This window comes from Phocoena sinus, chromosome 6, assembly GCF_008692025.1.
Source record: "Phocoena sinus isolate mPhoSin1 chromosome 6, mPhoSin1.pri, whole genome shotgun sequence".
Classification (NCBI taxonomy): Eukaryota; Metazoa; Chordata; class Mammalia; order Artiodactyla; family Phocoenidae; genus Phocoena; species Phocoena sinus.
In genome coordinates this window covers 21,548,022-21,670,316 of record NC_045768.1, presented here as the reverse complement: position 1 = coordinate 21,670,316, position 122,295 = coordinate 21,548,022, and the positions used below count along the sequence as shown (strand labels likewise).

At 37.1% G+C, this 122,295-nt stretch overlaps 1 protein-coding gene across 5 annotated transcripts; it reads right to left on the bottom strand.

The window, feature by feature from the left end:
* Positions 1–19,261: 19,261 nt before the first annotated feature.
* PTBP3 (polypyrimidine tract binding protein 3) lies at positions 19,262–122,061 on the bottom strand. Of its 5 annotated transcripts, none has more exons than XM_032635950.1 (15): positions 121,847–122,061; positions 118,908–118,941; positions 88,123–88,207; positions 72,298–72,467; positions 69,762–69,908; positions 61,581–61,745; positions 50,244–50,354; positions 48,577–48,745; positions 34,796–34,873; positions 32,226–32,371; positions 31,970–32,003; positions 29,006–29,098; positions 27,785–28,001; positions 24,653–24,730; positions 19,262–24,501 (listed from the first exon to the last, which is right to left on the bottom strand). In XM_032635950.1, the coding sequence occupies exons 1-15, from the start codon at positions 121,852–121,854 to the stop codon at positions 24,369–24,371; spliced, it is 1,668 nt and encodes a 555-aa protein (XP_032491841.1). In that variant the 5' UTR covers positions 121,855–122,061; the 3' UTR covers positions 19,262–24,368. The 5 variants fall into 5 exon arrangements, with proteins under 5 accessions (XP_032491841.1, XP_032491842.1, XP_032491843.1 ...); XM_032635951.1 differs by having other exon boundaries at positions 88,132–88,207; positions 121,847–121,977; XM_032635952.1 differs by lacking the exon at positions 118,908–118,941 and having other exon boundaries at positions 88,132–88,207; positions 121,847–122,048.
* Positions 122,062–122,295: the final 234 nt, after the last annotated feature.

Here is a 122,295-nt window from a genome sequence, read left to right as displayed (position 1 = left end):
AGCCAGTTCAAAAGATTTCTTATGCTTTGATTTTCTCTGGCAGGTTTGTGGAATAAACCTGAAGCACTCACGGGTAATTTTTAAATCAAATTATTCTTTGTCATCATGGTAGCTACTTCTTACATAAAATTTGCCAACAACAGGCACACTATTAGACTGACAGGCCACAGACCTTAGATGCTCGCCTAAAACACAGGTGTCACATATCATCGAAATCAAGCCACCTGCACCTGCTCAAACCGACTAGCTCTCCATATTACCAACTCACCAGTTGCTCTCAAAATTCCTCTTTCCTGGGTCCCTCCGCTTCATTTCCCTGCTGTGTGCTACTTAGGAGACTTTTGGTTCACGTGACTTCATAGGATGCGAAATGTTGAAAGCAAAACTGGAATTTATTGGCCCCCATAACCTAAGAGGTTCACTGACAGATCTAACTTAAGGTGTGACTTGACCAAACAGTGCCCCTGGAATCCAGTTTCTTCTTCTTAGCTCTGCTTGCTCTGTTTTGCAGGTTTTCCCCTCACGACTATATGATGACGGCTGCAAAGCAGTTCTTACATCCTCTCAGCTTCAAATCCAGTGGAGAGAGAAAGCTCTTTCCCAGAAGTGACACAAAAGCCTGAAGTCTATTTCTCCCTGGGGACAGGTGCCTATAGTAAACCAAACACACCATAGTCCTGGACAGGATCAATAATTAAGCTAGAGCTACCAGGGCTCAGCCTGAGCGTGGGGTCAGCCTCACCCAAACCCCGAGGACTGAGCTGGGAAGGAGGGGTTCCTGATGGAAACACAGGGTAATGTTTTATCAGAAGGGTAAATAGTGGCAGGCAGTAAAACCCATAGGTGTGACTGTAAGTTGTGAGCACGCTGGCTCTTCAGAATCCCTCCCTTCTCAACTTAACTGATATGGCTTTTCACAAAAAGCTTATTTGAGCTGGACTCCCTCTCCATGAGGCATTCTAGGACGTGTCTTTGAGTGTCATCATTCTGGGTCACTACTTTTTGTTTTACTGTTGCTGTTGTTTTAAATCTTTATTGAATTAGTTACAATATTGCTTCTGTTTTTTATGTTTTGGTTTTTTGGCCTGAGGCATGTGGGAATCTTAGCTCCCTGACCAGGGATTGAACTCGCACCTGCCCTGCGTTGGAAGGCGAAGTTTTAACCACCGGACCACCTGGGAAGTCCCTGTTGTTGTTGTTTTAAGCTACATCTACCTAAAGAGTTATTTATGCCCCAAACTGAGCACTATACTTGAGGAATAGTCTGACCAGTGTCGAATCAAGTAGATCTTTTCCCACAGGTCCTAATAGTAAACCCTTGTAACAGACTCACATCTTGTATAACTCAAGTGTACGACCTTAAATGCCTACCCATTACATTTTACATTGTTGGTTACAGTCCATTGCACTTACCTCTGCTCTTTTAGAACATGATGACTCCAGAATACACTAGAAATGGCTGTCTGGAGACCAGCTCTCCACCTCACCCAGAAGTAATGAGCCTGAAGGCATCTCAGACTGGCTCCCAGGACCTGTTTAGAGTGGCCTAAAAGGGGAGGTTGCAGGCAAGGAGGCTCCGTGTCTTCCTTAAACCACATACTACATTTGTAGCCTCCGCCAAGATGTAGAAAGGACTATGGCTTCTAGATCAACCTAGTTTCTAAGAAGCCTTTGTCTGGCTTAAACAAAGGCCTATGAGACCTCAGATAAGGGGCCTTCCAGCTGCCCAGATCAAGAAAGATATAATTAAGGAGGAAGCCTTCAAACTAGACCCTAAAAGATGGGTAGATTTTCAACAGATGAAAACAGGGACCCAAAGGAGAACACAAGACAGACAGAAGAGGGCTTTTCTCTGAAAAATACCCCACCCCCAAAAAAAAATAACTGCAAAGAAATTTCCTAAGGCTTGGAGATATCTGGTTTGCCACAGATACCCGGAGAAGAGAGTCAGAAATTGAAAGGAAAATCCTGCTAATGTCCAGCCCTAAGCCTCCGGTGCTCTCAAAGGCCTTCCCCAGGAAGTGTCTCCAAACAAGGATGCTCTTAAATTGTAACAAGAAGAACACCACCCTGAACCCCACTTTTCAGAGGGCCCTGCCAATTACAGGCATATTCTTAAGAATTACATTTATTAATGTACAAATAGCACTTTCTGGTTCATCATCTGATTATGAAAATCATATGGGTGAATTATGGAACTTTTTCTTTTTTTTCCTTTGAGGAATAAACAGTCTTCATTAGGCTCAGACCAGGAATCTGAAAGTCTTGAGGACGTCTGCGTATTCATCAGTTTTCTTCTCCACGTTCTTTTCAGCCTATTTCCGTAGCCTCGTGAGCTGCCCTTCCTTCCTGTAACCGACCTTGGTCTTCTCCTTCCTCTTCTCCTCCAGAGGCTGCTGTCCCTGCCAACGCCGCGAGCCAAGCACCCCAGGGAGGCACACTTTCAACACAAGCTTCGCACGCGTGGCCTTGAGGGCGGCAGGAACCACGCTTTGATTTTTCTGGCCATAGGGCGGTGGGGTCCCATCAAACACCTTGAGGGCTCAGGGCGGCTTGGCATCACTTGGTTTTGGGGAAAGCCGTCCATGCACCGTCCGAAAGATGCGGCGAGGGACTCGGGAGCTGAGGCAGCTGCACATTCGTTAGTTAGCGTTCATCCGCTTGCAGAGGAAGGGCAGGAATCTTACCTTGCTTCTGTAGAAATTGCCAGAAATGTCGGTGCCCTCACAGGTCATGTCCACCACCTCCCAGCCCCGCAGTACTTGCTTGACCAAGCTGCTCAGGGAGACGGCTGGGGCCATTAGCACCAGGACCTGACCCTCTGCCACCTTGGGCAGCCGCCTGGGAAAGTGAAACATTTTAATACAGAAAAATTAGAAAAAAGAAAAGAAAGACAGGAAAAACCTGAAAATTAATGTATTAAAAATCATTCAGCCTTTTCCTCTTAGCATTGTCATAAGCAACCTGTAACCCTAAACATCCACCCCCATGGTCAACCCCACCCAGACTCAGGAAATGTTTCTCCACATCTCCTGCCCCACATTCTTTTTTTTTTTTTTTGGCTGCGCTGGGTCTTCGTTGCTGCGCATGGGCTTTCTCTACTCTTCATTGCGGTGCGCGGGCTTCTCATTGCGGTGGCTTCTCTTGTTGCAGAGCAGGGGCTCTAGGCACGTGGGCTTCAGTAGTTGTGGCTCACAGGCTCTAGAGCGCAGGCTCAGTAGTTGTGGCGCATGGGCTTAGTTGCTCCGCGGCATGTGGGATCTTCCCCGACCAGGGATGGAACCCGTGTTCCCTGCATTGGCAGACGGATTCTTAACCACTGCATCACTTGGGAAATCCCTGCCCCACATTCTTGAAACAAGAGGTGGCAGCTTCCAAATACCCAGAAATACCCAGAAAGTTTCTCGTTATATCACTCCTGACCTCAGAGGTAGATACTTCAAAGGGTAGGGAGGATTGAGAACTGAAAGTACATAAAGGAGAGAGAAGACAGATAATTAACTTATTAAATCCTTTCTCTGTGATAGTTCAGATGTAACAGATTCTTTCATGATGAAATACCATTTTCCGGCAGTGCTGAGTGTCCGCTATCTGTTTTTCTTTCTTTCTTTTGTCAATCAACTCATTTATTTGACTTTGTCTGTTGGGGGATGGGGTGGGATGGGATCAAGGCTGTAGCTTCGGCCACACCCAATGAAGTGGGGAGGGGGCCTGTCAGGCTGCTGTTGGAGCCTTGCCCTCAGGAAAGCCTCACAAGTGCACTGTCACGCTCATCTCCCCAGGCCTGGGAGCAAGACCCCAGGGAGAGATCTTTCCCCCTACTACCCACTTTAGAGGCCTGTGCCACACACTGGTGCTGCCCCTCACCCAGATGCGACACCAGCAGGCCTGAGCAGGGCAGAAGAATAAGGCCACGGTGGTGACAAGAATGGCCTGGCGGTGGTTGTGACCCTCCAACAGCCCTCTCTGCGCAGCCCCTGCCCAAGGCCAGACTTGGATCCAAGAAGTGACTGCTGCTTCCCCAGCTGTGCTGGCAGGTGTCTGGGGAGGGAGGCCAGCTCTGTGGTCCCAGCTCCCCCTCAACATGGGTGACAGTGGGCACAGCCTGTTTCAGCCACCAGGCCCCTTGGCCCTATTGAAAAATAAAGTGACTTGGACTTCCCTGGTGGCGCAGTGGTTAAGAATCCACCTGCCAATGCAGGGGACATGGGTTCGATCCCTGGTCCAGGAAGATCCCACACGTCATGGAGCAACTAAGCCCATGCACCACAACTACTGAGCCTGTGATCTAGAGCCCAAAGCCATAACTACTCAGCCCATGTGCCACAACTACTGAAGCCTGCGCACCTAGAGCCCGTGCTCCGCAACAAGAGGAACCACTGCAATTAGAAGCCTGCGCACCCCAACGAAGAATAGCCCCCGCTCGCCGCAACTAGAGAAAGCCTGCGCACAGCAACAAAGACCCAGCGCAGCCCAAAATACATAAAATAAAATAAAAAAACAATTCATATGACTTTTTTTTTTTTTTTTTTTTTTTTTGCAGTACGCGGGCCTCTCACTGTTGTGGCCTCTCCCGTTGTAGAGCACAGGCTCCGGACGCGCAGGCTCAGCGGCCATGGCTCATAAGACCAGCCGCTCCGCGGCATGTGGGATCTTCCCGGAGCGGGGCACGAACCCGTGTCCCCTGCATTGGCAGGCGGACTCTCAACCACTGCGCCACCAGGGAAGCCCCATATGACTTTTAAATTTGTAAATATATTGGTCTACATCTAATGCATATGATGCATGATCCCAATTCTTTACTGTTGGCAGCTAAATGAGTATTAAAGCCTAGAACTGTGAATTGTTTTAAGTTTATAGATTTATTTTTTAGATTTTATAGACTTAATCAAATCTTTACAAAATTAAATTAAAAGTCAGCTTTTAGAAATGATTTTGACTTCAAATGTTGATATTAACCCATCATAATGTGTATTTTACTCTTCATTTTAACAGAGGATTTTGACTATTTTAGAAGACAACTTTTTTTCTTTTGGCTGTGGCTCACAGCATGTGGGATCTTAGTTCCCTGACTAAGGATCCAAACCAAGCTGCCTGCAGTGGAAGTGCGGAGTCCTAACCACTGGACCCCCAGGGAGGTCCCTAGAAAACAACTTCTTAAATTGTAAATATTAAAATAATTTGAATTTTTTATTTTGATTTACTGTTTTTGATAAAATATATTCAAAATTTGTACCCTGTGAACACAATTACATTGTATTTTTAAAAAATAAATTTATTTGGCTGCATTGGGTCTTCATTGCTGTGCACGGGCTTTCTCTAGTTGTGGCGAGCAGGGGCTACTCTTTGTTGCAGTGCGCAGGCTTCTCATTGTGGTGGCTTCTCTTGTTGCGGAGCATGGGTTCTAGGCGCACGGGCTTCAGTAGTTGTGGCACGTGGGCTCATAGTTGTGGCTCATGGGATCTAGAGCGTAGGCTCAGTAGTTGTGGCCCACAGGCCTAGTTCCTCTGTGACATGTGGGATCTTCCGGACCAGGGTTCGAACTCATGTCCCCTGCATTGGCAGATGGATTCTTAACCACTGCGCCACCAGGGAACTCCTACATTGTATTTTGAATGCTGCAGAATTAAATAGGTCCCACTATCTGGTTTTGTTTTGTAAATAAAGTTTTATTGGAACACAGCTACACTTGTCATCTACAGGTTGTCTATGGCTGCTTTCATGATATAGTGGCAGAGCTGAGTAATTTTCACAGAAACTGTATGGCCCACAAAAACCTAAAATTTTTACTATCCGGTCCTCCATAGAAAAAGTTTGCCAACTTCTTTTTTTTTTTTTTTTTGCCAACTTCTGCTTTGGATGTTTACTGTCTTAACAGTACAAATTATGTGAAAATCTTTAGTATGTCAACATAATTTTGCTGAAATGAATAGAAAAATATTTTTATGGGGTACATATACAAATCTTATAAATTGTGTATGTCTTTATTTGATTACTCATCCAAACATCACTCACTGGCTACTCAATAGAACACCCAGACATGTACAGTAATAATTGAATTCCGTCACCTTAACCGTCTGCCAACTTTCAGCCATATAACAGTCAGAGCGGTTCCCATATTTTTCAATTTTGTAGGAAGATGTATTATTCAATATGGGGTATGTTTACTCTTGCCCCAGGCTCTGCAAATACAGCGTCGGGGCTGCCGGCTGCTGCTCTGAAACCTGCCCGTGTTCTGGGGCACTGGGGGCTGGGCCTGGATGCTGGAGCCTGGGAGATGGACCCTGTGCCTTTGATGGTAGTTCGTATGGAGGGTGCAGGGTTGGGTGGCTGCCAGGACATTTGGACAGACACAGCACCTTCTGTGTCTCCTCTCCCCTTCTGCAACAGACCAGGTGGGACCAGCTTTGACCCTAGAAGCCCATGTAAGCTTCTAGGCCAGGTGTGTGGGAGGCTTGGCCCTGGGAAGAACTCCTGAGGGACTGTCAGGGCAGGGACGGTTCTCCCGCCCACACCCGCAGCCCTGCGTTTCTTCCAACAGCTGTGGCCTTCTGGCCACTGTCCAGGCTCTGAACTTACGTGCCAGCAAGAGCCGTTGCGGCCTGTGGCGACTGTGCAAGCTAAAAACGTCAGGCTGGTGCTCAGGGCCCACACGTCCTGGTGGTGGCAACCGTTTAGAGAATGTCGGCAAATCTTTCCTTCACTGATGCCCAGATTTAGCAAATAAAAATACAGGATACCCAGTTAAATTTGAATTTCAGATCAACAACAAATACTGTTTCAGTACAAGTATGACCCATGCAATAGTAATGCATAAAATGATATGAGTACGTCCCATGTGTCACTTCTCAGACAAGCAGTGGGGCATTTAAGAACCAGGGCCTTGGGACTTCCCTGGCAGTCCAGTGGTTAAGACTCTGTGCTTCCAATGCAGGGGGCGTGGATTCGATCCCTCATCGGGGAACTAAGATCCTACATGCTGTGCGTGCTGGCCAAAAAAAAGGAGAAGAACCAGGGCTTTTAAGGATCATTGCTTTTTCCCTGCTGAGGAGACTTTGGAGGCCATGTTTTAGATGGTATAACTACAAGATGGAGGATGGTTGCCTGGTTCATAGAAATGAACTTTTATTTATTGTTGGAAGCTGTGAAGTTTTAGGGTTTATCTGTTATCACAGCATCACCTACACTCTCTTGACTATTACATCATTCAAGACCCTGCCCAGACTTCACTCTGGCTCCTTTCCCTTCCACTGTGCTCCACGGGTGTTTTATAAATACTCTCTGACAGTGCTTAATAAATGCCTGCTTAGTTATTTCTCTCCCTCTAACCAGGGCAAGGAGCCTTGTCTTATTCGCCCTTGTGACCCCAGGACCTCACATAGTAAGTACTTTACCGTGTACTGAAAGAATGGCCAATAATTTCCCGAGTTTGGAGCCAGGAGGTATGTTCATATTCGCCTTGGTTTCACCAAGGACGATACCTCTCCAGGTTTTATCTCTGTTATTCCTTAAATAAAGGATCACCTCCCTTTAAAGGTCTGCAATCTTGGGAAATCAAATTACTTGTAGCTGCATTATTTACATAGTGGCTGGTAATCTCTTCTGAGCAAGAGATGGTGGGTGATGACATTCACTCTCAGTCACAAATTAAAAGAGAAACGTGACAATGACCTTTCCACTATGAGAGTAAAGGTCACCTGGCATTCAGAAGCCCTAACTGCAAGGCTGTGTTTGCATTCTAATCGGCTATACTTCCTGGGGATGTCATTGCTACTGGTGCAGAAAGTCTGGGTCCATAGTCTACTTAGAAGAAAGAAGGAATTATTATTTCCCTAAATGTTTACTCTCTTTAGATCAGTGATTATCAACCAGGGGGTGGGAAGGGAGCATGTCAGACTCTCAGAATGGGGGGAAACATAGAAAATATTTTTATTTTTAAAAAACTCACTCCCTAATACAAAATACAGAGATTCAAGTGTGACACTTTAGGGTGACAGGCCCGTGGAGAATATGGAATGAGAAAGCATTCAGAACAAGCTGCGGGACCAAGATGGTGCTCAGCAAACATCTATACTGCATGTTTGGTACCATCTGTGCAAACACAAAGTCAGTATTCTCTGTTTGAAGGGGAGTGTAGGTTTTTATTTTAAAGCAAGTGCTGATTTTGAGTCCTTCCCATGCACAAGAGAGGGGGCTTTGATGAGTATAGGAAGATGAAGAAGCAGAGCCCATTCTGTTTGGAAGTCTGGCTGTGAAGGGGAAGATGAGATGTAGAATGGTAGGCAAAGGAGCATCGGGGTTTGCATTTCCTTGTTTTAAGATTGGAGAGAGTTGAGAATGTTTAAAAGGCTGCCAGGAAAATCCAGTGAAGCTGATGGGATGGAAGAAGCAGGAGAGACGAGCCAATGGGTATAGATAATGGATGGTGGATAGAGTGAGATCTCTGGGGAGGTAGGAGGGGATGAGAACCTGGTCACAGGAGGGAAAGAGGAAAAAAGGGACAATGGGTGTGGCTGCAGTAAGTTTTAGAGTCGCTGGCAGGTCGCCATCGAGGCAATCAGGAGGTGGGTAGAAAACAACTGGCTTATTGGACTTTTTTTGTGAATATCTGAATGACGGTGCCAAATTTGTACAAATTTCTTCAGCTCCATACTGAAGTTTGTGGGTGGCCAAAGAAATATTCACTTGGCTAAATTTAGAAATTATTATCCTACTTTACGGCGAGGCTAACTTTTGCAAAATTTTTGAAAAAGCCTAACTTTGCAGTTGAGCTTTGTTTTGCTTGGAATATAGAATTGAAGCCCTGAAGACATTGAATCTGAATTATAAAGGGTCAAACACAAAACTTGCTTGTTCCTGTAAGCGTTTATAACAAAAATTCATTTCTAGATTCAAGTCGATATTGAAATGTCTTTTCATTTTCTCATCTTGATGTTCTAAAGGACAAGGATTTTGAGATTGGCTTCCAAGAAAAACAAATTCCAACCCCTTCCAGTCCAGCTGCAGGATAACTTTTCCTCGTGTCAGGGGTAGACCCAAATTTCCTTTGGGAAACTCCGGGGGAAAACTCTTCCTTCCTGATATTTAGTCTTTGCCACGAAAAATCTCAAGAAGGGTTGAAATGAACACAAGTTTGAGTCAGTTACATAAGAGAACATTTAGAAAAGCATATTGGAGAATTTAGGGATAAAGTAGTTCCCAGCTTATCACAGAGAAGAGAAGCGATTTGTATGCCGTTATGTCATTTCCAACACTGTACACTTGCTAAGCTGATTTGTCTGTACCTCTGGCTATGCAAACCAAGCAGGCGCAGACTTGACTTAGAAAATGCTTTGTCTTCCACACTGCATAAGATGCAAAGCTTTTATGGTGAGCTGTACTGTACGCTCAGTGCTCACATTGATAACCACCTTAATAAGGTTAAAAATCATGGATTTTTTAAAAAGACCAATATGCATTTGTTCTCAAAAATTGCTATTGCTTTATTTGTCTTTAGCTATGATGGTTACATTATTATAAACTTTCTAATAACCCTAAAGGGGAGCATGAGATTTGCATGTTTATCAAAGGAGAATAAAGAAGAGTTGAGAAAAACTGCTGTAAATGGAAAAAATAGTGCTGAAAAAAGACACTGGTAGAGGGATAAGGAATAGCTGTCTGCAGAGGCTCCACCTTGTTGACAGCACCCTGTTTAATTCAAATTTCTGGCTTAGCTGGAGGGTGTGGATCATTTCCTTACAGGAAGATGAACGTCAGTCATGTGATCAAGGACCTGGATGAACAAATGACTGTTCAATAATAGCTTTTGAAAAAAAAAAAAAAGATAGCTTTTGGATAACATTTAATATGTTCAGGCACTGTTCTAAGTACTTTATGTATAGTAACTCATTTATTCCTTGCAACAATTTAATAAGAAAGGTATTATTATCATCCCCATTTTATAGAGAGGCAACCAAAACGCCAAGTGTAATGGACTGAATTGTGTCCCCCCAAATTCATAGGTTGAAGCCCTAACTTCCAATGTGAGTATATTTGGAGATAAACCTTTAGGAGGTAATTAAGGTTAAATGAGGTCATAAGAATGGGGCCCTAATCCAATATGTCTGGTATCCTTAGAAGAGGAAGAGGCACCAGGGATGCATGAGCACGGAGGAAAGGCCATGTGAGGACACTGCAAGAAAATGGCCATCTGCAAGCAAGGGGAGAAGCCTCCGAAGAAACAAAATTTGCTGACAACTTGATATTGGACTTCCAGCCTCCAGAACTATAAGGAAATAAATTTCTGTTGTTTAAACCACCCAGTCTGTTGTATTCTGTTATGGCAGCCTTAGCAGATTAATATACCAAGAAACTAAGAAATTTGCCCAGGATCTTTGCACAGCTCTTCTGAACCCAGACAGTCTGGATTCAGAAATCATACTCTTGACCTTCTTCTGTCTTCATCCAGTGAGTTAAAGCAGCACTGTCCAATAGAAATATAACTATAAGCCACAAATTTGAACCTCATATGTAATTTACAACATTCTAGCAGTCACATTTTAAAAGACAGATGAAATTAATTTCAATATATTTTATTTAACACAATATACCAAAGTATTATTTCAGCATGTAATAAATATAAAACATTATTAATAAAATATTTAACATTCTTTCTTTTGTACCAAGTCTTCAAATCCAGGGTCTATTTTCTACTTACAGCACTTCTCAGTTTGGACTAGCCATGTTTCAAGTGCTCAATAAGCCACATGTGACTAGTGGCTGCCATACTGACAACACAAGTTAAAGCACTTTCATGGTTCTCCACTGTGTGCAAGGTAAAGACAAGTCTCCTTAAATGGACATGTAAAGTCTGTCCTGATGTAGCCAGGGCAAAAGTGACAGGCCCCAGTATTCTCAACATGCCCCATCTGAGAACAAGCCTCCACTCCATGATTAGGGGCTGGGTGGAAGAACAAAGCCCCCACCTCTTGACCACACTCAGGACTTAGTTTCAGCAACAGATGGCTGCGGGTAAGATGAGAAAAGCTGTTGTTCTGCAGCTCCCAGGAAGAAAATCCTCTGAGTGCCGGGAGATGTTCTTGGCTGCAGCTGTCTGCCTGGGAGCTGGGACCAGGGAGAGAGGAAGCCATCTTGGTTCAAATACCATAGACTCTGACCTTTCTTACTAAGTTTTTGTAGATGTTCTTGAATACATGTTTCTTTGTGTGTTTATCTTTAGGACCATTTCCAGAGTCCTTAAACCTTTTTTTTAAATTTTCACCAATCTTACTGGGGAGTAGGTCAGCAGAGCCCCTCATGCTGTCATGCTAGAAGCCAATCTTTAGAACTGCGTCTTTTAAGGTCCATGGCTGGCAAAGTTGTTCAAGGAGACTCAGGATAAATGACAATATGTGTTAGATTCTAAGTGATGACTTTATTTGTGCAAGAAAAATAAAACTTTGAAATAATACCAAATGATGATTAGGTGACGAACAATCCTATACTGTTAGAGGTTAAGTTGTAGAATGCTGTTAAGGATGTTTTGTTTTGTTTTTTTTCAAGTATCTGGAAGAGAAGAGAACCTCAAATGTTATATGGTTTAATTGCCTGCAGAAGATTAACTGGTTTTATATTTAAATTAGAAATCTCATTTCAGAATTCCTTTCCCCACTAATTATATGAAACCTAGTTCTTCTTTTTTATTTATTTTATTTATTTATTTTTGGCTGCATTGAGTCTTTGTTGCTGTGTGCAGGCTTTCTCTAGTTGCTGAGATCGGGGGCTACTCTTCACTGTGGTGCTCTGGCTTCTCGTTGTTGTGGCTTCTCTTGTTGCGGAGCTCAGGCTCTAAGCACGTGGGCTTCAGTAGTTGTGGCTCGCGGGCTCTAGAGCGCAGGCTCAGTATTTGTGGCGCACGGGCTTAGCTGCTCCGCAGCATGTGGGATCTTCCTGGACCAGGGCTTGAACCCGCGACTCCTGCATTGGCAGGCGGATTCTTAACCACTGTGCCACCAGGGAAGCCCAAAACCTAGTTCTTCTAATTCTTTTCTATCCAGCTCTGTCATTCTGCCATCTCCTTCATTAATGAGTTAAATAAAACTTAAACTCATGCTATCTTTGGTATAAGACTTATGTTTTTAACAATTTAAGAATTTTGCTTTTCAAACATCTGCAATCTCAATTCTCTTTTTCCTGCACAAAGAGCACAGGCCCCAGTCAATGAGATTAAAGAATAGACAGCTTTTCTCAGTCTTGCTTCTAAGGTCCTGAAGATTCTTAGCAGGGTCATGAGCTCCTAAGGGGAAAATGTGTGCTCTTGGCTGAACTGTGTCCCCTCAAAATTCTTCTGTTGAAGTCCTAGCACCCAGTTCCTCAGAATGTGACTGTATTTGGAGACAGAGCATTTAAAGAGGCAACCGAGGTAAAATGAGGTCACATGGGTGGGCCCTAATCCAGTATGACTGGTGTCCTTATAAGAGATTAGGTCACAGAGAAGAAAGCAAACCTGCTGACAACTTTGATCTCAGACATCTAACTTCCAGAACTTTGAGGAAATAAATTTCTGCTGTTTAAGCCACCCAGTTTGTGGTACTTTGTAATGGCAGCTCTAGCAAACTAATACATTATGCAAGGGAATATTTTGGCTTCCTTCGGATTGACAATATCTGGGAAATCTATGCTTTTAGGGGTCATGATGGAACAAGTTATGGCTACTCTGAAAATGGATAGTTCAGAGGCAATAGTTCCAGTTAAGGGTAGAAATCTGTGAATACATACACTTTGTTGGAGTTCGTCACCAAATTCCCAAAGCCCTAAAGTGGAGGTGGAGAGTAGGTGTTTTTGTAGGTTGAGGCAGGGCCCCCATCTCCTTCTGTGAGTATTCACTCAAGCTCCCCGTGTATTTCAATGACCAGCCGGCAGCTTGGTTTAGACAAGTATTGGTCTGTAATAACGTTTTCTGTCTACAAAGTCACCAGAAGCACCAAGGTTCTATCTATAATGGTCTCAGTAGTTTTACTTCACGGGTGAAGGATGGGGACTGCCAAGGGAAAAAAATGGGGGGCTGCTTCCACCAGAAGCTCCTACCAGCTGTAAGGAAATGCAAACCTTTATTTATTCAACAGATAATCTACTGTATACTGGTCTCTGCAGGAGTGCTTTATTTAAGGAAAGACTATGCTTGCTTAGTGAATAGGGGTTATCATTAGAACCCTGTTAATCTCTTTTATCTTTCTGCCTTTATTTGTGAGACTTTATAGATTAGTCTAGAAGTGAGCTGCCTTGTCACATGCCAAGCACGCTATTTAATAGTTGTTTCTGTAGCTCTAAGAACTATATTTTTGAAAAAAACAAAAAACTGGAAGCATAATCTGAAAATACAGAGATTCTATGCCTGTTCTGGAAAATCTGGGACTGAGAGCCACCGCACCATATTCAGAGATGTTTAGAAACACTAGTTGTCAATGAATCAGGTAAACTCTTTAGAATTAGTTCGTAAGCTAGTATCATACCGCAGGAAATGACATACCAGTGCTTTACACACTTGATGGCATGGTTAGAATAACTTTTACTACTTTGGACCCTCCAGTGAACATATTTGTCTATCAAATGAGCCTACACAAAGGCAGTACAGGAATAAAAGGTATGGGAGAGAGAGAATCATTGGGACAATCCTAAACTTTTTTTTTTCAAGTTAAGTTTTTATTCCTACCTAGTTTTATTTCACTCTCAAGCCCATATTTACTGTTTTGTCATAAGGGATACATATGCAGTGGAAATTAGGATAAACAAGGCAATCGAAGCAGACAGCTATGATTAACACACCAAAAGTCTTTTGCAGAAGAACCACAACATATCAATAAATCCAAAGACAGCATTTAAAAAGAAATTAATGAACTAAAAAATAAACTTATTTGGGGGATCAAAACAAGTGAAAAGCAGGTTCTTAAAAATTCTTCTGGCAAGATGACTGAAGGGAAAAAAAAGGCACAGTAGAAACAACCAGCAATTTAAAAATGGCTATAATTACCAATTAAGCATAAATTTTTTTCTAAAGAAGGATATTTATTTATTTATGGCTGCGTTGGGTCTTCATTTCTGCAAGCAGGCTTTCTCTAGTTGTGTTGGTTGGGGCCACACTTCATTGCAGTACGTGGGCTTCTCACTGCAGTGGCTTCTCTTGTTTTGGAGCACGGGCTCTAGGCACGTGGGCTTCAGTAGTTGTGGCGCATGGGCTTGGTTGCTCTGCGGCATATGGGATCTTCCTGGACCAGTGCTCAAACCCGTGTCCCCTGCACTGGCAGGTGGATTCTTAACCACTGCACCACCAGGCAAGTCCCAAGGCAGAAAACTTTAAATATTATATACAACTTTTTAACCAGTTTCAAAACTACTGTGTAAAATGAATTAAGTCAATAATTTTCCAAGTAGAAGGACAGAATGAGTATGGTTATAGAAGATAAAACACTGAATAGGAATACATTATTTAGGTGACAGGAACATGAGTTTCATTGTGCTAGTCTTTCTACTTTTAAAAATGTTTGAAATTTTTCATAAAAACACAAGTTTAAAAAAAACCAAGGTAAACAAATTTTTGAAGCATGATAGGAAGCAAAGTAATTATTTCAAAAACAGGCAAGTGGAAGAATCAAACATTTATCTTGTCTTTCCTATAGATATTGTACCTCAGAGTAACCAAATAGTTGATATTGGGAAGTTTCTCTTATTACATAGAAGTAATCCAAATATATCACACAAAAAGATAGAACTTTGCCATTCTGCAATCCCTAAATATTAATTGACCTATGCAATGATCAGCAATGGCTACTACCATCACAAGAAAAGACACATTATATAAGTGCCCAGTGCCATCTATGAAATATTCTTGCCAAAAAAAAAAAGAGGGAGGCAGGCAGGAGGTAAGGAAAGAAGCAGCTCCCAATTTACAGAAAAGTTGAGGTGGGGAGACCTATTAAAGAAATAATATCATGGGGACATTATCAGCGAAATCCAGATTGTTAGAATTTTCACAAAACAAATAGCTCAATTTCTTCAACAAATAAGTTGCAAGGGGAAAAAAAAGGATGGAAAGGAAAGCTATATATTAAGACTGTATCAACAATTGCAATGTATGCATTTATAAATACTGAAATATTTATAGAGATGAAATTATATGAAGACTAGGATTTGTTTCAAAATAATCCAGGGAGTGGATGAAGAGCAGATGGAAACAAGATTTGCCACTAGTTGTAGTTGCGTATTGGGAACACGGGGCTCCATCCTACTATACTAACTCGTATATATTTAAGATAAGATTCTTAATGCCAAGAAGTTCTGCTAAGCCTTTTGTATAAAGTCTCCTCGTAGGATGCCAGAGAGCTAGGTAGGTTTTTCTGGCTTTTCTTGGTGGAAATGCATAAGGGGTTAGATATCAAACAACCTACCAGATCAGGCTTATATTTGCAAAAACAAAACTAAAATGTATTAATGAAAACTTTTCTGAAGCTAGTGGAGTGTAAAACCACTCAAAATTATAAAATTTACTTGAAATCACGGTGTGTGATTTTTGTTTTGTCAGAGAAACATTTTTCCCATAGGTATGCCATGGTCAGAGAAATGCAATATACAGATATGCGGGAGAGTGCCATGATGAAACTCAGTGCATGGTATCTTGAGTACTTTATAACATGGCCTTATTTACTGTGTAGAATAATCAGCTGATTTAAGAAACTAGGAGAATGGTTTACAGTTCCTTGCTCAATTACAATCATTTTTCAAAATCCTTTTAATTGAAGTATAATACACAGATAAATGCACAAATCCTAAGTGTACGAGCTCAATGAATTATCAGAAAGTAAACACTCCTGGGTAACTGGTACAAAGGTTAAGAAATAAAACATTAACCACAAACCAGAAACCTCTCCTCAAGCCCTCAATTACCTCCTTCCCAAAGGTAACCACTACCCTATTTCTGAACTTGATGTAAATAGAATTATACATTACACTTTCTTCTGTGTATGGCTTCCTTTGTTCAACATCACATCTGTGAGACTCTTCCCTGTAAGTTTTATGTAGCTTTATTGTGTTCACTTGTATAAAGTATTCCACTATAAAAATACATCGTTATGAAATTTCTTTCTCTCTCATAGTGCCTGTTGCCCTAACGTGTACTTTGTCTAACATATAATACTGGCTTTCATTTGGCTAAAGACAATCTCTTAACAGGTTAGAATTTGACATTTGTTTTTTGTAGGATCAAGGACTTAGATAATTCCATAATTTTAGGCACAGAACAAGGATATAGGTGCTTACTTAACTGAACTGTGGGCAATTTATTCCAACAAAATCAATGAGTTTTTCCTGTTACCCTATGTCCTTAGAACAAACATAGAAATGAAAGAAAACAGATAAAGGGATCTTCATGGAACATTACACTCATTAACTTTTCCTACTCAACTATACTTTTTTATAATAGCAGAGGTAGGAGTTCTACATCTGAACCCAATGATTACAAATGCACTAATTCTAAGAAAACTGCTATAGAATTTTATAAGTTCAACATAAATTGTTTTGATAGAAACATATAGTGAAGAATTTCCATTGGAAGTAGACAATAGAATCGATGTAGGATCACACAAACAGTAAACAAAGTGGGTTTAATACTTTTACTTTTTTAATACTTTTAACTATTACTAACATAGCATCCCAGTTTAATTACCTACAAATGTTGGGCATTAAAAAATGGGTACAGCTTGTTTGACAGTATCCTCTTGATTATTTCTGCAACTGTTCTTCAAGTAATGGCATATGTCTTAGAAATGATCATTGCTCTGAAATGACATTTCTTAGAGATAATTATTGCAGGGTATGTGTTCCTACATATTCATAATTAGCTGTAGGATAGCTTTAGCCATGTGTATTCTGATTAGAATGGCCGAGAGGGAGGCCTTATGATCCATTTGGGGGGCTTTCCATTGAAGGAAAGAGTTGAAGACTACTTGATTTATGGATTTAGGCTGACATTTCCACTAGATTACACAGTTCTGAAAGGTAAATCACCATATCCCTAACCTTTCATTATCTTTTCCAGCACAAAGCTCAGTTCTGGTACAATCAGTACTTGGTGAGCTGAAGGAATAATTTTCACTAAACAGTGTTAAGCGCTGAATTACATCACGTCAAAATTCTTCTGTTGAAGTCCTAAACCCCAGTATCTCAGAATGTAACTGTATTTGGAGATATAGCCTTTAAAGAGGTAATTGAGGTAAAATGAGATCAGATGGGTGGGCCCTAATCCAATATGAATGGTGTCCTTATAAAAAGAGATTAGGATACAGACACACACAGAGGAAAGATCATGTGAAGGTACTGGGAGAAGATGGCCACCTACAAGTCAAGGAAAGAGGTCTCGGAAGAAATCAACCCTGGTGACACCTTGATCTTGGACTTCTAACCTCCGGAACTGTAAGAAAACACATTTCTGTTGTTGAAGCTGCCCAGTCTGTGGTACTTTATTATGTCAGCACTAGCAAACGAATACATATACTGTAGTAACTACTTTTTTAAGAGTTAGCTTTCTCAAATTTGCAACTTGAAATTACATTTTTAAAGTTTTCAGAAGTAGGCAGGCATTTTTGCTCTTCAGCAGAAAAAATACCCTCAGCACTTATGCAATGCCTTTAAATTGGTTTTGGCAGTTCTCAGAAGAGTATATAAATGCTCCAACCCCATGTACAGACCTTCAAGAACACGACCCTCACAGCACTTGGCAGGGCAGAACTGCAACATCAGGGTGCAATGGAAAGTACTGGATAATGTTAAGGAGACCTGGGTTCTAGTCCAGACTATGCCATTAACTGGCATGTGGCCTTGGGCAAGTCACTTCCTTCTCTGAGCCACTCATCTTTAAAAGGTGGAAATTGAACTAGGTAGCCTCTTAGATCCATTTATACTCAAGACTTTGTGACTGTTAATGATGGTTACAAGCCTCTGCTGTAAATAAGCATTTCATGGTCAAGCAAGTTTATAAAAACCTATTTGGCCATAGGGCTATTTTGTCTTTTCCTGATAAAAATGCCTCTAGATCTTAAAAAAAAAATTGATCTAGTTACATTCACGGAGACAATAGATTTTAGATGAGCCAGCAAAGATCAGCAGTAGTTACCTAGTTTTCTATTCCATTAAAAATAAATCCCACCCCCCCCAAGAAAAAATTCCCACTTGCAAAAATATCCTAGAATAGGGACTTCCCTGGTGGTCCAGTGGTTAAGAAACCGCCTTCCAATGCAGGGGACAAGGGTTCGATCCCTGGTCAGGGAACTAAGATCCCACATGCTGTGGGGCAACTAAGCCCACGTGCCACAACTACTGAGCCCGTGTGCTCTAGAGCCTGTGCACCACAACTAGAGAGAAGCCCATATGCTGCAACTAGAGAAGCCCGCACGCAGCAACAAGAGCCCACGAACCACAAGGAAAGATCCCACATGCGGCAACTAAGACCCTATGCAGTCAAATAAATAAACATTAAAAAAAAAGATCCTAGAATAAAAGATTAAAATAAATGACTGCTTAGACTCCTACAATCCAATAACGCTTTAAAGAACCTAGAAAAAAAACATTTGCCTATGGAAAAGCAATATATAGGCAGCTGGTAACTGTGTTACCCTTCAATCAAAAAAAACACAAACTTGGTTTGAGATCACACCTCGAAATGTCTCAAAATTTATGTATACTCATCCCCTAGGGAAGTCAAAAACCGAACTGGAAAAATGTTCCAACTCTTCTTTGGCACTGCACATATATGTATGTATGTGTGTGTGTGTGTGTGTGTGTGTGTGTGTGTGTGTGTGAGAGAGAGAGAGAGAGAGAGAGAGAGAGAGAGAGAGAGGGAGAGGGAGAGGGAGAGGGAGAGGGAGAGGGAGAGGGAGAGAGAGAGAGAGAGAGAGAGAGAGAGAGAGAGAGAGATGCACAGAAAGAGAGCGAAAGACATCACTCATGCAAATGTGCCAACATGTACTTGTACAAAGGGGGCGTGCCACTGAAGCAGCTATTTGTAGGACGGTTAGAAAAGCATTCTGTTTCTCAAAATGAGAACTGTTCCTTAAGTAAAAGAGAGGTGATTAGTAGACTTAAGGTTTTTCAGTTTTTAAAGTGGTATGAATATGTGCTTGCTATGCTCTCACTATAACAAGTTTAGATGGATGGCTATGACAAAGAAAATATGACATCATTAGAATTACAGGTAAGACAGGGGAAACCCAAAGTACAGACAAGAACACAGAAATATTTTTAAGAGAGTACAGATGTCATGACATTTATTAAAAGGCATGCTACAATGCTATACTTGTTAGGAAAGAGATTAGAGATATCAAGTAACAGTCAGCAAATATACAAACTGAACAAAAATGGAATATATTGTAGTGTACAGAAGCTTGAATTAACCATGCACTACGCACTTAGAAAATATGTTTTTTAATATTTTATCTTCTCTTCGCATTTATAACATAATTCACTTCAGTAATCACAGAATCCTTTTCTTCCAATGCCACAAACTGTGTTACAAATGAAAGCTGGTACTGCTGCTTATCAAAATATACAAGACAACTGATGTTTTATATAAAACCACTTTATATGTTAACTTGTTCCCAAAAACCGTTTTTTTTTCTTTTTCGGCCTGGTTTTAAAAAATGTTGTTACAAATATTTACAGCATTTTCTTCTGTTAGATGAACATTCTTATAAACTGAAAAAGGGAATTTTATGAACAGACCACATAAAACACGAGACAATGTCAGAGGCTCCTAGCTGTGCTATTTTTTTTTTTCTTAAATACAGTACTGAAAATGCCCATAAAACCCATGTTGTCCTAATCCATTCTGTTCACATTTAAACTCCCATTTTCTCTAAGTAGTCTATTCGCCGATAGGAAATAGAAAGTAAAGGCCGCTTTGCACTGGATCTTCTTTCAGAAAGGAGCTTGGGAAAAGAAATGCTTAACAGAAAGGAGTCAAAACCAGAACAGTCAGTCTTTGGTCAGAGCAATGAGGTGACATTTTGATGCAAAACTTTGCTTGGTCAGCAGTCTTTATAATTAGTACTTTTTGGATGTGGGATGAATTTTTTAAAGATCTGGGTAACAATGGTAAGGGGGAAAAAAGGCTAGAGTATGATTTTTTTTAACGACATCAAAAATAGCTATTTAAATATTTGTTATTACAACTACTACATAGATTCAAGAACTAAAAACAATGTAACAACAACAACAAAAATCTGTTTACAGTGCTGATTTAAGCTTGCCATGAGCAGCTTTCAATCATGACTACTATCACCAAGGTCACTGGACCAGAAAAATATCCCTGTTCTCTGGAACATATGCCTCAGGTTACAGAAACTAAGACGACTACCACAAACATTACGAGCAGCTCTGTTCTTGGACCTGCACAATGCTATATAATGAATATTATGTGATGAAGGCAAAAAGTGTAACTGAGACTTCATTCTACAGTTACAACTGTTTGCTTGAACGGATGGTGTGTGGGACAACATTCTTTTAAAACTATAGTATGTATTTCCTGAAAACCAGAATACTGATACTACCTTAGTCTCAAATAGGAAGAAAAGATCAATTAAGACTACTGAAGAAGGCACATAACCTTTGGTCCTGTTTTGTTTTTCTCCCTCTATAAAACCCCCAAAACTAATATTTTAGTAATTTTCTATTTTTTAAATCATTCACAATTAGCTGTTAAAATTTGCTCTGAAAAAAGACTGCAAATAGTCTTGTAGACAATAATACAGCTCTTAAAAGACAGCTGAGTTATATTTTCTTTAAAGAAAAAGTTCTGTGCAATCTAAATTGTATTTCTTTTAGCACAACAGTAGAATATTTTAAGTCTGGCAGTTTTATTCTTGTTAACAACAGATCAAGACAAAGGAAAAGTTAAGAAAAATGCTTTTACGCATAGTCATGCTGTCTTTTTGGTTTTAAAAATAGCAGTACACACTAGGTTTTCTAAGAGATAGGCTGATAGTTTGGCAAACAGGGCTTTTAAGTGACTCACTGGGTGGGGGGGGAACACATACTTTTGAGCTTGTCATCTTTTGTCCAAAAATACTTAGTGGAAACCGAAGAGGAATTACATGTTAATATAAATGTATATATAACCTTTGCTGCCTAATGACATGGAAGCTTTCAAAAGTTTATATAAAACTGATCAGAGACATTCATGAGAGTTACTTTTAATCAACTGAAGCAGAACCTATAATCACCATCCTAGGTGGAGCCAAAAAAAGGCATTGCTTCCATAAGGAATTTGTCTCTAAAAACTGTGAGATTTGCAACTTTCAACAAAATCAGAAACATTACTACAAATTAACATAACAATATTTAGCCTTAAATAACGAATTTATGGCATTCTGCAGAAGCTATTGGGTAATTCTGATACTCTCCTGTAAGTTATCAAATTATTAAGGTTATTTTTCTATTTGTATCTCACAGGAAAAACAATTTACTGCTATGCAAGTTATTTAAATCTCAAAGTAGAACTTTTTGGCATAAATTGCTACTGTTAAACGTGTACTGCTATTTTTTAATAAAGTCCTGAATATACATACTTTGTGTTAAAGTCAGACACCTCCAAAAATAAGACAATACTCCTTAAAATTAAGTAAATAAACTTAAAAATAGGATACTATAACAGCTCAACAGCAAAAATAAACATTGCTCAGAAGATATCAACTACATGCATGCCAAAGCAAAAAATACAAAGATCTAGTTTTTCCACTGCCCTGATATTTTAAAATCTTTTTACAGAAACTATACCAACACAAATACTGTAGACCTCTATAATTCAAAGAGCAAATAGCCCAATATGGACAACATCCATGTGCTACAGCTAATTTTAGACACAAATTGATGGTTGCAAACACACTATTTTAAACAAGAATATCTCACCTTTTCCAAATCTTAATTTGATTAATGTTCTTTGTCAATAAATTAAGATGTATGTAATGTGCATATGTATGTACAACACTAGAAAAGTGTATGTATGTATATACACTTATCTATACACACACACACGCGCGCGCGCGCAAATCCCTGAAAAGGATTCCAATGTTCTCTCTCAAATATGAAGGCCATTCCCTACTTCAAAATTACATTCAATACCATTGTGATCTCCCTTCTGCTACACTTCTGCTACACTTACACTGACTGTTATAGGAATCATGAACTAAAACTACACAGTAATTCCTAACTAAAAAAAAACCAATTTAACATGCCACTGAAAATTATAATAGTGCCTGTATGGAAGGAAAAAAAATGAAGCAATTTGGGGAGATTTCTTAAAGAAATCGTTTTTTCCCCTTCCCTCTTACTCAGTGTTTTGGTAAAAATATATTCCATAAGTGAAAAAAATAAAAATTAGATAAATGATTATACCTATCAGCCAATAGTAAAATTGATCCTTTTGAAAGATCTCAATATAGTGTCCTCCTTTGTATTCTAACAACTAATTGTTGCTCAGCGTTGAGTGAATTCTGCTTTTTAACAATTATCTTTTGTAGTCTCTAAGTTTTTATAAAATTTCTTCCTGTGTTCAAATTAATGGCTGGAATATAGCAAAGAAATTGAGATATTCTTTTAAAAGGTGAGATGAACCACTCTGAGAATCTGAAAAGTGTAAAAGGGGTGGACAAAAATGACCCTTTTAACAAATTCTGCTTTAAAAAAATCCGATCAAGCACTGAAGGAATTAACAAAAGCAAAGTATCTAACTAAAAAGAAACAATTTTACATTATACAATCACTGAAGCAACATTAAAATGTACTCTCACATTCAACTAAAAAGAGGGACAGAGTATGAGAAAGAATCCACCTTCTCATACTCCATATATGTGGGCACTCAGTAATGAAGTTACATTAACAAAGAAAAGCAAGTTCTCACGAGTATATGACAAAAACCAAGTAATCCTGAGACAAATTCTAATGGGTGATAAAGATCAGACAAGATCCAGAACTGAGACTGCATGTTATAGCCCCAAATTGGTATGCTATAACTGGCAATGACCACTATTGGTCACAATATGAAGAGGCCTACAGGTGTGCACTGAGTTATTCCCCAAACCGTTTAACCCTTCCTCACCCCATCTCTACACCAAAGCACCAAAAAATTTGAATAGAAACTAGTAGTTATTGAAAATCACTTAAAATTGCAATGAAAAAAACTTTAAAATCCTTACCAAAACAGGGAAAGAAAAAACAAATGCTCACCAAGCCCACGATATAGCTTTGAAGATACTTAGATAAAAGTCTAACCTATTATATCATAAGCACATAATAAGGCACATAATAGGAAATTAAGTAAATACACAGTAATTCTGAATAAGTATTAGAGATTATAGTGGTACAAAAAACCCTTGAGATTGATTTTTTTCTAAAAGAAGACTTTACCAAAAATAACTTTTAAAAAATCTGTCAAACCATATGATAGACCTGAATATTTTCCTTAAGACTGTAAACTTTTTTCTGAAAACAACTATAAAAAAGTAGTTTATAAGTAGGATTATTTTTCTTTTTAAATTTTCCAAGATCATATTATATTATTCGGCAAGTGTCATTTTGAAATTTAAAACATGTTTTTTCCTAATAAAATTATTAATTATTCTGACATCTTAATAGATCCTGGTTGGATTCCACTTAATTTCCCTGGAGACAGTTGAGACACTTCATTCTCCAAATAGTCTTAAAAAGTTAAAGATATGCAAAGGAGTGTCTTACAGTGGGAAAAAAAAAGTGAAAGAAAACACGCAGATTTATAAATTTGCTTCCAATACAACCCAATTTGTTTATGTATAGTAAATATCAGTATATGCCAAATAACTGATGTAACTTGTAAGGGAACACAGTTTTCTAGAGGAGTCAAACTTCTGAATCATACAGTTAAAATCTTGGTTGTAGGTAATTTAAATTACTTATGTCAAGTAATTTTAAAAGTCTGTATGTTTAAATTTTTCAAAGTACAAAGGAGTTTAGAAATGTTGTATAAGGCTGATCTGGACCCAAACGAAAAGAAAGACCATCCTCTTGAAATCCAATTTAATATAGGGAATTAAATTATTGAAAAAAAATTTTTTCCTGATTCTTTTTTCCTGAAGATTATTTTCATTTTAGAAACTATGGGACAAAGGAAAAACATGCCTCTGGTGACGTATTGGCAGAGGGTTTAAGGGAAAAGAGAACATCCCATGATTTTTTGAATATACTTGAATATCAAACTCAGGAAGAGTTATTTTTGTGAAAGAGGCAGAATTGGTCTTGAGCTGCTTCAGTCTATGTCTGAAGGGTTTTACTAAAATGATGGTCCAGTCTTAGGAGAAAAATTCACAGAAAAGTTAGATTGTAGATTTTGAGAAGGAAACTCTGAGGTGGTGATTTTCTCCAAGGTCATGGTTATGAAGTTCAATGAGAGCCTGGATTGCTTCTTCCACAGATCCCAACTGAATGAGTGCCATTTTGCGATCTTTCCTGAAAATGGTAGAAGAAATAGAAAAAGCATATAGAATTAATTTTGCCTACAAACCTCTTCCCCAGACCTAGAAGACTTCATTAAACTACCTTAAACATTTGCAGATCATATTAAATAATGTTAATGTATTTCTTAAAAGCATGGACTTACTGAAAGAATTTAAAAGCCTTCACTGAACATCCGGCTTCTGTGAAAAGGTTCTTCAGATCATCTACTGTAACAGAGGGGCTGTGAAAACATTACAGAGAGAGTCAACTATTTTATCCCTAATTTTTAAATGATGCAAAGATTAACTCCTGAAATCATCAAGTTTCCAGAATTTTCACATTTCAAAGAGCATAAAGCCACGCAATGAAGACATGATTTGCAAGTGCCCTGAAAGATGTTCAAGGTTGATGCAAACATGTTCTCAAACGATGGAATTTTGTCTCAAATCTTTTGCACAGGACATGGGCAGTATATAAAGAACAAGAAAATCTTTCTATATTTATTCTTTCAATGGGATTATTACCCACAATTAACTCTAGTACTTCCAAAGATACTTCCCTAGCTCTGACTTGTCTTCTATGGTCCAGTGTTTTCCACTACTAGGCCAGTAGATTTTCAATTACTTTCAGGGTAATTATGAACATGTGTATGTGGTAACCAGGTTCTAAGATAGTCCCCAACTACTCTTGCCTCCTAGTAGTCACACTTTTGGTACTCCCCTCCCATATCTAATAAGAATGTCCTCTGTAACCCTCAGGTTATTGTAGATATGACACATGTGACTTCTGAGGCTGAAAGACACTGCAATTTCCACCTTGCCCTCTCTTGAATCACTAGCTTTGGAAGAAACCAGCTGCTATTTCACGTGGACGATCAGCAGCCCTATGGAGAGCTCCTTGTGGCAAGGAGCCACAAGTTGACAGCTCCTCCTGTCAACAACTAAGTATATGGTGAGCCACTTTGGAAGTGGATTCTCTATCCCCAATTAAGCCTTCAGATGCAACCTTATGAGAGATTCAGCCAAAACCACCCAGCTAAGTCACTTCTGGATTCCTGACTTACAGTAACAGTTTGAGATAATGAACGTCTACTATTGTGTTAAGCTGTTAAGTTTTGGGGTGATCTATTACGCAGCAGTAGATAACTAATACAGTGGTCTATCACATGAGAATCAACTGACTAAAAGCAGACTCTTCCTCATCTCACAACTCCCAGCAAGGAGGGTGTTATAGAACAATAATTGGCTCTGCAAGGAGACAGATATAAGTTCACATTCTATTTTTCATTCACCTGGTATGTCACTCTTAAGTTACTTAATCTGAGCCTCTCACTTTCATTGTTAAAATGAAACTAATGACCTTTACTCCAAATGTTATTATGGATAAATTGCTAGAGACAGAATGTAGAATAGTGGTTACCAGGGACTGGGGGTAGAGAGAAACGAGGAGATACTGTTTAATGGGTACAGAGCTTCAGTCTGAGATGATGACAAGGATCCGCAGATGGATATAAGTGATGGTTGCACACTATGAATGTACTTAATGTGAACGTACACTCAAAAACGGTTAAAATGGTAAAACTTAGGTTATGTATTTAACCACAATTTTAAAAGAAGGTTATTATGGAGATTAAATGAGGTAACACACGTAAAACACCAGCACAGTGCCCAGACTTGGCAGATGGTTAAAAAAAGTATTAACGTCTTTTCTCTCTTCTACCTACATGTCCAATGCAGGCTGCAACTTGAGACCAGCTCCTGGATAAATGTACTTAAGAGGGAGCCTGCTTTAGTATTTAAATATGTTGCCTCTCTCCCTGACTCTGTAGTGATGAGGTGCTAAATTTCTAGATTTTTTTCTCAAGTGACTCTTCCAGTTGCCTGGCTGGCATGAGGTTTGAGCCATTGCCCAATTCGGATTCAAGGTTTCTCCATATAGCCTAATTGGAGACTAGTTAGGAGCCTGGGCATTCAACAGCATTTTGAATAATTATTTTCTCTTCCTATTCAAATCCCATTCTCATTCTCAGAAATATTCCAGTAATGTACCCTTCTCCATTCCCTCAGTCTTTAACTTTTCACACAGGTGCTCGCACACAACTATACCCCACAGCTTTTATCCTTCCTTCCCAAAGCTTATCCCTCTTCATGTATTAGATTAAGTTATATAAAACTGCCAACTTGGGACTTCCCTGGTGGCGCAGTGGTTAAGAATCTGCCTGCCAATGCAGGGGACACAGGTTCAAGCCCTGGTCTGGGAAGACCCCACATGCCGCTGAGCAACTAAGCCCATGTACCACAACTACTGGGCCCACACTCTGCCACAAACAGAAGCCACTGCAATGAGAAGCCCGCACACTGCAACAAACAGCAGCCCCTGCTCGCCACAACTAGAGAAAGCTCGTGCACAGCAACGAAGACCCAACATAGCCCCCTTTGTACATCAAGGATTTCAAGAATTAAAACTGGGGTTGCCAGGTGCTTTCTATAAAGGGCCATACAGTAAATTTCTTAGGCTCTGATGGCCATACAGCCTCTGTTGTAACTATTCAGCTTTGTTGTTATAGCTCAAAAGCAGCTATAGCTAATACATAAATGAATAAATGTGGTTGTGTTCCATGAAACTTTATTTATGGAAGGTGAAATTTTAATTTTATATAATTTTCTCAAATCACAAAAAATTTTTCTTTTGTTTTTCCGTAACCACTTGAAAATGTAAAAACCAATCTTAGATCATGGGCCTTACAAAAACAGACGGATTTGGACCATAGGCTATAGTTTGTCGATCTCTAAGTTAGATGATGACTAAAGAACAAGTCTGCTACAACACTGGTTAAATACAGAGTGGTTACAAGAAAATTTTTAGCTTTTAGATATATATATGGCTTTGCAGCTTGTAGGTAAAAAATAGAGAATTCAGTTTTACCAAATTCTTAGATACATAAATTATTTGATTTTGCTATGCTGGTCACTAAAGGTTCTTTACTTATACAAAAGGATGAACAAGTATACACCAGTGGAATATTTCTGCACAGATTTTTGCCATTCTATAACTGAAAGTTAACAGGTGCTAATTCTCTGTTTGGAAAGAAAAATTTAAAACATTGCTATCTTTCACTTTCATAGTGTATGGTTAGAGATAAACTTCTTAAGACATGATGGCAAATAAATCATCTTACGAGAAATTAGTGAATAGGACAACTGCTACGTTAGAATAATTTCAGTTTTTACCTCCCCAAACCATATACTGTAGATTATTAATCATCTAAATGAATAGTAACTAATTAGATACATACGGGATGTTGGAAAGATGCAGAGTAGCTGATGGTGGAAAAATATTCTGGAAGTTTTTAGAGCCAGGCTTTTTAAAGCGATGCAAAGGACTATTGCTAAAATCCTTAGTCAGACCTTGGTCTTCTTGTCCCTCTCGAGGAAGCTGAACTGCTTGATGTTTGGACAGTGTAGCACGAAGCACTTTCCCATAAAGTCTCTGACCACTCAGATGGTTCATTGCTGGTGCATAAGAAGAAAATAAGGAAAGTCTGGGTACTAAGATAGAGTCTCTGTAAAACTGTCTATCATAATTCTTTTTATTTAGTCATTTAAAAAATTATACTGTCAGTTTGAGAGCTTAAAAATGGTTTTAAATTTAAAAACTCTTATATACGAAAATGTATTAAATGACTCTGTTTTTCTGTAATGAAAGAAAAGCAATACAACAAAAAGTAACTATTTTCCTAGCAGAGTGCTAGGAAGTTCCAGAATGCCTGAAACATACCACATGTTCAGGAAATGATTATTGAATAAATTAGTTTAATCTCAAGTAAATTTTTTTTAAACATCTTTATTGGAGTATAACTGCTTTACAACGGTGTGTTAGTTTCTGCTGTATAACAAAAGTGTATCAGCTATACTATACATATATCCCCATGTCTCCTCCCTCTTGTGTCTTGTTCCCACCCTCCCTATCCCACCCCTCTAGGTGGTCACAAAGCACCAAGCTGATCTCCCTGTGCTATGTGGCTGCTTCCCACTAGCTATCTATTTTTAATCCCAAGTAAAGCTTTTTAAATAAAAAATCTGAGCAATAATATTTCAACAGCCACTATAATAATAAGCGGTGAGATTGTAGAATGACACTTTCTTGAACCATCATTATGAAGTATTCCCAAACTGTTATGCCATGCAACAGTTCTAGAAAACTTAATTTGAAAGGAAAATAAATAAGCAAACAAACAAATAAAATGAAAGAAAACAAGTCATGTTTATTAGTTTAAAGCTAATGGAAAAACCCTAGAGTCAAAGCTCTAAACATCAACAATATATTCAAATAGATAAATGAACTTCAAAGAATAATAAATATTTTAAAATCTTAAAATATAAGCAGATCCAAATAATAATGGAGATATTAACATAAGGAGGTACTCTTCCTACTAGCCATAAGTTTATTTTATAGGAAAATTCACATATAAAAGGGGCAGGTTATCATTATTATTATTATTATTAATCGTTAGTACCTAGCTGAGCTTGATTTGCATCTGCCATCTGAACCAATGCATTTTCTTTCTTATTAAACATTATCTTCACTCGATGTACATCACCATATACTCCTAATTAAAAAGACAAAACAAAACAATTTTTTAATGCTGATTGTGTAATGTTCAATTAACTTTACTAATATATTTAAAGAAAGCTTCTTTTCTCATACTATATGCTTTCCCTGGGCAATTTCATACAAATGCTCCCAAATTTGTAATCTCTCCTATGTTCCAGATTTATTAATCTAGTACCCCCGTTCACCTGGATGTCCCATAAACACTTCAACTGATTCACCTGCTCTTTCCTGCACCCTCCTGTGTTCACTAACTCTGTTGATAAACAGTACCATCATGCACATATTTGCTCCAGTCAGACATCTGGGAGTCATCTTTTGACTTACCCCTTTCCTTAGACACTTACACATCCAGTCAACTACCAGCACTCATTGATTCTATGGCCTAAATATCTCTCACATTTGTCCACTTCTTCCCATCCTCACTACCATCAAACCTATTATCACCAATTCACATCTGGACTATCACCATAGCCTCCTAACTGATCTCATTACATCCATTTTTTCTATGCTAGTGTTCCCCAAAGTGGGTCCCACATCCCCAAAAGCAGGCAAAATGATTCACTGGGGTGTGGGAGGAAAATAAACTTTTACTTGTACTGATTTGTTTATATAAACCAGTATGAAAAACTACATTTTACTAATTTTCAACATATAGAAGAAATTATATACAGAAGTTTCTACAATATGAAGGGCATTCTCTCATTTTTAAAATTTAGTGTATTAAAATATATTGCAATTTATGTGGAACAGGGTATCGCCAATATCATAAAAATAAGATATTTAAACAGCAGCATCATTACCATACTTTGTAATAGGATGAGAGAATGACTATGACAATCTTCAAGTTACACAAAGGAGTACTGGTTATCTTGTGGGCAAGCCCCTAAGAGCAACTAAACTTAAGAGATGAATGGTAGTTCTAAAATTAAAAAAAAAAAAAGACAAGTATTCCAAATTTGCTGCCCTTTTCGGAAATGACAAGTGGCTGAAATAGATACTCTGTAAAAAATAACATATAATTTCTTCTTTAAGCTGAGGGTGATATTTTTCTAAATGAGTGAGAAATTAACTACTTTTGGAAAGAAATGTGCTCTGGCTATTAAAGAGACATGAACGTTTAGCATTAATAAAAGATTTTGTTAATGAAAATTACATAAATGTGTCATGAATAAAAACTTTTACAGTAACTGCAAATGAGTATAATGTTTCTCTGTGGGCTGATAGAGATATTCTAAAATTGGACTGTGGTAATGGCTGCACAACTCTATAAATTTACTAAAAATCACTGAGTTGTACATCTGAAGTCAGAGAATTGTAATGGCTGTAAATTATATCTCAAAAACGCTGTTAAAAAAACCTATTGCCGGGCTTCCCTGGTGGCACAGTGGTTGAGAGTCTGCCTGCTGATGCAGGCGACGCGGGTTTGTGCCCCGGTCCGGGAAGATCCCACATGCCGCGGAGCGGCTAGGCCCGTGAGCCATGGCTGCTGAGCCTGCGCGTCCGGAACCTGTGCTCCACAACGGGAGAGGCCACAACACTGAGAGGCCTGCGTACCGCAAACAAAACAAAACAAAACAAAAAAACCTATTACCCACTCAAAAAATTTGAAACCATTTTCCATCCTCTTGAAAATTCTTCCACATGAAGAGTGAGTTTTAACCCCATTATGCTAATGTTAACAGTTTTCAAGATCAACTAATTTAACAAGAGGAAAAATGGAACTTTTCTAGGTAAAGTACAACAAAATTTAGTGGATTAGACTGAAAAATTAGTATCATAATTATTTAGTACAGCAACAGTGAAACACTTCCATTCAAATCACCTATCTTTTTTTTTTTGGCCGTGCCCACGCAGCTTGCGGGATTCTCAGTTCCCAGACCAGGGACTGAACTTGGGACCTGGCAGTGAAAGCACTGAGTCCTAACCACTGGACCGCCAGAGGATTCCCTTGTATATCTTTATGAGGTATCTTTTTCATTTATGACAACCATTAAGATCAAGTACTAAAATAAAGTGAATTTAGAATCAGTTCGTGGGATACTGAACCAAAATGAAAAAGGTTTTTGAAAATAATGAAGCATATTAAATCATACTTCTCACTAAATGTTAATATTTTTATTTTAAAAAGTGTCATAAGAAAAATCTTTAAAATATTAAATATCACTTCATTGCTCTTATATGTTTGTACATATTATACTAAAGAGTATAGTAAAAGATGGATGAAATTTATGAATAATTAATCATATATAGATTAGGAGTATCTGGCTAAATATTTTTTTTAACTGAGAGGCACACTATTGGAAAGTTAGGGGATTATTTTTATAATCAACATCTCATTATGCCTCTCTCCTGTTTAAAACTAGTCAATGGATTCCCACTGTTCTTAAGTTAAAAACGAAGCTCTTTAATATAGCTTATAAAGCTCTTAATGACCTTGCCCCTACCCATCTGCCCAGCTTCAACATGTCTCTCCCTTACACTCTTCATTGAGCTTTCTTCATTTCTATGTTACACGAGTTCTGTCTCTCACCGCTACTATCTGTGAAAGGACATTTGCCCTCCCTTTCTGCCTGGCTAATGTGTCCTCATTTTTCACAAGTCAGCTTAACTATCATTTCTACTGGTACATCATCTTTGATTCCCTCAGCTAGGTTAGGTCTCCTAGCTGTATGTTCCTATTACAGTCTCTACTTCCCTTTTTATAAAATTTTATTGTAACTGTAATCACTTACTGTCTTCCTTGCTATTCTATCCTCAGTGTCAAACACACTAGTAGGCACATAGCAGTAATAAATATTACTGAATGATGCAATATGCTCAATTCACATCATAGATAATATAAAAAACAAAAAAAAAAATTACTTACCAAATAGGATAAAAAGTCCATGTGGTGTAATAAGCTGTTTGAAAAGGATAACACAAAATATCAGTGTCTAAGTAAAAATTTTAAGTAAGTTTACTTGTTCAAAGCACTGACTTTTTACGTGCTGCTTCTGTATATACTAGTGATGAATTTTAATAAAAATTCTTAAAATAAACATTTTCATTGAATTTAACTCTAGGTCAGAAGCTACAATACCTCCTCCTGAAAGACTTTTTACATATAATACTTTTCAACTCACATCAGGATTAAGATTGGTGACAAGTAGAACAGAATTTCCCGGTATACCACCAGCCCCAGGAATGGCCATCCTTCCAGTGACGGCAGAGGAGGTGATTGCGAGAGGACCAAGAGCTCCGGGACCTAGTCCAGCTGGGACTGACAGACCTTTTCAAAACATCAAAAGCATTTCATATTCTAGTTATCTGGAGAATTACAACACTTAATACAACTTAAGTAAATAAATGAAGACAAAAGCAAAAGTAGAGAAGAAAATGTTTCAAAGCCACCATAAGGATAACAAAGGTCAGTTTTCTGCCCTCCAGAGTCTGGAAGTAGAGCGCTGTATTCGTTGATACTATCATACTTAGTATTTTATTATTTATACAGTGCTTTGCATAGCAACCAAATTCACTGGCCTTAAAGCCATTAGGTTTTTCAAAGGGTCTATAACTACAAGTACTCCTTCTATTTCTTAAAACAAATATATTCCAGCACATTTCTCTAAAGTAGATGTTATTTTCACATTGACTTCTACCATAAAACCAGATACATATTTTTGTAAAAAGTCCTTCAGCAGAAGTCACATATATGCATGCTAGGTAGTAATGCATGTTCTAAAATTGGACTGTGGTAATGGCTGCACAACTCTGTAAATTTATTAAAAATCACTGAGTTGTATACCTAAAACAGGTAAATTGTATACATACATTCTGCATGGGGAAAAAATATTTTGTAACCTTGCAAAACATTATTACCATCAAGAACAAATTTACAGGATTCAATATTCTTTTGCAGCAAGAATTTTCAGAGCTCTCTACTCCCCCAGATATTTCAGAACTACTGAAAGTTCTACAATACTGGAATATTGACACTATATACTATACCTAAAACACTATACTTCCTCTGAATGTCCCACTATTTGTATTCTCAGCTTAAAAATTATCTAAGATAAAATCTCTAGTTGATATAAAATAAACCAGTTATTTAATTTATTGATTCTTTAAGCTCAAAATTCCTTATAATAGACAGAGTCTGGCCAGTTTATCACAAATCATGTAATTAAATTGCAATATAGTTTACAATCATACTATTCTGCTTGACAATCTAAGGAAAGTTATTATTACCATCATCTTGCTGAATTTTAAAACCGTGCACATCACCTTCTTAGGGTGGATGCTTTTCCATGAAATCTATACTCAATAGTCTTTTGCATGACCTCTTCCCATGCCCCTGCAACTTTTGAATAACTTCCTTAAGTCTATTATATACTGCCAACACTACACCTTAGCTACACTGTAGGGTACATACATGTGTGTATGTGTATATGTACATCCCCCTGCTACACCTTAAAAGTCTTATCAACTCAGGAGCCCTCTTTACACATTTTTTCTCTTTCTTAACATCTAATACAGTGTTTTATACATACAGTGTGTAGAAAGAAATAACTAAAATGAGGGAAACCATATATCACTACCTCCAAATGTATAAAAATTAAACTTTTGGGAGCTTCAAACACATAAAAACAATGTATAATGCCTTCATTTTAATGGGATAGGTAGAATTACTCACTTAATTAAACATACATTAAGATGTCTTAAAACCACCAAAAACCTAAAACTTAAATGAACCTCAACCTTTTAAATCACTCTTTTCTTTTTAGTTAACTTCATCCTCTCCAGTGAAGAGAGCAGTTAAAATTCCCAGAATTAGAAAGGTAGGATACAAAGATTATTGCCAGAAAGCAACTATGTTGCAATTTAAAATAGTTATATTCACAAATCACCCGGAAGCTGTAAAAAGGTACTGTGTAGACTAGGCTTAACACTAAGCCACTCTTCTTTCTAATCACCAACCTCAAGTGTATTCTTTAAGCACCAGCAATAAAATCATAAAGCATTTTTTTCTCCTCCTTAAGTTATGATCAAATTCATTTTGTTTACTATTTGGAAAAGAGTCAGAGAGCCATTATCAAAGTATTAACCGATTGCTATCTCTTAATTATTTCTATTACTTAAAGAAAAAAATATATTTTTTTCCTGAAATAAAACAGCATGCATACCCTCTACGGTAATCTTCTAAACCCATTAATCAAAAAAACAAAAAAAGAGGATTTACAAATAAGTTTAACAGTAAATGTTTATTAATTCAAATGTTTGCTGACTGCATACTATGTATTAAATGCCATCAAAGGCATTTAAGGACACAACGATAAATAACACACAAGTCTGTTTAACATGTAATTGATAAGCTTATAAGCAAGCAGTTCATATATTTTGTATAATAACCAAAAAGGCAAATCAGAGATTATTAATATAGTCAACCTATAGTTATCTGTGCCAATGGCAAGTATAAATGATGCAGAATATATAAGGGAATTTTGGAGTTGAGAATGGAACCAGAGAGAATTATTTATAAACACAAGAAAGCTGTGCATCATATATTGTACATGAGCCACTTCTATGACTGAAACACCTAATGCTTTTATTATAAATCCTTCAAATATGGTAATATTTTTCATTTTGATAAGTTCCTGGAAAATATAGACCATCATTCAGAAATCATTTCAAATTCAACTTTAGAGTTAGTCACCTGTAGCTTGAGGAAATCCAATCGCTGGGGCAAATCCAGCAGCCCCTGCATATGGTGAGGAAATTATTCCTGGTGCACCTAACGGGGAAGAGAAGCTAAAATAAATATACTACCTTCTATAAATATGGTTATAGCAATATAAAATGGCTATATGAAGGTGTATTACTGATAAAGAGATTCTGTTACAGAGTAAAGATTTGTTCAACAGGTGATCCTTAATGGTAAGTAAAGAGCCTCTGCCACTTTCAGAGGCTAACCCCTTTCAACTGGGTTCAAGGTTCAAGAGTACAGCTAAAATATTATTTAATTTTGAGTTATTAGTTTGCTACTTAGATTTAGTTTATTTAGTTTTGTTATTTAAGTTGATATTCTTGTCCTTATTTAGAGCATTGTTTCTACGCAAAAATCATCAAATACTTATTAAATTGTACTGTACCTGGGGGGTACTGTGCTGACAAAAAGAAGTATGAAATAAAAATCCTTGCCTTTGAGAGGCTTTACAAACTAAAAGTATGAATTACAGGAGATTCACAGGCTGAGGATATATGGGTTTAAATACAAATATACTGTAAGTGGTCTAAGAAGAAGGGATTGCAAAGGATCACTGTGACTGTTTGAAGGTCTCTCAGGAGGTAAAACTTGAGCTGGACATTCAGTAAGTGAAAAGCAGTGCTTAGTGTGCACTGGATGCTAAACAAAGGCTGGTATTCCCTCTCCTTTTAGAAGCCTGGCGACTGTGAACCAACAATAAAAACAAGAGTTAGTTCCAATGGAGGAGTCAGTACTAGTAGGAAAACAATTTGGTTTGGGACAAGTTAAGGTTGAGGTGATAGTGAGAAACTCAAATGGGAATGCCACAAGTGGAAACGAGGGGGCAAACTCAGAATTTCTAACTATTACAAGACACAGATTTGTAAATCATCTATATAGAAATAAGTGTGAAAGCCATATGAATGAGAGCTCTGCTAAAAAGGGCACAAGGCAAGAAATGAAGAAAGCTATAAATAGAACCTGGGAGTATTAGTACACTTAGTGGTAGAGGAAGGAAGAGGAACATTCTAAGGAAAAGAGAAAAACCTTAGAAAGCAAAACAAAACAGTGAATTATAATGAATTATAGTCCCTCAGGATCTAGAGACATAGAGTTTTAGGGGAGGGGGCCTTCCATAAAAGTCAAAGAGAGTGAGAAATGTAAAAGGTAAACAATAGTTTTAGAGCAACAGTGAGAAGCTAGACTGTAAGAGTCAAAGGGAAGGTTTTGGGGTTTCTTACCCTAATGATAGGCTGATATGCATATTTATAGGAGGAAGTATGTAGGCTACATTTTCCAGAGGAGTTAAAATATCATATAAGTTTATTCTCTTCATTAAAGATAATTATTTAACAGAATTTATTAAATATGTAGCTGTGATTAAAATAATTCAAGAAAATACAGTCATTGAGAGACTTCAGGGACAGAGCTAGCAGAGAGAACCAACAATAAATGAAGACACAGAAAATGAGAATAACTGACAGAGTGATGAAATAAGAAGGGAAACATATTTATTGAAAGCACATTAGGAGGCAAGCATTCTTCTAGTGCTGAGGAAGCAATGAATAAAGCAGACAAGAATCTCTGCCCTTGCTAAACTTACATTCAAGTAGGCTCAAGATCATAGGTAAAATGAAAACAGAAACAGACTCACAGACTTAGAGAATGAACTTACGGTTACCAGTGGGGAAGGGTGGGGGGGAGGGATAATTAGTGAATTTGGGATTGACATGTACACACTGCTATATTTAAAATGCATAACCAACATGGACCTATTGTATAGCACAGGGAACTCTGTTCAGTATTATGTAACAACCTAAATGGGAAAAGAATTTGAGAAGAATAGATACATGTACATGTATAACTGAATCACTTTGCTGTACACCGGAAAGTAACAAAACACTGTTAATTAACTATACTCCAATATAAAGTAAAAAGTTAAAAAAAAAGATGATAGGTAAAATGATTCACTTTCATAACAGAAATAACTATATTTAAGGCATAAAGGAAGACTTATCAGAGAGGGTTCAGTACAGGTATAAGTTATCGCGAAAATTTACACTAGAAAATTAAACATAGGAAGAGATATGGTAGGGATTCCCTGGTGGTGCAGTGGTTAAGAATCTACCTGCCAATGCAGGGGACACGGGTTCGAGCCCTGGTCCAGGAAGATCTCACATGCCGCGGAGCAACTAAGCCCATGCGCCACAACTACCGAGCCTGCGCTCTAGAGCCTCCAAGCCACAACTACTGAAGCCCAAGCGCCTAGAGCTCGTGCTCCGCAAAAAGAGAAGGCACCGCAATGAGAAGCCCATGGACTGCAACGAAGAGTAGCCTCTGCTCACTGCAACTAGAGAAAGCCCGCGCGCAGCAACGAAGACTCAGTGCAGCCATAAATAAATAAATAAATTTTAAGATATATTTTTAAAAAATAAGAAGAGATACTGTAGATTGTATTACTGTTGCCAAGTATTCACTTGACCCTTCCATGTAACTCTGGTCAGTCATGTGACTTGCAGTGTCTCCTGTGGGAGAAGCATACATTTCTATGCAACACCCACCACGCTCAGTCATGTGATAGAAACATACGGACAAACAGGACATAAACTGCCTCTATGCAGAAGCTTTAAGAGGCATTATGGGTTTACACCAGCTCTCTTATTTTTTTACTCTCTGCCACAAGAATGCCATGTCTCAAATGTAGTGACACCTTCAGCCTGGGCCCTCCATCAAAAAGACATGTGAAGGAAGTTTGCAAAAGCTGATTTGCAGCTGTTTAAGTGTCAGTCATGTGAGAGGAATAAATGTTAATTGCTGTAAACCACTGAGATTTGTGGGAAGGGCAAGGGAGCTACTTTTAAAACAAAACAAAGAGACTAATACAAATGGCTATGGGGTGGGGGGTATGAGGCAGAAGACTTGTAGTAGGTTTTAGAGAAATGAGGAAAATTCTTGAGATAACACTCACTGAACATTAAATAGCAATAAATGAAAGAATTGGCAAACAATTACCAGGGCCAAATTTTAAATAATTGTTTCCAAGTAAAATATGATTAACAAGAATATTTGTTAATACTCGACAAAAGAATCATTTGCAAAGTTTCTGTAAATCTGCATTCCTCAAATAAGCAGAAACAGAAACATTTTAGCAAAGTAACCAGTTAGGCAATGGTTTACACAAACTTTTAAGAAAAAGGTTTAAGATTCGCATAACTAAGAATACATATTTTACATTTGGAAAAGGTACTACCACAACAGCAATTACGGTAATACAAATGAAGAGATAACATTTTTACCTATGAAATCAGTTTATCAGCGTTATTTATAATAGCAAAGCCCTAAAGAAACAAGCTTAATGTCTAAATTGAAGAATTATTATATAAATTATGAGTCACTAGACAAAATACAGAGCCATTTAAAATATTACAAAGAGTATGTACTATGTAAAAAAAGCACAACTATTTTGTTTTTCAAAAATGCTGGTACAGTAGCAGACTAAACTTTTTGAGTAACTCAAAAAGAAAAAAAGTAGAAAAAGAAATATCTAATTGCAGAAAAATAATTGCAAAGATTTCAGACATTGGAATTATCAGATTTGATTTGATTTGATTTTTAAATAGTATGTTTTAAGAAATAAAAGCCATACTGAAAAATATCTGTAGGGAAGATACTTAAAAAAAAAAAAAAAGAACCAAGTATCAATAAAATTTCTAGAAATAAAAAGCACAACTACTGAAATCTAAAATTATCAGACAAATTTAACAACAGATTAGACAAAGGTGAAGAGACCATTAGTAAAATGGAAGTCCCTAAGGAATTATTTAGGATGCAGCTCAGAGAGATAAAGAAATAGAAAATATGAAAGAAAGTTTGAGATACTCAGAGTAAGAGAGTATAACAGGTCTAATCAAAATTCCAGAAAGTAAGAAAAGAAACAGTGTGAAGGAGAAATATATGAGAAGATCATTTCTAGTACCAGTAAAAGACAACAATCCACCAAATCAAGAAGCTTTTTGAGCTCCAGGTAGAAAAAATAAACCCTTAAACAGACACATCATACTGAAATTGTAGACATCAAAGATGAAAAAAAAAATCTAAAGAATAGCCAGAGAGAAAACAGCAGTAATTAGGTTGACAGCTGACCTTCCAAGAGCAACAATGAAAACCAGACTATTGTGTACTGATTTCTCTAATACATTGGAAAAAAAAAAAACAAAAAAAAAACCTGTCAACCTAGAACTCTATATATCTTTTAAAACTGACAACAAAATAAAGACATTTCTGGGGAAATGAACACTTCAAACATGTTAACACAGACCTTCCCCTTAAGAGAATAATAAAGGATATCCTTCGGCAGAAGGTAAGCAATCCCAGATGGCATATCTGAGTTGCAAGAAGAAATGCAAGGCCTTAAGAGAGTTATATATGGCTTAATCTAAATGAATATTGATTGTATAAAATAATTAACAAATTGAAATGTTAAAATCTAAAAAGTTTTAAACATAATAATATCTTGAGTTAGGAGGAGGTAAGAGAAGGTAAAAGGAGTTAAAGTGTCCTAAAGTTCTTATATTATATAAGAAAAGATTACAGGTATCAATTAACTCTATATTTTGGTAAAATAAGTATGAAAGTTAAAAATCCTAGGTGAAAATACAAAACAGTGTTAAACTTCGAAAACAGTAGTGGAAAAAACCAAATAATAAATAAACATTAATTCAACAAATATTTTTTGTGTCTATTTTGTGTCAGGCACAAACTAAGTAGAGAAGAAAAAAAACTACCTTGGTGAAGCTTATTTCGACTGATGAAAACAGAAATAAACAATAAACACAGTAAATAAGTTAACTGCATACATAAGAAGGTGATAAATACTACTAAAAAAATAGAACAGGAAGAATCAGGAGTACTGAGGGAAGGCTGGTCAGGGTAGGTCAAAGAAGGCAGCAGGAGCAAAATCTGAGGGTATCTGGGAGAAAAGCCCTCCAGGAAGAGGGAATAACTAGTGGGAACAATCTGGAGGTGGGAACATACCTAACATGCTTTAGAGGGATGTCAGTTTGGTGGGCAAAAGGAGCAAGGGAAGAACATCAAAGGAGATATGTCAAAAGAGTAAAATTGAAGTGGATGGTATAGGGCTTGCAATCCAATGTAAGGATGTGGGCATTTAATACTCTGAAAAAAATGGGAGCCTTTGGAGGGTTGTCAGCATTAGACTGAAATGATATGACTTATTTCTCTTTTCTAATTTACATACAATAAACTGTACAAGTACAAAAGGCAACTGATCTGCTTTCTGTCACTAAAGATTAGTTTGCATTTTATAGAATTATATATAAACAGAATCATATACCAGGTGTTCTTTTTTATATGGTTTCTTTCATTCATAATAATGTTTTGCCTGGCTTCTTTCATTCAACATAATCCTGTTGTCCTTAACGATTTATTCCTTTTTATTGCTGAATAGTACTTCATAACATCGATAAACTACATTTTGTTTATCCATTCACCTGTAATAGAATATTTCCAGATTTTGGCCATTACAAATAGAATTGCTATGAACGTTTGCATACAGGTATTTGTGTGGACACTAACTTTTTCACTTCTCTTGGGTAAATGACTAGGTTATATTGTAGGTGCACATTTAACTTAAGTAACTGGCAAACTCTTTACCAAAGAGTTTCCTAAATTTTACATTGCCATCAACACAGTATGCTAGTAAAAGATGCTCCACATCCTTGGTACAGGAAACTTTTTAAACTCTAGTTATTCTAGTGGGTATGTAATAATATCTTACAGTAATTTAATTTCCATTTCCCTGATGACTAGAGATGTTGAGCACCTTCTCATGTGTTTACTGCCATTCATATACCATCTTCTGTAAAATATCTTGTCAAATCTTTTGGCCATTTTTTTGGGTTTTTTTTTTTTTTTTTTTTTTTTTGGTACGTGGGCCTCTCACTGTTGTGGCCTCTCCCGTTGTGGAGCACAGGCTCCGGATGCACAGGCTCAGCCGGCCATGGCTCACGGGCCCAGCCGCTCCGCAGCATGTGGGATCTTCGGACCTGGGGCACGAACCCGTGTCCCCTGCATCGGCAGGCAGACTCTCAACCACTGCGCCACCAGGGAAGCCCTTGGCCATTTTTTAATAGTTTGTTTTCTTATTACTGAGCTATAAGAGTTCTTTATATAACTTGATATAACGAATTTGTCTTATATATATGTGTTGCAAATATTTTCTTCAATGTCTACAGCTTACCTTGTGGTTTTCTTGATGGTACCTTTCAATCAGTGAAACTTTTAAATGTTGATGTACATACAATATATAAATTATTTCCTTTCATGGTTTGTGCTTTTTGCGTTTTACCTAAGAAACTTTTGCACATCCCAAGGTTACAAAGATTTTCTAAGTTTTTTTTTTTTAATATAAGATTTATTTGTTTGTTTTGTTTTGGCCATGCCAAACAGCATGGCATATGGGATCTTAGTTCCCTGAACAGGAATCGAACCCACGCCCCCTGCAGTGGAAGGTCGGAGTCTTAACCAGTGGACCACCAGGGAAGTCCCCTCTCCTATGTTTTATTCCAGGAGTTTTATAGGTTTAAGTTTTACATAGAGGTCTAAGATCCATTTCAAGTCAATGTGTCAGTATGGTGTGAGATACGGATCAATGTTTATTTTCTTTCCAATATGGATAACCACCTGTCCAAAACTACTTGTTGAAAGATTTTCCTTTCCCTATTGAATTTTTACACTGGTAATTTTGCTCAAAATCAACTGAGTACATACATGTGGGTCGATTTCTAGACTCTATATGCTGCTCCATTAATTTATCTAACCTTTCAACACTATCAAACTGGTTTGACTACTGCAGGTTTATATTAAGCCTTGCATTTATTTCCTTTCACTATTTTAGATACTTTTCCATTTCTATGCAAATTTTAGAAGTTCAGTGCATCTCACTAAAGTAAGAGAAAAATTAATTAGAGTAGAGAAAGAAATACGAGTTTATCAAGGTAGCTGAATATGAAATCAAGAAACAACACCACTGCATTTGTGTATTAGTAACAATTTAAAAACCAAATAACAGTGATGGCTAAAACAGGGCACCATTCTAAACTCTTTATGTATATTAGCACATTTAATATTCCTCACAACTCTTACCTGTTAAATACTATTATTATGTTCATTTCACATATAAAGAGACAAAAGTACAGAGCAGTTAAGCAATTTGTCCAAAGTTACACAGATGATAAAGACTGGTCTAGAATTAGAATCTAAAAAGTATGGCTCTTAGGAATAATTCTAACAAAACATATGCAAACCTTTATGGGGAAAAGTCACCAAACTTTACTCAAAGATGCTAAATAATATACAAATGAATGGAGATATATACAATATTCAAAGACTGGAAGACTCCATTGTAAAGGTGTCAATTATCTTCTAAGTGATTTATAAAGTCAATATAATCCAATCAAAACCCTAATAGTGCTTTTTTTCCCCTTTGAGGACTTGAAAAGCTGATCCTAAAATTCCTAAGTGTAAATGGTCAAGAATTGCCAAGATACTCTTGAAGAATAAGTAAAGAGACTTTATCAGATATTGAGACTTGTGGTAATGACAAAAAGAAAGACAAATAAATAGACCAATGGAACAATGCTCAGAAAACTACTCATGCATATATTAACCTCAAGTTAATGGTATGTGTTAATTCTGAAACTACTTTTTGTGTATTATAGGATTGAGCAAATAATATGTTGAGGCTAATGGAAACTAGATTTCTCATTCTTGAAGAAGGGAATCACCAATATGAAAAAAAGGGTGCTGAATTGGAATTGGAGTTATCAGTTAAAACTTGCAGTTTTTAAAAACGCAAACACACACATGCACACACACGCACACACACAGAGAAATATATTTATGAAGTACACATACACATATACCCTAGTCATGCCCATTTAAAGTTCCTAGAAGCAGTGACACCCTATTAGCAATAAGCACATATAATGCCTTGATACTGATTTCCAAATACTATTTCCTACTAAAAGGAACCAGGGCTCATTGGAGTAACAGCTGACTGCAATGTTAAGGCAGGGAAAGTAAAGAAGATCTGAAATGTCTTCTGACAGAAAGTAAGGAAGTGTTCAAACAATGATGAAGGTATGTCAAAAGGCCACAGAAGCTAGTGGCCACTGGCCAAATCTGGGAGAGTTTGAACATAAAATGAAAAATGATACTATGAAATTATTACCCATAGAATAAAATAAGAACCTACAAGTTCATATTAACATGAAAAAATAAATACAATGAATAGTAAATATGCCACAGAGAGCTAATGCACTGTATAATGAATACAGACAATATTATACTAAAACTGTGTAATGTGATAAATATCACTACAACTGAATCATACTACAATATATAAATACATAAAAGTAGCACATTATAAACCTTAAATTCACACGAATTTATGTAATAAAAATGAATGAATGAATGAATGGAGTGTTGGTAAGAAAAAAGTTCTTTATAATAAAATCCCAGCTAATAAATGAGAAGGAATGACAGAATTAGCAAACCACCAATATAGCAACAACTACCACAGTAACAACTAATTTAAGCAATGGATATTAAAACTAAAGGGTGAAAAGTCATAAGAAACAGGCTATTTTTATAGTCTCAATGTATCCTCCTTATAAGGATATGTTGTTAATTACAAAGAGAAAAACAGTAACTTTACAGGGAAGAAATTTGGCAGAAACCACCTTAAGTGATCAAGGTTAATATCACCAGGAATAGGATAAAGTGGCATTATGTGTCTCCTGATGTAATGAAATGAGAAAGACACAACATTATTTCAGCCAAAAAACCAGACATGCATGTTGGGAGAAATTCTATTATATACCCAACCCTGAACTCTTCTAAAATTTTAAAGGTCATAAAAGACAAAGAATGAGGAAATGTTCCAAATTAAAGGACTCTCAAGAAACATGACAAATAAATTAACCTGATACTGAGAAAAATTTTCATATGAAGAACATTATTTTCACAACTGGCAAAAATTTTTAAAGGTCTATGGATTAGATATAATAGTATTGTGTGAATGTTAATTTCCTGATTTTGATAACGGTATTTAGGTAAGAATGTCCTTGTTCCTAGAAAATATACAGTGAGTATTTAAAAGGGACACCGTGCTTGCAACTTATTCTCCAATGACTCAGAGGAAAAAACAACAACAACACACACACACACTCACACTCACACACGCATATAAACAGAGAGATGATAAAGTAAATGTGGCATGATGTTAATAACTGGGGAATCTGAAGGATATAAGGGAATTCTTTGAACTATTCTTGCAACTTAAAGTATTTCAATAAAAAGTTACTAAAATACTATCAACTTTAAAATATAAGTATTTATCTTTATAATATCAATTAATTATATCAATATAATTAATTATATTGATTATATCAATATCATATCATATCAATTATAATATGATATCATACTGTATCAAAGTAATACAGGATTTCTTAAACATGACACAAAAACACAAATATAAAGGAAATGGCAAATAAATTTGACTACATAAAAATACCATGGAGAGAATGAACCAATAAGCCAAAACGGAGAGAAATTATTTGCAACACATAATACCAACAAAGGACTAGTGTCTAGGATATATAAAGAATTCCCACAAATAAACAAGAAAAGACAAGAAACCAAACACAAAAACAGGCAAAAGAACAGAAAATTCATAAAGGAGAATGGCCAATAAATAAAGTAAGTTCAACCTCATTGGTAATCAAGGAAATTTCACAGCAGCACTGTTCATAATAGCCTCAAACTAAAACAACCCAAATGTCTATCAACAGTAGAATAGATAAACGAACTGTGGTATATTCATACAATGGGAATCTATACACTTGACAGTATTGACAATGAATAAGTAATAGCCACATATGTGAACATGGATGAATCAAAAGAAAACAAACAGTATGATTCCATTTAGATAAAGTTCTAAATATAGGAGAAAAGAATTTTTTAAATTAGCACTTAGGGCTGCATAATGAGTAGTAAAAGAACCAAACCAAACCACAGGGGAAAAGCAGAAAAGCAAAAGCATGACTATCATCAAAAATTTGAGACTACAGTTATCTTGGAGCAGGGAGAGTGGGAACACAATAAATGAGAGGGGTACAAATAGTGCTTCTTCAGTATGTGTGAACATTTTATTTCTTAATCTGGATAGTAATTACATGGGTATTTAAAACTGTATTCACAGGTTTTACAAGCTTTTCTATAGGTATAATGTATTTCTCTAAAAAGAGGGACAGAATGCTCACAACTTAGCCCTAAGACCTTTAAATGGTAATCTTTAAAAGAAAGAAAAGAAAGAACAGCCAGTGAGGTAAGGAAAAAAGTCATGGAAGTGTGGTGTTTCTGAAGCCAAGAGAAAAAGAAGAAGGAATAGTGAACTGTTCAAATATTTGTGAGAGGCAGAGTAAACTTTCACACAACACATAAAAAAGTACTGTCCTCTGTTTGATGAATTATTTATCTTATAATGTAGACACTACTCTGCAACGACAAAGGATTTATTAATACAATAAAAAAAGGATGGTAACATTCTGGTTATTTTATATTCAGAAACCAAAATTTTAAATTGTGTTTTTAAAATGTCCTCCTCCCACAATGCAGAACTTTAATTATACCAACAGTATGTATTCAATTACTGAAATACGTGCAGTTCTGCATTTGATAGCCAAGTTTTGGCAAACTTGAGTGATAGCCCCAATTTCTATCATTTGTTATTAAAATGGTAATTACAAAGACCTTTGGCTCTCCCAAATTGTACATATGAGTAGGGGCTAATAACAAATACAGTCATCCCTCAGTATCCACAGGGGATTGGTTCCAGCACACTCCCCAACCCCCCACCCTATAGACACCAAAATCCAAGGATGCTCAAGTCCCTTATATAAAATTGTATGGTATTTGCATATAATCTCTGCACATACTCCTGCATACTGTGAATCATCTCTAGATTGCTTATAATACCTAGGATGTTGTAAATGCTACGTAAATAGGTATAAATACACTGTAATGCTATGTAGAATAGTTGCTGGTACAAGGTAAATTCAAGTTTTGCTTTTTGGAACATTATGGAATTTTTTTCCCTCAAATATTTTTGATCTGCAGTTGGTTGAATCCACAGATTCCAAACCTGTAGATATGGAAGCCCAACTGTATAAAACACAAAAATTTGGTCAGACTAAAACAGAAACTTTAACAGTTTAGGAACATGAACTGAACAATGTACTTGACATTTTCAGTTATAAATAACAAAAAGCTTTAACACTAAATTTACCATCTGTTTTCTAGACAATTTTGGACAACAATTTGGCTAAGGATTCTTTTTTCTCACCTATAAAATGAAGATAAACTAAATATCACTTGAAGTCCCAACTAGTATTTTATGGTGTCATCTGGGAAAGAAAAATCAATCACAAAGGGTAATAAAATTAAAATACTTTAACTAAATAATAAACCACACTTCAAGAGTTGCAAAACCAGAAAGTATATTAACCTAATGATATATCCAAGTAGGCTCTCCACTACTTTTCCCTTTACATAAAGGTTTATTTTAAAAGTTTAAATTATTGAGAACTAATTTTAAATAAAAGAAGGAAGCTCTCCAAAGCAACATTTGCATGAGTAATACAGAAGACTACTTTTATTAGTGCAAAAATGCAACTTCACACAAACTTAGGGTTAAGATGAAAAGTTCTGATGTTTAAAAAACAAAAACAAAAAATTGTAAATCCTCTTCTTTGAATAAAGGAAAAACATACTACTAATTTAGGTCCTTGTTTTAAAGTATCACTACTTTAAAAAAGGAAAAGTATTTCTCTCAAGAACACACCAGTATTTTGCTGGTTATATTGGGCTGGCCAAAAGGTTCACTCGGTTTTTTCTGTAAGACGCCTTTAGTAGCACTTAGTTGTCTTTAACTTCATTTGAAACAGTTTGGTTAGATTGTATTGTGACAGCTATCAGATCAGTGTGCATTTAAAAAAAAACTTATCAAAATTGGTGAATTTCTGTGTAGCCATTTTAATATTGAAGATGGAAGAAAAAACAACATTTTCAGCATATTATACTTTATTATTTCAAGAAAGGTAAAAACACAACTGAAACACACAAAAAGATTTGTGCAGTGTATGGAGAAGGTGTTGTGACTGATCAAAACATGTCAAAAGTGGTTTGCAAAGTTTCGTGCTGGAGATTTCTTGCTGGACGACGCTCCAGAGTTGGGCAGACCAGTTGAGTTGATAGCGATCCAATTGAGACATTAATTGAGAACAAGCAACGTTATACCATGTTGGAGATAGCCGACATACTCAAAATATCTGAATCAAGCGCTGAAAATCATTTGCACCAGCTTGGTTACGTTCATTGCTTTGATGTTAGGGTTCCACATAAGCGAAAAAAAACCTTCTTGACTGTATTTCCGCATGTGATTCTCCACTTAAACGTAATGAAAACGTTTTGTTTTCAAAACAAATTAAGACATACGATGAAAAGTGGATATTGTACGATAATGTGAAACGGAAGAGATTGTGGGGCAAGCAAAATGAACCACCACCAACCACACCAAAGGCTAGTCTTCATCCAAAAAAGGGATGTTGTGTATATGGTGGGATTGGGAGGGGGAGTCCTCTATTTTAATTAGCTCCTTCTGGAAAACCAAACGATTAATTCCAACAAGTACTGCTCCCAATTAGACCAACTGAAAGCAGCACTCGACAAAAAAGCGTCCAGAATTAGTCAACAAAAAATGCGTAATCTTCTATCAGGATAACATAAGACCACATGTTTCTTTGATGATCAGACAAAAACTGTTACAGCTTGGTTGGGAAGTTCTGATTCACCTGCTGTATTCACCAGACATTGCACCTTCGGATTTTCATTTCTTTCAGTCTTTACAAAATTCTCTTAATGGAAAAAATTTCCATTTCCCGGCAGACTGTAAAAGGCACCTGGAACAGTTCTTTGCTCAAAAAGATAAAAAGTTTTGAGAAGATGGAATTATGAAGTTGCCTGAACAATGGCAGAAGGTAGTGGAACAAAAGGGTGAATATGTTGTTCAATAAAGTTATTGGTGGGGCTTCCCTGGTGGCGCAGTGGTTGACAGTCCGCCTGCATCAGGGGACACGGGTTCGTGCCCCGGTCTGGGAAGATCCCACATGCCGCGGAGCGGCTGGGCCCGCGAGCCACAGCCGCTGAGCCTGCGCGTCTGGAACCTGTGCTCCGCAACAGGAGAGGCCACAACAGTGAGAGGCCCGCGTACCACAAAAAAAGTTCTTGGTGAAAATGAAAAATGTGTCTTTTATTTGTACTTAGAAACCAAAGGAACTTTTTGGCCAACCCTATAAATCAACTTATTTAAACCAGTGGTAATATATAAGACTATTAACTTCAAGCAAATGGTTGCATGGTTTACAAAGAACAAGTAATATTAATGTTAGAAAATAAATTCAATTTCAGGTATCCACTTGTTTTTGCCAACTAATAGAATCTACTAATATTAAGATTCAATTAATGAACACATTTTTGTTCCATGATTCTCACTTTTCTTTAGAAATCCTGAGAGAATCCAAGAAGAAACCACCTGACATATATGGATTAATAAATGAAACTTTTAACTTCAGAAAGCTTGTTCTGTGACCCAAAAGAGAACTACTCACCGAAAGCCATAGGGGGTTCAAGGGATGGCTGGCCATCACCAGTAGGAAGGTCTAAGCGAGTGAAGTCTCTGCTTTTGTCGTTATTATATTTCACATTAAGGCTGGTAAGCTTGGAGAAGTCAATACGCAGAGTGCAGCATGCATTATAGATATTCTGGCCATCCAGAGCCTAAATAAAGCATGTAAGAAAGCATGATGTTTTACAAGATAATAACAATAATAAACCAAGTAGCCTCTACTTTGACAGAGTGGCAATCAGGCATAAAGCAAAGAGGACTAAACTAAAAGCCAAAGACCTGGGTTTACTTTTAACTCTGTCACTGTGTGAGCCTAAGAGAGAAAATGAATATCTCTATTTCTCAGTTTTTTCATCTGTAAAGTAAGGATAATAATCCCTATCCTGTCTATGATAAGAGCAAACGGAAGAGGAGATCTCCTACGTATAAGCTTAGAAAACTATTATACATTATTGTACATTGTACTAATTATTATGATGATTATTTTTTAAATGTTTAAAGATATTTAAATTTTACATTTCATCTTAATTCATTTTAGTGTACTTTATATAGGTTAAGATGAAATAAAGCCTTTGTAAATGGTATCTGTCAGAACCACAATATGTGAAATATTATCTACCACTTACTGTTTTTCTTGTTAAGTTTATTCTCTTTGAGTAATAAACTTGAGGGAAGTTTTGAGTCAGATCAGATACAAGACCAAAAATCAGCAATCCCTCCTTTGAAAATAATAAAGACTTACCAAAGGGATATTTATAGCTACTTATGACTTCCATAAACACTTCAATTTATAAAAATGGATACCAGAAACCAAAACATAAAAATATCAATTAAAAAAACCATACAAATATACAAAAACCCCTAACTTATCATGATAGTTATTGACCAGTATGCGATCATAAAGGTACAAAATAATATATGCGGGTAGAGGGTACAGCAAATATAAATGTTATTCCTAATCAAGAATTAGACACTTTGTGATACACAAAAGTACTATAAACCTTAGTCCCTATCTTTGGAAAAAAATTAGAAATAATTCAGATACCAATACAAGACAGAATTAGAGTTAGGGATAGATCTCAATAGGAGATGGGTCAAAGGTAACCAAACTGAATGTGAAGTTTTACATCCTGTCAAAAGTCAAGCACTCATGTACTAACAAGAAGACAACATGAATTGAAGGCAGCATATTTCCTAAGATTTAATGTCTTTAGCAATTTAGAGCTCAATGAAATTCAACAGTGAATATGGTTGCAAAAATATTGAAATCAATCAAGCTTTGGCTCACTTAATATAAGTAAATGAGGCACTAGGGTAAAGATAATCCTACTTTATTAGTCAGATTATATCAGAAGTACTGTGCTCAACTCTAGACTTTAAATAGGACAAACAGAAATGAGTCCCAGAAATCTGAGAAATGATAGGTGATTTGAAACCATTTCATATGAAGAAAGAAGTAATTTTTAGACTATAAGAAGAGCATATGGAACAGTACTTTTAGAAATGGTAAATTTCAGTATGTATATTTTATTACAATTTTCAAAAAAAACACATGGTAAACTACAGCAAAGGAGAAGACATGATGGCTTTCTCTGGTATCACTGAAGTGACTGATTAACAACTGAAAAATGAAAAAAAGATCATAATTACCATTTTGGCATAATGTGCATTCAATGGGTCAGCATACTGAAGCAAGGCTTGAAACTGATTATTCTTTGTAAAGGTGATAATCTTTAAGACTGTGCCAAATTTAGAAAATATCTGGAAAAAAGTTCACATTAGGTTAAATTTAAGGAAAAAACTTGCTAACATATCTTTATAAATACAACTTGATTCATTAATCCCAGCTTTTTTGTTTTGTTTTCTTGCGGTACGTGGGCCTCTCACTGTTGTGGCCTCTCCCGTTGCGGAGCACAGGCTCTGGATGCGCAGGCTCAGCGGCCATGGCTCACGGGCCCAGCCGCTCTGCGGCATGTGGGATCTTCCTGGACCGGGGCACGAACCCGTGTCCCCTGCATCGGCGGGCGGACTCTCAACCACTGCGCCACCAGGGAAGCCCCTGAATCCCAGTTTTAAATGAAAATAATTTCCTCTTTTAAAACTATTGGTACCAAAATCACTTCAATCAAGCCTAAGATGTTCATGTTTCAACACTCGTGCATGGCTTAAAACAGTGCCTGACACATAACAGGCACTAAATATTTAACCTATTTTATAGCATGTCATAAATGGCACAATACTGAATCAGGAGGTTACAACAGGAATTAATTAATGCTATGAGATGTTGGTGTTACAAAGCATATACCTGGAAGTGGAAGAGTCATACAGATCAACTATTTCAGCCTGAGAATCAGCATCTACTTGAAATTTTTATAGACAGGAAAACTACAAAATATTCAACAAAATGAACAACAGAATGTTCAATGCTCTATTAATTCATCAAATACTCATAGAGCACTGTTCTAAGCTCTAGAAAGTCAGCAGTGAACAAAACAGTAATAAGAGTCTCAATATGGGCTCATCAATTTTAAACAATAGTACCATACTAATGTTAATAATAGGGGAAACTGTGTATGTCTGTGGCCGTAAGGAGGTATATATATTCTGCTCAAGATTTTTGTGAACTAAAAATGCTCTAAAGAATTCTAGTAAAAAACAAAATGTGAAACAGGAAAAAAAAACCTGAAAAAGGCAGAAAGAGAAGGGGGAAGAAACAACAAACAAGTAGGAAACAGTTACCAACCTAGTAGATATAAGTCCAACTATATAAAAAATCACTTTAAATGTGAATGTTCTATATATGCCAATTAAAATACATACTTGTTAGAGTGGGCTTTTTAAAAAGCACAAACAAAACCCACCTCCAGGTTATTCATCAGAAACCCACTTTAAATATAAAGACTCAAGCTAAAGGGAGAGAAAGATACACCATGCTAACACTAATTTTTAAGAAAAGCTGGTACAGCTATATTAATTTTAGACAAAGCTGACTTTTGAAGAAAAATTATCAGGGATAAAGAGGGAGGGTATATAATAATAGGGGTCATTTATCCAAGAAGACATAACAACCCTTAATATGTATGTGCTTAATGAAAAAGAATCAAAATACTTGAGAAAAAAAGCTGCTGGACTATAAAAACACTATTGTAGCTGGAGACAAAACACTGCTCTGTCACTAATTGACAGATCCAGAAGTCAGAAAATCAGGAAGGATATAGCTGAACTGAATAGCATCATCAATCAACTGGATCTAATTGACATTTATAGAACAGTGCACCCAATAATAGAATACACATTCTAAATTTTGCATGAAACACTGACCAAGATAGACACATTCTGAGCCATAAAATACACTTTAACAAATTTAAAATAATAGAAATCATACAGTGTATATTCTCAAACAATTATAGATTTAAACTAAAAATCAATAACAGAAAAAAATAACCTGGAAAATCCTCAAAGAAAGAAAAAAAAGAAAGAAACGAGTCTCTGCTCTCATAAGAAAAGACAGACGATAAACAAATAAGCCAATAAATAACAATGTCTGGTCATAAAAAAGTGTTTTGTTTTAAAAATAAAAGGGAAAGGGATGAGAGTGAACTGGAATGCAAGTTGGGAAGGTGCAAGGGTGCTCAAGGAAGGCGTCTCTAAAGAGTCTTTAGAGAAGCGGAATAAACAGAGTTGGGGGAAAGTTCCCTGACAGACCCCTGGTTACCAATGCTCTTACAACACTTGTTATACTTCCCCACCACAAGTTCAGGGCCAGGGTTACTACAATGCATTTTGCTTCCCTCTGACATCCCATTTTAAATCTACAACACTTGCTATACTTCCCCACCACAAGTTCAGGGCCAGGGTTACTACAATGCATTTTGCTTTCCTCTGACATCCCACTTTAAATCTGGATTTTAATAAGCCAGAAACTTGCCCTTCTGCTTCTAAGGATAAAAACCTAAGTATTCCCTACGCTGCTAAGAATTTGCTGTTATCAAATACTATGTATGTGTCTCCTTAATAGGCAAATGGTCCTGCTTTTTAATTATCAGAAAGAATGATCAAGAATAACTATCCTAGGGATTTCCCTGGTGGTCCAGTGGTAAAGAATCCGCCTGCCAATGCAGGGGACATGGGTTCGAGCCCTGGTCTGGGAAGATCCCACATGCTGAGGAGCAACTAAGCCCGTGCACCACAACTACTGAGCTTACACTCTAGAACCCACGAGCCACAACTACTGAGCCCGTGAGCCACAACTACTGAAGCCTGTGCACCTAGAGCCCATGCTTTGCAACAAGAGAAGCCGGTGCACTGCGACAAAGAGTAGTCCCTGCTCGCCGCAAATAGAGAACGCCCATGCGCAGTAACAAAGACCCAACACAGCCAAAAAATAAATTAATGTATTAAAAAAAAAAGAATCTGCCTTCCAATGCAGGGGACGTGGGTTTGATCCCTGGTTGGGGAACTAAAATCCCACATGCTGTGGGGCAACTAAGCCTGTGCGCCACAACTACTGAGCTCACGTGCCGCAACTGCTGAGCTTGCGTGTCTCAAATAGAGAGCCCACATGTCACGAACTACAGAGCCCATGTGCTCTGGAACCCCTGCACCACAACCACAGAGCCCACACACACTGGAGCCTGTGCGCCACAACTAGAGAAGAGAAAACCCACATGCCACAACTAGAGAGAAGGCTTTGTGCCGCAACGAAGATCCCGCACGCCACAACGAAAGATCCCACACGCCACAACGAAATATCCCGTATGCCTCAATAAAGATCCCACATGCCGCAGCTAAGACCCAATGCAGCCAAAAATAAATAATAAATAAACCTTAAAAAAAAAGAATAACTATCCTAGAGCACAGGCAACAAAAGAAAAAATAGATAAATTCAACTACATCAAAATGGACACTTATGTTTATCAAAAGACTATCAACTGACTTGAAAAGACAACCCACAAAATGGGAGCCAATATTTGCAAATCATGTACCTGATAAGGGGTTAATATACAGAAATATAAAAAAAAAAAATCCTACAACTCAACAACAACAAAAACCCAATTTTAAAAACAGGCAAAGGATTTGAATAGACCTTTCTCCAAAGAAGATAATCAATAGCAACAAGCACTTGAAAAGATGCTCAATGGGAACTCCCTGGTGGTCCAGTGGTTAGGACTGCCTAGGGCCCAGGTTTGACCTCTGGTCAGGTCAGGGAACTAAGATCCTGCAAGCCGCGTGGTGTGGCCAAAAAAAAAAAAAAAAAAAAAAAAAAAAGAAAAGATGCTCAACATCACTAATCATCAAAATGCAAATAAAAACTACAACAAAATACCACTTCACGCCCCCATTAGGACAGGTACTATTAAAAAATCCAAAACAAACAGAAAAGATTAAGTGTTGGGGAAGATGTAGAGGAAGTGGAACCCTTGTGCACTGTTGATGGAAATGTAAAATGGTGCAGTGGCTATGGAAAACTGTATGGGGATTCTTCAAAAAAAATTAAGAATAAAATTACCATATGATCCAACAACTCCATTTCTTGGCATATACCCAAAAGAATTGAAAGCAGAGACTCAAAGAGATAATCTGAACACCTATGTTCATAGCAGCATTATTTGCAATAGCCAAAAGATGGAAGCAACTCAAGTATCCATCCACAGATGAATGAATAAACAAAATGTGGTATATCCGTACAATGGAATATTATTCAGCTTTAAAAACGAAATTCTGACACATGCTACAACATGGATGAACCCTGAAGACAATGAGTTAAGGGAAATAAGCCAGTCTCAAAACAACAAACGATGCGTGATTCCACTTATATGAGGAACCTAGCGTAGGCAAATTCACAGACAGGAGGAAGAATGGTGGTTGCCACGGGCTGAGAGAAGGGAGGAATGGGGTGGGGAGTTACTGTTTAATAGGTACAGGAGTTTCAACGGGAAGATGAAAACATTTCTAGAGATACATGTTATTTGGTGATGGTTGCAAAAAAATATAAATGTACCTAATGCCACTGAGCTGTACAATTTTAAAAAGTTAAAATGATAAAATTTATGTGTATTTTACCACCCTCCAAGATAAAATAACTATCCTAAAGTCCAAATACTCATTTTTGGCAAGATATGCTTTAATATATTATTAGCTTAGAGTTAAACATTTCTTATAAGAGATAAGAAGATCAACAAGATTTGTGGAACCAATTTGTCTTGGACGGGATCACCAGAAAATGCCATTCTTTAAAAGTTAGATAGTCTGAAGGCTCTTTATTGAAATTTAAAACTTTTAATAAAATGTAGTTAATTTCATTATGGTCATATTTCAGGGTTTAGAACTTTTGAGACCTTAACCCCTCATTATAACTGTATTTTGAAAAACACTAGGAAATTTTTTGTTTTGTTCTTTTAATGAAAACTTTGGCCTTGTAACAGGTTATTTCCTCAGTACACCCTCACGTCCTAGATAATATTCTTAACGTTTATAGAAGAATACCAAATTTACTTTCTTCTCAGCTGTCAAAGATTTTATGTTGTATCTTTCTTTAAGATATAGGTATAAGCATTCTTGGGAAAAGGTATTATGTTTTCTTAATTTCCATCCTTGGTGATACTATGGTGTTACATGCATGCACACACATCAATCTATATATTGTAAATGCATCAATTGAGGTTTGTTTGCTTTTTTTTTCACCTGATAAAGTAGTAACAATGTTAAAAATGTGTATGTATATATATAAAAGGAGATATAATAACTGCCTAACCTCCCTCCTTCATACTGCAGACACAGGTAGTGCTCTAAAGTACAAGTCAGATTATACTTTTCCCTGCTTAAAATTCCTCACTATCTCCCCATTATCTACATGGTAAAATCCAAGCTCTTTGGTATAACATACACAACTTCTCCCTGGTGTACCTCTCCAACCTCATTGCCTCACACTTTTTATACCACATCAACAGTAGGGAACTGTCTATAGTAGTTCTCCAGATACACTAAGTGGTTTCGGACTTCTATGCCTATACATGTGGCTTTTCCCTTTTCCTGTAACTCTTTACCTAATACCTAGTAAATTTTCATTTATCTTTTTCAAAACTCAGCTCAGGGAATAATGCCACCAGAAAATCCTTAGCCTCACCCAAATCTCAATAGAGTTCATTCTCTAGTACCAAATATTAATATCCCCTCTAGGCCTCATACAAATATTTATCTAGCTGTTTTATTTACATTGGTCTATACATTTGTTTATATATGTCTCCTTTAGACTGAAAGGTCCTTGAAGGTATATACCTTGCCTGAATCATTTCTCTATCATTGAGTACAATTCCTGGCATATAAGAGGCACAGCGTAAATGCTTATTATTAACTGATAACAAATTATACTCTGAGATCTGACTGAAGAATTATGGCAATATGCAATTTTTAAAATGATAAACATTTTTTATGTAAAATATCTTGTTAATGAAGTAACAACATATAATTTGCTCTAAAATTTGGGATTTTATACTGTATTATGCTACAGAACCTAGTTAATTTCCACTTAACCTTCAGATTTTGTTAATGGTTCGATTCCTTTCCCTCATTTAACTTGAACAACAACCTGAAGCATATCCTCCCTGACAGATGTGTTTGGCTGTGTAATTTTCATCTGAATGTGCCAAGAGAATATGAATGAACTCAACTGGCTAACCATGGATAGCTCTCTAGAGTCCCCTGGATTGTATTTACTGAAAGAGTAGCTGCAAAGATCAATCTGATACTTTTTTTTAAATTTATTTTTGGCTGCATTGGGTCTTCGTTGCTGTGCACGGGCTTTCTCTAGTTGCGGTGAGCCGGGGCCACTCTTTGTTGCAGTGCGCAGGCTTTTCATTGTGGTGGCTTCTCTTGTTGCAGAGCATGGGCTCTAGGCACGTGGGCTTCAGTAGTTGTGGCACGCGGGCTCTAGAGCACAGGCTCAGTAGTTGTGGCGCACGGGCTTAGTTGCTCCGCAGCCTGTGGGATCTTCCTGGCCCAGGGCCTAAACCCACGTCCCTTGCACTGGCAGGCGGATTCTTAACGACTGCGCCATCAGGGAAGCCCCCAATCTGATACGTTTGAATAAAGTAAGTGAGCACCAACATTGGGGAATTCAGGAATGCCTAAAGTGTAGTTTTTAACAACTTTTTATAATTAGCAAAATACTCAGTTTTAAATAGATTAGGTCCCAAATGATCAATGTTTAGGAAAGTTTAATATATATTTTTATAGATTACAAGGTCTTTTACTATTTCCTAATATATTTACTTTGCTGTCATAAACATAAGAAACACATAGACTCAACTCTTGACATTTCTTGTGCATTTTAATCTTTTCAGACTTTAAAATGGGACTAATAAAATACTAAAGATCAAATTCTGATAAAATTAATCTTCAGGGTGATGTTTATAAAGAGGGCTTGCCAGAAACTGTTCACCAGTATTCACTTGTAAAAAGCATTATTTATATTAGAACTTTTTAAAATAGCAAGCACATTGGCCACAATTTGTTTATAATAGTTTTTGTAGCCAACAAAACAGCAAGATTTAAGAATTAGAATTTTGTATTACTAGTGTTGATTCTTTTACTTGATACCATAATAATTGGTTTTTGCAAGCTATTTATCTTTATTTTGCAATTCAAAAAGATAAGTCCTTCATCCTGAAGAGATTCACCTTTTGGACATTCATAAAGTAACCCCATATATAACAGTACTTGGAAGTAATGGATTCCACAAAAATACTGTTTTCACCTACTCCTTCAGTACACAAGGAAATTTTTTAGAATGCAGGGTTGAGTTTATGTAATGGAACAGTTGATGAATGCCTTCTTTATCTACAAATACTCTCTAAGTGATGCCATCCAATCCAATGGCCTTAATTATCACTCATATGCAAATGATTACCAATTCTCCAGCGTGAATTCTTATGCCCAATCCAGACTTATTTCCCAACTGTCTCTTCAACATCTCCCACTTGGCTGTCTAACAGGTATCTCAAATTTAACATGTCCAAAACACTCTCCTGATTCCTCCCCTTCCTCCCACCCCTGCCCTAAATCTTTTTTGCCCTCAGTCTTTACTATCTTAGTATAAGATAGCTCTATTTTACCAGAGGCTCACATCCACAATCTGGAAGGCATTCTTGATTACTCTCTTTCTCTCCATAACCCACAACTACTAAACCCATCAGCAAATCACTCCAAATATATACGTAATCACCATGTGCAGTGCTCACGTCCCCACCTGGGTCACCACCATCTCTCATCTGGACTATGATAAGAGCCTCCACTTATGCCTACAGTTTATTCTTAACATAGCAACAAGAACATTAAACCTATCATCTCCCTCCTCTACTCAAAATCCTCCATGGCTTCCTATTTTACTCAGTGTAAAGATTATAAAGGCTTTGCATCATCTAGTCTTTTTTTTTTTTCATCATCTAGTCTTAACACCTTCTCTGAGCCTATCATTTATGGCTTCCTTATTTTTTACACGCCAATGATATAGTCTTTTTTCCGATATTTGAACACATTAAGCACACTTCCATTTTAGGGACTTTGCACTTGCTGTTCTTTCTGACTGGATCATTGTTCTACCATATATACACATAACTTACACCCTCACATCCTTCAAGCTTCTGTTCAAATGTCATCATACTGTAAACACTTCCCCTAACCTACCTCATTTGAAATAGCACCACTCCCATCTCAGTCATTATTAATCCCCTCACCATGAGCTAAAGGAAAAACACTAGCTTCCATAGATGTTAGAGAGCAGTTTAGCTAATGTCAACTCTACTTACTAATTAATTATAACACATGCAACCAACTCCACACTTCCATGTATTTTCCAATCACAATATTTATCACATTTTATGCTATTACTTATGAAATTACATCTTACCCACAAGACCACAAGAGCAAGGATCAGGTTCTTACAATGTAATTTACTAGCATCTGATAAGTACAGCTAACATTTCTTGAGCACTTACTATGTAACAGGCACTGTTCTAAGTGCTTTAAATGCATTAACCCATGTGATCCACACAATGAAGGTATAAAATAGATACCATCTTCATCCCCATTATATAAACAAGAAAAAGACATAGAGGGAGTAAGTTACTTGTCCAAGGTTATAGAGGTAGTAAGTGGTAGAGCTAGGATTCAAACCAGCTCCAGATACTGTATCCTTAATCATTATGCTATACTACATTTTAGTTGGCTAATGGAATAGAGTGTCAGGGGGAGAGGGCTAAATTAACGTAATTAGAGAAAGACTCTCTGAGGAGGTGAATTTGAGCTGCAAATGGAATGATGTAGATTCAGCTAAGTGGCTATTTCCCTAAAGAGTGTTCCAGGCCTAAGAAATAGAAGACAGAAATGGACAAGGACAGAAATAAGGCGGGGGAGGGGGAGAGGGTCAAAGGGCCAGAAAAGCTAGGGTGCTAAATAAGCAGAAGAGTTAGGAAGTGAGCTTAAAGAGATGGGGAGAAGTCTGCACATGGGGACTTAAGTGCCTTGCTAAGAAGTTCTGGTGTTTTCCAACAGCAATGTGAAGAAGGATTAAACAGGAGAGTGCCATAACTAAAGGGCTGAGAGTCCTATCCCAATGGTTACTATTGAAGACTCTCAATTACCTCTCTTCACCTGAAGGACCCATGATCTTTTGGGAAAGAAACAAGGTTTGTTACTGGTCTGAGGGAAATGACAAATGGAATGACAAGAAAGGACCACACAACCTTGACTAAATTCACTGCTGACTGATGGCAATGTTGAGCCACAGGTGCAATAACATCTTCTGTAAAGCAGTAGGAGTCAGCAGTAGCTGCAGTGCCGCAGTAGCAAAAGCAAACAAAAAATGCTGATGGATCACAGAGGGTTCAATGCCACTTTGCGGGATAAACAGTAGAAAAGAAAATCCACCATAACAAATAAACCAATCACTTAAGTAACTGCTGAACACTTTTAGGAAACAACGGTGGCTACGGATACCACTGCTAAAACCCTCCATAGGACATGCTTCACAAATGCACATATTTAGAAAATGGTACTCAGGAAACTATTACAGGGAATAAAGTAGGCATAATAAATGGTATATTTTGATATTTACATGCATAGCACATGAACCATATTAGGAAATATATCTGAGTTCCATCACCAATTGGTACAATGACTGTGGGGAAAGTAACAACTTCTAAGGTCCCCAGTACCCTTATTTGTAAAATGTGAGAATAGGATAGGATACATTTCAATTCTTAAATACACATGCACACACACACCCCTATGACTCTTCATTTAGTAGTACAAATCCAAAAGTTTGGAAAACAGTTAAATGAGTCTAGACTGGCCTGAGATCATGCTGTTTAATATATGAGGGGGCTTCCCTGGTGGTGAAGTGGCTGAGAGTCCGCCTGCTGATGCAGGGGACACGGGTTCGTGCCCCGGTCTGGGAAGATACCACATGCCACGAAGCGGCTGGGCCTGTAAGCCATGGCCGCTGAGCCTGCGCGTCCGGAGCCTGTGCTCTGCAACGGGAGAGGCCACAACAGTGAGAGGCCCGCGTACTGCAAAAATAAATTAATAATAATAATAATAATGAGATATAAATATGAAAATAGGGACTTCCCTGCTGGCACCGTGGTTAAGGATCCCCCTGCCAATGCAGGGGACACAGGTTCGATCCCTGATCCAGGAATATCCCACAAGCCGCAACGAGCAACTAAGCCCGTGTGCCACAACTACTGAGCCTGCACTCTAAAGCCCACAAGCCACAACTACTGAAGCCCGCATGCCACAACTACTGAAGCCCGTGTGCCGCAACTACTGAAGCCCGTGTGCCTAGAGCCCGTGCTCCGCAACAAGAGAAGCCACCACAATGAGAAGCCCACGCACCACAACGAAGAGTAGCCCCCCACTCGCCGTATCTAGAGAAAGCTCGCATGCAGCAACGAAGACCCAACGCAGCCATAAATAAATAAATAAATATGAAAATAAGCATATAATATATTTTAGTGTTTTAAAATAATTTTTATACTTAGGTTGTCAAGTATAATGAAATGGAATACTGGAGTTGACATTAGGGGACTTGAATTCTAACTGGTTCTTAAATTACTCTTTACAATATTCAACTCATCAAGTATCTGAGCCGCAGTTTTATTCAATACAAAATTATGTAAATAGGTAGGTGATCGATCTTCCAGTTCTTAAACTCTATATCTTCACAGTAGGCCATGATGTGGTACACTGCCTCTTATCAAGACAGTTCAGACATAGTAATGGGTAGTCTATGAAAGCAATGTTGAGAATGAGTCAGTATTTAACATGATACTTCCTTATTTAAGTTACTCATATTTTCCTTTCAGAGTTTTTAAAATAAAAATACTCAAGTGTAGGGAGGAGTCAGTAGAAATAGATTAGTTGTTTTCTATATTGATGTTACTTTCTGAGGAACAACTACTACTGGTTCTTTTTATAGGAGTCTGTGCTTTGTTCATTTTCATGCTTAGGTATAAAAAAATAGAATTCTTACATACCTTTTTAAATCAAGTATTTAAGTTAGAAAATGGAGGCTTTCAAAAAACTATCTCTGGGCTTCCCTGGTGGCGCAGTGGTTGAGAGTTCACCTGCCGATGCAGGGGACACGGGTTCGTGCCCCGGTCCGGGAAGATCCCACGTGCCACGGATCGGCTGGGCCCGTGAGCCATGGCCGCTGGACCTGCGCGTCCAGAGCCTGTGCTCCGCAACGGGAGAGGCCACAACAGTGAGAGGCCCGCGTACCGCAAAACAAACAAACAAACAAGAAAACCAAACTATCTCTAATTGATACTATTTCTTGCATGAAACAGGATGCTGAAGATTTTTTTTTACTATTATTTAAACAAATACGTTAACCAAAATCAACAACCTGAAAAACTAAAGACATAAAACATCCAAAGTTACAGAGGTCATATTTGACTCTGCTTTCATAAGAGTGTTCCTCCTTACCTGATGAAGAACTTCCAGGGTAACAGGATAAAAGAGGTTTTCAATAATTATTCGGAGCACAGGGCTCTGCCCAGGTAGGACTGTGCCTTCATTAGCAGGAGCTCCAGGAAGGGCCAGACTTCCTGACTGGACAGCACTGACAGCCTGCAGTGCAGCTTGGGCTCTCTATTTAACAATGCAAAATGAGAACTTGTGGTTACACAGAAGCATTATATAATCCTTAAAATTAGTTGATGTAAAGTAATATGAAGTAATATAGTTAAATAAAAATATACATATCTACTTTCTCTGGATGCATACATCCTAAAATTGTAATCAGTCAAGAATCAAAAGTCTTGCCTTCTTATCATAATGACACAATATTTAAGAAAGTTCTTAAATTTACTTGAAGAAATGAAAACAAAACCATGGCCAAAAAAGAAGAAAATGTGGATATAACTTTTATTTCCTAATTTTTAAATGACAATAGGATAAAAGACAGCGTGAAGGGTAACATTAAAGGCCACTTTAAAAAAATCACTGAAGTCCCCCTCTTCTTTTTTCCTCCCTGAACAACTGAGTTCTAAAGCCTTTGGGTGGCATATGATAGGCGTAAATATGGAGGAAGAGAGGAGCTGTGGTGGTTCAGAGTGGGGCAGGACGGCATCCCTATACAAAGGCATCCTGGCATGGAGCATCAGAGCCTGAGCAACGCAAGGAGCGCATCCATGTGGTAGGTCTGCCTGGTAAGGGAAACCGGAGCCCAAACAAGGTAAGGAAGGTATCTGTGAGTGGGTGGCTCACTGTTGGCTGTCAGAACCTAGGGAGCACGAGATGGGTAAGAAAGGCATCCAGAGGAGAGTAGCCTAGCCAGGACTGTCAGAACCCAGGGAGAGTTAAGAAGGGGTCCACATGTAGTAAAAATAATCTAAGCAGGGTTAAGAGGAGGTGAGTCCATGGAGACCTGAATGGACTAAGGAAGTAATTCAATGGAGGGGCAGCCTGGCATGAGATGTTAGAATCCAAGCAGGGGCAGGCAGAAAAGTTTCTTAATATCATGCTCCACTAAAAGGAAGCAGGTGCTCTAAAAAAATGTCCAGCTCTAAAGCTGGAGCAAGGAAAGCACAAGATGAGTGTGTAACTTTTCTGGTTTTGTGGGGGTTTTGCTGTTGCTGTTTTGTACCAGAATGCGAAGAAGTTTTCAAAGAATGATGGGAACGAGCCAAAAGGACACAGAAGACAGCTGGAAGGGGCTCTCACTGGCCAAATATAGGACAATTTGAGAACCAAAATAATGACTGTAACAAATAAAAACCCATCAAATGAAATGGGAAACATTCAGTCCATAGGCTGATATAAATTGACAGTTGATAAGGAACAGTATATTTACACTGCCTTAAAGTACCTTCCCCCAAACACTCTTCTTTCCCCCTTTGTAAGTCACAACGTTACAGTGGAGAAGCCAGGCAAACACCAGCCAAATCAAGTGATTAAAGAGCACACTATCAATAATGCAACAAGTTGAAGTTATGTGCTCCCTGATATGATGCAACGAGAAAAAAAGAGCATTACTTCTGTGACATTCCTGTCAAAGCTACATACACTGAATCTAATCACAAGGAAACATCAGACAAACTCAAATTGAGGGATGGTCTAAAAGATAAGTAGCCCATAATTTTCAAAAGCGTCAAGGTTACGAAGTCAAAAAAACCCTATAACTGTTTCAGATAAAAGGATACTAGAAGATGTGATTTCTAAATGGAATATGTGGTTATGAATAATGCTTATTTTGCTGGAACAAACATTATTGGGACAACTGGAAAAACTTGAACGGGTACTGAGGATTGGAGGGAAGTAATGCATCAAATGTTAATTTCCTGATTTTGACCACTGTATTCTGGTTGCGTAGAAGAATATTCTTCTTTGAAGGAAATGCACACTAAAAGTTTGGCCAATGAACACAGACCAGATTAACAATTTATTCCCAAATGCCTCAAGGAATCAACAGTTCTTTGTATTATATCTGTAACTCTTTTTAAATTTTGTGACTGTCTCAAAATTTAAAACAATTATTTAAAAAATAAAGTAGGTGAAAGAGAAAATTGAAGAGAAAAAAAAGCACGGTTAATGATTATTGAAATTAAATGCAAGTTTTCATCAGTCTTTTGTTCCGTACTTATAATTTCCTAAGAATGGTGATAATTAGTAAACTGTTTGTGTCACAAAATGAAAAACTCCTACCACTTTAATGCAGATTCTTTCATTTCTACATATTGTACTCACTTGCAATTTTAAAGAACATAGTACTTTGTCACAGTACTTCGTTTTCTATATGAACATTTGTTTTCATGACTTTAATTTTTAATTTACTATTTATTATACCACCTTTCTAATGTGAGATGAGTAGCTTTCCAACATTTTGCTATGAAAAATAACATTAAAATAAGTATCTTTCTGGAAAAGTGGCAGTCTTTTACTTTCTGCATGCTTAAGAGTTGAACAACTTCCACTTTTATATACATTTTTTTTTACCTTTTAACAGCATTTTAATGTCATATACAGACTTTTATATATCAAGTAAAACACAAACTACCAAATGCTGTTTCCAAATCATCTTTGAGAACAATATATGAATTATCTGAATATTTTATATCATTAGCTTTCAAAACTATGTTCTCGTAAAGCCAAGTGTGTGGAATACTGAGCAGCCTAATTCTGCTTCAAACGTGGCAGTTTATCTATTTGATAGTGGGCTCCCCAGTAAGATTTTATTTGGAAAAAAGGGTTGTACTGCTTTCAAATTTGAAAACTGGCTCACATTTCCACTTTGAGCCTTTAAATAGGCAATGATGATGTTGGGAGGTCATTCAAAAAAGACTCAGAATTAACACAGGGATTAGAGTTAGCAGAAAAGAACATTAAAGTAGTCATTATAACTGTATTGCGTGCACACACACACAGAAAAAGGAAAGGTTAAGTAGAGACATGGAAGACCAACAGTGCCGTCCAACAGAATTTCCTGTGATAATGGAAATGTTCAACATCTACAGTATGCAATATGACAGTACTAACCACAAGTGGCCAGTGAGCACTCCAAATGTACCTAGTGCAACTGAGGAACTGAAAATTTTATTTTTGTATTTATTTTTTTTTTTTTATTATTTTTTTTTTTTTTGCGGTACGCGGGCCTCTCACTGCTGTGGCCTCTCCCGTTACGGAGCACAGGCTCCGGACGCGCAGGCTCAGCGGCCATGGCTCACGGGCCCAGCCGCTCGGCGGCATGTGGGATCTTCCCAGACCGGGGCACGAACCCGCGTCCCCTGCATCGGCAGGCGGACTCTCAACCACTGCGCCACCAGGGAAGCCCTTGTATTTATTTAAATTTAGCCACATTTAGCTAGCAGCTACCACACTGGACATCACAACTTCATAATGTCTAGGAAAAATCATAGTGAGGCTCTCAGTGGAATAATGGTGCCTTTTCTTCTTCTATCAGGATGATTAAATCTTATCAAAACGAAGCCTGCATAACTGAAAGTAAACTTAACCTCACTAACTTTTTTTTGGCCGCGCTGCGCGGCTTGTGGGATCTTAGTTCGCCGACCAGGGATTAAACCTAGGCCCTCGGCAGTGAAAGTGCAGAGTCCTAACCACTGGACTGTCAGGGAATTCCCAACCTCACTGACTTTACTTCATTACCCATCAATCATTCTATCAATCCTTTTTATTAAACAATTCTATATACATGCTTACTGCTGCTATATTACTGTTATTGTTGCTACTGTTGTTGTTTCCCTTCCTTCACTCTTTCCTCTTTGGCATAGAAGATACCACAGTGGAGAAACATGAGAAGCCATGGTATATATTGTCCATATCATTCTAGAGTTGTCAATATACTCTGCATTAGTACTTCACAGAGCATTGAGTACAAAAGTCTCTGCATAGCAGGCATGCAAAAAAATTATTTTGACAATAAAAGTCTGAGAAAAAGATTTATTTAATAATTAACTCTACAGTTTCAATTTTTAATTAGGCAAAAATATTTAAGTAAAAAAAAATGAAAGTGGAGGCATACTTTCCACTGAGGACAACAGAAAAGTGAGGGGGGGAAAAAAAGAAATGTCTTCTTAACATGAAGAGATATTTCAGATACACAGAAGACATATTTTCTGTGTATCTGATACTAAACATTATGAGGCAGCAGAATTCTTATTATGGGATAGTTTTAAATGTTTCAGCAACAAACTCTCCGGAATGGTTACATTAACTAGTAGTAAAGGAAACAGCAGTAGTATGATGGAAAAATCAACCAAATATTTTATTGAGGTGGGGGAGGTATATATACTTCATGTAAAATTTAAACACGCCTGGATAATGTGAAGAAGCCATTTTTAAAATTGAGATGGAGATGAATATACAACAAAATTCACAGATCTTAAGTGTTCCGTTGGATGATTTTTTGGGAAATTTTTTAAGGGAAAATCCTTCCATGGTCATCCCTTTGCAAATTTATAAACTTCCACCCACAAGGTCAAGAAAAGCTGTCTATACAAAAATGAATCATATTAATACAACCACTCCTCAAATGCTGTACCTCAAAATAGGATCTAAATTTTTTAGCTTTAATTTTAGCTTAACCCAAGGGACAAAGATACTTGATATTCACCTGACCCTCTGCCAAGTATGTCCATAAGCTGGAAAAGAAGTTATGTGCATGTTTTGGGATATCTTGCTATTCAAAGAGAAGAGAATGAAACAGTAATTTATCAGTTTCTGAGGGCTGCCTGAATAAAAAAACATCTGGTACATTTTATATATGCAAACAGGACCTTCAATTTTGACTTCAGCTTTGGTGTAGGACTCTGAATAAAAGAAAAATATTATTTTATCAAACACCAATGCAAAAAATGGACAAAAGTAACAAAATGGAAAGGGTACTGGGAAGAAATCAAGGCTATCTAAGAATAAACTAGGTCATTTGGGCTGGCTTTGGTTGCCAAGCAACTGGGATTTCTCACTGTTTCCCTTTGGAATAATCCAGTCTTTAAGAGTTTTATTGTTTATATCATCTTTAAGAATTTAACATATTTAGGAATAACACTAATGTGAAAACTGCATGACTTACATGAAGGAGAATTAAAAATTCTTCTGAAAGATAGGAAATAAAATATAACTTCCTCCTCAAAAGGATCAGTTAGCAATATAGACATGTTAATTATCTACAAATAAATCTATAAAATCAACCCAATTCTGTGTTTTTTGGGGTTACGAGTTTTCAAAATAATTCTAATACATCCTGAGAAATAAACAAAACATATTACCCATTTAATTTCTAAAAAGAGAGGGTAAAGAATAGGGCCATGCCCTACAACATATTAAGCCTTAGGGACACTGAATTAGGAATGGAACAGAACAGAATCCAAAAGGTAGTCCATACTAGACATGGACTGCATACCATGTGAGCCACACACACATGAGGGTAGATGGGGGTCACGCAAGCAGAATGTGTAGTCGTGTCTAACAAGTGTATATATGCGGGTTGTAAATACGCATAGTCTGTGTATGGAAAACTAGACCATGACAAAAGACAAGTTTCACAAGAGTGGATATATATATATTTTTAAAGATTTTTTTGGATGTGAATCATTTTTTAAAAAGTCTTCATTGAATTTGTTACAATAGTGCTTCTGTTTTATGTTTTTTGGCACGAGGCATGCGGGATCTTACCTCCCCAACCAGGGATCGAACCCACACCCCTTGCATTAGAAAGCAAAGTCTTAACCACTGGCCTGCCAGGGAAGTCCCATGAATGGATAATATTGATAAATGGGTTATTCAACTTCAACAAAAGAGAAAATGGTCACTGGGAGTAAGAGAAAGACCAAAGCCTCACTCTCCACCCACAAAATATTCTTAATAAAACAAAGATTTAAACACTACAAATAAAAACAACCAAAACATAAAAGTATAAGAAAACATAGGTAAAAAAGATGTTTTAAATCTTGCTATACTGGGTTTTTATGAGTATGGTACCCATGTCAGAGACCATAATACAACTTCAGAGATTTGACTATTATATAAAAATATTTTTAAAATTGCATTAGCAGACAAAATTCTAGACAGAAAGTATATAGAATGGTGGCTGCCAGGGTGGGGGTAGGGGAAATGAGGAATAAGTGTATAATAGGTATGGAGTTTCAGTTTGGGAAGATGAAAAAGTGCTGGGGATGGATGGTGGTGATGGGTTGCACAATGAAAATGTACTTAATGCCACTGAACCATACACTTAAAAATGGTTAAAGTGGTAAATTTTACGTTATATATATTTTACCACAATTGAAAAAATCGGGAAAAAACTGCATTAACAGAAATCACTATAAATATTTTACAAGTTATTAAATAAAAGAGAGTAAACAATAAGATACAATTTGTTAACTAGCATATTAACACAGATGGACAGGAAAACTGCTTGCTCATATATTATCAGTAGCACCCTAAATCAGCAAATAAGCTTTAGAGAAAGCAATCATGCAACATATACTGAAACATAAAACATGCATAGGCTTAGTCCCAGCAATTTTGTTGCCAGAAACATAAATAAGATAATGCTGCATGTATGCCAAGATATGTAAGAATGCTGCTGTAGTACTATTTGTAAGAGCATAAAATGGCAAACAATCTCAACCTAACAAGAAACTGGATAGCACGGGACAGGGAGATCAGCTCGGTGCTTTGTGACCACCTAGAGGGGTGGGATAGGGAGGGTGGGAGGGAGATGCAAGAGGGAGGGGATATGGGGATATGTGTACACATATATCTGATTCACTTTGTTATACAGCAGAAACTAACACAACATTGTAAAGCAATTATACTTCAATAAAGATGTTAAGTTAAAAAAAGAAAAGAAACGGGATAAATTATGGCTGCCCTTTTGAAGAGAGTATTATGCAGTCATTTAAAAATTATGAAGTAAAAAAAATAAAATAAAAAGTATGAAGTAATTCTATATTTGTTGTCATGAAACAACATCCCTGACATATTGTAGAGAAAAAATAATTAGTTTTCAGTAGTTTTCAAACTATTAGGATTCCATTGGTATAAAATTATATACATAGACAATAACCTGAATAGAGAAGGGGTACACAGTAAAATGTTAGCAAAACGTTAGTTAATTAGTTATATCTGGGTAACTGGATTGTTTGAATGTTTTACCATGAGCATGTATCCTATTTACAAGGCAATTTTTCATTAAAAAAAATTATACTATTTAAAAATATCTAACATTTCATTTACTCTTAAGTTTAGATAGTTTATTATAGGCCATTAATATCTCTTAGATAAGTTAAGGATTGTGTGCAGGAAATGTCACTGTTTCTAAAAATGTGGAAAACTATAAATTCAGCAGCTTGCATTATAATGACTTTCAACACAGAGTCAAAGAGCGGAAGGAGTTCTTTTGCCTAGAGCAAGAGTATCATGGCCAAATTGCTCTCAACATAATTAAAAAAACCTTTCTTAAAATGTACTTGCTTTGTGGATAAATTTTTCCTACCCTGAAGTTACTTCAAATGACTATTTTAGCTACTTAAAAATCAACCTGGAGAGACACAGAAGTTTGAACATGAATTATATCAAAATAAAAACTGGAAAATTAGGTAAGAAATGTTCATATTCTATATTCCACATTCACCTTGGAGAGTCAAAATTCATTTAATGAACATATCTATACAAATTCTTATTAACATCTTAAGTTCAGTTACTTAACATCATAATAAAAGCATCACTCAACTTCTCAATGCCTTTGTTACATATTCTGTAAAAAGAAGGGATTGACTTCTAAACACACAAATGTTACATGTTCTGTAAAAAGAAAAGGATTGACTTCTACAGTTCCTTTCAGATCTGAGATTTTTAAGAGAGACATAACAACGTATGTTTTTTTCCACCCATGAAAACAGTTTCAAGGGAAAACTAAATATCTGCCATTTCTAACACCATATCTTCAAATTTACTTCCAAATGGCAGTGCTTTCTTATTCTTAAGTCTTTGGGTAAGAATTTACATAAACAATCTTTACCAGTAGAGCATGCTAAGATGAAGAAAAACACATGATTTTTTTTCCTCTGAAAAACAGAAAATTAAATTTAAGTTATTGTATCATGTGTTCTTATAACTATTTTTAGAAATACCTTTAATACTTACAGCTTGATTAGGTAGATTGTCAGTCTTAAGTTCTCTGTGATTGGAATACTGAATAAAAACAGGCTGGCTTCGAAGGTGAGGAGTAACAGGAGTGTAATAATTCACCATAGTAACAGCAGCTTCCTCAGAAGCCATTTCTAAGAAAGCCTGCAATAAACACAAGGAAGTAAAGTGAAAGCTCATGTTTTTGAAAGGCAGCTAAGAACTACTTTGTCATTCCAGCTTGCTCTAAACTCAGTATTCTCAAGAGAAATCACATTGTCCCCAAGGGGATGAAAAGACTTGTTTCAAAGTGTATCATTGACAGTAACTGAAAACATAATTGAAAAAAGTTGGGTTCAATAAACGATTTGGGATTGGGAAATGGCCAGTTGATTAAATGATTTTATGTGGTTTTTGGTTTTCTTCTTATTTCTGTTTCTTCTAAAATCTAGAAATAATTAAAAAGGCAAAAATAAACGTGTGCATCACTACTATAAATAGTAGTAGCTTTCAGTTTCTTCCTAAAAAATTCTCAAACAGAGATGAGGCATAATGATTTGCTCTTCTCTACCTTTTTATAAAACAGCCATTTATGAATACAATTAGAGCATTCAGGTGCAAAGGCTCAATTGTACAAATTAGGGAAATGGGAGAACTTCTTACATTAAGTCAATATTGCTTTGGGTCATTCAAGTGACCTTTTTTGGATATTGGCAATCACTGTACTAATATTAGCTATTTGAAGACTAACACAAGAAGAACTGAGATGGAAGAAGCTCCTTGGTATTTATGTCTTATTCTGTATAAAGCTTCTCCTAGCTGTCAGGACTCCCATTAACTTATGACAGGAATAGGATACTTACAGACCTTTAAGGTGGCAGGTTTTATCACCCTATCTTAATGGTTAAGAAGATAAAATATAGACATCTACTAAGCGTTCTGAGCCCTCAGAACTACCTATAAGAACATCTCAAATTTAAAATGCAGGAAGAACCCCTGATGCAAATCACTGTCTTTGAGGAATAAAACCGACTTCGAGTCATTTATACTATCTAAAAGGTATAGATGTCCACAACACACTTTAAAGTTGCTATCCAATTGTATCAATAATACACTTTTTCTAATATTTCTAAGGAGTGGATAAAAATGATCAAGGCAACAAAAATAGCTATGGCAATATTTCCTAACTATCTGGTTTTTAATCATCTTTTCAACAAAGAATTTGTAAACTGTATTCTAATAATATTCATTATATGGGGAGAGTCTCTTCCTGCAAACTCCTTTCTAAATGTTTCTAAACTCCTGCAATGTCTAACATCAGCCACACAAAGGAAAAGCTGAACAATGTCTTTGGAATATGATTCTTATCACAGGAATTTTTTCCTAAATGTATATACAACCTAAAAGTTCATATGTAAAAATAAATTTTTCTACATGGAGTCCAGTAAAAGAATTATTTATGTTTTCCTAAAGCATCCAAAGGGATCAATTTTCATAATGTAGGGTGGAGAGAAAACCGAAAGTCACTACCCACAAAAAGGCTGGTGAAAATAACCCTTACTCTGTCCTTAACACTCCACCTACAAGAACCATAGGAAAGATTATGCTTACAAGTACTACTAGTGACTCACAACAAAATCTCCTGAAGTAATTACTAACAAGATATTTTCTAAACAGGATTTATGATCAAAAGACAAGCAATTAACATAACAGTCAATTAGCACTACAGATAAATATAAACCTAGAACCAACTGCAGAAACAAAGGAAAGTGTGACATTGCCTGCTGCCTCTCAGAGCTATTTGACATAAAACATAGGATACACTATATGAAACACGATAATGTACATAACACATGGCAGTTAGACATTTCACAGCCATTAGACACGGTCATGTTGGCGCTTTCAAACCGTGCAAACCATACTATTCTCAATAGTGGCATCTGTGATAAAAAGATCCAAGTGCATGCACTATCTCCAAAAGATGCAAGAAAAATGTGTAAACACAACAAGGGCTGAATACTAAGACATATTATTTAACTTCTCCAGTTCTTAATAACCTCATCTGCATTAAACAGGGATGTTAAATAGTTTACTAAAGATAGAGGAGTCTGAATCAGACATCATTATCCAATCTCTGATGGTAATCAATCCAATCTCTTCTGATAATCACAGGATATTTTCATAAACCATTTTGTAATTAAGAATATAAAATATGTTTGTTAACAAGTCAATGAATAAGAGATAATCCTGTTTCCTATATTAACATTTTTGTTTGCTGCTTCCTGTCACTAAAAAGTTCTATTTTAAAAACTATTTAAATAGAATGAAATTTAGGGGGGGAAAAAAAAATTCAAGAAAATAAAATCTTTTTTTTTTTTGGCCACACCTTGCAGCTTGTGGGATCTTAGCTCCCCCACCAGGGGTTGAACCTGCACCCCTGGCAGTGAAACTACAGAGTCCTAACCACTGGACTGCCAGGTAATTACCCTAAAAATCATTTTATCACTAACACTCAGAGATAATAACTGTGGGTCAATCTTTAAAACTTACATACCTGGCTTTTTCCTTTCAACATCAAAAGATTAGTTACTTTGCCAAATGGTAGACCTAATGATATGACCTCTGCTTCGGTGACATCACTTGGAATTTTGCGAAGATGGAGAACACGGGAAGGCGAACAGGGAGGTCTATCTCCTTTAAATTTCTTGTTGTCATTCCCATTAGCTAAAAAATATAAGATTTTTAAAAAAATTACTGAAACTGATTTGGGCTGACATATTACATTAACCATATCATCACATTTGACATTTGATATTCCAAGAGTTTCAGGTTTTGAAATTCAGGAACTACGGGGCTGATGGGAGAAGAGTAGAAGACAGTGGAAAACAAAACCATCCACCTTTCAATGAATGCATTGATTTTTCACTACAGGTATTATATTTTTTAAAAATTGAACTCTGATTTTTAACGTCAAGGAAAAGTGCTGGGTAAATGAATTACATATTTAGAGGTATCAAAACCTCTAAATAGTTAACTATTTGTTGTGAATAGAGAACAGTATTTATAATATCTTTAATGTATTTTTAAAGGTATTTTTCTAATTTGTCCTATTACTAATTAAACAAATAAGAATAAAAACTTTTAGGAAAGACAGTAATAAAAATTTTATATTTATCACACCTTACTAGGATTTGGATTTGAGATGCATGTTTATGAAAATAAGTTTATTTCTTGGGCATCATATAATTTTTACCAATCTATTTTTTAAAGTACTTTTAGAACATAAATTGTGGTTTCTTAGGATAATCTTATTCCTTATGATACAACAGGCAGTTCTTAACATAAGCGTCATCACCTTTCTGGAAATGCAAATTTTTAGCCCCAACTCAGACCTACTGAATCAGAAACATCCCAGTAACTGTGTTTTAACAAGCTCTCCAGATGATCCTGAAGCAACCTAAAGTTTGAGAACCACTGCTGTAAAATTAAGAAATCCATTATGCCAGTTTACAGCCAAATTTTATTTAAAGCCTATGTTTTAACAGTGACAATAACTAGAACTGACAAGCCTGTAACGAGTACTCAAATTTATGTACATAAGATTCAGAAATGTTTTTTTCCCAGAAATAGCACCAAGTAAGACTGAATGCAAATTATCTGAAAGCCAAAAGTTTCATTACAGTGTTTTTTTTTAATACTAAAATACTTAGCAGTATTAGGAGGAAAATATAATCTTTCCAAACACCTAAGATTATCATTTTTCTAAACACTAATGAAACTTTACAATCAGGTGTCTGTGATCCTAAATAAACAAATTTCATGAGGACCACGTAAAAATTATATGGCAGTATTTTGTACCCATAGCTGTGGCACAGAACTCAACTTGCTTACAGGTAAATAGGTTGACTTAATACCAAAACCAGCACTTGCTCCCAAATTCTCTATGTTCATGAATGCAGGCAACATCCTACCTGGACCCAAATACCATCAATTCCTAGAGGTCCTTACAGGTCTGTGCCTGTATATAACAAATGCCTAGGACAGAGTGTGGAAAATAATCGGCAAATATTTGTTGGAAATTAATCTGGGAGGCAAGAGGTTCCTTCTCCTTTCTCATCATGAAATATTTATTTTTTCCCTCCAAAATGACTGATTCCATTTTCATCTCCATGCTCAACGTCACCTCACCTATGATTTTGGCCCCTTCTACTCTCCCTTCCTCTAGTTTCACCCCTCCCCCACTTCCACTCAGATCCAACATCATATCAACCTAAACAGATGTATCATGTCATTATCCTGCTCTAAAAACCCTGACAGGATTCCAGCTACCTAAAATGTCCATTAGTTTCTAGTTTTCACGCTGTTTTCATTTACACTGTTTCACTGGAGTTGACAAAAATATACTAAGTTAAATATTATTAATTTTAACAGATGAAGAGACAGAGGTTCAGAGATTAAATAATTTTTGTACACAGCTAGCAAGTGATAAAAGCATTATTCAAACAAGTTTAAAGGTAATTTTCTTAACCACAAAAATCTCAAAGTGTCTTACCATTTGTAGAAAAAAGTAAGCAACCTGACAGTGACAAAAAATTTTCAGAGTATGTGCAGGTTTATGAGGATTATAATGATAATACTGTCACTAGATTAAATGCCAAATATCACCTCGTGGACAGGAGTGAAAGCCAAGCATGAAGTGCCTTTCTGTACCCTCCCTCCCTGTAAGCCTAGATGGCTAGACAACAATACCACCACCTTGTGCGTTCTAACCAGCACAAAGTGTTAAAGACTAGAAAAACATACTAAAGGCCAAAGGCTTTTGTAAGTTTACCCAGAATATTCCAAAATGAATGAATGAACATTAAGAAGGTTGTTTCTTTAACTGAGATGTTCAGAATCTCCGTAAAACTATGTGTGAGAAAAAATGAATACCTACACAAGCTATCTGAGCTTGCACTGAACTATCAAATAAAGACCTATGGTGACAAATTTTTATCAAGAATTATGCAAATATATCACCATTTTAGGTTGTTAATTGTTCTGCATTATAAAAGTGCATGCGCTATGTTCAGAGCATGGGCTATGAAATCACACATCTTGTTCTGACATAACTGAGCCTGAGATTCTTCTCTGATAAAATGAGTATAATAACAGTATTTGGAAAATGTAGTATGAGTATTTGGAAAATTAAATATGATAACATTTAAATGTTAGGTGTAATGCCTAGTACAAAGTGATCAATAATCTATGTCTTGATTTTCTTAGGAGGGCTTATTTTACCTGGAAAGTATGTTCTTTCTACTTTTTTGGTGCTAAAATAATGATTGTGGACAACAGTGGATTTTTTTCTCTTGATGTTCTTACTTTGCAAAATTGACATTGCTTAAAATCAATTGAAAATTTTATTATTCTGTGTAATCTAAAAGCCTAAGAACTACTCATCTAGATGACCCAAAAAGGTTATATCTAAAGACTTGATAAATATAACAATCTAAAAATGAAAAATGCATATAAGCAATTATATGGCATTATAATTTAATAAAAGAGGAAACAAGAAAATTACAATGCACTGAATACATAACTTTGACAAATTATTCCCTGTACAAAAGGATACACCACAGACTTTTCCAAAATTGTATTATGAAAATAAGCATTCAAAATACTTAGCTTGCATAAATCTTGTATTTTTTGAATATAATGAAAAGTCCTGAATGCCTACTATATATTAATTATGTTCCAAAGAGATAAGTGGAAGAGACTTTTTAAAAATTCATATATTCCCATCTCAAAACTGAAGGGATCTTACCAAGAAAACTATCCTAGAAATATGGATCTTTTTAAAAATTCAACTTTATTAGGGTATTCTTTAGGTATAGTAAAATCCACCTGCATTTTAAATGCAGAGTATGACAACCTTTGACAAATAACCCATATGGCCACAAGAAACCATTGAACCTGGAATTTTTTTCTTTTTTTTTTGAAGGACTTTTAAATTATCAATTTGATTTTTAAAACAAGTACAGGGCTATTTAGGTTTTCTATTTCTTTTGCACCTGTGTTTTTCAAGGAATTGGTCCACTTCATCTAAACTGTCAAACTTATTGGCTTAAAATTGTCCACAATATTCACTTGATATCTATCTTAGCCTGCTCAGGACACCATAACAAAATACGACAGAGTGGCTTAAACAATACAAATTTACTTTTTCACAGTTCTGGAGACTAGAAGTCCAAAATCAAGGGTCAGCATGGTCACCTTCTAGTGAGGATTCTTCCTGGCTTATAGACAGCCACCTTTTCACATGGTCCTCACATGGCAGGGGTGGAGGGAAAAAGCAAGCTCTTTGGCATCTCTTCTTATAAAGACATTAATCCCAGTGAGGGCCCCACTCCAAAGACCCCATCTCCAAATAGCATCACATTGGGGGTTAGGGTTTAAACATATGAATTTTGGGGGTACACAAACATTCAGTCCATAACAATATCTTTTTAATGTCTACAGGATAGTTCTTGATATTGGTAATTTCTGTCTTTTTTTAATAAACCTACCTAGAGGTTTATTAATTTTATTGATCTATTAAAAAAACAGCTATTGGTTTCATTAATCCTCATTTTCTATATCATTAACTTTTGTTTTTATATTTAATATTTACCTGGGGTTTAATTTGCTCTTCTTATGCTACACTTAGAAGCTTAGATCATTCATTTTAGACTTTTTTCTAATAAAATATTTAAAGCTGTAAATTTCCTTCTAAGAACAGCTCTAGCTGAACCCTACAAACTTTAGTAAGTTGTGTTTTCATATTAATTCACTTCAAAATATCTTCTAATTTCCCTTGTGACTTCTTATGTGATCCATGGATTAAGTGTTACTTTCTTTTTCCAAGCAACTGGAGATTTTTTTCTCACATATTTGAGGATCATTTCTTAAAACTGCTAATACAATTCTAATGCATAATTTTAATGCATTCATATTTACTGAGACTTAAGGACCCAGTATATAGTTTACCTTGCTGACCATTTCATGTGAACTTGAAAAGAATATGTATGCTGATGGTGTGCGGGAGACTGTTCCATATGTCAATGAGGTCAAGCTGGTTGATAGTGTTGAAAACTTCTATATTAGGTGATCTACAAACTTCCTCTAAAGGGTCACATAAATATTTTAGACTTTTGTGGGCCATACAGGCTCTGAACCAACTATTCATCTCTGCAGTTGTAACATGAAAACAGCCATAGCTGACATCTTGCAGAAAAACCCAAACGAACTTTTCGGCCAAGCCAATAAATAAGTGTGACTGTGTTCAAATAAAGTTTTATATATAGACAGCAAAATTTAATTTCATATAAGTTTCATGTATCAGAAATTTTTCATGTATCAGAAAATATTCTTTGTGTTTTTCACCATTTAAAATGTAAAAATCAGGAATTCCCTGGTGGTCCAGAGGCTAAGACTCCGCGCTCCCAATGTAAGGGGCCTGGGTTTGATCCCTGGTCAGGGAACTGGATCCCACATGCTGCAACTAAGAGTTCGCACACTGCAACTGAAGATCCCGCGTGCTGCAACGAAGATCCTGCATGCCGCGACAAAGACCAGGCAGAGCGAAATACATACATACATACATAAAATTTTTTTTAAATTTAAAAATCAATCTTAGCTCATGGGCAATACAAAAATGGGCAATGGAGTGGATGTGGCCCACAGGGCAGAGTTTGCTAATGCCTGCTCTGGATCCTTATTGATTTTTATCTACTACACTATCAATTACTGAGAGAGGAGTGTTGAAATCTGCAGCTGTAATTGTGGATTTGTCTATTTCTCTGTTTAGTTCTATTAGTTTTACTTTATGTATTCTGAAGCTCTGTAATTAGGTGAATATATATATTTAGGATACATATATTTATCAAGAAATATAAATAAATGGAATACAAAGTAATAAATGACAAATAAAATGGAATATAAAAAATAATCTAAAGAAAGCCAGGAAACAAAGGAAAAACAGAACAAAATATATGGGACAAATAGGAAATAAATAGGAAGATGAAAGACTTAGGGGGGTGCAGATTCAATCCCTGGCTGGGGAACTAAGACCCTGCATATCGCATGGCCAAAAAAAAAAAAAAGACTTAAACCCAACTACATCAATAATTATATTAAGTGAAACTGGCATAAAGATTCCAATTGAGGGGCTTCCCTGGTGGCGCAGTGGTTCAGAGTCCACCTGCCAATGCAGGGTACACGGGTTAATGCCCCGGTCCGGGAAGACCCCACATGCTGCGGAGCGGCTGGGCCCGTGAGCCATGGCCGCTGAGCCTGTGCTCCGCAACGGGAGAGGCCACAACAGCGAGAGGCCTGTGTACAACAACAACAAAAAAAAAAAAAAAAAAAAAAGATTCTAATTGAAAGGCAGAGATTATGGTCTGGATAAAAGCAAAACAATTATAAGGTGTGAATAAGAAACCCATTTAAAATATAAAATCCAGGTTACAAGTAAAAGGATGAAAACACATAAATATGTAAACACTAATCACAAGAAAGCTGGAGTGGCTGTACTAATACCAGACAAAGTAGACTTCAGGAAAAGGAGTATCACCAGAGATAAAGTGAGACATTTCATAATGATAAAGGGATCAATTTATCAAGGAAACATAATATGTCACACATAAAACATGCACATAAATGGCAGATAATCTCTCTTTTTTAATTATAATCTTTACTTTTTTGTTTACTTTTTTTTAAGCGACTGCTCTGGGGTTAAATTGACAATTCATATCTTTAACTTACCCCAGTCTACCTTAAAATAATATTATAACACCTAGGTATTATGTAAGAACTTTTCAAAGTATATGTCTATTTCCCTTATCATATCCTTTGTGTTACTATCATATATTATACTTTTCACATATGCTATAACTCCCCAAATATATTAATATTATCTTGCTTTAAATAGTTAATTACGTATTTTTCTTTTTGCATCTTATTTTATTCACTTATTGTGTCTTATGGAGCTTTCCACAGAGAGCATTCTATACTTTTTTTTCAAATAATTTTTTACTGTAGTATAATACACATAACATAAAATTCGCTATCTTAACTATTTTTAAACGTAGAATTCAGTGGTGTTAAACATATTCATAATGTGTAACTATCACCACCATCTATCTCCACAGCACTTTTCACCTTGTAAAACAGAAACTCTATACCCATTAAAAAGTACTTCCCTAGTCCTCCCTTCTTCCAGCCCCTAGCAACCACCATTCGGTTCTCTAAGATTCTGACTACTCTAAGTATTCTTTCTTATTTCCTTTTGTGCATATCATATAGCTATTTTCTTTGTGGTTACCATGGGGATTACATTTAACATCCTAAAGTTATAACACTTTAATTTGAATTTAGACCAGCTTAACTTCAATAACATACAAAAACTCTGCTCCTTTACAGCTCTGTCCCCACCCCTTTCCATTATTATCACAAAATTACATCTTTATACAGTGTGTGCCCAGAAACACAAACTAACAATTCTTTTAATGCATTAGTCTCCTAAATTATTTAGAAAACAAAATGTGGAGTTACAAACCAAGTCACTTGGTAGCTTTTAGATTAATAATTTTTTAAAAATGTATTAGCCCCTTAAATCTACAGAAAACAAAAAGTAGATAACAAACCACTGTTAGAATAATATTGGCTTTTATAAGGGCCTTCACTGAGATCTTTATTTCTTCATATGGCTTTGAGCTACTGTCTGGTGTCCTTTCATTTCACCCTAAAGGACTCCTTTGAATATTTCTTGCAGGGCAGATCTAGTGGTAATAAAATCCTTCAGTTTTTGCTCATGTGGGAATTTCTCTTTCACTTTTGAAAGAAAAATTTACCAAACATAGGATACTTGGTTGACAGTTTTATTCTTTTAGCACTTTGAATATATTGGCCCACTGACATCTGTCCAAAGTTCCTGAAGAGAAATCTGGTCATATTCTTATTGAGGATCCCTTGTATGTGATAAGTTGATTCTCTCGATACTTTCAGGATTCTCTCTTTGTCTCTGACTTTTGAAAGTTTCATTATAAAGGTGTCTCAGTGTGGGTCGCATTGAATTCATCTTACTTGGAGTTCATTAAGCTTCTTGGATGTTTATATTCATGTTTTTCATCAAATTTGGGAATATGGTAACTCTGGAAATCAGACTCTTCCCCTTTCTAGGGATTTTCTCATTTGTGTTATTGTTTTTGATTGTTTTAGACTGTGTTTACGCCAAGGATCAGCTTGAGGTGTAAATTTAAGTTCTACTCAGGTGTCTTCTGAGTCTTTTCCTGGGCATGCACTATCACTTTCTAATTTTCCCTGTAGATGCAGCTGTTTTTTAATGTCCTAGTCTTCAATCTTTGGCTCCCAAAAGGGGAAAAAAAGAGAAAATGAAGGGGAGGAGGGTGTGGAAAGCACCAGCCTTTTATATGCTCTGGAAGTCACATATATTGGGAGTGGAGCGTGCTGGCTTGCAACTATAGCAGGAGATGCAAGAACAATGGCTGCCTACCTCTTTGTCTGTACCTGCATGATCAGAAGAAGCAACCAGCAATCAGAGCACAGAACCCTTGAAGTTGAAGGACAAGGTCTTTTTTGCCTACCCTGGCTCCTATTTGTAAGCTGCTCTGGAACCACACAGTTGCCTGCCATGTGACCGAGGGTGAGGGATGGGTAGCTGCTGCTGCACTAAGAGCTAAAATTGACCGAAATTAACCACAATTTACCTTCCAAGTCTTCCCCTGGAACTTGCAAGCCTTCAAAAAACTCCAGAGTTCCAAATTAGTTATAGACAGATTCTGCCAGTGCAATTGTTGTCTAGGTAGAAAGACAGACTCCTGGTGCTTCTTATTCTACCATCTTCCCAGAAACCCTCAATCATCTTTTAAATTATCCAAAAAAATGAGAAAGAAAAGTCACATATCCACATATTTACCACTTTGTGTAGATCCAAGTTTCCACCTGGTATCATTTTCAAGTCTGAGGAATTTCCTTTTCCATTTCATAAAATGTAAGTCTGTTACTAACAAATGCTCTCAGCTCTTGTGTGCCTCAAATAAGGTTTTATTTTAACTTTATTTTTGAAAAATATTTTAACTGGATATAGAATTTGTTTCATTGTATTTATCTACAGTACTTTAAAGATGTTGCTCAACTGTCTTCTGGTTTGCAGTTTCAGGCAAGCACTCTCATTACTCTTATCTTTGTTTCTCTGAATAAATGTGACTTTTTTCCTCTGGCTACTTTTAAGATTTGTTCTGCATTCCTGGTTTTCAGCAATTTGATTACGAGGAGATTTGGTGTGGTTTTCACTGTGTTCATCCTGCCTGTGGTTCACCGAACTTCTTGGATATGTGGCTTTACAGTTTCCACCATATCTGGAGTATTTTCAGTCATTATTTCTTCAGATATATTTGTTTCCCCAACCCCAACTTTTTTTCTGGAACTTCAATTATACATATGTTTAGACCACTTAATTTTGTTCTACAGATTATTAAGACTCTGTTCATTTCTTTTTCAGTCTTTTGGCCTGTGTGCTTTAGTTTCTATTGCTGTCTTTAAATTCACTGATCATTTCTTTTACAGAATATTAGTGCTGTTACAGCCACGCCATGTTTTTTTTTTATATATTATAATTTTATCTCTAGAAGTTCTATTTGATTTTTAGCTTTCATTTTCTCCCTGTTATGTTGATATTTTCCTTTAAATCCTTTCACATACTTTAATAACTGTTCCAAAGTACAAATCTGCTAACTTCATCATCTGTTATTTTCTAGGTGTGTTTCTATGGACTGGTTTTTCTCCTAGCTATGGGTTGCAATTTTTGATTGAATGCTCAACATTGTGAGCACTGGAATTGTTTTATTCCTTTAAAGTGCCAGACTCCTTTCTGGAAAAAATGAAGTGCCAGACTCCTTTCTGGAAAAAAGTTAAGTTACTTTAAGATCAGGTAATTGTTTTGGAGCTTGCTTTTAAGTCTTGTTAGGGTGGGTTTAGAATAGCTTTTATGCTACAGCTGATATACCACCCATACTGGTAAGGCACGTGTGGCTTAACATTCACCAACAGATTCAAGGGCAGGTTTCTGGAGCACTTTTCTCACAGATGGAAGCTAGAACTCCTACAGGCAGCAAGACGAAAGAGGAAAAAACCATGCAGAGATGCCCCAGAAGTAACACTTCCACTTATATCTCATTAGATAGCACTTAATCACATGACCTCACCTAGCTATAAAGAAGACTGGAAAAGCAGTCATTTAATCTGAGTGGCAATGTGCCCAGATAAAAATTAGAGCTCTGTTGCTAAAGAAAATAGAAAGTATTGGGGTACCCAACAAACAGTCTCTGCCATAATTCCTAAGATTAAATTTAGGAGGAAAAGCATATGATTTATGTAGGAAAGTATAAAACATTTTCATAATTACCAAAGGACATAGACTAAGACCTAAAACCATGGACTCACATGCCATATCCCCAGATGGAAAAATAATTACACAAAAAGATCAACATTTCAGAATCCCTAAGATTTTGTGGGGAAGGAATGGGGAATGAGGGGCTGTTCTAGAACTACACAAAATAATTTAAAGTTCATATGTCCATTATAGGCTAAGAGATATTCTTAAGGAATATTAATATCTAAGCAGAACGACCAGTTTGCCTGGGACAGTCACAATTTGGCATCATTGTTCTAGCAACCCGTACAGTTTAACATCTTCTCTTTTGAAAAAAAATTAACAGTTGCATTGAAATAAGCTAGAATAGGCTTAGTAGATCCAATTGATTTTTTTAACTTCCAGTTTTTGCCATGGTCTCATCTAGTAGTTTATAAACCACATGTACAGTGATTAAATCTGAATGTTAACCAATGTTAACCAGTGAGACGGAATCTCTTCATGACTTTTTCACAGACAACACACAGAGTCTTTGATTTAAAGAGGAAAGAAGGGAGGGAGGGAGGAAAGGAGAAAGGGAGGAAAGGAGGAAGGGAGGAAGGGAGGAAGGAAGAAAAAAGAAAAGAAATGCAGTGGCAGTGGGGACTTCCCTGGTGGCACAGTGGTTAAGAATCCAGCTGCCAATGCAGGGGACATGGGTTTGAGCCCTGGTCTGCGAAGATCCCATATGCCACAGAGCAGCTAAGCCCATGAGCCACAACTACTGAGCCTGCACTCTAGAGCCTGTGGGCCACAACTACTGAGACCGCGTGCCACAACTACTGAAGCCCACATGCCCTAAACCCTGTGCGCAGCAACTACTGAGCCCACATGCTGCAATTACTGAAGCCTGTGTGCCTAGAGCCCAAGCTCTGCAACAAGAGAAGCCACTGCAATGAGAAGCCCACGCACCACAATGAAGAGTAGCCTCTGCTTGCCACAGCTAGAGAAAACCCGCATGCAGCAACGAAGACCCAACACAACTAAAGAAAAAAAAAATTTGAAAAGAAAATTTTAAAAAATTTTTAAAATTTTAAAAAAATTTTTAAAAAAAGAGAAGAAATGCAGTGGGACACAAGTAGCTAAGGATAGCTCCTAACTCCTTCCATCAGTATTCAACCTTCTACCTATGCTATTCATTTGGCTGCCAGGCTGCCAGTCTGTGGAAAATGTGGGAATTACAGGCCAGTTACACATGAAATACAATTACGTTTATAATCATTCCATTTTATATCTTATAGTAAGTCCATAAACCTGTAATTCTGAATTAATTTAACTTGCAAAGTTTCTTCTCCATGTGTAAACAATAAAGTGTCAGGTGTTAATATACTGACACCACTAACAAAACTTTGCAAACAGTTAAATTGCATCAGTTTTATCATCATCTGCAAACATTAGAAAATCAGTTATTACCCAATAATGGATAATATTAAATACTTTCAATTGAATCAAAGGAAAGTTTCTGGGAAGTCATTCTATCAAAAGTGAAATGTGTGACACTAATGAAAATTCAGTTTAAAAAGCTCAGCTAAAAATAAAACTTCTTTGGGGTAATAATACAAATATAAATTTTGGTCCAGCAAGATGTCATGGCAAAAACAGTGTCCTGACAGTCCCATAAAGTAGACATGTATCTGCAATCTATTTGGTGCACACATAGCTTGTTACCAAACAAGCAATATTCTACAGATAGAAAGAAAAATTATAGTCGTCAAATTTTACAAATATTTTAAAATCCCCATTTAGATTAACTGAACTACAAAAATTTTGTGATGAAGACTGTACTGAATGCAAAAAAGATCTTTCAACACAATACATGGTTTTCTTTTAGCTATGCATTATCAATGTGATTTTTTAAATTATTTGTGTCTTTGAAGAACTACTTAAGTAACTTACAAAGGGATTTAACTTGTTTATAAATGAGCCCTAAAAACTTTCTGACACAATTTGTTCAAAATCAATTAGAAATATTTATTCAAAGAAGTCAAGGAATGGAGTACCAAAATCTTTAGTTTTGGAAGCTTTTAGAGAATTGCAAATACTGAATCAAATATTACAGAAGTATTTTTAATGTATAGGTGACCTAAAAAAAGAAGTTTTTACGTATCAACAGGCAAACCCTTCAGCAGGCCAACAACCCCTCATAAAAGGCAAACTAAAATTAGAAATTTACCATGTATCACAGATATTTAACAAGGAAGTCTATCTCTGTTCATGGATTTGAATGTAAATGTCTGGATTTTTAATTTTCTCTTCCCTTCTAGTAGGAATCCCCAAAGCAATAAATTAACATATACATTAGGTCATGTTAGGGGCTGGTGATACCCTAGCAAGTCTAGCAGAGCAAACACAAAACTTCCCTGAAGATTCTCACAGAAGAAGAAAATAATTCAGCCAAAGATTACCTCACAACCAAAAATTATGAATCAAGGAAAAATACTATACCATAAGCAAATACTAGCAGATACAAAACCAAGTAATATTAGCACCCTAAAGAACTCCATAATTGTAAAATCTGCGACTATAAAAATTTTGTTTTAAATAATTAAAAAATGAGGGGGAAAAAGCAATGGAAACCATTAAAAAAAGAACATGATACTGTTTTTCTAAATAACAACAAAACTAGATCATCTTTAAAAATGAATCAAATAAAACAGAGAAAAATGAAAAATATATGCCTTGAAATCAATTACTCAATAGAAGGATTAAACAGCATATTAGACAAAGCTGAACAAATAATGAATGAATCAGAAAACCATTTCAAGGAAATTATCCAAAATACAGGACCTTAATGAGAAAAAGGTGACAATAAATGTAAGAGGTTAAAACAACTGCAGGACTAAACGAGGTGGTCCTATACATGTCTAACTGGAGTTCCAAAAAGAAACAATTCTTTGGAAAGTAGGGCCACTCCTAGACAGAATAAATGAAAGTAAGTCTGCAGCAATGGTCTTCAACACTGGCTGCACCTTACATGTTATCACCTAAGAAACTTTAGAAACAAATTAAAAACAGTGCCTAGGTCCCCCTTCCCCCTCCTGTAATTTTGGAATTGGTGTGGAGTAGGTCAAGGTATCTGTATTTTCTTCAAAGCTTCCCAAGCTATTTTAGTGAACATCCAGGGTTGAGAACTAGTGATGTACACCTAGACACAGCTAGAGAAACCACAGAACAAAATTAAAGAGAAAAATGTTAAAACAACTACAGAGAACTAATACTATCTACAAAATAATAATAGATTGACAAAAGACTTCTCAACAACAGATGCCAAAAGAATAATAAAACAATACCTTCAAAGTACTGAGAGAAAATAACTGTCAACCTGGAATTCTAAATAGCTAACTACCATTCAATAGTAATATCAAAATAGACATTTTTAGTCAGTCTAAGAGGTTACCATTTATAGAGTTTTGCTGAAATAGCTACTAAAGACGTTGTGCTTTAAGAAGAAAAACACTGAACCTAGAATGGAATGGGATACAAGAAGAAATTGAAAACATAAAAGCAAAACACAGCAGACTACTGATGCCAGCTAAACTCACAGCTCATACTTCTTTTCCTAAGTAATCAATCAACCAGGATGTCAGTCCTTCTGGTCATCCATCCCAGTAGTTTGTAAACATGACCGAACAAACTGACCTCAGTTTTAAAAATAAGAACAAGGGCTTCCCAGGTGGCACAGTGGTTAATTTTAAGAGTCCTCCTGCCAATGCAGGGGACACGGGTTTGAGCCCTGATCTAGGAAGATCCCACACGCTGCGGAGCAACTAAGCCTGTGCGCCACAACTACTGTGCCTGTGCTCTGGAGCCCGTGAACCACAACTACTGAGCCTGAGTGCCAGAACTGCTGAAGCCCACGTGCCTAGAGCCCGTACTCTGCAGCAGGAGAGGCCACCGCAATGAGAAGCCCATGCACTGCAACTAAGAGCAGCCCCCGCTCGCTGCCACAAGAGAAACCCACGCGCAGCAATGAAGACCCAATGCACCCAAAAATAAATTAAAAAATATATAAATTTATAAAAAAAAGAATACATGGGTCCCACCCTAGATGTACTGTTAACTCTAGGAGTCAGGGCCGAAATTTTCTTAAAAGCCTACCAGATCAAGAGGATAATCAGGTTTAGGAACTTCAGATTTCTAGCATTTCCTTCATTCAGCAGTTCTCTTAAAGTGTGGTTCCCTGGCACTACCTCTTAAAGTGTGGTCCCTCATATGGCAGCATCATCATTACCTGTGAACTTGTGGAAATGCAAATTCTCAGGACCCACTCCAGATCTACTGACTTAGAAATTCTGAGGATGGACTCTGCAACTGTGCTTTAGCAAGCCCTCCAGGTGATTCTGATGCCAGGTCATTTTTGAGAAAGCTGCTTTAATCTCCTGCTCTAAGTACCCTGTTCACACTTCCACATGAACAAACCCCCTGCTGCTGTCCTGCCTACAAAATCCTTCCATTTAGTCTTCTAGAGCAATGTACCATGGCTGACCAATTCCCAAACATTCTTAATCTCTTCACTGGATTTTTACATCTTTTGTCTTAACTGAACCTGGTTCACTTCTCTTATAGGGTCTTCACATAAAGGCTGTTCACTCTCCCAAACATCATGTAACTCACGGTCTGGAAAGTGAGGTCTACTCATTCCCTAACTCCCTATAACACCAAAACATCTGGATAAAGATCTCACCTTTTCTGAGATTCTCCACTCTCATGGCTTCAGTTGTTAAGTGTATTATGATACTGACTTCCAAATTTCTCTTATGATGTTGAGACCAGAACCCACTACCTATCTCACACTTCCATCTGGATGTCCCCAGAGGAACCTCAAATCAATATATAAAAATCTGGGGACTGGGCTTCCCTGGTGGCGCAGTGGTTGAGAGTCCGCCTGCTGATGCAGGAGACACGGGTTCGTGCCCTGGTCCAGGAGGATCCCGCGTGCCGCAGAGTAGCTGGGCCCGTGAGCCATGGCTGCTGAGCTCATGCGTCCGGAGCCTGTGCTCCGCAATGGCCCGCGTACTGAAAAAAAAAAAAAAAAAAAAAATCTGGGGACTTCCCTGGCGGTCCAGTGGTTAAGACTCTGTGCTTCCAATGCAGGGGGTGCGGGTTCGATCCCTGGTCGGGGAACTAAGATCCCACATGCCATGCGGCCAAAAAAAAAACAGAAGACAAAAAAAAAACTGAACCTGTCATATTGTCCAACCCTGCTCTTCCCATACTTTCTAATATAAATGAAGGCACCACAATTCAGCTATCCAATTATCTAAGTCTAAACCTATAAATCATCCATGGAATTCCTTATTCAAACATTCGATTAATCACCAATTACCATCAATTATTTCACCTTCTGTTAAGTTCTCTAATTCTCACCATCACAACTACTACTGCTATGGTACAAATTCTCCACCCTTACTAGGATTTCTTGTACAGCAATAGCTTCCTAACTGCTCACTCTCTCTCAAGTATTGCACTCCTCCAATTCATTTTACAGTCCCTAAATTTCAAGAACATTTATTTTTAAAATCATGTGAACTTATAGTTTTAATACGTCTACTCTAAATCCATCATCATTCAACACAAGTTTTTAAATCTAGCTCTTTTACTCAATAGTTCTAGATCACCAACTTACTGATAATTTTATCACAACTATGTGATAATTTTACTTACTGTGATAATTTTATCACAACTATGTTACAAAGAATGTCAGTCAAAAAAGTAATTATCTAATTAAATCCAAATTAATGCTTAAAATTTAAGTGCTGTAACTAATAATTTCATCTATATGAACTTCACTGCCACAAATTTTAGATTTTGTTGTAAATAATAGCACTGCATGTTTATAAGATGAGCAAAATAAGAACATTGTGAAAAGAAAATTTTTGAAACCCAGAGAAAGAAAACATCTCAGATTTTGAAAAAATGAAAACTCACCATACACACCTGCAGAACGAGTGGAACTGTTCATGGTAAAAGGTCCGTTAATGATGTCGGAAGAAAGAAGCTCATCAGATCCCCGCTGAAAAGTAAGAGCAATATTCTGTTAATAAAACAAGTCTTGGATGATGGTCCATATTTACTACTAAAAATATTAAAAGCTAATATTAATCTGAATATCAAGGCACTTAAGGGGAAGTCTTCAAGAATCATAAAATCTAAAGGTTGGAAGTGAACTTAATAGTAAACAAAAATTATTGAACATCCACATGATTGTTAGTTATAAAAAAGAGAATTGCCATCATATAACTGGGGGCATAATCCCACAACCCTTTTGAATGAAACTCAATTCTCTGAGATACTACATCTGAAGTGTCAAAAACCATATTTAGGGGTTGAATCCTGACATTGTCTTTGTAGTATATTTTTAAGTATATTTAAAATACATTTTGGTATATTAAGTATGTTAAGTTTTGTAGTATATATATATTTTTATAAAGGACTGATGACTTTTTTTTTTTGGCTGCGTTGGGCCTTCGCTGCTGCGCGTAGGCTTCCTCTAGTTGCGGTGTGGGGACTACTCTTCACTGCAGCGCGCAGGCTTCTCACTGTGGTGGCTTCTCTTGTTGCAGTGCACGGGCTCTAGGCGTGGGCTTCAGTAGTTGTGGCTCATGGGCTCTAGAGCACAGGCTCAGTGGTTGTGATGCACAGGCTTAGATGCTCCGCGGCATGTGGGATCTTCCCAGACTAGGGCTCGAACCCATGTCCCCTGCATTGGCAGGTGGATTCTTAGCCACTGAATCACCAGGGAAGTCCTGTAGTACATTTTTAAGTATTTGCGTGCAAATAATTGTGTAGCACTCCCTTGACTTTTTCACAGATGTGTATTTTTAAAAGTTGAACACAAAGATGCAATTTATTTCTATATTGGTCAAATCCTTTAAATAAGTGATTTTTTTCATTCATTAATCCTTAAAATGATCTTTAATGTGTACTATTTCTTTCTTTCTTTTTTTTTTTTTTTGTGGTACACGGGCCTCTCACTGCTGTGGCCTCTCCAGTTGTGGAGCACAGGCTCCGGACGCGCAGGCTCAGCGGCCATGGCTCACGGGCCCAGCCACTCTGCAGCATGTGGGATCTTCCCGGACCAGGGCACGAACCCGTGTCCTCTGCATCGGCAGGCGGACTCTCAACCACTGCGCCACCAGGGAAGCCCTGTGTACTGTTTCTTAAACAACTACTGTTTAAGTAATTTAGACTTTTTTTCAGGTAAGAGTTTTGACCAATTCCAGAGTTGAACTGTCAAAGCTGAAAGACAAGTCAGTCTAGCCTTTTCATTGTAAAACCATAAGGTCTTTTACCAAGATTAAAATGTTTATATCTAGGAAGTACAATAAACACCATGTATAAATTTAAAAACAACCTATTTCAACTGGTAGTTTGTTCAGCTCTCGGTCAATTTTTTTTTGGCGGTGCCACACGGCTTGTAACATCTTAGTTCCCCAAACAGGGATCAAACCCCGGGCCCCAGCAGTGGAAGCATGGAGTCCTAACCACTGGACCACCAGAGAATTCCCAAGCTCGGTCAACTTTTAAGAACAAATATTTCAGTCTACTAGATGATAAAACCTAATCCCCAAACTATCCTACAAAAGTTATAACATCAACAGTGCTCCGAGAGATATAATGTTTAGGGGTAAGGACCACTTCTGCAGGGAACAACCTCAGCCTTTGCTGAAGAAAAGCAAACCACCAATGCGTTTGCATAATTTAAATACAATTATTTAAACAATTCCTGTATTAAACATCTAGAAATTATTCCCTTTGGTCTTTCACCCGTAAGTTTATAGAGACAGTTTGGAATAAGAGAAAGGAACTAAGTGAGCACGTGAGATGAAATAAAATTGAAAATCTGAAATTCCAGAAAGACTTGGATTATGACCTCACTAAAAGCAAAGGTCTTCCTGAGAATATGTGAAATACAGATATTGGCAGACAAAGACAGACTTCGTATAGCCAGTGGATACGGAAAGGTGAATTTTTGCAGTTTTAAATGTAGTAAAAAGTTAAACATGCCCAACATGTTTTTATATATGAGGAATTTGATAAACTATGTGTTACTAATAGATATATTTTCGACACATATGAGTGTAGTGTCAATATCAAATATCAATTTTCTACATGTAAATTGAATTAATTTGGTCTTAGAAACCACTTAGAGGGACTTCCCTGGTAGCACAGTGGTTAAGAATCCGCCTGCCAATGCAGGGGACATGCGTTCGATCCCTGGTCCGGGAAGATCCCACATGCCGCGGTGCAACTAAGCCTGTGCGCCACAACTACTGAAGCCCGTGTGCCTAGAGCCCGTGCTCCGAAACAAGAAAAGCCACTGCACCACAACGAAGAGTAGCCCCCACCCACCATAACTAGAGAAAGCCTGCACGCAGCAACAAAGACCCAACGCGGGAGGGAGGGAGGGAGGGAGGGAGGGAGGGAAGGAAGGGAGGGAGGGAGGAAGGGAGGGAGGGAGGAAGGAAGGGAGGGAGGGAGGGAGGGAGGGAGGGAGGGAGGGAGGGAGGAAGGGAGGAAGGGAGGAAGGGAGGGAGGGAGGGAGGGAGGGAGGAAGGGAGGAAGGGAGGGAAGGGAGGGAGGGAGGGAGGGAGGGAGGGAGGGAGGGAGGGAGGAAGGGAGGGAGGGAGGGAGGAAGGGAGGAAGGGAGGGAGGAAGGGAGGGAGGGAGGGAGGGAGGAAGGAAGGGAGGAAGGAAGGAAGGGAGGGAGGAAGGAAGGAAGGAGGAAGGAAGGGAGGAAGGGAGGGAGGAAGGAAGGAAGGAAGGAAGGGAGGGAGGGAGGAAGGAAGGGAGGAAGGAAGGAAGGGAGGAAGGGAGGGAGGGAGGGAGGGAGGAAGGAAGGAAGGAAGGAAGGAAGGAAGGAAGGAAGGGAGGAAGGGAGGAAGGAAGGAAGGAAGGACGAACTTAGAGATCACTTGAGCTCTTTTCTAGACTTGCAGGAGTATGTTAAAATGTCAACTAAATATTAATTCTAGGTGGACTGCAGATTGAAACGTAAAAGACAAAACAATAAAGACTCTAGGAGATAACAGAAAAAAGTATCTTCATAATCTTGTGGTAGGGAAAGATTCCTTAAACAAGAAACACAATTATTTAAAATAACTGATAAACTATACAAAAATGAAGTTATAATTTTTATTTACAATATATACAAATATTGAATCATTATGTTGTAGATCTGAAACATAATGCTATTTATCAATTATATCTCAATTTTTTAAAAAAGAATTTTATTAACAAAAGACATCATTAGGAGATTAAAAAGGCAAGTCATAGAGTGGGAGAAAATACTGCAGTACATATAACCAACAAAGATTGTATACCCAGAACTTACTAAGAAAAAGAAGAAAGGCTGACGGGGGGGTACCCCACTAGGAATTGATATGAAAAAAATCAAGGTAAAGTGGTATACTTTATTACTGTTCCAGAGTATTTGTGTCCTTCTTTTCCTGTGAAAGAATCATTCATCCCCACCTATGGCCATGTGACTTTCAATGCCTCTGAGTGGAGGATACCTCCCTGACCCATTGACTTTGAGCACAGTTTTGTGCTATGCTTTGGCCTATGGAGTATGTACGGACACGACCTACATGACCTAAATCCAAGCAGAACTTTTGAAAGAATTAGTTTCTGCCGTTTTTCTTCCTTTTCCCCTCTGAAACAAGAGGAGCATATCCCAAATAGAAGCTGCTCTTTCAGCCTGATTCCCAGAATAAAAACATAACTGTATAGTTCCATAATAGCCACCAACTTTGTAAGTACACAAGAAATGTTTTTCTAAACCATATCTAAATGACTAATACCACACCCAATAAACGTATGAAAAGATGCTAAACCTCAACGGTCATCGGGGAATGCAAGTTAAAACCTCAATGAAATACAAACATATTAAAAGGGCTGACAATATCAAGTTTTGATAAGAATGTGAAGTGAGAGAACTGTTATATGTTGCTAGTGGGAGTGTAAATTGGTACAACTGATTCAATATACTAAAGTTGAATATATAAGTATCCTAGGATCTCTTTTATTCTATTCCTATGCATACACTCAAGAGATTGCCTGCTATATGCACCTATACATATTAGAATGTTCTCAGCAGCATTATTTCTAGTAACCAAACTGGAAACAATTAAATGTCATCAACTACAGAATGAACAAATCTTTGTAAATTCATTCAATGATTTACAGTAAGGAGAATGAACTACTGCTCTACACAATAACATACAAAAATCTCATGTTAAGAAACCCATAACAAAATAATACATACTACATTGTTGCATTTACATAGAGTTCAAAAAGTAGTCACAACTAAATTATATATCTAAACTATGTATCTACTTGCAAAAGATGAAAATTGGACCCCTTTCTCACACCATATGCAAAAATTAACTCAAGAAGGGTGTATACGTAAATGTAAAACTATAACTATAAAACTCTTAAAAGGAAACATAAAAGTAAATCTTTGTGGCTTTGGGTTAGGAAATGGTTCCTTGGTAACAAAAGCACAAGTGACAAAAGAAAAAAAAAAATAGATTCATAAAAATAAATTAGACTTCATAAAAAGTAAAAACTTTTGTACTTCAAAGGACACCATCAAGAAAATGAAAAGACAAACCAGAAAATGGGAGGAAATATTTGCAAATCTATTATCTGACGAGGGACTGGTACCCAGAACGTAATCTCTTATAACTCAATAATAAAAAGAGAAAATAATGCAATTTAAAAATAGGCAAAGGATCTGAACGGACATTTCTCCAAGAAAATATACAGACAATAAGCACATGAAAAGATGCACAACATCATGAGTCACTAAGGAAATGCAAATCAAAACCACAGAGATCACTTCAAATAAAAATTAAGACCATGACATCACCACATACTTATCAGAACAGTTAAAATAAAAAATAGTGACAATGCCAAATGCAGGTGAGGGATGTGGAAGAAACTGGATGTCTCATACACTGTTGAAAGGAATGTAAAATGGTACAGCCACTCTGAAAAGTTTGGTGGTTTCTTAAAAAACTAAACATAAAGAGCAATCTCAAAAGATCACATGCTCAACACAAAAACTCACATGTTCTATGATTTCATTTATATAACTCTCTCAAAATGACAAAATTATAAAGATGGAAAACCGACTAGTAGTTGCCAGGGGGCAGAGAAGCTTGGGAGAGATAGTCAGTATGATTATAAAAGGGTACCATGAGGGAGATCTTTGTGGTGATGGATTAGTTCTGTGGCGAGAATTACATGAACCTACACATGCAATAAAATGAAACAAAACTATACACAGGCATTGTATCAATGTCAATGCCCTTGTTTTTGTTGTTGTTTTCTTTAAATATTTTATTATTATTTTTTAACATCTTTATTGGAGGATAATTGCTTTACAATGGTGTGTTAGTTTCTGCTGTACAACAAAGTGAACCAGCTATACATATACATATATCCCCATATCTCTTCCCTCTTGTGTCTCCCTCCCACCCTCCCTATCCCACCCTATTGCTGTTGTTTTGTTTTTTTTTTCCCCAGAAAGAGCATCTTCACTAAACAACAGGAAACAAAACGTGCCAGGAATCTGACCAAACACACAAAGCAGCGGGTGAGACTCCTCATAGGAAAGAATGACTCCCAATGGAACATAAATAGATCCCCTCGAAGTACATATATTTTGCATGAGTGTGTACATCCATATGTAATATATTGAAAGAAATTTGGTTTCTACCACGAGAAGTTACTCAGCAATAATCAATCAACATCTCACCTGAGGCTGGGAAGTGAGGGTGCTGCAGCCACGTTATAAACCGAGGCGCACCTCACGCCCGCACACACCTCCCCTCTGTGCATAGGAAAGTGAGCCAGGGCAGGCAGGTGGCCGTGTGGCCGCGGAGCCCATCCTGCGGAACCCAGGAGCCGGCTTCAGCAGGGAGGCAAATGCCAGGCCGTGCCTGCCTGGAATCCAGGCCGCGTCGGCTCTGGGGTGAACGGCAGCGCTCAGGACCCCAGCAACAGCACGACAGCACTCCTGGTTTCCAACTGCGAGCCTGCCTCTGGGGTCCACCCAAGGCCCTCCAGATCTGTGTAGTTTGGCCAGTGGGGGCTTCTCCTAGGATTGAATGGCTCTTGGGAGGCGAGTAGAGTTTATAGACCCACCAGGGCTCAGCCCACATACACACGTGCACAGCTCTCCCCCCCCACACACACGTGCTTCAACGGAAGTCAGCAAGTTGCAAACAAGTATTCCACAGGGGCGTGCTCAAATAGTGCCTGCTTCGGAGTCAGTTTTGTCAACTGCATTCTGAGTTGTCCCCATGCCAAAGTGGATTTGTTCAAAAGATACGAGTTGCTAGAGGCTACAGAGACACAAGATGTGTTACACACTGGGGGGTGCAACCCTCTCAGGGCTAGGCACAGTGTTTTAGTAACAAAACAAACAAGAACTGCACGGGAACCCAATGCCCTTATTTTGATAGTGTAAGTATGTAAGAGGTAACGATTGGGGGAAACTGAAAGGTACACAAGACCTCTCTGTAGTACCTTTACAGCTTGCTGTGAATCTCTAATTTTTTCAAAATAAAAAGTTAAGAACAAAACAAAACACAACTATGGAGAGATAACATCATTCTGAGCCAGAGGCTTCCTACTGACTTGAAAAACTTGTTGCCAGCCTAGAATAGCCATCATCATCATCACTGTGTTCAACCCTCAAGAGTGGATAAGAAAAGACTGGTGAAGCTGTCAATTACCACAGCTCATTCTCAGAGCTCATCCCTCACACTCTCCTTCTATACAATGGTGGTCCAGAAGGTGTCCCTTCAAAAACAAGCAACATTCAAAGAACAACCACAGGAGTCCCTTATGGGAATCTATACATAAGGAAAAGGAAGGAATCAAAAGATAACATACAACAGAAAAATGACACAACTTTATGTTATGAGCAAATGGTTCTTTGTAAAATGAAAAGTTTTTAGGAAAATATTATAGCCTCTCCTAAACAAAATACAAAGGGATACAACAGCTCAAGGGAGAGACAAATCAGAATTCTACCAAAGGAGTTAAAAGATAGATCTGTGAAAAACAAGAATAAAGCAGTGTCACAAAAGTCAGATGTTTCAAAGAGAGGATAAGAGAACCAAAAGTGCAAAACATCTTTCCACCCTCCAAAGAAGTTACCTGCTGAGAGGAATCAATTCTTACTCTGTAATTTCATTATCAAAAAGCTAGAAAGAACAAATTTTCAGGAAAGCACTTTCTTGGAGTTACACGAGATTACTTAAAAGGCATCTAGAGGGGCTTCCCTGGTGGCGCAGTGGTTAAGAGTCTGCCTGCCGATGCAGGGGACACGGGTTCGTGCCCCGGTCCGGGAAGATCCCACATGCCGCGCAGCGGCTGGGCCCGTGAGCCATGGCCGCTGAGCCTGCGCGTCTGGAGCCTGTGCTCCGCAACGGGAGAGGCCACAACAGTGAGAGGCCCGCTTACCGCAAAAAAAAAAAAAAAGGCATCTAGAGAAGGTGTTAAACTGTTAACACAGGTTTGCCCCAGACAAGGCTTGCCAGCTAAGAATCCAAAAAAGTTGGGGTCTACTTAATGCACACATGCCATTTCAGTCTCAATATGAGGAGAGAAATGAGTTACTCATCGTTCTTTCTGTTTCTATCTCATTCAATAAACTGTTACCTAATTTCCTAACAAATCTCCAATCAACTATTAAAGTGAAATTATTCCTTGTTGCTTATTGGATCAAGTCTAAATGTATTGTGATGGTGATTAAAAGCTCCTTCTAATCTGGACCTCCTACTCACAATAACACTCCTGTCTTGTAATTTTCCCCAAATACACCATCTTTATTTCTGCTACTTTTTATGCTATTCTCCTGCCTCAAACACTGTCTCTTCACAACATATCCAGTCCTACCTACTGGTCAGAGATAATTAATACCACATCTGGAAAATTTTTCAACCCCAAGGTGAAGAGACTGACCTGAATTTTGATTGTCTTTCAACATTAAAATGTGCAAGATTCTAGGTTTTAGTACATTTCACGTAATATATTCTTCCTATGTATATAACCATCAATATCACACACTTTGTCATATATGTACACAGTTTTTTCCCAGCTACTTTGAGGTCTATTATTGTGCCTTATAACTTCATTATATTCCCCCATGCCCTATAACATAGTGTCAGGTACAATATAATGGCTCTCTGCCTTGGCTATAGACTAAAATCACATATCCAAGTTTAAAATAAATACTATATACCAGGTCCTACCCCAGAGATTCTTAATCAGTAGCTCTAGGCTGAGGTTTGAGCACCTGTATTTCCAAAGCTCTTAACGTGTAGCCAACTGAGAACTACTATAAACAGTAGTTCTGTAATGAACACAGAACTACTAACTACTTTTTAGTAGTTTTTAGAACTACTAAAAACAGTAGCTGTAATGAACACAGAAGCATAATAGTACAGCAGTTTAAAATGTAGTCTTCTGGAGCAGACCAGATCTAGGTTTGAAAATGCTACACAAACTTACCTTTATATGATACTACATATTATTTAACCTAAGGCTCAGTTTGTTCACCTGCAAAATGAGGGTCATAATGGTACCCATACTCATAGGTTGCTCCGAGGATTAATATTTCTAATATACACACCTCTCATTAAACAGTGGCAAATAAATACTAATGATTCATTACTCAATCCTCTTCAAAAGCTATATATGCCAATAGTTATATGTATGCAATGTAATTAGTATTGAACAGCAATGTCCTAAATGTGAAAGATATTCTTTCAATAAAGGAAACTTTCTGAAGTTTTAGAAAGAAACCAACTTTTTGATACTAACAAAAAGGAAATTTCCTTCTGTCAGATGAATTGATAAAAGACTGGATTTTAATAAAATCAAAATGTACAGGATTGCAAAAGAGATTTAATAAAGTCCCATTTGTGATTAACCTTTGAGAATGAGAAAGAATAAAGCATGTGGGCATTAGAACTTTTCCTGCAGAACACTGATGATATTTGTTTATAGAGAAAAAGGAGGTCAAATTTTTCTCTATAACAATCCTCATTTAAGCATCTTTGCATACTTATCCAATTATCTCAGGAAAAGATCTGTAGATATTAATTAGCTAGATCATTTTTCATTTTGATAGTTCTATCTTTTTTTTTTGCGGTATGCGGGCCTCTCACTGTTGTGGCCTCTCCCGTTGCAGAGCACAGGCTCCAGATGCGCAGGCTCAGTGGCCATGGCTCACAGGCCTAGCCACGCCGCGGCAGGCATGTGGGATCCTCCTGGACCAAGGCACGAACCCGTGTCCCCTGCATCGGCAGGCGGACTCTCAACCACTGCGCCACCAGGGAAGCCCCCTGTTTTATCGTAACATGCACTGTACAAAGTTATAATATGAATCTATGTTCCTCTCTGTAATCCTTTTAACTGATAAGCTTTTGTCACCTTGTTACAGTCTCCATAATTATTTTTAATGGATTCTTAAAATTCTATAATTGCATACTAACTATTCCCCTATTACTAAATATTAGCATCACTTGTAATTTATTGATACCATAAGTTATGCTGTATTAATTTAGAATATAGCATTTTCCATATTTTATGTTCTATCCATAGAATAAATATTAAGAAGTAAAAGAAACAATTTTTTCCTTTTTGAGTGAAGGTAAAAGATGGTAAAACTGCAAGAAATCTCAAATTTCTGCTTAACAGTATATAGTAACTTCAAGTTCCTACTACACTACAAGTGACTACTAAGAAGCATTTTTACTTCTAGAGAGGTCTTTCAAATATTGTTAGAGTTGGCACATGACTCTAATTCTGGACATTTTAATACTACTCAGAGTTTGGCTCACAGTCTGTAAAGAATTTAACCCTGTTCAAAGAGAGGTCTGGCTTTTGCCCCCTCCTTCTGGGAGGTAATCTCTAAACCCCCTGTAAGGTCATGCCTGAGAAAGTGTCTTTTTTTTTTTTTTAACTCGAGGGGCTTTGGGTCACCAGACAGTCTTAGAGTCAGGACACGCCTGGAGGGGCTAGAGGAGACTTAACTAAGATCAGCCTCAAGAGCAATCAAGTATGCTTACATAAAGGAGCCCCTCAATAAAAATGTAATCACCAAAGCACGGTAAGCATCCCGGTTTGACTCCATGAGTACTGTCACACACTGATGCTGGGAAAGTAATGTGTCCTGACACCATAGGGAGAAGACAAAGGAAGCTCTGTGTTTGATACTTCCCCAGACTTCTACCCTATGTGTTCCTTCCCTTGGCTGATTCAAATCTATTTCCTTTCCCTGTAATAACCAGTAATGAAGAGTACAAAAGCTTTCAGTGAGTTCTGTAAGTTCTTCTAGCAAATTATGGGACCAGAGGGTAGTTTTGGAAACCCCCAGGACTTACAATTTCTGTCAGAAGTGAGGGGAGTCTTTTGTGGACTGTGTTCCCTAACTTCACAGTTGGCCTAATTCCTCTCATGGAAAAATGATGAATCAGTAGAGTACATATAATAAAACTATTCATTTAATAGATTTTTCTAAACCTTTATTCTTCACCTCTAAATCACCATTTGGATTTCTAACTGTAAAAGAAAAATTTAGTCTAAAAATGTGATCAAATAGTCAAACACAGAAAAACTGGAAAAACTAACTTAAATTTATATGGCATACTAAGTAAATTAATGCAACATCTTAACTGTCACATTCAATGTTTCTACACAAAATATAAACTATTATAATAAGGAAATGGTTAACATTACAGAGCCTTCAAAATAAAATCATTTAAGTTTGCTAATTCTACTAGATCTTTCAATAGTTACAGGAAGAGCTTTCAAAAAGAATATGTGTAGAATAATGCATGAATAAAGCAAACCCTATAGTATCCAGTGAAGTGATGGAATGCCTATTTTTATTGTCTTATTACACAATAAGAAAAATTAAAATATTTGATCCAAAAGTTTCATATCTGGAAATTGTTTCATATCAGAGATGGGGTTTACCATTTAACATACAGAATAAACAACACATATCTCAAATAATTATGATACTTTAAAAAAACTGGTAACTTTTGGACCCTAATAATTCCAGGATATGATAAACAAAAGAAAGAAAAAAGAGCTTACATTTGAAAATGCAGTCATAAAAAAAATATTCTGATAATCAAAATTTACTGGCTAAGCTTTTTTCCCCCAAGGATTCATTTTCAGATTACAGAAAATAAAGGTTTTTAAATATCATAAAGCTCAAATCCCAGGAGTCATATTACTTTGTAAGCTTTGTAAAAAGTGAGAAAAACACAATCAGTTCTGTTACTTTAAAGATTCCCTTCTTTAAAAAAAACAAAACTTTTCTTTCCTAGACATAAATTCTTTCTCCTGAAAACACATCACTGCCTATAATTACAGACTACTTGCTTAATAGTTATATCCTAAGTGTCTGAAAAGTAATTTTCTATTATAGTCAAGGAAAAGCAATGCAGACCTAGGTAAAACTGAGTATCTGTCTAGTAGGGGAGGAAAACTTTTGCCTTCTTCCCTTTTAGGTTCTTTGGCTGGTCTAATAATTAAGCTGACATGAGACAGAATAACAGGAGAAAAACAAAATTTAATTTCATACATACAGGAGCTCATAAAGATATGAGACTCTAAGAAGTGACAAAAGCATGCAGTTTTTATACCTTTTAGACAAAGAAACAATTATTTGTGAAGATTTGACAAAACAAAGGGTCTGCGGGGCTTGGGGTAGCAAATTAATAAAGAAGTAACAAAGTTTGTTTAGTCACCCTTCTCTGCCTTGAATTTCCTATCTCTGGTGATAAGGATGCCTTCTACTCTCCTAGTATAAGGAGGATACTTTCACATGAGAGATTTCCTGTTTTCAGGGGGACCAAGGAGGATCAGTGTCCTTCTTGCACCAGCTGTTTCTTTCCTCTTTTTTTAAAAAAATATTTATTTATTTATATATTTATTTGGCTGCGCCGGGTCTTAGTTGCGGCACGTTGGGCTCTTTAGTTGCAGCATGCAGGATCTTTTACTTGCAGGCATGCAGGATCTTTTAGTTGCGGCATGGGGGATGTTTAGTTGCGGCATGTGGGATCTAGTTCCCTGACCAGGGATTGAAGTCGGGCCCCCTGCACTGGGAGCGCTGAGTCTTAGCCACTGGACCACCAAGGAAGTCCCTGGCTGTTTATCAAGTATCTTTAATTCAAAATAATCAACATGCCAAAGGGGCACATTTTATTCCACCTCACTCTCAAAAGGTCTGATGGCTATGATAAGAGATTATAGTTTAAGAGATAGGTGGAAGATAAGCAGAATGAAGACTCTAAAAAAAAAATGATGGAAAGCTTATTTGGATGAGTGACTACAGATGATCAACATAAGGAAATTGTTAAAAAGTGAAAGAAAAGACTCTGTACCACAGGTAAACAAATTAACATTAAACAAAAAGGCTTTAACAAACCAAATCATGAAGACATCCTGGGGTGGGGGTGGGGCATGAACAATACTGGATCAACAGTCTCCTTAGAAACACACAGTAAATTTACATGAGTGCAACAGTTGTTCTGTGGACTTGTTAGCTCTCTGGCTAAGTCAATACACCAGTCAGCTTCACTGCCTCAAGTATCAATTACTGAAGCTCTCTCCTGCTAAAGAATAATTAAATACACTGGGCCAACAAAGCAAAAGAATACTGTCATTAAGCAGCACAAATAAAGTGTTTTATTATCAAATTTGATGGGAAGTGGTTTTATTTAGCATTAAAGTGAGATTATTAATATAATAAAAGGCAATCCACACAACTGAGAAACAGCCAGTAAAATAACATGTAAGGAAGATTCTGAAAATAAACCATTAACTCATGGTTAAACTTCAGACCATACCTAAAATGCACATGAAATTCAAGAATAAGACATCATTTGTTTTAGTCTACCAAGATACTATGACCATAAAAAAGGAGCTATCAAAAAAAACTTCACAATTTTCCAGATCTTTTTTAAATAAAAGAATCTTAAATATTGAAATTAATATTCAAGTCCTACCTTAAAGCTAAGGTAGCCCCCTCTGTAAAATTTCTAGCAAAAGGTCTAGTGACCCTTTGTAAACACTTCACAGAACAGAAAACTCATGTTGATCCTGCTCTGTTACTATGTTTTTCCATAAACAGAAATATTATTATGTAGAGTCTCACCATACTATATACACTTGCTGATAACTCACCTTTATATCCCCCTCTACAGGAACTAATAATGAAATGGAATCTGTGTTCAAAATATTTTTGCTTAAAAAGGAGTAATAATTATAAAGACAAGGGAATAAACTGAATATTCAGTAAAGGTTTCAGAGTAATTGTGAGGCAGTACGTGATAACTCCAAGTTTTTTTTTTTTAACATTTAGGTTTTTGTTAACATTCACCTATTCACAGCTCCTATTGCTCTAAACACACCCAAACCCCAAAGTCTCACATGTGACTTGGAGGTCATATCCCCACAAACTCTGTGGCCCCATCAACACTCTCATCTACTAAATAATGTGATTATCTCTAAACATATTTCTTAAAGAACAGTTACCCTAAAAAAAGAATAGTTACCAAATTGTTTGTTTGTGACATTTTCCTTTCCAAAGCTGCCACTGTTGAGATTTTAAGACAATGAGAATAAACAAGGTGGTAAAGATGGGGTAAATTCTTCAAATATACAGCTGTGACAATGTTTACAATCCCATTTATGACAGTTTCAATAAAATGGTTTTTATTGTCTTCATTTTATACGGACATCTTAGCAATAAATAGTCACACTTTTTTTAATGACTAGCAAAATTATTCCTCCAAAAGCCTTCTAATTCATGACGTCCAATCAAATGCCATTCATTTGAATATTTATTTAGTTCCTACTATATAGGCATAGATCATACATATTGACTTCAATATGTAAAAGTGTTTTAGCAATAATATTCACTCACTCCACAGATCCAACAAATATTTGCTGAGCACCAAACTATATGCCAGGGTCTTTAAGCACTGGGGAAAATCCCAGTGAACAGACAAAAATTCCTGCCCTTATCAAGTGGAGTTTACAATCTTGCAGAAGGAAACACGTAACAATCAAATTAAGAAAATTGTGTAGTATGTTTTAAAGTCATAATGCTTTTTAAAAAGCAGGATAAGGAGCAACGAGGGGTAAAGAGGAGAACTGTGATTTTTAAATAGAGTGGTCAAGGAAAGATTTAAGAGCAAGTAACATTTAAGTGTAGTCTTAAGGAGGTAAGGAGTAAGCTATATAGGCATCTGAGGGAAGAATGCTGTAGGTCGAGGAAACTGAGATAGAATGCCTTGCATGTTCTAGAAAACAGTGAGGAGGCCAACTGTGACTGAAAGAGTGTGAGCAAGGAGAGAAGAAAACTAAAGAGACAAGGAGAGTATGTCATAGCATGTGGTGCCTTGAAAGCCATTCTAAAATATGTTACTGAGTGAAACGAGGGACAAAGAGTTGTGAACAGGGAAGTGACATGATCTGATTTACTTTTTTAAAATTTATTTTATTTATTTATTTTTGGCTGGGTTGGGTCTTCATTGCTGCGTTGTGGAGAGCAGGGGCTACTCTTCATTGCAGTGCGCAGGCTTCTCATTGCTGTGGCTTCTCTTGTTGCGGAGCACAGGCCTTAGGCGCGCAGGCTTCAGTAGTTGCGGCACACAGGCTCAGTAGTTGTGGCTCAAGGGCTCTAGAGCACAAGCTCAGTAGTTGTGGCGCATGGGCTTAGTTGCTCCGCGGCATACGGGATCTTCCCGGACCAGGGCTCGAACCCAGGCCCCCTGCATTGGCAGGCAGATTCTTAACCACTGCGCCACCAGGGAAGCCCTGATTTACTTTTTAAACAATCACTCTGGCTGCAGTGTTGAGAATAGTTTGTAATGAAGCAGAGGAAGATGCAGAGACTCCAGTAGGAAGCTATGGTGATAATCCAGATGAGGGGCAAAGGGAGTGTTACTGGGGAGAGTGGTTGAATTATGAATACACTTAGAAAGATTTGCTAATAATTAGACATGGAGTGAGAGAAAAAGAAGAAGTCAAAGATGTCCTGGATATCCCAAATAGGCCTAAATGTAAAATATTCTGTCCTATAATCAGTGAACAGATATTTTAAAGATTTTACTATACGTATTCTCCAATTCTCCCAACTCTGCAAAGTAGGTATTATTATCCCTCAAAGAATCAGAGGTTCTATTATTCGACATAGGTCAGAGAGGGTAGGTGGTACAATTAAAATCTAGGCCTGGTTTATTTTTCACCTGACATACCTGTTGCTCTCCAGTCTAATAAACAAATTTCCTCTCAATATCTTATGCTAATCCTTTGGTTCATTTATTCCACATCTAGACATTATTTTATGTTAGAACTGTACGTGAAGATATGTACATGTAATCATCCTTTACAAGAACAAAATAAACAAATACAAAGATAGCTAATACTGACTGCTTAATATGTGCCAGTACTGCTCTATGTGCTTTATCAAACATATTTCATGTAATCTAAGAAGGCTTCAAGTGTAAGACCCCATAATTTTATCTAATATCCAGAAAGAAAAAGTGCTGTCAACCAAATTGTAGTACATTATCAACACTAAGATGCACCCTGGGGCTTCCCTGGTGGCGCAGTGGTTGAGAGTCTGCCTGCCGAGGCAGGGGACACGGGTTCGTGCCCCGGTCCGGGAGGATCCCACATGCCGCGGAGTGGCTGGGCCTGTGGGTCATGGCCGCTGGGCCTGCGCGTCCGGAGCCTGTGCTCCGCGGTGGGAGAGGCCGCGGCGGTGAGAGGCCCGCATACCACACACACAAAAAAAAAAGATGCACCCTGATGTCAGAAATGTTAATATGGGAAAAAAGGGGGGGCCTTAGCATCAATGAACTATCAAATCGTCATAAAATTCTAAGCATTAAGCAATATTACAGTGATCAGTGTTGGTTCAAAATATTACATCTCATTGCTCATTCATTAAAAATACTAGTTCTATCCTTTTCCTTTCCACATTTTAAGTTCTAAACCTCTTTCAACTCTCTTTTTTCCCCTCAAGGTTGTAACTAATGGAATATTAGTGCTTAACTTTGAAACCACAGGCACTATTAAACTGCTTGTGAAAAAAATCTCTGTAAGGCAAGAATAAAACTTCCTCTTCCAATACAGCTGCAGAAAAAGACACAATTCTGGTCATAAAACTGCTTATAAATAAATGTTATTTCTAACAAAGGTGTCCTGTGATCACCTGAATTCTGGAAAGTATAGCTATGTCCCATAAAAATTACAAGGTCTGGGTTTTGGTTAGTTGTCATACTTAATAACTTACTGCCCTAGAGTAATATTATATTGACACCTATTTTCTAAAATACATATAAACTTACAAATTTTAAAATTAAGCCTATCATTGAAACTTCCCTCTTCTCACACATTCATAAACAAATCCTAACAATTTTTTAGATTCTCATAACAAAGAGTTGGAAAGCCTATTAACATTTTGTGAATGAGAAAAATAAGGCATAAATGAGTTAAGTAGCTTATATAAATTACACTACAAATAAAGAGTTGGGGTCAGGATTCAAACCCAGGCAGGCCAATTTCAGAGTCTATGCTTTTAACTGCTATACTAAACTACTAAAATATTAAACCACCACTATGTTCATAAATAAGAGATTAGTTACATGAGTTACAACAGATCCATGCAATGAAATACTAGATGGTTACTAAAATGATAAAGGACCAGACTTATCAACCTGATATAAACTCACAAGATATTGTTCATTTTTTAAACCATATAAATTAGTTATAACATGTATTATGTTTCCATTTTTGTAAAGCAAATTAATAATAAATATGCACATATACTGTGAACATATGAAAAGGTCTAAAAGAAAACTCACCTAAATTTTAGCAGGAATTATTATTTCTAGCTTTTACCTTCTCCTTTACACTTGTGTTTAAACATTACTTAATCAAAGGGAAATGGGCTATTTTCATTTTGAAAAAAAAATGAACTTTAAAAATTTTGCCAACATTTGTTTTAAGCTCCATACCTGGGTCTTTCAATCAAATATATTTCATGGGAATTTTTGGTCAATTCTACGGAACATATTTATCATTGCAAAAATGTTTAAAAATTTTTTTAATTTAAAATTCCTTCTTGCATCATTTAATGATCTGAAGGCACCTCTGAATTTTGTAATAGCCACACTGTATGAACATAGGCTAGTTTTCATGTTACTTTAGTTGAGAAAGAGCAGAGTGAATGGCTATGAGTCTCAACGGATGGAATTCCAACGCATCACAAAAACAGGGTTGTGGGACTTCCCTGGTGGCGCAGTGGTTAAGAATCCACCTGCCAATGCAGGGGACCCGGGTTCGAGCCCTGATCCGGGAAGATCCCACATGCCGCGGTGCAACTAAGCCTGTGCGCCACAACTACTGAGCCTGAGCTCTAGAGTCCACGAGCCACACCTACCGAGCCTGCGTGCCACATCTACTGAAGCCCTCACGCCTAGAGCCCGTGCTCCACAATGAGAAGCCACTGCAATGAGAAGCCTGTACACTGCAATGAAGAGTAGTCGCCGCTCACCGCAACTAGAGAAAGCCCGTGCGCAACAAAGATCCAACCCAGCCTAAAATTAATTAATTAAAAAACAAAACAAAACAGGGTTGTACTCCAATCTCCCCTTCACCTTAGTGAAACTACAAGTATATTTCACTGCTTCAGCAGACTGTAAGCTATGCTTCCATCTCTAACACAATGGTAGTATACTATTTTTATCCCAGAACAAACCAACGTCCAAAAATAATGGAGCTTATTAACCAAATACTATCTGGAATATTAGTTTTCCTAAAACCAATAGACACAAAGGGGTAAAAAACAGAGCATGGGTTTTGGAAACAAACCTTTGTTTGAATCCAGCCCCTGTCACTAGGGTATTAAGTTTGACCTAGGGTATCATGTTACAGTAACACCACAGGTTTTTTTCTTCTGTAAAATTAGTCTAATATTATAATAGATATGCAAAGTTTCCTTTTAAAATGACTTCTTATATACTGATACCCAGCAGGATAGGGATAAAATGCATTTTTTTAATCTGGGAGAGGGAGGCAAAAGCAGTACTGGTGAACAGAATGTTGATATTCTGCCTACTTATCCTATCAATAATTAAGAGAGATCTCGAAATCCATGACTAGTTATGGATGTGGCTATTTCTTCTTTCACCTAAAACTGCTATACAACTCCTCAGGACTCACAGGAGTCCTCTCTTGAATGAAGATTTCCTGTTTTGGAGAAAAAGAGTGCAGAACAGTGCACAGAAATATGCTGTCTTTTATATTAGAAGAGGAAGAAAACATATGTACAGTTGCCTATATTTGCATTAAAAAGGTACTAGAAGGGTAAAGAAAAAACTAATAAAATTGTTATCTTTGGGGAAAAGACAAGAAGGGGGACAACAATGTGAATGAGAGATCTCCCTATACACACAGTTGAATTTATTTTTTGGTGAATTACTTCTGTCCTTGTAACTTTTATTCATGAATTTAATTTTTACTTTTATCAAATACGTGTACTGTAACAAATTTTACAAAATAGTCTATATGATAAAAGCAAATCTCTCCACCCAAACAGAATCGTTAAACAGTTCTTATTCTAATGGTTGTCACCACATTAGATAATATGCTTATAGTTATCAACTTTAAAAATAAACTGGCTGACCTCTAATACGAAAACTTCGTTTATCTCTTATAATTCCTTTTTCTGTTCTCTCAATGTGTGAAATATATGCTCTTAATTTTAATTCTTGTGTAAGTATCTTTGAACTTTAAATACTACATTTGTATCTTTACTGCTTGTTTTGTCAATCTGACATTACCTCTTGATTCTCCATTTTGAAAGAAAGCTTTGGGGGCTAGCAATCTGTTCCCTCCCTCCCTCCCGCCCTCTGCCAACTTCATTTTTACTTTTATTGGTATGCTTGTTACATTCTGCCCTCCAACAATAGCATTCTGGGCTTTGTCCATTCCTGTCCTGTCCAAAGGTTGACTCAAAGTTGAAAATCAATAAACAGCATTTACACTTTTATTACTATATAAATATTGTTCAAGGAAACATAATCCTGGAACACTTCACTTTTTACTCTATGCGTCTAATGTCACAACCTTAGAACCACTTGAAAAAGACTATTCTTAGAATCAAGATCAAATGGATTTTTTATTATACTCTACCAATTTCTTAACATTATGCTACATTCTAATTTGGTTCATAATTAGACATTTTTATTTATTTATTCATTCAGTAATTTTTGCTTTCCGTGACATTTTAAAACTGTATTTTCCTCACACTATTATCATCATATTTTCCCCAAACTCTTCATGGCACCACTCATTCTATGCAGTCCTCATTTTTCTTCCGAAGATCTCCCTCCTAAAACCCCCTTTTCTCCTGCTTCAATCTAGAATGACTGCTTTCTAGGACTTCTGAACAGCTATTAACTAAGGTCTTCTTTTCACTTTTCATCTGGGTTGGCTCAACTTTTTCCTGAACTTCTGTCTTCCTTGTCCTTAGTTCACATTATTATTTTGCTGGAGTACAACCTTAACAACTACCTAAATGATGGTAAACACCAAGGTAAACTTTCTGGGTCCATGCATGTCTGAAAATTCTATCCTCATAACTAATCATTTGACAGCCAAGAATTCTGGGTTAAAAATTATTTTTTCCTAAGAAAATTAGGAAAAGATTCACCATTTTCATCTAGCATATAGTAGGGCTGGTAAGATGCCAGTCTGACATTCATTTCTTTGAAGTTGACTTGTTTTCTGCCCCCACCTCCCCAGAAGCTTTCTGAATCATCTCTTCATCGGTGGAACTCTAAAATTTCACAATAACATGTCTAGGTGATAGTCCTTTGTACTCACTGTACTAGGTAATAAATAGGTGGGTCTGAAGCCTGAAACTAGAATGAGTTGGTCTGAAGCCTGAAGCTACCACTGTCCTTTGTACTTCATACTAAGTAATAAATAGGTTGGTCTGAAGCCTGAAGCTAACATGAATTGTTAACTCCCATCTCCAAAATCAACCACGGAGAAGCCGGAGAAGCTGTAGAAGCTGAAGGGATATGTGGATTTCAGGAACCAAAATAATGTGAGAAAAACCTTGATGAAATGTAGGGAAAAAAGATAGATCAACAGTTGAACTGAAATTTTAATACATTTCTCTTAGAAAGTAATAGACCAAACATAAAAAATATGACCAGAAAAAAAATACAATCAATAACTTGAACTAATAGATACACTGAATGCAGAACCAGACATCCAGTTAAGAATAAACATTTAGGGCTTTCCTGGTGGCGCAGTGGTTGAAAATCTGCCTGCCAATGCAGGGGACACGGGTTCGAGCCCTGGTCTGGGAAGATCCCACATGCCACGGAGCAACTAGGCCCGTGAGCCACAACTACTGAGCCTGCGCGTCTGGAGCCTGTGCTCCGCAACAAGAGAGGCCGCGACAGTAAGAGGCCCGCGCACCGCGATGAAGAGTAGCCCTCGCTCGCCGCAACTAGAGAAAGCCCACACACAGAAACGAAGACCCAACACACCCCAAAATAAATAAATAAATAAATTAAAAAAAAAAAAGAATAAACATTTATAAAAACAGACATTGTATCAGGCTAGCAAACTTTATATGTAAAGCGCCAAATAGTAAGGGATTTTAAACTTTGTGGGCCATACAGTCTCTGTCATAACTCACAAAATATGAAAATGAATGAGCGTGGCTGTGTTCCAATAAAACTTTAATTATAGACACTGAGATTTGAATCTCATCTATTTTTCACCTGTTACAAAGTATTAATCGTTGGATTTCTTTCAAGCATTTAGAAGTATAAAGACCATTTTAGATTGCAGGATGCATAAAAACAGATGGCAGTGAGCCCTATTTAGCCCTTGGGCCATAGTTTGCCAACTCCCATATTAGTTCATAAAAGAAGTCTCAATATGTTCCAAAGGAATATACTGAACATACTATGTTCTCTGCAATAAAATTAGAAACAAAATTAAAAAGAGTGGCTAATGTTTGGGAACTAAACTTTTAAAGCCACTAAATAATCCTGGAGTTAAAAAGGAAACTTTTTCGAAAAGATACATGCCCCCCAATGTTCCTAGCAGCACTATTTACAAGAGCCAAGACATGGAAGCAACCTAAATGTCCATCAACAGATGAATGGATAAAAAAGTTGTGATATATATACATAGGAATATTACTCAACCATAAAAAAGAATGAAATAATGCCATTTGCAGTAACATGGATGGACCTAGGGATTATCATACTAAAATGAAGTCAGAAAAAGACATATCATATGATATCACTTACATGTGGAATCTAAAAAATGATATAAATGAACTTATTTAAGAAACAGAAACAGACTCACAGACATAGAAAACAAACTTATGGTTACCAAAGGGGAAAGAGGAGGGAGGGATAAATTAGGAGTTTGGGATTGGCAGATACAAATTACTATATATAAAACATAAACAAAAGGCCCTACTGTAGAGCACAGGGAACTATATTCAGTATCTGTAATAAACTATAATGGAAAAGAATCTGAAAAAGAGAATATATATACATATATATAAATAAACATATATATGTAACTGAAGCACTTTGCTGTATACCAGAAACTAACACAACATTGTAACTCAATGATACTTCAAAAATAAATAAATAAATGAAATTTTTTAAGAATCATAAGTAAAATATAAAAATACTTAGATATAATAAAAATGAAAACACAAATCCAAAACTTGTGGGATCCAGCTTTAGTACTTTAAGATAAATTTATAGTTGTAAATACATTTATGAGAAAACAGAAGATTTTAAAATACTGAGTTAATTATTAACTCAAAAAAAAAATTAACTCAAAAAAGAAAAAATTGAGAGCAAAAGAGCAAATCCAAATCCTAAAATTACTGTGAGAGGAATAAAAAACCTGAATTCACCATAAGAATTAAAGATAGTGAAATAATAGACAAAGACATCCCTATCCCCCACTACCAACCCAGGTCCAGATGACTTTGCAGGTGAGAGCAACTAAACTTTGAAGAAAAAAGTTGTTCCACAAAACAGCAGAAGAATTAAAGTTAATCAGTTCATTTTAAGCAGCTAGTGAATGAAATCTTGATTCCAAAAATAAAATTAGAAAATCACCTCTTTGCAACTATCATTATAATAACGAATTAAGGCAAGAACCATCACATAGATGCTAAAACTAGTAGATTAAAATTTGAGAATTAAAATAATATTAGCATGGCCTTAAAGTACCACTTCACAAAATACTTACTAGTTGCAAAGAGAAAAACAGTAAATTTACAGCAGAAAACCTGGCAAATACAACTTTAACCAAGTGATCAAAGCTAACATTACAAGTTATAGGACAAATCAACATCCTCTGCTTTCTGATAAAGTACACTGAGAATAGAACATGACTTCTGTGGTATTCCTGCAAAAATACATAACCTAAATCTATTTATAAGAAACAGATAAACTCAAAGTAAGGGATATCCTACACAATAACATGCCTATATTCTTTTAAAATATCAATATCATGAATCAAAAAGACTGAGGAAACATTTTAGATTAACTTCCAGATTTTGATAATTATGCTACAGTAATGTAAAATGTCTTTATTTTTAGGCAATTACACTCTAAAGTATTTAGGGGTGAAAGAATAAAGTAAAATAATATATCAATGAAGTTTCAAGGAATCTCCTTGACGAACTATTAATTACAAAGGGAAAATTAGTAACAATATAGTGGAGAAGCTGGGCTGACAATCATGCTAACCAAATAATGATTCAGAAAGTGAAAAAAAGAATATAGAGAGATATATGTGTATCTACAGAAAGTAACATACACATATGTATAAAGAAAAAGAGAGAAACACTATAAATGAATAATAAAACAAATGGGGCAAATGTGAATTACCTGGGTAATGGTTATATAAGTTTTTATACTATTCTACAACCTTTCTGTAAGTTTGTATTAAAGTTTAAAAAAACTAAGATATCAATGAAATTCACCACATTAGTATACTATGAAAAAAGAAAACCTTTAAAAGGGAAAAATCAAAGTATGTATAAATTATGGTAAGCTATTAGAGAGAGAGAATGTGGTAATATAAAAAAGTCATATGCACAGCAGTGATTTACAACCAAAAAAGTATTTGCACTTACATGATCTTACTGGGACATTAATAAGCTATTTTACTATTCATTTTTCAGTATTTATTCACTACTTTGAGTTAGGCAGTTGTATTAGTTATGAATGGATGCATAACAAATTACCCCAAAATCTAGCAACTTATAAAAACAAGAATTTTTAAACTCAATTTCTGAGAGTCAGGAACCTGGGCATGGCTTAGTTAGGTCCTCTGGCTCAGAGTCTCTCACAGGCTGCAATCATCTCAAGGCTCAATAGAGGAAATGGAGGTCCCACTTCCAAGCTCACTCAAGTGGTTGCTGGCAGGATTCATTCTGTAAATGGACCTCTCCATAACGTAGCTCACTTTTATCAGAGTAAACAAAAAGAAAGCAAGAGAAGCCAGTCCTTAGAAACCTAATCCTTCAAGTAGATTTAAGCCTACCATCTTGCTATTTGTTATCTCTTTGGCTCATCCATCCTTTAACCTATCTTAAACACAGACAGATTAAAAGAAAAGGAAAAGGAACAGGAAAATGATATACCCCACAAATACTAATCATAAGAAAATTGGAATGACTAGAATGACTACATTACTATCACACAAAGTAGATTTCTGGACAGGAACTACTACTAGATAAAGATATATATTACAAATGATTTTTTAAAAGGTTAATTCATCAAGAAAATATAACATTCCTAAATGTGAATGCATCTAATAACTGCGCTTTAAAATATATAAAGCAAAAACTGACGAACTACAAAAAGAAATAAAAGAACCACAACTACAGATGGAAATTCCAATATTCTTCTCCCCTTTCAGTAATTAACAGAATAGAAAAAAAATCAGGAAAGTTAGAGAAGACTTGAAACTTCAACCAGTTTATTCTATTGACATTTATAAGGTACTACACCCAACAAAAGTAAACTATACATTTTTTTTAAGTGTACATAGAACATTCATAAAGACAGACTATAGCTTGACATTAAAACAAACCTCAGAAAATGTAAAGGTGTGAAATGGTATACAGCATGTTCTCTAATCAAAGTAGCATTTAAAAAAATAGAAAGGGACTTCCCTGGTGGCACAGTGGTTAAGAATCTGCCTGCCAATGCAGGGAACGTGGGTTCAAGCCCCGATCCGGGAAGATCCCACATGCTGTGGAGCAACTATGCCTGTGTGCCACAACTACTGAGCCTGCGTGCCACAACTGAAGCCCGCACACCTACAGCCCGTGCTCCGCGACGAGAAGCCACTGCAATGAGAAGCCTGTGCACCAGGACGAAGAGTAGCCTCCACTAACCGCAACTAGCATGGCAATGAAGACCCAACGCAGCCATTAATTAATTAAATTTCAAAAAGATAAATAAAAATAATTAAAAACAGAAATCCCAAGATTTGGCTTTGAAAACCCCTAAATATTTAGAAATTAAATCACGCTTATAAATAATCATAGGTAGGGCTTCCCTGGTGGTGCAGCGGTTGAGAATCTGCCTGCCGATGGAGGGGACACAGGTTCGAGCCCTGGTCTGGGAAGATCCCACATGCCGTGGAGCAACCAGGCCTGTGAGCCACAACTACTGAGCCTGTACATCTGGAGCCTGTGCTCCGCAACAAGAGAGGCCATGACAGTGAGAGGCCCGTGCACTACGATGAAGAGTGGCCCCCGCTTGCCACAACTGGAGAAAGCCCCCGCACAGAAACGAAGACCCAACACAGCCAAAAATAAATAAATAAACAAACCAATGAACCAACCAAAAAAAATAATAAAATAAAATAAAATCTTAAAAAAAATAATCATAGGTAAAAAAAGAAATCACACTAAGAGTAGAAAATACTTTGAACTGAGTGAAAATTAAAACCCAGCACACCAAATTTTGTGTGATGCAATGAAAGAAAAAAATCTGAACAGCACAATATCTATTTTTTAAAACTGAATTCATAATTAAAAACCTTCCTGCAAAGAAAATGCACTCACAAATGGCTACACTGATGAATTCTATCAAACATTTAAGGAAAAAATACTACCAATCTTATACAAACTCTCGTCAACAGATTGGACATGGCTGAAGAAAGAATTACGAGCTTGAAGACATTTCAACAGGAACTTCCCAAACAGAAAAGCAAAGAGAAAAAAGAACTGGAAAAAAAAAAAAAAAAAGAAAGAAAGAGAAAAAGAGAGTGAGGCAGAAAAAAACATTTCAAAGTAATGAATGACCAAGAGCTTTCCATAATCAATGATAGAGACCAAAACCACAAACCCAGGATCTCAGAGAACACCAAGTAGGATAATACCAAAAAATATGCACTTCAGCAGATCATTCAAACTGCAGAAAACCAAAAACAAAGAGAAAATCTTGAGGAAAAAAACCTCCTTACCTACAGAGGACTAAGGATAAGAATTACAGAGGTTTCTTTCTCATCAGAAACCATGGAAGCAGGAAGAAAAGTAGAGTGGAATATCTAAAGAGTTAACGGAGAAAAAAAAACCCCACCAACCTAGAATTCTATATGAAAAGCATCCTTCAAAAGCAAAGGAGAGGGGCTTCCCTGGTTGCGCAGTGGTTGAGAGTTTGCCTGCTGATGCAGGGGACACGGGTTCGTGCCCTGGTCTGGGAAGATCCCACATGCCGCGGAGCGGCTAGGCCTGTGAGCCATGGCCGCTGGGCCTGTGCGTCTGGAGCCTGTGCTCCGCAACGGGAGAGGCCACAGCAGTGAGAGGCCTACGTACCGTCAAAAAAAAAAAAAAACAAAAAAACTAAGCCCCCCCCCCCCCCACAAAAAAGTAAAGGACAAATAAAGACTTCTTCAGACAAAAACCAAGGAAATGTATTATCAGTAGACATGCCCTACGAAAAATGTTAAAAGAAGGTCTTTGGGGAGAAGAAAAATTATGTAGATCAGAACTCAGATCTACATACGGAAAGGAAGACAGTTGGAGAAGGAATAAATGAAGGTATTTTATACTTCTTAATTGATCTAAAAAGCCTGTTTATTTAAAGTAATAATAGTAACAATGTATTGGGTGATTACTGCATATGGTTAAGTAAAATGAAGGATAACAGTGTCCTAAGGGACAGGAAGGAGAAATTAGAAATGCTCTGTTGAAGGTACCTGCAGTATACATGAAGCAGCATAGCATTATTTGAAGGTGGACTTAAAATGAGCTGTAAATGTATACTGCAACCACTAAAATTTTTTTAAAGAGGTATAAGATGCTAACAGAGGAAATAAATGGAATCATATAAAATGCTCAATTAAAACCAGAGAAGGCAAAAAAAAAAAAAAAAGGAGAAAAAAAGAACAAGCTAATGAATACAAACAGTTATGAACAAGGTACTTATTAATTTAACTAAATTAATCATCCCTTGAAACGTGAATGGTAATGGCCTACATATACCAATTAAAAGACTGATTGCTCAGAGTGGATTTAAAAAACAAAAACAAAAAACCTAACGATATGTTGTGTACAAGAAACCCACTTTAAAAGAACAGGCAAAAAAGTTAACATTCATAAAAGAAGGTAAGTGAATGGCTAATAAGCACATGAAACGGTACACACCACCACCAGTCATCAGGTCAATGGAAATTAAAACTATAATAAGATGCTACTAGGCATTATAGTTATACTCACTAGAATTCCTAACAGTAAAGTGTTGGCAAGGATGTGGGGCAACCTGAACTGTAATACAAAGCGGCTCCAAGTGTAAAGTGGTACATTTAAAAAAATAACCAAGTTAAACATACACATATCCAATTTTACTACTAAGCATAGTGTACAATGAAACACACATTTACCCAGAGACATACACAAATGTTTACAGTCGCTTTATTCATAATAGCTCAAATCTGAAAAGAACCCAAATGCCCACCAACATGAGAATGGATTTTTAAATATTGTGATATATTCACACAATAGAATACTCTCGTTAATAAATAAGAAAGAACTACTGATACATAGAACATAGATAAATCTAGAAATCCATTTTGCTGAGTAAAAGCCAGGCATCAAAGAGCTTATGCTGTATATATGGAGTATTAATATTTATTTCATTTATATGAAAATCAAACACACACAAAATCTGTGGCGACAGAAATCAAGAGTTGCCTAGACTGGGTCTAGAAAAGGGCAACAGGAAACAAGGGGATACGTTTGTCAAAATTTATTGCACTGTACCCTTAAGACCTGTGCATTTCACTCTATGTAAGTTACTGCTCAGTTTAAAAAAAAAAAAAAAGATTTCTGGCAAAGGCCTTTTCTGTAGTTCAAACACAGCAAGCAGTAGGTGCATTTTTTCTGCAAAGGGTCAGAAAGTAAATATTTTAGAATTTGCGGTCATATGGTCCCTGTTATAACCCTTCTGTCATTGTATCGTTAAAGTATCCAGACAATATGGAAACAAATGAGCATGGCTGTGTTTCACTAAAACTATTTACAAAAACAGGTGGCAAGCTGGATTTGGTCCACAGGCTGTAGTCTGCTAACTCCTGGTGGAGCAACAGAAAATCAATCTTCAAAATTAATTTAAATACAATGTAGTGTTTTTTCCTATATAGTGACAGGCATGATAATTATTAGAAGCCAATTATAGTCTTTCCTAAATTTTTAGGTTTTTCTATACTCATCTAATCATTTAAAATAGAAAGATAAACTAGAAAATCCCTAAAATATATTTAATATGGAAGATCATCATTTTGAAAAATCATTTAATGGCCACTATAGTATTCTGAAAAATTATCCAGGAATGTGAGAAATATTTGAGTTTAAGATACACTAGCTAGTAATAATTAAAGTATGAACTAGAAATTTAAAACACACTTAGTTACACACACAAAAAGCTATGGTACCCACAATGCTGATGCCTTGATTTATCTGGTATAATAAAGTTCTTGAAACATGCCCAGCATCGATCATCATCACCTGGTTTGTTCTTTATTTAAAAGAATTGAAAATTAAGAACAGCAATTACTTCTCGCCGTTTTTAAAAGCATTTCAGAATATAAAATAACATATGGAAATAAAAGAAATATTTTATGAGAAGTACCAAAAGCTAATTTTTTGCCTAATTTAGGCAAGGCTCAAAAACCCTGCAAAGAACCTGCAGGTTCAAACTCTGCAAAGAACACCCAGGGTATACAACTAGGTATAAATAAATCTCAAGTACAGCACAGCCCTAAGCTGCCTGAAAATGTTTATCCATCTTCAAGAAAATTCTAATCTAAAAAAAGAATTTAATTCTCTCTCACCATGGTATATACCTATTAGAAGAAACACTAGCAAAATCAGAAGGCTTGGGCTCCAGTATAAGTTTGCCACCTAATTGACTGTGTGAGAATTTGGCATCCATTAATTAATCAAGCATTTCTGAGAGCTTACTATGTGCCAGACACTGGAAACACAGTAGTGAAGGAAATATCAAAAATTCCTCCCCTCATGACACATTCTAGTGAGTCACTTAATCTCTAAAAACAATTCAGTTTTCTTTCACTAAGGTAATGGACTTCATATTTAAGGGTATTTTCAATTCTCTAAATTAAAATCCATATTACTTTCTGCATCCGGGAAAGCAACTGATGGAGCATAACCTGAAATCCACTCTTTCACTGGCTAAAACTATTTCTTGTGTCATTATATTCAGACAGCAAATAAGAAAATAAGTGACATTCTTGAAGAACTTATTTAAATTCGCTAATTTTGGTTTATACAATCTAGAGAAAATATGAGCCTTATTGGCCTATTACTTGGTAACTAAACTTCCTTGGATGGGATCCAAGAAAGAAGCAGAACAATCTTATGAGAATTTTCTTCATATAATGAATAATTTTACAGACATTTCCAGTATTGCCAAGTGAATCAACTAATCAGCTTATCCTTTCTTCAGAGTAAGATCTGATCTCTGTTTCCAAACTGCTTGCTGGAACACAGGTAGTCAGAGATCCTAACTGCATATTCAAATCTAGTTCCTGAGCCTTACATTTAAATTTTTCTCTTATCTATCATCAAGATATATTTTTCCCCAAAATAAAACAGGCATGACAGTCCTTCAAGCATAACTCCTCAACTCCCAAGTGTAAGTTTTTTAAATGTTTCATCTATTCATTTTTCCCAGATAAACTCTAGAATCACAAATTATGTTTCTGGTAAGACCAAAACAACTCTCACTTTAAATATCCCTTCCCTCACAGGCCCCTACGGAGACACCAAAAGGGATCCAAGACATAAGCCTAAGCCTGCGGTTTCTATCTATGAGTATCATTCCCAAATGAGAAACTGACATAAGTATCTACCCAAAAAAAAAAAAAGTATATCCCACCAAGAGGTTTCTCCATTTATTTTCAACTCATAAAATATGTTCGAAGTTTGCCAAAGCAAGCTAACTCCATCCAACTTCAAAAGACAGTATAAGCAGTAGTCCCCAATTATGCTAATCTTGAACATCCTATCGTTAGTCTAAAACTCTGCTATCTTTACGCTTATATTTTAAGATGTTTTAGGAATATGAGTACCACCATCAGATCCAATAAAACCAAATGCATGTGTTGAAATTGTTAGCTAGAGATGATGGACAGAAAGCAGCAAAACAACTTTACATAAAATACATATAATATACACATGAATTATTTCCATTTTCTACAGTAATATGAACTGTAAGTGGTCTCTAGAACTAGATTCTCAACTCAGCTGCATCAAATACCAAATTGCTAAAAGAAATCTTAAAACTTCCATTTATATTTTAAAAGCCTCATATTGATGAACTCGATTTGTATTTTAGAATCCAATAAATGAGATGATTATGATAAAACTGAAATGACTTATAACTTAGAAGAAACATTACTGTAAAATATTAATTATCCAGCTCTCCCATTGTTCACCTTTTAGACAGTACCCTCACTGCTGGCAGCGAGGTACAATGAAAAAAAAGGTCAGGTTTGTAATCAGAAAGACATGGGTTTGAACTCTGGTGCACCACACCTTGAACACACACTTTCTGAACCTATTTTTTCATCTCTAAAATGGGAATATTAACACCTACCTTGAAGAACTGTTTCAATTATTAGTGAAATATATGTAAAGCATCTTGTATATAATAGGAATTGAAGAAACTTTAGCTGCTATTATTATTTTATTACTCATAAATGCATCCAAGACAAGATAAAAGAAAGGACATGGCAGGAAAATAAACCAGAGCCTAGGTTACATGTAACTGCTAAAACAACAAAAGCAAATAAATACGCTGATAGTTCAAGCGAAATTCTGGGCTAAACTTTTTGTTCACATTTTATATAAACAAGATAATATTGTAACCACTCTTTATAAACACATAAAATCCAAAATTAGCTACAGGTCTACTTATGTTGGAGCTAAATAAAAATGAAAGATTATCATCATACAATAAAACAGATAATTTTATGAACAGGTGAGATGATTTCACCATTGGAAAAAAATGCCAAAACTAAGATTTAAAAATGCTTATGAAAGGATATTAAAAGATTCCTACCTTTAAACCGACTGCTATAAGATCTGTAACAACACTGTATGGAAAAAGTAAAAAGAGAAAATGGAAAACAAAGTTAGAGAACAAGTTTTAAAAAGACAGAGATAATAAGATAAAGAAAAAAAGAAAAAGCATTATAATAACAAATAATAAAAATAAGAATGTGATGAGTTGTGAAATGTTAATACAAAGAAAAGTGATGGGACAGTCTAGCAACAGCAGAGTGTAAAAGCAAAGCTTTAATAGCAATGTAAGAAACATAATAAATCAAATTCTCTTTTGGTATTTAGAAAAATGTAGTTGTGCTTCAATAAAATGAGTACGTGTTTATCCATTTACCTCCATTTAACAAACCCAAACCAAAACTTTAAATCACCAAAGTTCACTCCTTTAAATCACTGGTATGAATTATCGTATTTAAAGTTTTAAATTAAACAAAACCAGTGAGTGGATTTTACAGAAATAGACAGTAACTTGCAAATTTGCATCTACCACCCAAAGGGCTCACCAAAATATAGCTAAGACAGTCTCTCAGAATTAAAAACACAAACATCAGACTTCAGACATCAAAGTTTTCAAAGATTTGCTTTAAAAAAAATTCTACCACATCAAAACTGTGTTTAAGTATCAGTAGGAAATGAACACACACACACACACACACACACACACACACACACACAAGACAGTTGGGATTTGAGGTGGAACTAGAAAGATATGTTGACTGGTGGTTTGTTTTTTTAACTATCTAAAATAATGAAAAAGGACCCTTTTCAGGCTATGGAAGAATGGAGAAATTTAAGTAGCCTCCTAAAAGCATAAACTGTGTTCAAAACCATATCCCGTAACACCAAGATGTAAAAAACCCACATACTTCTGCCAAGCAAAAATCCATCTCTTCCAACCCCCCAAAAAACTGTCTTCAATTAAGTTTGTCTCCATATCTCCTAAAAGAAAGCTATAATAAAATTCTATATATTGTTAATAACCTATGTCATCATTACTTAATAAAAGTAAACAAGTTTATGTTGTTTAATGATGCAAACTTAATTGTTTTAAACAATAACCATGTAGAGTTAAAATTTTTTCTTTTGAAACTTAAATTTTGTTTGAAATCTAAATGTGATAACTGACATTTGTGCATAAAAAATTAGATTGTCTAATATGTACTAGGTACTGGCCCCGATGCAAAGAGTAAATCATGCTGCTACTTGAACTCCCAAATGAACTTACCTTCCAGTATGTCTTACTGCCCCACATATTTAAACCAATAAACTCATTCTTAGCTTTCAAACCACATTTAGGGTGAAGAGAAAGTTAACTTCTTAAACACTATCTGAAAGAGTAAGTCTGCACTTCACAGTTGCCCAAGAGTTTAACAGCCAAGATGCATAAGCCAAGAGTCCTCTTTCTTATCACTATAAATTTTCCAATACAAAAAGCTAGTCTGCTTCCGTATCTCAAGTCAAACCACTAGTCAAGACAATTCACTACACATAGTGAAATACTACTTCCACAGCCTTTCTCAACTGAAATATTGGCGTAATTATACAAACAATTAAGATAGTAAAATTCTGCGCACATATAAAGTGTAACTGAAAAAGGTGGTGTGAAATGAGTTTTCAACAATGCTCTCAGAGAAGCTTCAATTAAACAATAAAAATAGGTTCAATTAAATTTTAAAAATACTTTGGAGATCACCACCGCAAATGAAATCTAAAACTGCACTTTGTCTAACGTCTGTAACAGTGTGCAATGTACATTCAAATGAGTTAATCCCATATATTATCATATAGACTTATTATAAAACTAGGATAAACGAAATCTAATGAAGGCAAAAATTGTTCGAAGATTCCATCGTCTTTACACAGTACAATTACAATCAACTATATGGCAACATGTACGCGGCTATATTGTTCAAGCAAGTTCTGTATACTCCACAACCAAGAGGTCTCCAGAAATCTTGTCATCAAAATGAAGTAAAAGGCCAAACAAAATCTCAAGTGCACAATGAAAATAAATAAGTGGATTTGCAGGCTCTAATAGAGGTTTTTTTTTTGGATCTTGATGCACATAGGCTACGACCTTCAACTAATTCACCAAGATCCTAATCTAGTTGTTTTCTTAATCATTCAAATATCTGTCTGGTCCCACCCCATAATCCTGGGTCCCCAGAGAAATATTTATATCGGTGATCCTAAATCTTTATTTTGGCCACAGACCTCATTCACTTTTAAAGCGTTTCAAAGCTCCCCGAAAATCGCACTTATGCAATATTTTGCATACATCGCAGGGAATTCACAAGTTTCTTGGGGGGCGGGGGGTTGGTAGGGGCACGCGTCCCTGGTCACCGAGTCCAGACGCCCGGTGTACGGTAATCGTTAACAGAGCTCCCAGCACAAGCCCGGAGACCGCGTGGGACCCCGGCTCCGGGACCGGGTCGCCGTCCAGACGTGTACCTGCGCGTGCCCTAGCCGTCCGCCACTCCGCGGCCACTCGCCTCCCCGCCAGAGGAAGCTCCAGCGCCCGCCCCACCTCCCCGGTAAACAGCAACTCTCCGAGCGGGAGGACGCCCGCCCCGAGCGCCGCCTCCGCCTCCCCCAGCGCCGCGCACCATTTTCTGAGAGGAAGTGTCTGGAGGCCGGGCCGGGCTCGGCGGACCTCGGCACCCGCTGGCTGCACCGGGCTTTCCTCCGCTTCCTTGGGCGAGGATGTGAAAAGGCGGACATTACGGGGGCGCCGCGAGGGGGAAGGAGAGGCTGCGGCGGACCGCCCCTCCGGGTCTCGGGACTCCCTGAGGAGGCGCCCGGAAGCCCCGCCGTCGGGCTCGGCCCGGGCCGCTCCTTGGGCCGCCGGCGCCGCACCCGGCTCCCCCGCTCCGGCGCGTCCGGCCGAGAACCGAGAAGAAGCGGGCAAGCGCAGCCTGGTGGCCGCCGAGCACTTACCCATCCATGGCCCACACGGAGGAGCGCACAGTGCGGAGACTGACGGGCCCACCGCGAACGGAGGGAGGAGGCAGCGGCAGCAGGGCGGCTCCGGGTACCGGCAAGCTGCGCTTCTCTCGAGCTCCGGCCGGTCGAAGGTGGAAAGAGAGTGGAAAGCAGGGGCGGAGACCAGGGACGCTCCCGCCACCGCCGTGCCCCCGCCTTCCCCACCCCCCCGAGCGCGTCCCCGCCTCGCCTCACCCCGCCCCTCAGCGTCGACGCCCTCCCTGGGCCCCGCCCACAGCCGCCCTCCGGCTTGGCTCCAGAGCGCCCTCTTCCTGCGGCTGCCCTGAGACTCCTCCTCCGGGTGCCCCGCCCCGGCGCGCGCGCCCCGCCCCCGCCTCCCTCCTGCGCTCACGGGAGCGCGCGCCTTGTGCTTCCCGCTTCGCCGCCCCACCCGCGCTCCCGCG

What these genes read in the sequence shown, in the direction of transcription:
- PTBP3 (XM_032635950.1), bottom strand. An exon ending in TGAACCCCCTATGGCTTTCG is followed by an intron (nt 34,874 to 48,576) that starts GTGAGTAGTTCT and finishes CTTCCCCGTTAG; the next exon opens with GTGCACCAGGAATAATTTCC. An exon ending in TGGACTTTTTATCCTATTTG is followed by an intron (nt 29,099 to 31,969) that starts GTAAGTAATTTT and finishes CTTTTTAATTAG; the next exon opens with GAGTATATGGTGATGTACAT.